Source organism: Mustelus asterias, chromosome 12, assembly GCF_964213995.1.
Source record: "Mustelus asterias chromosome 12, sMusAst1.hap1.1, whole genome shotgun sequence".
Classification (NCBI taxonomy): domain Eukaryota; kingdom Metazoa; phylum Chordata; class Chondrichthyes; order Carcharhiniformes; family Triakidae; genus Mustelus; species Mustelus asterias.
This window is the reverse complement of record NC_135812.1, coordinates 57,422,552-57,555,248: the sequence shown is the minus strand read 5'-3', so window position 1 is coordinate 57,555,248 and position 132,697 is coordinate 57,422,552. Positions and strand designations below refer to the sequence as shown.

At 46.3% G+C, this 132,697-nt stretch overlaps 3 protein-coding genes across 7 annotated transcripts in view; 2 read left to right on the top strand and 1 right to left on the bottom strand.

Moving 5' to 3' along the window:
- LOC144502026 (histone H3.3A-like) overlaps positions 1 to 3,527 on the top strand; it is a 7,743-nt gene extending 4,216 nt beyond the window's left edge. Inside the window, exons 2-4 of the mRNA XM_078226040.1 lie at positions 1 to 119; positions 951 to 1,104; positions 1,595 to 3,527. Coding sequence (XP_078082166.1) covers positions 1 to 119; positions 951 to 1,104; positions 1,595 to 1,723 — 402 coding nt within the window. The 3' untranslated portion in view covers positions 1,724 to 3,527. The remainder of the gene's footprint in view (positions 120 to 950; positions 1,105 to 1,594) is intronic.
- Positions 3,528 to 11,649: 8,122 nt separating this feature from the next.
- Positions 11,650 to 95,331, bottom strand: LOC144501480 (uncharacterized). Of its 3 annotated transcripts, XM_078225268.1 has the most exons (17): positions 95,096 to 95,311; positions 82,748 to 82,855; positions 74,401 to 74,482; positions 74,166 to 74,241; positions 73,063 to 73,219; positions 70,140 to 70,185; positions 66,508 to 66,566; positions 48,364 to 48,399; positions 44,493 to 44,545; positions 36,598 to 36,730; positions 35,501 to 35,697; positions 34,822 to 34,867; positions 33,889 to 33,954; positions 30,846 to 30,905; positions 25,385 to 25,467; positions 24,626 to 24,720; positions 11,650 to 14,005 (listed from the first exon to the last, which is right to left on the bottom strand). In XM_078225268.1, the coding sequence occupies exons 3-17, from the start codon at positions 74,414 to 74,416 to the stop codon at positions 13,971 to 13,973; spliced, it is 1,158 nt and encodes a 385-aa protein (XP_078081394.1). In that variant the 5' UTR covers positions 74,417 to 74,482; positions 82,748 to 82,855; positions 95,096 to 95,311; the 3' UTR covers positions 11,650 to 13,970. The 3 variants fall into 3 exon arrangements, with proteins under 3 accessions (XP_078081394.1, XP_078081392.1, XP_078081393.1); XM_078225266.1 differs by lacking the exon at positions 74,401 to 74,482 and having other exon boundaries at positions 95,096 to 95,331; XM_078225267.1 differs by lacking the exons at positions 66,508 to 66,566; positions 70,140 to 70,185; positions 74,401 to 74,482 and having other exon boundaries at positions 95,096 to 95,293.
- Positions 95,332 to 119,139: 23,808 nt separating this feature from the next.
- Positions 119,140 to 132,697, top strand: part of galk1 (galactokinase 1) — a 36,536-nt gene continuing 22,978 nt past the window's right edge. The window contains exons 1-3 of one of the 3 annotated variants that reach the window (XM_078225263.1): positions 119,140 to 119,367; positions 120,681 to 120,870; positions 131,198 to 131,317. In XM_078225263.1, coding sequence (XP_078081389.1) covers positions 119,206 to 119,367; positions 120,681 to 120,870; positions 131,198 to 131,317 — 472 coding nt within the window. In that variant the 5' untranslated portion in view covers positions 119,140 to 119,205. Of the gene's footprint in view, positions 119,368 to 120,212; positions 120,400 to 120,680; positions 120,871 to 131,197; positions 131,318 to 132,697 lie in introns of those variants that run through there. The other 2 variants (XM_078225264.1, XM_078225265.1) reach the window with 2 other exon arrangements.

The following is a 132,697-nucleotide window of genomic DNA, read 5'->3' as shown; positions in this document are numbered from 1 at the left end:
ACAAAACAGACAGCCCGTAAATCCACAGGAGGCAAAGCACCCAGGAAACAGCTGGCAACCAAAGCTGCAAGAAAGAGTGCACCATCTACTGGTGGAGTGAAGAAGCCTCATCGTTACAGGTATTCAAATGGCTACAATATCAATCTGTGCTCATTCATTGATTTTTTAAAAAGTGAAACGTGTTGGGAGTATGAAAGTTGGGTTTGTTCATCTGCTTATTTTAAAGATTCTTGGTGTTAGTGTTCTTGTTTTCAGCACCATGAGAATTGATGGAGGCATGCACTGTTTGACCTCCAGTGTACCCTTGTTTTGAGTACTTGTGGACATCCTGACATTCTAGCTGGCCCTATTTTGTTTTAGGGTTTATTCATCAAAATAGTTTCTGGATTACAGTTTTTGAGTTGTGATAATTGAGGTCTGATTGGTTTGTCAACTGAAAATGCCAGGTACACTGGGTAGCACAATGGTTAGCACTGCTGTCTCACAGCACTAGGGTTCAATTCCCGGCTTGGGTGAATGTGGAATTTGCACCTTCTCCCCATGTCTGTGTGGGTTTCCCCCGGGTGCTCCAGTTTTCTCCCACAGTCCAAGATGTGTGGGTTAGGTGGATTGGGCATGCTAAAATTGGCCCTTAGTGTCAGGGAGACTAGCTAGGGTAAGTGCATAGGGATGGGGCCTGGGTGGTATTGTGATCGGTGCAGACTCGATGGGCCGAATGGCTCCTTCTGCACTGTAGGATTCTATGATCTACTCAGCAGTTAAGCAGCATCTGTGATGGGGGCAGCAGTTGTGCCATGTTTGTGACCTTTATTAAGAATGAAGTCTTGAGACTTGGGACGTGACACAACCTATCACAACTGTTCTCTGTCTTCAGTGTTCTGAACCAGAATAAGGGAATTTCATCAATGCAGAAAGTTGTTTGGTCCAGTCATCTGTTTTGGTTTTTGCAGGCCAGGCACCGTTGCTCTGAGAGAAATCAGACGATATCAGAAATCCACAGAGTTGCTGATTCGCAAACTGCCCTTCCAGCGTCTGGTGCGTGAGATTGCACAGGATTTCAAGACTGATCTGAGATTCCAGAGTGCTGCGATTGGTGCACTACAGGTAAATCTACTATTCCTTCTCAGTACTGAGTGCAGGGCTGGTTTTCTACTGTGGGGATGCATGCTGGTGTCCAGTGCGGCAATGATCTAGATAAATGCACTTAGTGTACTGATGTAATTTTGAATCAACAATAGTCATTTGCAGCGCAGCAACAACCCGTTTGTCCCAACTGTGGTTAAGCCTGTCCTTTATGTGGTTATATGAGAAGACTGACACTGGGGGAAGAGATAGGATTCTAAGCAAAAGCATCAACAGGACAATCCATGGTGTTAACGTTTTGAACAAAATCTCATTTGCAGAGTGAAGTTGATGACTTGCATTGAAAGGAATTGTGTCTATAACATTGGTTGTTAGTGTTGTGCATGTATTCTCAATCCAGCACTAGAGGGACTTTTGGGTGGGGGGGGTGGCAGTGGAATCCAATCAGAACTGACCGTTTTTCTTTGACACTTTTTCCCCTCGTGAAATGTGCAATCTTGTGTTTTAACAGGAGGCGAGTGAGGCATACCTGGTTGGTCTTTTTGAGGATACAAACCTGTGCGCCATCCATGCCAAGCGAGTAACCATCATGCCAAAGGATATTCAGCTAGCTCGCAGGATACGTGGTGAAAGAGCTTAATTGGAGCATGCTCGTTCCATCAACAATGGACAGCGGGACCTTTTTTAATATTGCAGATTTTACAGATATTGTCAGGATATGGACTTTTAAGGAGTAAAAATGTGCAAATGGAATATGTGGTATTCACTGTTTTTATTCAATTTTCTAAAGTTTAATAGGGTGGGTGGTTAAACTGGGAGGGGAGCCCTTACTGTTATCTTCAAAATAAACTAAACCGTAGCTAAATTGGATCTGATCTGTTTCCACTTGTCATTCGCACAAGGTGCAAGTGGAAAATCCCCATTGCTCCTCAAGCACTTGAGTTAAGTTTTTTGTTTTATATTATGCTTGGGTTTTCTATCAGACTATTTCCTAGACATTTTGTACTAGTCAACTGAAAGGAATGTACTGGGAAAAATGCTTCCTAAATATTGTGTCATTCCGTTGGTAACTCAGGAGGAATTGATGCAGTCTTACACCGAGTAAATTGCATTGATCTTTTGTACATCAAGCTGGACTGTACAGCTTGGCAGCTATCTACCTATTTATGCATTGTTTTTCACATTATCGATCTGTTTTTTGGGGAGGGGAGGGAGTTATTAATTCATATATTATTAAATTGTTTATGGATGTTGCTTTTTGTTCTCATGTGAACAAGTGGTTTTACATTGGGATAATGCAGGTAGGGGCTTGTTTGAATTCTGGATTAAGTAGGTAGTCTGTGCAATTCTCATAACTGAATGTTTAGCTGTTAGTTTGCTGAATGGCATTCATTGTTGGAGACGGTGAAATGCTGCTCCTTTGTGACGTATTCCTGCCTAGACTGGGGGCTCATTGTACATATGGGAATTATATTGCATAAGTTCTTGGTGATATCCCATGGGCTGTGATTGCAGTTGCCTGTCTGTTTTCCTGCCACATTCACTTATAGGTGGATCATGGTAGTATTGTTTTGGTGTCCAAAGGTATATTTAACTGTACTTGGTGTTGCTGACAATGCTGTTTGATTGGAGGGATCTTGATAGCAGCAATGAGCATTTTGCCAATAGGTTTGAGGCTTTTTCCAGAATAGCTCCAAAGGATTATGTTCAGCATTGCACGGTGATGTTATTCAGCCCTTCTGACACCACAGCACCTGTTTATCAATGTACGGGATCTTTTTCACCTCCGTGGTGTCAAGGAGTTTGTGTAGCTACTATTGGGGTTTTCACTTGGTTTGATCTCTGAAGGTTGAGGATTGGGCCCCAGTGTATATCTCTGAATGTCGGTACGAAGGCAATTTGCTAGAGAGTGACAAGGATATACGCCCCTGTCACACGCTATTTTCCCAAGGAAGGATATAAAGGTGCTACATCGATTCCTGTTGAATCATTTACTTAAGACCACTTTGACATGTAAAGTGCTCTTGTACTCAAGCGTGGCCTGGAGAATGTTTGTAGTCTGCTTGTCCTGAACTGAACGTATGGGATTTGACTGCTATGGCATTCACTGCTCTTGCCTCCTCTTGTTCATCGTACAAGAAGGCAGAGGAATGTTGACACAGTTATCAGTCTGCACAAAGAAAATAATCCATTTCAGTTGTTTTCATTGGGGCAATGCAGTAGCTTGATAGGAATCTAACTTCATTTTGTTGCAGCATTCCTGATGGCCCTCAGCATGGTGTTCCTGGGACCATTGGTGTTGGAGGATATCTCCTTGCACAACTTGATTGGGAAGTTAGGAAGGGGCCCACTCTGGTGAAAGGATAACATGCTGTTCTACACTCATTACAGGAGCTGGTGTAAAATTGTAAAAAAAATTACATTAAAGTACATGAAAACCACAACCAGTTGACTTGCTGTGATTCTGTACTGTGATTATTACAAAATATATTGTTTTCACAAATGAGCTAGAATGCAAGCTGTATGGCTGATCTGTGTTCACAGTATCCAGATGTACAGTTACTGAAACATCAGGCATACTGTGGATATTGAGTCAGTAAATCTGACTGAAGTTGAGCTGCCTGGTCACCAGCTGACATGGGTGATGCTGCTGGGTCTTTGTTCATATGCTCAACTGATTTCTGGGACCATTGCAATCTTGTCCTGGTACGTTGGATCCCTGGGTGTGCCTTGTCTGATTTTGCAATCAAGTGTTTAAATTTTTGCACCACTCTAGGTTCCTCGGATGTGGGGGGGTTAATTCAATATTCTGTCACAATGTTTTTGAACAAACTGCTTCTGGTTATTTTTACTTAATGCACCTCTGAATGTAGGACTATTACCAAATTAGAGTAGCGGCATGAGACCTTTGAACTGAAATCTACAGTGCTCAAGTCAGGTTGCATCTAACGTGTTTAAATTCACCAACTCTGGTGAAAATATTCAATGCTGTAAGCTGTGTGCAGAATTGCAATAAGGTAGATTTGAGAATAGGTAGGAAACTTGGATTTGCATTCATAATGCACTTTTCTTGATCTTAAAATGCCACATAGAACTTTGTGACAATTCAAGACCGCTGAAATTAATCTAGGAAATATGGCAGCCAATTTGTTTACAACACTGGGATCAAGGCCAGATTGCCAATGCTCCTCAAATGGTGCAATGGAAACTTGCTATTTTATTGTTGGAGGGATTATGATTACCGTTCAGTGATTCACTTTACCAACCACTCTCCATATCTTGGTTCCTGGCAGCAAAGAATCCTTCTAATCCACCCTTTATGCGTACTGAACGATGGAACTCCCACAGTCTTTTGGATAGTGAATTCCAAAGATTCATGAACTTCAGATCAGCCATGATCTTATTGAATGGCGGGGCAGGCTCGAGGGGCTAGATGGCCTACTCCTGCTCCTATTTCTTATGTTCTTATTGAGTGAAGCAATTTCATCTTGGTTCTAAATGGTTGGCCCCCTATCCTGAGACAGCCCCAGCCCAACCATGTTTTCTAGCTTACCTCTGTCTAACATTTCAAGCCCCTTCAGAACCTTGTATGTTTCCATAAGGTTGCCACATCCTTCTGAACTCTAGCGTAACCTTGATTTACTCGGCCTCCCATTATAGGACAACCAGGAATCAAATCTAGTGGACCTTCACTGTATATACTCCAAAGCGGGCATGTTCTTGGCAATGGGGGTCAAAGCTGCACAGTACTCCAGATGTCTCTCAAAAACCTTGTACAGTTATAGCAAGTTTTCTTTTTCTGAGCTCTATTCTCCCTGCAATAAAGGCCAACATTATTTACTTGCAATATCTACATTCTAACTGTTTTTCTCTCACAAGTACAAGAAGTCCAGAACATCCAGTTACAAGTTTCAGTGTAAAATTGTTCTGCATTTTTAATACCAAAGTAATGGGGGAACAGTGGTGTAGTAATCTAGAGGCTCATACTAATGCTCCCTAATCACATGCTGGCAACTTGAAAATGCTTTGTTTCTCCCTACTCTCTTCTGTCAACCAATCCTCTTCATTCTAATATCCCCAGCCAACTTGATTAACCCTTAACTTGCATATTAGACTTTCATGTGGCACCCTATTGAATGTGTTTTGGAAATTCAAGTATACTGCATCTACTTGTTCCCCTTTATCTAGCACAGAAGTTAAATCTTCAAAAGACCAAATTTGAGTTCTCATGTTGACTTTGTACTATGATGTAGAGATGCAGGCGTTGTACTGGGATAAGCACAGTAAGAAGTCTCACAACACCAGGTTAAAGTCCTGTTGGACTTTAACCTGGTGTTGTGAGACTTACTGGATTTTGTACTATGCAGTGCATTCCAACTTCCTGAATGGGTTCCATCACTTCCCTAACAACTGTCAGGCTAACTGGTCTAGTTCCTCTCTTCACAAATAGCTGTTCTATCTGCTAACTTCCAATCAACTTCATAGTCTGTGATTGCCCTATATTTCTATAGAGTTTTTGCTTTTTTCTCCATTTCCTCATTCCCCATGTTTATTCTTTCTTTGCCTCTAAGGAACCAAAATTTACTATAGCTACTCTTTATTTCTAAAATGGTAGAACCTCTTACAATGGTTAAGGATTGGGAGTGTCATACACCTCAATCTCATACTATCCTGACCTTGCTGAGTTTTGATAGGGAATGTATTTTTGCTGTATATTTTGAGCTATTCATTTAAATGTTTCCCACTTTGCATTGCCTTACCTTTTAATCTATTCCCGAATCAATCCTTGGCTAATGTCCCCTCATACGTACGTAATTGGTTGTGTTTAATTTTAGTGTTGGGGGGGGGGGGGGGGGTGCCTACAGTATGTTGCTTTCAAACTTGATGTGGAATTTATTTGCATTATGATCACTTTCCCCAGATGATGATTTTTCTTCCCCCAAAGGATTTTTTTTACAATGAGTTAATTAGCCCTGCATCATGACAAAGTACTGGATCTACATTAATTTTATCCCTTTGGTTACACAATGTGTTGTAGAAAGCTGTCACAAAAGCATGCTTCCAAATCATCTTCGCCAATTTGATAGGCTTTTTCTAGAATCAAGTTTATATGAAGATTAAAGTTCCCTACAATTATTACGTTGCCTTTGTTAAAGCTGTAATTAACCTTGAGCAGTGATTCTGCAAGGATATCTGATCTCCAAGTTGGATAACTAACAGTCCATAGTTCATTTGACCAATCAAGTTGCTGTGTCAGGCAATGTGTTCTGTCAGATTACTTTGGGACTGAATTCAGAAGATTGAGTTTGGGAGATAACAGAAAAAATCAGTTATTTTAAATCTAAAATGGGTAAAGCAGGATCCTATGGATTTGCCAATTTGAAGAGATTCAAGGCTACACAGGCATCTTTGCGGAAAAAAAAGACTGGTTATGAATGATGTACATCAGTTTGAGCACCATTTCTTAATGAGTTTGCATGTTCTCCCTGTGTCTATGGGTTTCCTCCGGGTGCTCTGGTTTCCTCCCACCGTTCAACGATGTACTGTTTAAGTAGATTGGCCAGGCAAAATTGACCCTAATGTCAGGGGGGTTAGCAGAGTAAATGTGGGTTTACTGGAACAGGGTCTGGTTGGGATTGTGGTTGGTGCAGGCATGATGGACTGAATGGCCGCCTTCTGCACTGTAGGGATTCTATGATTCCTGTATCATGCCTATGATCGGAAAACTGATTCTTCCAGACCTGTAAAATATTCATACACTGGTCTCTCAAGGTCATGGTTTTTTATCTGCTCGGACTGTAACACTGACTCCCATGTTTGAGTCTGAGAGATAGCCATTAATTGAGTTGTCTGCTTTCCAAAATGAAAATCCAGGATCTTTGGACCTTATTCAAGAAGTATGATTGTATGTTGTCTCGACGTTGTGAATTCTCCTGGGACCTTCTGTGTGTTTTAGTCTTTTGGTTTTGTACAGCTTCTCGAAATTTCTCATTGGGCTGAAATTGTTGGACATTGATCACACCTGTGAGGGCACTGGCAAGGTCATGATAATGGTCAGTTAGGGTAATGCTTCCCATTGCCTGGAGTGTCCCTGTTTCTGTGCTGTTTCACTAACTGGACAGTGGTGTTTACTTTGTACCATGGTTTTGCTTTCTCCCCATAAAATGGAACTGCTGAAAATGGATTAGCTCCAGGTTCAATTAATATCAGGGAAGATGGAATTGATGCCACAGAAATTTAGATCTTTGTGAGAAGTTTTCTTCCAGGCAACAGCAATCTGTCATTTTCAGTGTGAGGAATCTCAGACAGATTTAATTCTAAAGTATATTAAAATTTGCTAATACTGTGATGGCTGAGCTAAGTATGTGATCTGTTATTTTTAAAAATAGAAGAGATCGGACAGTGGCCAAATGTGTTGCAGTCTAAGGGGTTGTAGTGCATTTGTGTAAATGTATTTATTACAGCAAGTAAGAGACTTCGGTTATAAAAGACTGAAAGTGTGTACATTAACTTTTTCCATCTCAATGAGGATGGCAGCGGTGTATGACCTAGTTCTGGGGAATGAAATGAGGCAAGTGGAGTATGTGAGAAACTGATCATAATACTATCCTTCACTGGAGAGACTTTGACAAACAGTGATCATAATATTAGGTTTCACTGGGGAAACTTTGAGAAAGAGTAATCATAGTTTTAGGGTAGTTATGGAAAAGAACAATGAAGTGTAAAAATAATTAACTGGAGGAGGGCTAACTTCAGTGAACTGAAAAGGGACCTGGACCAGGTGCACTGGAATCAAAAATTGGTAAGCAAAACAGTCATTGAACAATGGAAGGTGCTGGAATAGAAGGGGAGATAGTTCAAGTCCAGAATACAAACACAGGAAGGACATCCAAAGTTAGAATCCTGTGTAAAGTAGTTACAAATAAATCCAATAAGGAATTTAGGGGAAAATATCCTAAAATTTAAGGTGATGCTAGGAAGGAGGCTTGCATGGAGCATAAATGGTGGCTTGTTAGGCCACATTTTATAGCGTGGAACCAGGCTAAAAAAAAGTGCAGAAAAAATCTATAATAGTAAATAAGGAACAGAGTATGAAAATGGATTAGTGGCGAACATAACCATAGAACGATTGATGGCACAGAAACAGACATTCAGTTTACTGTGATCGTGCTGATTGAAAAGAGCGATCCAGACAAATCCCACCCTCCTGGTCTTGCTCCATAGCTCTGAACATGTCCTAGTGTTTTTTTTTAATATGATGAGGTTTCTGCATCCACTACCCTTACAGGCAGCGAGTTCCAGACCCCCCACCATCACCCTGGGTGAAACAAATTTTGCTCTGCTCCCCTGTAACCTTCCTAACTTTAAATCTGTTGCCCTTTCAGGGAACCATAGAATCCCTACAAGCAGAAAAGATTTACTAGGATGCTACCGGGACTTGATGGTTTGAGTTATAAGGAGAGGCTGGATAGACTGGAGTTGGGGGGAGGAAATCTGAGGACCAGGACAGGCTGGAAAAACCCATCACTGGTGTAGTCACGTTCAATCACTGCCATGTTCCCATAGGTCATCTCAAAATGTTTGTTTACAAAAGGCCCTGGCTGTTCCAACATGCACTGCATTACAACAGGAGCACTGCACTCCTGTTCCTGTCTTACACACAAACCCATCACCACTGCACACTAGCTCTTTATATTTTACCATTAGCCATGGATCAGAGCTATCACCCTTGTAAGAATATGGTTATTTAAGTTGGTTTGTTAAGGTTAGATATGCTACAGTAACAAATTTATACAGAAAATATATGACTGGTAAGAGTTGAGAGCAGTTTGCTGATTCCAGAAGAAAAATGGACAGTTGGAGCAGAGAATGTTGATCTCAGGAGTGTTGGGGAACGTTTCCACTGATTCTCCTCCTCCTCTGCGCTCTCTGAAGGAGGCAGCTGCCCAACAAGCACTGCCACCTTGCCAACAACTCAGCAGTGCTAACAATCCTTCAGTAGAACATCTCCATCTTTACCCTGTTTGTGGGGCTGTCGCTTACCTTGTGTCAATCACCTGTTGAAATAATTCTATCCAATGGGCACTGGATAAGTACTCAAAACGTCAGGGTGATTACCCCACCCCATCTCATGCGTCACCCTGCTCAGGGTCATTTCTATACACTTGGCAGATATGGGGCTGCTGGGAATGCCATTCTAACAGCCTGAGCTAAGACAGTCTGGAGGTCAAAATGTTTAGAAAATCCTATAAAATGCAGAAAATACCCTTTGGTAAAGACCCCAATTTCTTACATTCACACATCATAAAGGTGCTTGGTTAACACCAGAGAACTCAGCACAAAATCAAGGCTAGCACTCCAGCGCAGTACTGAGGGAGTGCAGCAAATGTCAGAAGGTACTGCTTTTCAGATGAGATATTAAACCGAGACCTTGCCTGCCCACTCAGCTGGATGCAAAAGATTCCATTGGATACTGGAGAGAGATGGGGTGTTACCTCAGTATCCTGGCCAATATTTATCCCTGAACCGACAATGTTAATGTACATTATCTGATCATTATTTCATTGCTGTTTGTGGGAGCTTTGCTGTACATAAATTGGAATCCATGTGTTAAACTTACCTTGGTGTACAGAGTGAAGGTTGAGAGCTTCAATTCCCAACAGAAGTATTTAGATGTGCACTTACAATGTCAGGGCATACAAGGTTATGGGCCAAATGCAGGAAAATGGGATTAGGACCAAAGAGCCTTTTTATACAGCCTTTGCTGTATACCTCTATGACTCCATAATGGACATCAGACCTTTCGCACATGCGCAGACTGGGAGCAGGTTGTACATAAATCAGCATTTCTATGTTCTTTGGGCCCAACGCACTGTGCAAGATAAACGGCATGAAGATCCGAGTCAGGTGACCGGGAGCAGTCCCAAAAGGAGAATCCCAGAGTGGAGACGGGGCAGGAAAAGTCCCAGTTCAGTCAAAAAAAAGGATCAGAGAAATAGGATCCAAACAGGGAAAAGGTTGCAGGGAGCAAAAAGTGAAGAAGGCAACTGAAGGTTGGTGACTGTGTGCTGCAGTGTTCTGCTCGGCACGGATGAATGTCTGAAGTTGTGTTTATGAGCTGGTGCTTGAGTATTTATTCAGGAATCAGGGAGCAGAATCTCAGGACACAGGATTGAAACCCTGTGAGTTGGGCTGCTGTTGATGCTATTCGAGTTGGAGTGACATTTGGACGGAATTCCAAGGTTAGATCTTCAAAGATGACTTCCTTGTGAAGGAGATGTAGTTTGTGAGATTGGTCGGCTCACAGTGCTTACTGATGCCTGACTGGGTTATTCAGAAATCTGTAGACTGTCTTAGTTGCATTTGCCATTTATTGTGCAGTGTGTTGGGTGGCACGGTGGCACAGTGGTTAGCACTGCTGCCTCGCAGCACCAGGGACCTGGGTTCAATTCTGGCCTCAGGTCACTGTCTGTGTGGAGCTTGCACGTTCTCCCTATGTCTGTACGGGTTCCCTCTGGGTGCTCCGGTTTCCTCCACACTCCAAAGAGTTAGGTGGATTGGCTATGCTAAATTGACCCTACTGTCTGGGGGATTAGCAGGGTTACAGGAATAGGGCCTGGGTGGGATTGTGGTTGGTGAAAACTCAATGGCCAAATAGCCTCCCTCTGTACCGTAGGGATTCTATGATTCTATGTTTGACCACAGCTCACTTGTTAATTCACATGTACCTCATTTATCCTGAATTTTAGAATATAAGATATTGTAAATTGTTTCACATTTCTGACCTTGTATAGTGAAATTTATTTTCAAAACTCATGGAATCTTGTGGCTTTATTCACTGAGGTGTTCAAAGATGTTCAGGGGCGGCACGGTAGCACAGTAGTTAGCACTGCTGCTTCACCGCTCCAGGTTCCCGGGTTCGATTCCCGGCTCGGGTCACTGTCTGTGTGGAGTTTGCACATTCTCCTTGTGTCTGCGTGGGTTTCCTCCGGGTGCTCCGGTTTCCTCCCACAGTCCAAAGATGTGCGGGTTAGGTTGATTGGCCAGGTTAAAAATTGCCCCTTAGAGTCCTGATGCGTAGGTTACAGGGATTAGCGGGTAAATATGTGGGGATAGGGCCTGGGTGGGATTGTGGTCGGTGCAGACTCGATGGGCCGAATGGCCTCCTTCTGCACTGTAGGGTTTCTATAAAAAAAGATGCAGGTTAACATGGACTGGCCATGCTGAATTGACCCTCAGTGTCCTAAGAGGTGTAGGGGCGGGGATTAGTGGAGTAAATGTGGGGTTACGGGTTTAGGATGGGCCTGAGTTAGATGCTTTGTCGGAGAGTTGGTGCAGACATGATGGGTCGAATGGCCTCGTTCTGCACTGTAAGGATTCTATGATTCTCAAACTTTGTCCACTTTAAACAATTTGTCCCTAACTGGATCTCACCAACAACCTGGGGGTTTGGCCAGGGATTGTAACCTGTTCAATGCAATGTGAGAGTGACTACTACACTTCAAAAGTACTTCATTGTCTGTAACGTGAGCTGGAATGTCGTGAGGTGATGAAAGCCATTATAAATACAAGGTCACACAAGGTTTCTGCCTTCTCCCATCATTTATTGAAGATCATTTTAGCTGACAGCCTACAATTATTGCATAAAACTGCATTATCCAATACCCCATTTTCAATTTGGATTCGCACCCAAAGCCTTCATACTTAGAATCATAGAATGGTTACAGCACAGAAAGAGGCCGTTCAGCCTCTTGTCTGTGCCAGCTCTTTGCAAGAGCAATTCACCTTGTCCCCGTTTTCTTGTTTTTCCCCTTAGCCCTGCAATTTTTTTTCTTCAGATAATTACTTCATTTTCTTTTGAAATCTCTCTTACTTTCCCGTACCCAGAATCTTTTATCAATAGAAGTATATCGGTAAACAAAATATATATTGCATAAGATCATTTTAAACTACTCCCTCCTCAAGCCTTTACAGAGAGCAGGAGCAGAAATTTGTTCACTGGCATTTGACATTCAAAAGATTTACACGCTGGTCATCATAGGGAAGTAAAATGGTTCATTTTGCCAACTTTCTCCACCTCCCACCCAAATATGTCAACTTGAGCTAGGGTAACAGTTCTACAGACAATAGCTGCTCCCTGCAATTAAGCCCAAGGGTCCAGTCCACTCTCATAAACTGAAACACACTGACTCATAAGCACAGAAGGCAAGAACCTTATATGATCACATAATGCCTCACAGCTAACCACAAGCCCTATAAAGGTGGGTCGTGAGCAGGAGAGAGAGGGAGAGAGACCAGTGCCTCCTTGCTGGTCCAGGGGCACTGGAACATAGGAATAGGAGCAGAATATTTAGCCCTTTGAACCAGTTCCGTTAGATCATGGCAGATCTGTACGTTATCTGCCTTGTCCGACAGAAACCTGCCAATCTCAGCTTTGGAATTTATCATTGACCCTCAGGCCCAAGAGCTTTTTGAGGGAGAGTTCCAGATTCCAACTCTCCTTTATGTGAAGAAATGCTTCTGAATGGCCTGCCTCTAACTTAAAGATTGTCCCCTTGCCCTAGATTCCCACAGTAGAGGGAATAGTTTCCCTCTATCCACCCTAATAAATCACTTACTCAGCTAGCTAATTTATACAAGCTGTCTGGTAATTTTACCCATTTAGCTCGCAAATCATTTGGAGAATTTGTGCTGCAGCCTCTCAGTTGTGATCAGAACTGAATGCAGTGCTCTAGATGAGGTCTAACCAGAGCTCTGTACAGCTGAAGCATCACTTCTGTCCCTTTATGTTCCAGTCCCTTTAACATAAAGACCAACATTCCATTAGTCCTTTAATTATGTCTTCATACGTTCCCACCAGTTTTAAGTGAGACAAATGCCATGCTTTAATTGGGATCACCCAAATCATTACAGATTGGCAGCAGAGTCATGGAAACTTTTAGTTGCTCTGAACTCAAGCTGAGCTCTAAATGGTGGCTTTGCATTTAAGTTTTCTTCGCCAGTGCATTTGCTGCTACTGAGTGGTAATACTTGGTCCCTGTGCGCAGTGGGCTGTCCTTGAGCCGGGGCAGTACCACCACATTCTCTCCATTTTAGAGAGGCTCACTCAGGATTCCAGTACAAGGGTGTGAAATACTGTCGTGCTGCAGATCCTAGACTGCCCACAGCATCGCTTTGTCTGGTGAAATAATACAAACAGACCCCGCCCCCAGATTAATCCTTTCAATAGCTTGTCATGGTGGGTTTGTAATATTTTTACACTGTGCCCAATCGAAATGTGGAAAAAATACTAAATGGCACAGAGACTCTGTCCGTCTAAACTGGTGTGCCTGCACTACTTTGTACAGTAGGAGGCAGTACTGATAGGTTTCGGTCTGTCACTGGTACAGCTGGCACATGGCAGTAAGTTGACACAAGTTAAGAACATCATATGACATCAGCACAAATACATTAAATAATCCTGGCAATAAGGCTGGAACTGGGAATAGTACAAAACTGCTTCCTGCCCACCATCTGGAGGTAGAGAAAGAGAATGGTGCCCCAAGTGACTTCATGTTAAGTCAAATACCTGTGCTTGACTGGATACAAGAAACAATGCCGATAACTTGGAGACCACCTTTCTGTTTCTCCATTAAAATTCCCCTTCATAAGGAGAATCTGATCACAAGCAGTGACGTCTCCATTAAATTTACAAGTGTGTAGAGATGCCCCTCAGTCCCGTGCTGCAGAGTGATGGGTCCTCCTTGGTTGTTGATGTTTGGTGGTGAATGCGAGGAGTCCTCCATCTTTCCACAGCACACTTGCACAGTCTCTGCAGCATAAATCAGGTCAGATGAGGTAATTGTGCAACAAGGTGACAAAACCAGCTGGCCACCTCCGACATTCCGTCATACGAACCACTCGGTGTGTCGGAACCCTGCAGCTGAAAGATTAGAAGGACAAAGTTTCAACCAAGAAAAGCCTCGGTTGCATCTTATTAATATGTGGGGAGGATTGCCTGGAGTTAACCTCCTTCCACAAGCTTACACAAATTTACAGATAATCACTTCTGTGCAGTTTATAAGCCAGTGAGTTTCAGAGATTGAAATCTCAGGCAGGTTGAGAAGTTCTTTACTCAGTGGAAACCATTATTTTCTTTATTTATTCTTTTAGACATCTTCATGATTTTGAATACCTCTATGAAATCTCCCCTTAAACCTCTCTGCTCTAAGGAGATCACAACTTCTCCTGTCTCCACATAACTGGTCTGCCATCCCTGGTACTATTCTGGTAAAGATCCTTTGCATCCTCTGAAACGTTGTGACATTCCTGCCAAAGTGGGGGGCTCAAAATTGAATACAATACTCCAGCTTCAGAAGCATGCTCACAGGAGCAAACAGCCTCTGCTCCTACTCCTATTTCTTATGTTCTCAGGTCTGACACCTAATCAGTGTTATAAAAGGGACAGTCCAGAGATGATCATCTTTGAGTTTTGCTGTTTGCACTCTATTACTCTCTATTGATAAAGCCAAGAATCTAACATGGTTTTTCAGCACTCTTCTCAATTTGTCTTGGCTCTTCAAAGATTTACACACATATAGCCTCAGCTGTCCTTGTTGTTGCACCCCCTTTACAATTGTACCATTTAGTTTATCAGATCATTAATGTAGATTGAAAAGAACAGTTGTCCAAATAACAATCCTGGGAGGCAGTGGCACAGTGGTATTGATGCTAGATTAGCAATTCAATGTAGTAGTTCAAGATCTGGGGGCCTGGGTTCAAATCCCACCATGGCAGATAGTGAAATTTGAATTCGATAAAAAGCAGGAATTAAAGTCTAATGATGACCATGAAACAATTGTCGATTGTTGTAACAATCCATTTAGTTCACAGGGAAGGAAATCTGCTGTACTTATACTATAGGGACTGCAGCGGTTCAAGAAGGCACTTCATCCCCACCCTCTCAAGGGCAACTAGGGATAGGCTATAAATGTTGACCTAGCCAGTGACACTCATAGAAATCATAGAAACCCTACAGTGCAGAAGGAGGCCATTCGGCCCATCGAGTCTGCACCGACCACAATCCCACCCAGGCCCTACCCCCACATATTTTACCCGCTAATCCCTCTAACCTACACATCCCAGGACTTTAAGGGGCAATTTTTTAACCTGGCCAATCAACCTAACCCGCACATCTTTGGACTGTGGGAGGAAACCGGAGCACCCGGAGGAAACCCACGCAGACACGAGGAGAATGTGCAAACTCCACACAGACAGTGACCCGAGCCGGGAATCGAACCCGGGACCCTGGAGCTGTGAAGCAGCAGTGCTAACCACTGTGCTACCGTGCCGCCCCTAACTTCCTGTAAATTAACTAAAAATATCTATTTTATCCCTCTCGTCTATTTGTTTTTTTTATCTAAACCAATATCACTAGCATCTCCCTTGCTGCTACATTGGCAACATCCTCCCCTCTCTTTTGAAATGGATTACACTGGGCTGGGGGCAGTATCCTGATGAATTGAATAAATAGGGCAGTAAGACAGAACTTTAAATGAAGGATTTCAGAAATGGGAAATTCAAAAGCAGCAATGGAAATGTCGAGACTCTGGGGTAGAGCAGGATTTGAGGTAGAACAAGGAGAGTGCATTGTTTTTCATTTTCAAGGACTCACATGGTTCTGACTACCCTCTCTTTCCTGATACAATTGTAAACATTTTGTGTTGATTCTGATATCATAGAAATCATAGAAACCCTACAGTACAGAAAGAGACCACTCGGCCCATCGAGTCTGCACCGACCACAATCCCACCCAGGCCCTACCCCCATATCCCTACATATTTACCCACTAATCCCTCTAACCTACGCATCTTAGGACACTAAGGGACAATTTTTAGCATGGCCAATCAACCTAACCTGCACATCTTTGGACTGTGGGAGGAAACTGGAGCACCCGGAGGAAACCCACGCAGACACGAGGAGAATGTGCAAACTCCACACAGTGGAGTTTGCCTTGCACGTTTCTTTACATCCTTTTTTTTTGTATTTTTGGATGGCTATTTTAATTTCACGTTCTCTCTTAACTGCCCATGGCTTTCTCTTTTGGTAAGTAAGCAAACTGTCCAGGTACTCCACCCATCTCTTAGTGTCTCCAACTCACACTCCAGCTCAATGACTTCTGAGCCAGAGATTCAAGACAGAAACCTCGACTACAGATGTGATCCTTTGAGATAGTCTCACTATCCACAAGCTCTGACATACTATAGTTAACATAACCTGCTCTTTGTATAATTTAATTATATTATTTATATAGTCTTTAATTATAGATTTTCTTTTGCTTTTTAGATCTATAAACTAGTTCTGTATTACTCTAAATTCCTTTTTGAGCACTTCCCACTGATCTATTGTCATTTATCCATGAACAGATTTGCCCAGTTTAGTGTCTTGTTCCACTGAAATTAGCCTTACCCAAATCTAGAATTTTGTAACCGTCCTGCAGTTCTTCCTTTCAAACACTATTGAACTCAATCATATGATGGTAGGTATTAGTTAAAAGATTGTGTACCATTAGGCTGTTTAACAATTCTCGCTCATTACTCATTACTAAATCTAAACTAGCAGGCTCTAGGGCACAGACACATGATAAAAAAATGCACCACCTCTGACATCTGCTGGTCTTGAATATTTCAAACTATATGAAAGTAGAAATCTTCCATTAAAACCTGATGATCTAATCTCAGTATTTATATAAGCTATTATTTCAGTTACTACAAGGGGCCTATAAACAACTCCCACTAATCTTAAATAATTTTCTATTTCTTGTTATATTGTCTAATATTATGGAAGTAATTTCATCCTCAAATCATTAAGGCTTCTCCTCCCCTCTACCATTTTCCCTAATTTTCCCACAGACCTGATATATTAAGAGTCATAGAGAATATAGCACTGAAACAGGCTCTTCGGCCCAACCGGTCCATGCTGACCAGGGTGCCCTCCCAGCTAGTCCCAATTGCCCACATTTGGCCCATATCCCTCTAATACTTTCCCATCCATGTACTTATCCAAATGCTTTTTAAATGTTGCTATCTCATACCCTCTTAAATGTACTCTTACACTTTTTATCGTCATATAGTTTCCAGTTCTTGCTGCCTTGCATCCAGGTCCCCATAATGGCTACCTTGTCATTGCCGCCAAGATGAATGTGCACCTATAATTCATTCAACATACTGCTTATACTCGTTGTGCTTGAATAAAGAATATTTATTTGGGTCATGCACCTTAACCTGTTCTTCTGCTTTAATGTTTTACTCACATATTCCCTATTTCTCTTCTCCTGGCGTAATTCATTTATACCTTTCAGTTTTCCCTTCATCCACAATTTCAGACAATCAAACCAATCACCTTGATATTTTTTTCCAAGCTATTGCCCAAGCTACCTTTCCACCCGAGCTCAGCCCCACTACTTACTGCCCTTTCTGCTCGGACCCAGGTCCCAGCTTGCTTCAGGTGAATGCCACTCCAGCGGTACATATGAATGCCTCTTTCCCACACCACTCCTTCAACTATGCATTCACCTCTCTTACCAGCTTATCCATAAACCAATTTGCACATGGGTTGGGTGATAATCCAGTGGTCATAATCATTGACCACCTGTCCTGTAATAATTTAGCTCCTAGTTCCTGTCTCTCCAAACAGGACCTGTTTCTTACTCTTGCCTGTATTGTCCCACAATACCCCCTTCACAATATTCTTTCAAGTCAGTTTGATGTTCTTGCTCTGTCATCAAAAAGTTAAAAAACCATTGGGGACTCTCAATCCTGCCTTCTGCCGCTCTACTGATCTTATCCCTCACAATTACCACATTACCCTTCCATGGATGCCATGATCCATATTCTGGCTATCCTTCTGACAGTTTTTATCTTTGTTTGATTTGATTTATTATTGTCACATGTATTTACATACAGTGAAAAGTATTGTTTCTTGTGCGCTATACAGACAAAGCATGCCATTCATAGAGAAGGAAACGAGAGAGTGCAGAATGTAGTGTTACAGTCATAGCTAGGGTATAGAGAAAGATCAGCTTAATGCGAGGTAGGTCCAGTCAAAAGTCTGACGGCAGCAGGGAAGAAGCTGTTCTTGAGTCGGTTGGTATGTGACCTCAGACTTTTGTAACTTTTTCCCGACGGAAGAAGGTGGAAGGGAGAATGTCCGGGGTGCATGAGGTCCTTAATTATGCTGGCTGCTTTGCCAAGGCAGTGGGAAGTGCAGACAGAGTCAATGGATGGGAGGCTGCAGGTATTAAGAAGTTTCTCCATTGAATTAGTTTCTATGGTTTCTCATCCTCCCCATACTCTGGGCCCAACTTTACCATCAAGTTGCGCCCATCTTCGGGCACAAAAACTTGGTAAAGTCGGGCGTGAGGCGAGTAACGCAATCCACGAAGGCCTCCGCGCCCGTTCCCCCTTTACCAAGGGCTAAAATGGCCACGATCTGGACTGCGCCCAAAATGGGCACAAAGACAATTTAAATTGAATTAATGGGTTGGACGTCCAACTTTACCAGCACTTCCCCCTTTACCACCACGTTTACCAATCCCGAATCGGCGCAAATCAGACATGCTCAATAAAAGTCTGATTCGGGCACTCCATCAGTGAGAGTTAGTGAGGAGTGAGCTCTCTGCTGCTCACGGGTGTCCTGTTGTTGCGGCCATTTTCTGTCTCGGGTCTGTGGGGGCTCTCTGAGTATGTGTGTGTGTGTGTGGGGGGGGGGGGGTGCGGTGGTGGGGGGGCTGTTGCTCAGCAGAGTCTCCGATGTCTGACTTGCAGCATGGACCTGGGTCTCGGCACTGACCTCGGGTCTTGCAGTGCTGCTGGGTCATAGTGCAGTCAGCACACTTCCAGCTGAAGGATGTGCACAAAGCCCTTGCAACTTGCACTGCTGCAGCCTCTCAACTTTGCAAGGAGCTGTGATTGTGGGGAGCAAGTGGCTGAGGGAATTGGGGGGGGGGCGGAGCTGTGATTGTGGGGAGCATGTGGCTGAGGGAATTGGGGGGTCTGTGATTATGGGGAGCATGGGGGAATTGGGAGGTATGGACGGTGACTGTTGATGTGCTAGGGGCAGGCAGCGTTCCATAACCTCTACATGTGTTCCTCACCATCTCCCCTCTTCCCCCACCTCCTGCCGTCAGAGTGACAACATGGCTTTTTCTATGCAACCAATCGATCTTGCTGTTCTTTTGGTTGCTGCTGGAGCTGAGGAGGAGGAGGAGCAGGAGGAAGAACTGCGGGCCCAGGAGGCCCGGGCCTTACCACTTCCAGGAACAGAGGGAGACAACCGCCAGAGGCAAGAGGTGGCCGCCATTCACCGGGGGTTATGAGAAGTGTAGGAGGAGGAGGGAGCAGAGACCCCGGCAGTTCCGTGCACGAGTGTCCTTCGAGCAGATGTCGGACACTGTGCGCCGCCGACGTCTCCGACTCTGAAAGGAGACCGTGCAATACCTGTGCAACCTGTAGCAGGGCCTGGCACCTAGAGACCAGTTCATCAATTTCAACCTGGACCAGGCACAGCAGGAAGTCCAGGCTGCAGGGTTCGCAGTCAACGTACAGGAGGCCATCGACTGCACACGTCGCCCTCAAGGCCCCCCTACAGAATCCACGGAGATTTGTAAATAGGAAGGGGTTCCACTCCCTGGATGTTCAGCCAGTGTGCGGCCATAATATGACCATCATGCACGTCTGCACCAGACATCCAGGCAGCGTGCACGACAGCTTCATCGTCAGGAGCTCGGACATCCTGGAGGCATTTAAGGAGGAGCCCAGGCTGTGAGGTTGGCTCCTGCGTGGAGGCCTGTGTCTGAGATGGAGACCCGCTATAATAAGGCCCATGTAGCCACCCACGCGATAGTGAAGAGGTGAATTGGGCTCCTCAAGATGCGATTCTGGTGCCTGGACCGATCTGGTGGGGTCCTCCAATACACCCAGTGATCTGTTCCTGAATAGTGGTCGTGTGCTGTGCCTTGCACAATCTGGCTCTACAGAGAGGTGACCTCGAGGAGGAGGAAGATGTGGAGGCTGACCAGCTGGCCGTCGCTGGGGAGGATGACCAGCAGGAGGAGGAGGAAGAGGAGGAGGATGAGGAAGAGGAACACCAACCAGGCGCTCAAGGGCTGGCAGCCCAAATGAGACATGCGAAGGCGGCAAGGGAGGCCCTGATCACCAGGCGGTTCACTTGCGAGGGGGTTTGTGTCTATGGGTTTCATCCCATCGCCTCACTCCCCCAAATTCTTTCTATATCCTGCACATTGTCATACCAGAGTGGTGGGACTGGGTACTCTGTGTCAGCAGGTTTTTTGGCAGGCAGGAGGGTGATGACAACTTGCTAAGCACCATTATGATGATGCCCTAGGTGCAACCTAGTCTGACTCCTACCTGAGCTTTGCATGCATGCTGACATCTAGGCCCACGTCTGTGTAGTGGATAAGGGATCTGAAACTCCCATACAGGGTCCTGGGGCATGTGGGGTGGGGGATAGGAGGGAATTGCTCATGGGTTCTGGAGAACCAATGGCTTCCTTTTCTCAGTGACACAGCATTGAGGGGCCTCCCCAACTGACATCAACATGAAGCATCCCTCAGGCTGGAGGGATGATCAATGGAAGAGGATTCATAATCGAGACAAATTAGTCACAGGTGGGTGGTGAAAAAACATTTATTTACAATAAAGGTGTTTAAATGCGTGGTGGGTGTCCTCTCGAGGCCCTGGACCTTGAGGGCCCTGGCCTGCTTCCAGATGTCTGGGATGTTTCCATGACACCCTCTTCATCCCTGAGATGGGGGGGGGGGGGGGGGGCGGGGGGGAGAGCGTCAGAAGGTGTAGCCACAGCCACAGTCTCCTGGTTGGAAGGCCGCGGCATGGGCTCAAGCCCTTCCTCTCCCTTGGGGTTCCTGTGGGCTTCTGAGTCACTGCATGGGACAGCGGTGCTTCTACAGTGAGCTCCAGAAGCTCTGGTGTCACCTGGCACTGCCAGTCCTGGAGGACCATCTGCGTCCTACCCATGGTGGTCAAGCCCTCTGTGATGGCCACTTGTTGGGAGCCACCTCTCAATGGCCACAGCAAGTGCCCTTTGAGACTGAGCCACACACCGCAAGCCCTCAGCCATGGCCCTCTGAGACTGGGCCATGTTCTCAACGGCTGCTGCCATAGCCCAGTGTCTCAGCGCTGTCCCGCTGGGTCGCCTGCAAGCTCTCGAGCCTCTCAGCCATGAGCCACAGAATCTCGAGAAGCCTGTTCAGTCCATCAGCTGTGGCCTGCTGTGAGTTGGCCACGGCCCTCTGGGACTCTGCTGTGGCCTCCTGTGACTCGGTCATAGCTTGGAGCCTGCCACTCATGGTGAGGATACCCTGCGCCAGGTTTTCCACTGCAGATGCCACCCTTGCAGTGTTGGCCTGGGAAGCATGTAAGACAGGCAATAGCTGGTCCACCTGAAAGCTTTGGGACTCCTTCCAACAGCCTCGCAGTTGGTCCAGTGTGATCGTCAGTCCCTCCTGCATTCCCTGGCTCTGTTGCTGCATCTCCAGCAGCTGAGGGAGAAGTGATCTCAGAGGATCAGCATGTAGCCTGGGGCCAGCTGAGTCCCTGCCTCCAGCAGGCCCCCACATGCCAGAGGCCTCGGACGTCACCTCTTTCATCCGATGTACATTATCAGATGTGTCGTGCTCACCAGAGAGTGACCCAGAAGCCTCAACACTAACTGGACCCACCGACGTGTCAGTATGGCAGCTGAAGCCAAAATGGTGCCACCCTCGGAGGTCCCTTCACCCATATCCTCCGAGGACTCGTCCGAGCTGTCTGGACGAGGAGGGGCGGGAGCTGCAGCTGTGGGCCTGTAGCCCAGAAGGCCCTGGGGCGTCCGAATCTGTCCCTGCAACACAGGACACAAGGTTAAGTGCAAGGGAGGGAGAGGAATCCAGGATGCGAAATGCATGATTCACATTTCTCCGTTGAACATAGAACAAAGAACCAAGAAAATTACATCATAGGAACAGGCCCTTCAAGCCTGTAGCGGCCAGGCTACCCGTTTGATTTGTAACCCCCTACCCTTCTGGGGACCATATGCCTTTATTCCCATCCCATTCGTGCGGCTGCAGAGATGCCCCTTACAGGTCACTATCGTATCTGCATCCACGACCTCCCCCGGCAGTGAGTTCCAGGTACCCACTACCCCCTCAGTCCAAATAAACATGCCTCGTACATCTCCTTTAAACCTTGCCCTCGCACCCGAAACTCGTCCCCCTGAGAAGTTGCCTCAAAGTGAGTGAAGGAATGACAGGTGCTCGCGTCTTGACGGGATCCCGATCATGCTGTCGCTGATAGCCCGCATCTCCCCTTCTCTGGAGAGCTCCAGCGCCCGCTCCTCAAAGTGGGTGAGGACCTGGAGGTCTGGCTCACCACCCCGTCTTCGCCCTCTCACAGGTGTTGTGCTCGGTCTTCTCCTGTGGAGACAGAAGGAGCCATGAAAGAAATGGTGGTGTGACTCCTGCAGAGTATCAGGTGGTGGCCGCCCTTAGAGGGAAAAAACAGTGGGGCTCACTGGGGGGAAAGGAAGGAGGTGCTTGGGGGTCAGGAACTGGAAGCATGCAGGGTGCTGGGGATGGGAGGATCTGGGGGAGATATGGGGGAAGATGCACTCACCCTTGCTGCACGGATGAGGTCATTGACAATTTTCGGCACTGCTTCTCGGTTCGGGGGGGCCAGTGCCCCCTGGCACTGACCGAGGCAGCGACGTCCTCCCAGGCCGCATTTCCATCAGCCCCTCTTGGGGGGGGAAAAGAGGTTGTCCCGCCTCGCCTCCGCTGCATCCAGCAGCCTCCCCAGGTCGCCCTCAGAGAATCGGGGGGCTGGCGTGTGCACATTTTGTCCAGGAATGCCTGCCTGCCTGTCCATTCTTTAATTTTTAACAGAGCTGCCCCTCGTTAGGGCAAATCAGCTGCAGGCAGTTTGGCAGAGCATTCCAGCAAGTTCCATGCAGTTTGCTTGTTACCATTGGGGGGGGGGGGGGGGGAGGCAAGTGAGCACTTGCAGGGTGCGGAGGGGGAGGGGGAGGGGGTGTCACCCTGCCTGATATTTGTATGGCGGAGGGGGCAGGGTGAGATGAGAGAGGGGGAGGGGGGGTTCCGCTGCCACTCTGCCCGAGGTGAGAGAGGGGGAAGGGGGGGGGGGGATCTACTGCCACTCTGCCTGAGATCATTGGGATGGGAAGGGGGGTCTGCTGCCACTCTGCCCGAGATCATTGGAGGGGGGGGGGGGGGGGAAGGGAGAGGGCTGAGATCAGTCTGGGTGGCGGGCAGCTGGTGGGGGATAAGGGGATCAGTAATGCTGTGGGGGTGGGGCAATGTCTGTGTGGGGCAGAGGGAGGCATTATGCGGCCTGGGCGCGATGTGGTAGGGGAGCAGTATTCTATCATTTCTTTTGTGAGCATGCGCAGTTGGAGGTGCAGATCGGAACAGCAATGTTTCGGGTGCGATAAGCCCCGTCCACAGGCTTGTGCAGCGCGATTCAGAATCGCTGATTTTTTTTTTTCAGGCAGAATGCGTATGAGGGCACCGGAGAACGGGTTTAAAAGTCGGATCTGAAACATTCCCAGATTCAAGTCCACCCAGCACTTAGAATCAAAATGGTAAAATCGGGCCCTCTGTCTGCTATCGGTCACACCAACCCCATTCTGAACCAGTGGCTGGAACCTTCCGGCCATTCATGCCATCGGAATCTTTCGGTCCTGCTGCCAGCACACCCCTGCTGTGGGTTTTTGGCTGTGGGGGGTACATTAGTTGGGAAACCCCATTGACAACGACAGGAACAGAAGATCCTGCCACCGGCCATTGGCGGGCTGCCTCCACCATCACAAAACACATGGCAGGTTGTGTGGAAAATCCCGCCCAGAATCACTAAAGTTTATAAAGTTTATCTATTGGCATCATTAAGTAGGCTTACGTTAACACTGCAATGAAGTTACTGTGAAAATTCCCCTAGTCGCCACAGTCCAACACTTGTTTGGGTACACTGAGGAAGAATGTTGCATGGCCAATGCACCTAACCAGCATGTCTTTCAGACTGGGAAGAAATCGGAGCACCCGGACGAAACTCATGCAGACATGGGGAGAACATGCAGACTCCACACAGACAATGACCCAAGGCGGGGATTGAACCCGGGTCCCTGACGCTGTGAAGAAGCAGTGCTAACCACTGTACCACCGTGAAGTGTGACTGAAGTCTGGAGCAAACTGTCCAAGTATTCCACGCCCTCTCTTAGTGCCTGAGTATCTCTAACTCACACTCCAGGTCAATGACTTCCGAGCCAGAGATTCAAGACAGAAACCTCTATTCGGGACAGTCTCGCGGTCCACACAACCGGCTCTTATTCTAATTATTTATAGATAGACTTTAGTTAGTTTTTTAAAAACTTTTTCTACAAACTAAATTGCACTAAGCAAATGCTGTTTCTCAGTTTGTGAAGAATGAAGATGATTTATTTCTGCTGCTTGCATACAGATCCTGAAAACACTTACCTATTCTCAGGATAATTTCATTTGCTTCCTCAGCCAAGTTAGATTCATACACCAAGCAGTCAAACGATGTAGTCTGTGGTGATTCTGGGGAGTTCCTGAAATAAATCAACGTCCTCTTAACACACAAGATCACAAAAGGATTTCAAATACTGCACTGTAGCCAAATTAAAGTATAATGTTAATACTACAAAGGTAAAATCATTAGCTTAATATCATTTTAAATTTAAAAATGTTCCTTGGTTCTGTATATTTTGCTAATACATTTTGAAATTATTACATTACATTTAAATTATTCTGAAGTCGTTGCCAGATTATGTGCTCGAGACTCTGGAATGGGGCTTCAGTGCACACGAGTATCACCCACTCAAGTTGCAGCTGCAAGTTGCCAGTGAAGGCCTATTCTGTGCTGAGCACCCAAGAAGGGGGCAGAGACAGTGTGGCATTGAAGGGCAAGGGTACTCCTTTTTGTAATGGCAACCTTCCTTGCAAAGTCCTGTCCCAAAAATGAGCTGTGCGCTACTCAAGTATGACAGCCACTTTTTGAGCCAGTGCTTAACCGGAGCTCTTAATAACACGAGCGCACAGCTTGTGCCCAGATTCCTGGACCCTGCTTCAACTTGGAGTGTATGGGTCATTCAGACAACGTGCAGACTTCGCACTTGATTAACATGGGGAGCAGCTGCCCACCATTGAAGCAACCACCCCAATGCCCACATTCAAGGTCCAAATCTACCCTTAGCCTTGTGTTTATACACTTACGCTACACAGTAAGCAAAGAGTGTTCGTCTGTTCAATCGGTGTCCCACTGAGGAGATCTCAGGGTATTGATGACGAAAGAGGACCTGAAAAACAACAGGAGGAACTCCATCAGGATTCCAGAAACCGCTGTGATACAATCTTACTGGAATAAAAGATAGCAACAGTCAAATGTTGCTGCATTTGTACTTTTGACTTGAAGTACAAACTGACATGAAATTCCTACAATATTTAGGACACAATTGAATTGAGTAGCAGTGGGTTAATCGGTATCATGTGCTGCATGCGTGTGTGTTTTGTGCAGGCGCACACGAGCCTGCTCCGCCATTCAATAAGATCATGGCTGATCTTTTCGTGGACTCAGCTCCACTTACCTGCCCGCTCACCATAAATCCTTAATTCCTTTACTGTTCAAAAATTTATCTATCCTTGCCTTAAAAACATTCAATGAGGTCGCCTCAACTGCTTCACTGGGCAGGGAATTCCACAGATTCACAACCCTTTGTATGAAGAAGTTCCTCCTCAACTCAGTCCTAAATCTGCTTCCCCTAATTTTGAGGCTATGCTCCCTAGTTCTAGTTTCACCCGCCAGTGGAAACAACTTCCCTGCTTCTATCTTATCTATTCCCTTCATAATCTTATACGTTTCTATAAGATCTCCCCTCATTCTTCTGTATTCCAATGAGTATAGTCCCAGTCTACTCAGTCTCTCCTCATAAGCCAACCCTCTCAACTCTGGAATCAACCTAGTGAATCTCCTCTGCACCCCCTCCAGTGCCAGTATATCCTTTCTCAAGTAAGTGTAAGGCACTGAGAAAAATGGGGATTTGTGGGGAAGACATTTACAAGTGTTCTTTGTCCCTTGTGGGTTTCAGTGTCCTGTTTGCTGAACAGGATGCTGTTTGTTGAGTGATGTGGGCTGGGCCACTCGGATTGCTCTGGGGGCGGGAAGAAAAAAAAAAGGCGCCAGGAAGTGAAGCAGCTGCGGGGTGTGCAGGGAGTGTGCAGCGAGAGAGAGCCACGTTTTGAAGAGGAGCTTTTCCCAGGCAGTGAGAATTGGGTTTGGAGTGAGAGGCAGCCAGGCGTTCTCCTGCCTGTTCTTTTCATTACTGCCGAGGAGGACAGCCTTCAGCGCACTGGACCTACGTTGCTGCACGGATAGCTCGCGGCACCTCTGCCTCCTGCGGCATCATCTTCCACACGTATGTCTCTTCTGGACTGTGTGTGGGTGTCGTGAGTAACTGGTGGGGACTATACAATCCAACTGGAACAGTATCTACAAGTGTGTTCCTGAGGACGAGTTTCCCCATGTGTGCACAACGGATGGGCCCCAACGATTATAGATCAGAGCTCACTGTTTTATGTCCATTAATTATATTTGTTACTAAATTTATTTTTGATATTCCGATTACAGTACTGACATTTATGGGTAAACAGGGAATTAGCCAAATCAACATCAACCGCTAGGAATTCGGGATCCTGTTGATTGAATATTTAAATAGTAGCCCCATTTAGTGGTCAGCAGGGGGTTACATAAGGAAACCAAAACTGTACACAGTACTCCAGGTGTGGCCTCACCAGCACCTTATACAGCTGCAACATAATCTCGCTGTTTTTAAACTCCATCCCTCTAGCAATGAAGGACAAAATTCCATTTGCCTTCTTAATTACCTGCTGCACCTGCAAACCAACTCGAGATTCCTGCACAAGGACACCCAGGTCCCTCTGCACAGCAGCATGTTGCAATTTTTTACTATTTAAATAATAGTCCATTTTGCTGTTATTCCTACCAAAATGGATGACCTTACATTTATCAACATTGTAGTCCATCTGCCAGACCCTCGCCCACTCACTTAGACTATCTATATCCCTTTGCAGACTTTCAGTGTCCTCTGCACACTTTGCTCTTCCACCCATCTTAGTGTCATCTGCGAATTTTGACACACTACACTTGGTCCCCAACACCAAATCATCTATGTAAATCAAAAACAATTGCAGTCCCAACACTGATCCCTGAGGCACACCACTTGTCACTGATCGCCAACCAGAAAAACACCCATTTACCCCCACTCTTTGCTTTCTGTTAGTTAACCAATCCTCTATCCATACTAATACGTTACCCGTAACACTCTGCACCTTTATCTTATGTAGCAGTCTTTGGTGCGGCACCTTGTCAAATGCCTTCTGGAAATCCTGATACACCACATCCACAGGTTCCCCATTGTCCACTGCATGTGTAATGTTCTCAAAGAATTCCACCAAATTAGTCAAACATGACCTGCCCTTTATGAACCATGCTGCGTCTTACCAATGGGACAATTTATATCCAGATGTCTCGCTATTTCTTCCTTGATGATAGATTCAAGCATTTTCCCTACTACAGAAGTTAAGCTAACCAGCCTATAGTTACCTGCCTTTTGTCTACCTCCTTTTTTAAACAGTGGTGTCACATTTGCTGTTTTCCAATCTGCGGGAACCACCCCAGAGTCCAGCGAATTTTGGTAAATTACCACTAGTACATTTGCTATTTCTCCTGCCATCTCTTTTAGTATCCTGGGATGCATTCCATCAGGACCAGGAGACTTGTCTACCTTTAGTCCCGTTAACTTGCCCAACACTAGGTTCTCACCTGCCATAGCCTTCCTGTCATCAATTTTTGGCATGTTATTTGTGTCTTCCACTGTGAAGACCGACACAAAATACCTGTTCAATGCCTCAGCCATTTTCTCATTTCCAGTTATTACATCCCCCTTCACATCCCTCTAAAGGACCAATGTTTACTTTCGCCACTCATTTTCGTTTTCTATATTTGTAGAAACTTTTGCTATCTGTTTTTATTCTGAGCTAGTTTACCCTCATAATCCATCTTACCTTTCTGTATAGATTCTTTCGTGGCTTTCTGCTGACCTTTAAAGATTTCCCAATCCTCTAGGTTCCCACTAATCTTTGCCACTTTGTATGTATTTTCTTTCAATTTGATACCCTCCTTTATTTCCCTCGATATCCATGGCTGATTATCTCTTTTTCTACAGTCCTTCCTTATCACTGGTATGTACTTTTGCTGAGCACTCTGAAAGATCGCTTTGAAAGTCCTCCACTGTTCCTCAATTGTCCCACCATAAAGTTTTTGCTCCCAGTCTACCTTAGCCAACTCCTCCCTCATCCCTTTATAGTCTCCTTTGTTTAAGCACAAGACACGGGTATTGGATTTTACTTTCTCACGCTCCATCTGTATTTTAAATTCAACCATACTGTGATCGCTTCTTCCAAGAGGATCCCTAACTGCAAGATCATTAATTATTCCCGTCTCATTACACAGGACCAGATCTAGGATAGCTTGCTCCCTTGTCGGTTCCATTACATACTGTTCAAGGAAGCTATCGCGGATACATTCTATGAACTCCTCCTCAAGGCTGCCTTGACCGACCTGGTTTGACCAATTGATCTGTAGATTAAATTCCCCCATGATAATTGCTGTACCATTTTTATATGCATCAGTTATTTCTTTGTTTATTCCTTGCCCCACCATGATGTCATTATTTGGTGGCCTATTGACTACGCCTATTAGTGACTTTTTCTCCTTACTATTTCTAATTTTCACCCAAATGGATTCAACCTTTTTCTCCATAGAACCTATATCATCTCTCACTTCCGCCCTGATATCATCCTTAAATATCAGGGCTACACCACCTCCCTGACCTTCCTGTCGGTCCCTCCGAACAGTTTGATACCCCTGGATATTCAACTCCCAGTCGTGACCATCCTGCAACCATGTCTCTGTAATGGCCACCAAATCATACTCGTTCGCAATGATTTGTGCTGTCAACTCATTTACCTTGTTTCCAATGCTACGAGCATTCAGAGAAAGTGCCCTCATGCTAGTTTTTGTACCTTCTTTCTGAATTCCATTAATAACATGTCCTGAGTTCTCCTTCCTTTTAACTTTTTTCCTGATTTTTGATGTAGTTGGAACCTTCTCCCCACATTTTGTCCTTCCTCCTTCCTTCTCGGACTCCTTAAATAGGTTCCCAGCCCCCTGGCATATTAGTTTAAACCCTCCCCAATCGCTCTAGCAAACACTCCCCCTAGGACATCAGTCCCAGTCCTGCTCAGGCGTAACCTGTCCAATTTGTACAGGTCCCACCTCCCCCAGAACCGATCCCAATGCCCCAGGAATCTGAAACCCTCCCCCTGACACCATCCCTTCAGCCACATATTTATCCGATATATCCTCTCATTTCTACTCTGACTAGCACGTGGCACCAGTAGTAATCCTGAGATCACTACCTTTGAGGTCCGATTTCTTAACTTTCTTCCTAGCTCCCTGTATTCTGCTTTTAGGACCTCATCCCTTTTTTTACCTATGTTGTTTGTACCGACGTGTACTGCGGCCACTGGCTGTTCACCCTCCTCCCCCAGAATGTCCTGCAGCCGCTCCGAGACATCCTTGACCCCAGCACCAGGGAGGCAACATACCATCCTGGAGTCTCGTTTGCGACCACAGAAACGCCTGTCTGTTCCCCTTACAATTGAATCCCCTGTAACTATTGCACTGGCACATTTTTTACCCCTCCCCTCTGCAGCAGAACCAACCGTGGTGCAACGAGTTTGGCTGCTGCTGCTTTCTCTAGAGAGGTCATTCCTCTCAACAGTATCCAAAGTGGTATATCTGTGTTGCAGGGGAATGGTCACAGGAGATTTCTGCACTACCTGCCTATCTCTCTTGCTCTGTTTAGTGATCACCCATTCTCTTCCTGCCTGCGGAGTCTGAGCCTGCGGTGTGACCAACTCTCTATACGTGCTATCCACGATACTCTTTGACTCCCGGATGCTCCATAGTGTCTCCCGCCGCCGCTCCAGCTCTGAAACTCGAGCTTCCAGGAGCTGTTGCTGGAAAGACTTCCTGCACACATGCTGACCCAGGGGACTGGAACTGTCCCCAGCCTGCCACATGGAGCAAGTGGAGCAAACCATGGCTTGGAGCTCGCCTGTCATGTCTTACCCCTTTCAATTTAACTTTTGAAAGGTGTTTTGTTTCAGATATATACAATTTTCTAGAACCCTTCTTTCCTGCTCTTTGTTACTACCGAGTATAATCTTTTCAAACTATAAACCACAGAAATTACACAGAAACACTATAATAGTGAACAACAACTACAATGCCAAGAGCAAAAAGAAAAAACACTTACCAATCAGCACTCTCGCTCGTAGCCTCTGCTGCCTGTTTCACCGAACTCCCTGTGTTCACCCAACTCCAAAAGCATCCCTCTCAGTCAGACAGCACTCACCGTGTGTTTTGTGTGCGCGCGCACGTGCGTGTTTTGCGCGCGTGTGTTTTGTGCACGCGCACGTGTAGTTGATGCTCATTGAAATGATCTCCCTTACCATAATCTGCACATAATTTACATTTTTTGTTCAACAATCGATTTATGACTTCTCTGTTCTCAGACAGAACAGCAGTTACCTGTGTTGAGTTATTTTTTATGCAGATCACTTCTGTTTCTTGTACATCGAATAGCACCTCCTAACAGAGACAAATACAATGGACAAAGTTATAATCGGTTAGCATTAACACAACATGTTATAAGATATATTTATTTAGAAGTTGCTTTCATTTCCGATTCCTTTAGATGAAAATTAAAGTTGATAAAGACTAGTTTTTGTTCAAAGGATACTTCCATTGACTTCTCAAAGAATGTTTTACCAGTGCACTTATCTGTCTTATTCAATGTCCCAAAGGCAGCTATAACCACACTATTTTAATCTGATGGAGTGCTAATATAATAACTGATAAACAGAATGCTGTCTGGCCAACCTCTAGGGTTCTTTGTACTGCAGAGTCAAGTGAGATGGGGTTGGGCTGTGTTGTGCTGGATTGAGTTTAGTTGAATTGGATCGGATCAAGTTAAGTGGTTTGGATCGAGATAGATGAGCTGGGTTGGGCTGAGTTACAGCAGGTTTGTTCAGGACAGGTTAAATTGGGTTGAGTTTGGGTATGTTGGACAGGTGGGAGGAGGCTCCAATTGGGTAGGCTTGGAGAAGCTTTTTGTACATAAGGTACCTACCATGTTAATATGCATGGAAGGTTTATCATTCTGACGGTTAAATTAACAAATCTTATATATATTTAACACATTTGGTTTGGGCAGTTTATTGAATTTCCCTGGCACTTTAAACTATGTGGACAACACAGAAATAGATATAAAGGCAAGTGGTGATGATGACACAGAGTCTATGGAGTGATATAGACAGGTTGAGTGGGCAAAAACTTGGCAGATGGAATATAAGATAGGAGAATGTTAAGTTATGCACTTTGGTAGGAAGTATAAAGGTACTGAATATTATTTAACCAAAGAGAAAATGCTGGAAAATCTCAGCAGGTCTGGCAGCATCTGTGAGGAGAGAAAAGAGCTGACGTTCCGAGTCCAGATGACCCTTTGTCAAAGCTAAAACGCATAGAAAGTGGGAGACATTTATACTGTAGGGCGAGGGAATGAAAGATGAGTCATTGCCACAGAAACAAGGGGAGAGGCTGCTAATGGCAGTCCATAGAGAGAATAAAGGGTGTGAATTCGAACTCAAAATACTCGTGAATACTTGACACGTCAGCTCTTTTCTCTCCTCACAGATGCTGCCAGACCTGCTGAGATTTTCCAGCATTTTCTCTTTTGTTTTCCGATTCCAGCATCCGCAGTAATTAGCTTTTATACTGAATATTATTTAAATGGAGAAAGACAGCAGAAAGTTGCAGCACAGAGGGATTTGGGAATCCTCATGCAAAAATCACAAAAAGCTAGCATGCAAGTTCAGCAGGTAATAGGGATGGAAAATGTAACGTTGCCCTTTATTTCAAAGAGAATGGATATAAAAATAGGAAAGTCTTTCTAAAACTATACAAGGCACTAGTTAGACCACACCTGGAATACTGTGAACAGTTTTGGCCCCCTTATCCAAGGAAAGATATACTGCCATTGGAGGCAGTCTAGAGAAGGTTCACCAGGTTGATCACGGCTGTGGAGGGATTTTCATATGAGGAGAAGTTGAGTAGAGTCAGGCCCGTACTCATTGGAGTTTAGAAGAATGAGAGATGACCTTATTGAGACATAGGGTGAAATTTTACCAGCATGTTCACCTGAGATTCGTATGATCCCACCCGAGGCCAATGCCGTTCTCCAGGCCTCGCCCGCCCCCAGAATCGGGGCAGGCGTGCCGGTAAAATTCCAGCCACAGAGGATTCTCAGGGGGGCTTGACAGGGTGGGTACTGAGAGGTTGTTTCTCCTTGTGGGAGAGTTTAGGACCAGTGGGCATAATCACAGAGTAAGGGGGTCACGTATTCAAGACAGAGATGAGGAGGAATTTCTTTGCTCGGTGGACAGCGAATCTATGGAATTCTTTACCACAGAGCGCTGTAGAGGCTGGATCGTTAAATATGTTCAAGGCTGAGACAGACAGATTTTTAATCAGTAAGGACATCAAGTGCTATAGGGACCAGGCGGGAAAGTGGAGTTGAGGATTATCATATCAGATCAGTCATGATCTCATTGAATAGCAGAGCAGACTTAATGGGCTGAATGGCCTACCTCTGCTCCTATGTCTTATGGACTTTTAAAAAAAATCTATGGCCAATGCTGGCAAGGTCTCACTTATTGCCCTTCCCCCATTGCCCTGAAAAGGTGATGTTAGACCATCTTCTTGAAGTGTTGCAATTTTATGCTGAGGGTGTTCCCTTGGCAATATTTGTGAAAGGGATTGAGAATATTGACCCAGCAGTGATGAAGGGACAATAATATATGTTCAGATTGTTAATGGTATATTAATTATATTGTTAAGATATACAGGTGAAATGTATCGTTAATTAAGTACTTAGAGCACTGACCAAGAGAGATTGCTGGGACACTAAGTTAGTAGCTAGGAGGCTAATGCTGCATTTTGTAAATAAACCAACTATCAGGAAAAATATTTGTGTCTGCTTTCATACTGCACCATTTGAATCATAGAATCCTACAGTTTAGAAAGAGGCCATTTGGCCCATCGAGTCTGCACTGACCACAATCCCACCCATAATCCCATGCATTTACCCTAGCTAGTCCCCCTGACACTAAGGGGCAATTTAGCATGGCCAGTCCACCTAACACACACATCTTTGGATCCAATTAAAGCAGATCAGGGTGATGTCTGACTTGGAGGTGATTGTATTCCAATGACTGATTTTATCAAGACTGTTCTGTCTGTGATGGTGTCAAGACTCTTGAACACCGTTGCAGTTGCACCATCTAAATGAGTTTTCCATCATGCTTCTAATGTGAGCCTTACTGATGGTGAAGGAGCATCTTGAGGTCAGGTTGCCTCTTGCCTCTTTCATGACTACAAACACTGATCTGCTTTATCCTTCTAATCTGCTACACTAGAGATAAATTCAAGTTATTACAGTTGGGTCTGATAGAGGAAGAATGTGACAGCAGCCCCATACTTTGTCATGGAAACATTAATCCGTGTGTAATCTCACCTCTGGCGGCAGGTTTTGCTGCAGCACCTTTTCGATACCCTCATCCAGCATCTCCTTTCCACCATACTGTAAGAACAAATTGCATTGTTATTTCTGTCCCTCAACCCTCAGGACCTTTGATGCAGAAAAACTGTATTTGCAGTCAATAGATCACTAACCATAAAGAAAAGTTTACAGTATTAACAGAGATCAACTGAGGTGAAGTTAAACTGATACTGAAGACCTCAGAACCTACTACACTGTACAGTAATAACACTTAACACATACTGTACTGAAAGTGGGTTACACCTTTAACTCGAGCAGTATTTAATGTACAGTAATATGCTTAGCCCTCACAATACTTAAGATACTTACAGTAATACTGAGGCCATGTGGGCTTAATTTCCTGTGTGTCCTATTTTAGCAAACTGCTTAATGCTTTATGTTAAATTTCTGCCTGTGCCACAATCAGTAAGCCAAGTAAAAAAAAAATTGAAATAATGCAGATTTAACGCATGATACAAAGGAAGGTCCTGGCAGTAAGTGATATACAGGTTATAATATTAACCCATTCAGCGCTTAATGGCTTTGTGATACTGTTGACCAATTCTGTGCAGACTATGGATTGCAGCAAGCTATATTTTGTGCAATATTATAGGTAAACAGTGTGAATCTTGTCTGCTGCCATGATGCTCTTCTCCCTGTAACCTACAGCAGCTGACAATGCCACTGGCAGAAAGAAGATGATGCATTGTAACGATGCAGCTGAGATCCATTAAAAGACAATCTTAATTTATATGGTTCATAAAATCCAGAGTGAAAGCTCCCAATATTTTGCTAAATTTGCGGGTCAAAGAAAATGAACAAAAGGAAGTTTGAGGGCACATCCCCTGTCCTTTCTTCAGCAGCCTTCCCAGTATGAAATCTGGATAACTTATTGCTAACTGAAATTACCATCCCGACGTTCACCTTGCCAAAGTATCGGAGCGAATACAGCAATCTGCAGGAGAAAAAAAAAATGCTCAAAGCTTCAGCATTTGATTGTGTTTAGTTATGTAATAATTAAAGCACTGCTTCTCTAACAGGTGATCACCAAAATCTCCCTGAGCATCCATTAGTCAGCCGCAAACTAATAGACTAAATCAAACTAGCAAAGGCAGGATTGCGCTTCTTTCTCATTAAAAGTAGTTATTTTACAATCAAACTTAGACTAACATTCACCCTAATTAGTTTGAGCAAATCCTATCCAATTGCAGTCATTTGCCACAATACTAGGATGGGTACTTTGAGGTGGGGAGGAAGTGGTTGAGGCAGTTAAGTGGACAATCTCAATCACTGAGAGAAAACACACACATTCGCACGTTTGGTGTTGTAGGTGAAAATGAGGAGATTGGAGGTAAAAATCTGCTGCTAAACTAAGGAGCCAGGCTCTTCTTTGTCTTCCAGGATGACCCTGGAACAATGGGAGTGTGTGGATGGGGAGAGTGAATCAGCCAGTGAGATGATCAAACCAGAGCTAGTAGCTGAAGTCTCAGTGGGGTTTGGTGGGGAGAAATTGACTAGTCTGGCTGTACACCAAAGAGGTCAAGGGCCGAGGTAAGGGTCCGACTTCACAGTGTGTCAGGTTTCTTACCTGTCATCCCGTAAACCATCTTCTTTCATCACCTCATCTGATTTGTTATGGTACCGGAGCTGGAAGTTGGGAATCTCTTTCTGCATCTGTTGCAGATGAGGCAGCATGGGTCTATACACTGTTTCATCGTGCCACTTCCAGCGAATCATGTGAAAACTTAATGGTTTTCCACGAAGTTTCTGTAAAACTGTTTGAGCCTGGAGTCCATCACAATAGAACAGAAGGAAAGCTTGCGGTGAGAAAATCTGGATTCTTTCCCATCATGTCCCCAAATTTCCCCGAGTTCCTCTCCTTATCCTTCTTTTGTTGTGGTCTCTTTTGCTCGACAGAGCACCTCTAATATCTCTCCAAAATTCACCATTCTTCATAAGTGAACCTGAATAGTGAGCATAGGAACAGGAGGAGGCCATTTAGCCCCTCAAGTTTATTCCGCCATTCAGTTAGATCATTGATGACTTGTACCGCAACTCCATTTCTGTGTCTTTGCTCCATATCCTTTGATACACTTACTTATTAATCTTAGTCTTGAAAGCCTGAACTAACCCACAGCCTTCTGAGGGAATGGAAAAACACAGGTCATCGTAGGGACGTTGCCTATGGATGCTGCCAGACCTGCTGAATGTTTCCAGCTTTCTCGGTCTTTGTTGAGAAAGTGGGTACAAGGCAAACAGAATCCTGGGATATATAAATAGAAGCATAGAGTACAAAATCGATATAAAACAGTAGTTTGACCTTAATTAAACCATTGTGTAGTTACTTAAGAAGAACGAGATGGCATTAGAAAAACGATTCATGAGAATTGTTCTAGGGATGACAGACTTGGTTAGATTGGTGAAGTAGGGGCTATTCCCAATAGAGAAGAGGCAGTTGAGTGGAAATCTAACAAAGGTTTTAATATCATAAGTAGTCTGGACTGAGTTGATGGGGAGAAACACTGACATTGATAGAATGGTCAAGAACTAAAGAACACCGCTTTAAGGTGAATGGCAAAAGAAGCAAAAGCAACAAGGGGAAAAGTCTATGTGAACTGCCCCTGCACAAAGCCAGCATAGACAAGAGCTTCCAATTCTTTTCCAATGAGCACACTGGTATTTTACCTCTCCTCTTTGAGCATTTCTCAAGCAAATCCCATTTATTCCATCAATAATGTCTCCAGCATGAACACATTCATCTGCTTCAGCTTGACTTCCTGGAATCACCTCTGATATAAAAATACGCCTGTCAGTATATCTGAAAGAAAAGACCAGCTGTCAGCAAGTTTGTAAATTTACTGCTTAACAACCCATCATAAGATGCGTTTGGACCGATCCCGGTCACAAACTACGAGGGTCTCACAGACCAGTGTCACCATTCTGCAATTTCTAGCACAGGAACAGGTTGGATACTGGTGAAGGCAAAGACCAGACAGCTGAGTTTAATGACTGTGGTAGTGACCCCATCAACCAGCCAGAAAGCTCGAGGCAATCTCAGCACAGTGACTTTCCAAAGTCTTAACAGGTTTACACATCAATCAGGAGCTAATTAATTGCCGTCAGGGCCCCTGTGCCTTTACAAGTGAAGATATATGGGCAGCATGTGGCACAATGGTTAGCACTGCTGCCTCAGTGCTAGGACCTGGGTTCAATTCTGGCTTTGGGTGATTTGGGTATGGAGTTTGCACATTCTTCTCAGCGTCTGTATGCGTTTCCTCTGGTTGCTCTGGTTTCCTCCCACACTCCAAAAATGTGCAGATTAGGTGGATTGGTCATGGTAAATGCACGGGATTACAGGGATAGAATGGAGGGGAGGGCCTGAGTGGGATGCTCTCAGCGTCAGTGCAGACTTGATGGATTGAATGGCCTCTTTCTGCACTGTAGGGATTTTATGATTGTAAGGTCTCACCTCCAAAAGCTGCCAGCCAACCAGAGGGCCAGCAGCCAATCAGTGCCATGAGAAGTGGTGGCCACTACTGGAACAATAGAAGGCCCTGAAGTAGCAAAGGTGGAGAAGACTCCAGAAGACAGGTGGTGGGTAAGGTTGCTGGGGCCAATCAGGCAGGCCTGACTAGCTAGAGTTGTGGAGGGGAGAATCAATGTAGAGGGCAGAGGAGGGCTCCTTCAATAGAATGGCTTCCTGGGGTATATCTTGTGGCTTCCTCATGTGATGTATGGAGACCCACCCCCCCTTCCTCAGTGGTAGCAGGATGAGGCCTTTAAGTGGTCATTAATTGGCCACTTTAGGACCTTAAATGGCCTCAATTTGGATGTCACAAAATGAGTGACCTGAATTTCCTGTAACAGGGCAATGACGATGCCAAGCTTAGCTACGGCTATCAATTTTTAAACCGGTGAGTTTATCTCCTGAATGGAAAACATTTTTGCATTATTTTTTCAGCAGGGTGAATGGGTGTTCATCTTGGGAATCAAACATTTTCCTTATCAGCCTTGTCCAATATCCATATCCAAAATGGAGTAGAAATTTCCTCAAACTAAATATTGGGAAGACTGATGACAATGTCTTCAATTCTCACCAAAAATCTGTTGCCTAGCTATCAACTCCATCCCTCTCCCTGGCACCCATTCAAATATGAAACAAACTGTTCATAGCCTTGTCTCTGACATCAGCCTCCAACCATAATCCACTCCATAACTAAGACTATTTTTTTCCTCCATATTATTGGCTGACTCAGTCTCTGCCTTGCTCATCTGCTCCTTGTATTATCCCTAGACTTGACCATTCCAACACAGTCCTGACTGAACTTCCACATCCTATGCTGTAAACTTGAGGTCACATAAAACTCTGCTGCCCATGTCTTAACTCACACCAATTTCCATTCACCCAATACCACTGTGCTTGAAGACCTACATTGGCTTCCTGTTAAACAACTCAATTTATAAAATGTTTATCCTGGTTTTCCTCATTTTCAAACCTTTCCATGATCGCTATCTCTGTAACTCCTCCAGCATGTTATGGCCTCTTGGGCATCCTGGATTTTAATCATTCTGCTATTGAAAGCCATGCCTTCAGTCCAGCTCTGAGATTTGCCCCTACCTCCCTCTTTGGTCATCATTGGTCACCCCTAACATCATCTTATGTAGCTGAGTATGAAATTTTGTCTGATAATGCTCCCATGAAGAACCTTGGGATGTTTTACCATGTTAAAAGAGCTATATGAGTATCAGCTTTTGATGTTGGAGGTCAGGAAACACAGAACCAGCTGGGACTCTTTTCTCTAGAGAAAAGGGAAGGGTTTTTTTTAAGCGCGCGAAGTATAAAAGGTAGGCTGCAGTATACAGCGGGCAGCGTCGGGAGCGGGCTGTGGAGTGAGTGGGAAGCAGAGTGTGAGCTATAAGGCTTTGGCACACAGGGCTTAGGCAGAAAGGGCGAGCAGGGGTGAGTTTAATTCATTTTTGCTGTTTCTACCTGGTACTGGCAAGGTATCTAGAGGGGATGGGTATGCAGGCAGTGCTATGTTCCTCTTGCACTATGTTTGAGGTGAGGGACGACGACAGTGTCCCTGCTGATTACATCTGTGGGAAGTGCACCCATCTGCAGCTCCTCCAAAACCGTGTTAGGAAACTGGAGCTGGAGTTGGATGAACTTAGGATCATTAGGGACCGCAGAGGTGGCCATAGACAGAAGCTTTAGGGATACAGTTACTCCGAGGAATGAAAACAGATGGGTGACGGTGAGAGGGGCTGGGAGGAAGCAGTCCATGCAGGGATCCCCGGTGGTCGTTCCCCTTAGCAACAAGTATTCCGCTTTGGATACGGTTGAGGGGGATGACATACCAGTGGTGAGCCGCAGTGAGAGGATCTCCAGCACTGTGTCCGTCTCTGTGGCTCGGGAGGGTAAGGGGCAGAGCGGGAGGGCAATAGTTATTGGGGACTCGTTAGTTAGAGGGATAGATAGGAGGTTCTGTGGCAGCAAAAGAGACTCATGGATGGTATGTTGCCTACCGGATGCCAAGGTCCGTGACGTCTCAGACCGTGTTTTCCGGATTCTGAAGGGGGAGGGGAAACAGTCACAAGTCGTGGTACACATTGGTACCAATGACATAGGTAAGAGAAGGGAGGGGGATTTAAAGCAGGAATTTCTGGAGCTGGGCTGGAAGCTGAGAGCCAAGACAAAACATGTGGTCATCTCTGGTATGTTGCCGGTGCCACGTGATAGCGAGTTGAGGAACAGGGAGAGAGTGCAGTTAAACATGTGGTTGCAGGGATGGTGTAGGAGGGAGGGTTTCAGATACGTGGATAATTGGAACACATTCTGGGGAAGGTGGGACCTGTACAAACAGGACGGGGTGCACCTGAACCAGAGGGGCACCAATATCCTAGGAGGGAAATTTGTTACGGCTCTTCAGGGGGGTTTAAATTAATTTGTAAGGGGAGTGGGAAAAGGAGTTGTAGTCCAGAAGTCAGTGAGGGTGGTGAGGTATTGGGGAAGGTATCAGGGTCAAGGGTGGGTACCGGTAGACAGGAAGGTGGGTTGAAGTGTGTCTACTTCAATGCAAGGAGCATCCGGAACAAGGTAGATGAACTTGGGGCGTGGATTGGTACTTGGGACTACGATGTTGTGGCCATTACAGAGACGTGGGTAGAACAAGGACAGGAATGGTTGTTGGACGTTCCGGGGTATAGATGTTTCAGTAAGTGTAGGGAAGCTGGTAAAAGAGGTGGAGGAGTGGCATTGTTAATCAAGTATAGTTTAACGGCTGCGGAAAGGCACTTCGAGGGGGATCTGCACACTGAGGTAATATGGGCTGAGGTTAGAAATAGGAAAGGAGCGGTCACGTTGTTAGGAGTTTACTATAGGCCCCCAAATAGTAATAGAGATGTGGAGGAAGAAATTGCTAAGCAGATTATGGATATGTGTGGGGGTCACAGGGTAGTTGTCATGGGGGACTTTAACTTTCCAAATATTGATTGGAACCTTTGTAGGTCAAATAGTTCGGATGGGGCAGTTTTTGTGCAGTGTGTGCAGGAGGGTTTCCAGACACAATATGTGGATAGGCCGACAAGAGGTGAGGCCACATTGGATTTGGTACTGGGAAATGAACCGGGCCAAGTGTTAGATTTGGTTGTGGGAGAGCACTTTGGAGATAGTGACCACAATTCGATGTCTTTTGTTATTGCAATGGAGAGGGATAGGGCCATACGGCAGGGCAAGGTTTACAATTGGGGGGGAGGTAATTATGATGCGATTAGGCAAGAATTAGGGGGCATAAGTTGGGAACAGAAACTGTCAGAGAAAGGAACTAATGAAAAGTGGAACTTTTTCAAGGAACAAATACTGGGTGTCCTTGATAGGTATGTCCCTGTCAGGCAGGGAGGAAATGGCCGAGTGAGGGAACCATGGTTCACGAAAGAGGTGGAATGTCTTGTGAAAAGGAAGAGGGAAGCTTATGTAGGGATGAGGAAACAAGGTTCAGATGGCTCGATTGAGGGTCACAAGTTAGCAAGGAATGAGCTGAAAAAGGGGCTTAGGAGAGCTAGGAGGGGACACGAGAAGTCCTTGGCGGGTCGGATCAAGGAAAACCCCAAGGCTTTTTACTCTTATGTGAGGAATAAAAGAATGACCAGGGTGAGGTTAGGGCCGGTCAAGGACAGTAGTGGGAACTTGTGTATGGAGTCAGTAGAGATAGGCGAGGTGATGAATGAATACTTTTCTTCAGTGTTCACCAAGGAGAGGGGCCATGTTTTTGAGGAAGAGAAGGTGTTACAGGCTAATAGGCTGGAGGAAATAGATGTTCGGAGGGAGGATGTCCTGGCAGTTTTGAATAAACTGAAGGTCGATAAGTCCCCTGGGCTTGATGAAATGTATCCTAGGATTCTTTGGGAGGCAAGGGATGAGATTGCAGAGCCTTTGGCTTTGATCTTTGGGTCCTCGCTATCCACGGGGATGGTGCCAGAGGACTGGAGAATGGCGAATGTTGTTCCTCTGTTTAAGAAAGGGAATAGAAATGACCCTGGTAATTATAGACCGGTGAGTCTTACTTCGGTGGTTGGTAAATTGATGGAAAAGGTCCTTAGAGATGGGATTTACGACCATTTAGAAAGATGCGGATTAATCCGGGATAGTCAGCACGGATTCGTGAAGGGCAAGTCGTGCCTCACAAATTTGATAGAATTTTTTGAGGAGGTAACTAAGTGTGTTGATGAAGGTAGGGCAGTTGATGTCATATACATGGATTTTAGTAAGGCGTTTCATAAGGTCCCCCATGGTCGGCTTATGATGAAAGTGAGAAGGTGTGGGATAGAGGGAAAGTTGGCCGATTGGATAGGTAACTGGCTGTCTGATCGAAGACAGAGGGTGGTGGTGGATGGAAAATTTTCGGATTGGAGGCAGGTTGCTAGCGGAGTGCCGCAGGGATCAGTGCTTGGTCCTCTGCTCTTTGTGATTTTTATTAATGACTTAGAGGAGGGGGCTGAAGGGTGGATCAGTAAATTTGCTGATGACACCAAGATTGGTGGAGTAGTGGATGAAGTGGAGGGCTGTTGTAGGCTGCAAAGAGACATCGATAGGATGCAAAGCTGGGCTGAAAAATGGCAAATGGAGTTTAACCCTGATAAATGTGAGGTGATTCATTTTGGTAGGACTAATTTAAATGTGGATTACAGGGTCAAAGGTAGGGTTCTGAAGACTGTGGAGGAACAGAGAGATCTTGGGGTCCATATCCACAGATCTCTAAAGGTTGCCACTCAAGTGGATAGAGCTGTGAAGAAGGCCTATAGTGTGTTAGCTTTTATTAACAGGGGGTTGGAGTTTAAGAGCCGTGGGGTTATGCTGCAACTGTACAGGACCTTGGTGAGACCACATTTGGAATATTGTGTGCAGTTCTGGTCACCTCACTATAAGAAGGATGTGGAAGTGCTGGAAAGAGTGCAGAGGAGATTTACCAGGATGCTGCCTGGTTTGGAGGGTAGGTCTTATGAGGAAAGGTTGAGGGAGCTAGGGCTGTTCTCTCTGGAGTGGAGGAGGCTGAGGGGAGACTTAATAGAGGTTTATAAAATGATGAAGGGGATAGGTAGAGTGAACGTTCAAAGACTATTTCCTCGGGTGGATGGAGCTATTACAAGGGGGCATAACTATAGGGTTCGTGGTGGGAGATACAGGAAGGATATCAGAGGTAGGTTCTTTACGCAGAGAGTGGTTGGGGTGTGGAATGGACTGCCTGCAGTGATAGTGGAGTCAGACACTTTATTGGATAGGCACATGGAGCACACCAGGATGATAGGGAGTGGGATAGCTTGATCTTGGTTTCAGATAAAGCTCGGCACAACATCGTGGGCCGAAAGGCCTGTTCTGTGCTGTACTGTTCTATGTTCTAGAAGAGGTGAAGGGGTGACCTGAAAGATGATTTAAAATTATGAAGGGATTTAAAAAGAAATTTCCACTTGTGAGGGAATCCAAAACTGGTCAATGAAAGATGGTTACTAATAAATCCAACGAGGAGTTTAGGAGCAACTTTACCGAGAACATGGTTAGAATGTGGAATTCACTGGAGTGATTGAGGTGAATGGCATTGATGTATTTCAGGAAAAGGTAGCTAAGTTCATGGGGATGAAAAGAATAGGCTATCTGAAAGCATTACTTGAAAAGGAGAGAGGGGAGATGTGTACGGAGTATGAACACCAGCTTAGACCAGTTGGGCTGAATGGCCTTTGTCTAAGCTGTAAATTCTATGTACACAGAATTTCATTTTTTGGGCGAGGCTGGTATATTGAGTTGTGGAGGGGAGAATCAATGTGGAGGGGAGAATCAATGTAGAGGGGAGAGGAGGGCTCCTTCAATAGAATGGCTTCCTGGGGTATATCTTGTGGCTTCCTCATGTGATGTATGGAGACCCCCCCCTCCTCAATGGTAGCAGGATGAGGTCTTTAAGTGGTCATTAATTGGCCACTTTAGGGCCTGAAATGGCCTCAATTTAGATGTCACAAAATGAGTGACCTGAATTTCCTGTAACAGGGCTCTGTACACCTGGCAAAATGGGTTCAGTGAGTACACAGGACCCCAAACTTCCCATCCAGGCTCACAATCATAGATAGAATAGATAGAATCCCTGCAGTGCAAAGGAGGCCATTCGGCCCATTAAACCTGCGCCAATAACAATCCCACCCAGGCCCCATCCCCATAACCCATGTAGTTACCCTGCCAATCCCCCTAACACTAAGGGACAATTTTAGCATAGCCAATCAAGCTAACCCGCACATCTTTGGACTGTGGGAGGAAACCGGACGACCCGGAGGAAACCCACGCAGACACGGGGAGAAGATGCAAACTCCACACAGACAGTGACCCGAGGCCGGAATTGAACCCGGGTCCCTGGTGCTGTGAGGCAGCAGTGCTAACCACTGTGCTAACCACTGTGCCACAATGACCAACAAGGTGAGGTACCAAAGGCTGACAGCCCATGGAAAGGTACACCAGTAAAAATAAGAATTGGTACCCTTGCAGGAGAATGGAAGTGAGGGGAGAAAACAATGATACTATGACATACTAGCACTATTGGGGCGGCACGGTAGCAAAGTGGTTAGCACTGCTGCTTCACAGCTCCAGGGTCCCGGGTTCGATTCCTGGCTCGGGTCACTGTCTGTGTGGAGTTTGCACATTCTCCTCGTGTCTGCGTGGGTTTCCTCCGGGTGCTCCGGTTTCCTCCCACAGTCCAAAGATGTGCGGGTTAGGTTGATTGGCCAGGTTAAAAATTGCCCCTTAGAGTCCTGGGATGTGTAGGTTAGAGGGATTAGCGGGTAAATATGTGGGGGTAGGGCCTGGGTGGGATTGTGGTCGGTGCAGACTCGATGGGCTGAAGGGTTTCTGCACTGTAGGGTTTCTATGATTCTATGATCTTGGTTTCAGATAAAGCTCGGCACAACATCGTGGGCTGAAGGGCCTGTTCTGTGCTGTACTGTTCTATGTTCTATTCAAACTGCAGTAGTTCTTTGGAAAATATCTCAGCTGAATAGTTTAAATTTGTTGCTGATGTTTCTAATGTGAGGCAGTTGGATCTTACCTGAGCACCATTCCCAGCTCTCGACAGGGGACTGTATCATACATCTCACACACCTGTGTAAAGATGAGTATGTGTTAGCAATCTCACTGTGGGAAGTGGTCAACAGTGCAGAGCACTCTCACTGTTCCCAGCCATGGGTCAGAAAGTGTTATTGCAGTGTGAAGTAGAAACTGATCAGAAGATTTGAAAGTTTGTGTGCATTAGGTTCATTTTGATGAACCAACAACTGAGTTGCCGCAGGGACATCATCCAAGAATCAATAAAAATGTCCCTTTCAAGACACCACAAATATAAAAATAGGCATATGGTCCAAACGAACTAAAATTATAGGAAAGATAATTACATAAAATCTTAAAGGAACAAGAAAAGGAAGTATGTCCAATAAACTTGTTCCCACCTTGTCCTATCTCTTAATCCCTTTATCTAATTGCCTCCCATACTATTTAATACAATAATATTAAAACAAGGTAAAATTAAACAACAAAGGATAGAGAGCATTGAAGCAGAAACAGAATCAAAATATTTTAAATATTTGATTTTTAATTAAATCCTCTTAAGTACCCACTTCAGCAGTGGGGAGTTAAAATCTTAGCGCCTAAGCCGATTCTGACTTTACAGTGGTTTTATTTTTTCACCTTCCTATCACCAGACTCTGTCTCAGCTCCCGTGCTGCTGAAAGTCACATTCATGCATTTGCTACCTCTCGATGTGACTCTTTCAAAGCACTTCTGGCCGGCCTCCCATCTTCCCCTGCGCAAACCTGAGGTCATCCAAAGCTCTACTGCTGATGTCCTAACTTGCATTGAGCCTCATTCACCCATCACCCCTGTAATTGTTGATCTACCCCAGTTCCTGGTTAAGCAATGCCTTGATTTTAGAATCCTCATTCTTTTTTCAAATCCTTTCATGACCTCATCCCCCTCCCAATCTCAGTTATCTCCTCCAACAATATAACCTTCCAAAACATCTGCACTGCCCCAATTCTGGCCCCTTGCGCATCATCAATTTTAATTGCTCCAGCCCTGGTGTTGGTGAGCAGCCTTCTTGAACTGCTGCAGTCCCTTAAGAGTAGGGATGCTGTTAGGGAGGGAATTCCAGGATTTTGAAGGGTCAGTTACGAGGGGAGACAAGTTAAAAGCGAGGGGTGGGAGGATTTGAGGAAAACATTTTTACCCAGAGGGTGATGACTGTATGGAATGCAATGTCTGGGAGGGTGGTGGAGGCTGGATGCCTCACATCCTTTAAAAAGTACCTGTTTGAGTACTTCCCACATTCAAGACTATGGGCCAAGCGCTGGCAAGTGGGATTAGGTGGGCAGGTCAGGGTCTTTCATGTATCAGTGCAGACTCGGTGGGCCAAAGGGCCTCTTCTGCTCTGTAGGATTCTTTGATTTTGACCCAGCGATTGTGAAGGAACAACAATATATTTCCAAGTCAGGACGGCGAGTGGCTTGGAACAGAACCTACAGGTGATGGTGCTCCCATATATCTGCTGCTCTTGTTCTTTTAGATGGCAGTGGTCATGGGTTTGGAAAGTGCTGCCTAAGGAACATTGGTGAGCTCCTGCAGTGCATCTTGTAGATAGTACACATGCCTGCCACTGTTCATCAGTGGTGGAGAGATTGCATATTTGTGGAAGGGGTAGCAATCAAGCAGGCTGCTTTGTTCTGGATGATGTTGAGCTTTTTGAGTGTTACTGGAGTTGCACACATCCAGAAAAGTGGAGAGTATTTCATTACACTCTTGACTTGTGCCTTGTTGCTGTTGGACAGACTTTGGGGGTCATGAGGTGAGTTACTTGCCACAGTATTTATATGGCTAATCCAATTCAGCTTCTGGTCAATGGTAACCCCAGGATGTTGATAGTGGCGGATTCAGTGATTGTAATCACCCATTGAATGTCAAGGGGTGATGGTTAGATCCTCTCTTGTTGGAGATGGTCATTGTCTGGCACTTGTGTGGCGTGAATGTTACTTGCCACTTGTCAGCCCAAGCCTGGACATTGTTCTATGTCCAAATGCAGCAAGACCAGGGCAAAGAAAATTACAGCACAGGAATAGGCCCTTAGGCCCTCCAAACTTGCACTGACCATGTTGCCCGACTGAACTAAAGCCCCCTACCGTTCCAAGGACCATATCCCTCTATTCCCATCCTATTCATATATTAGTCAAGATGCCCCTTAAAAGTCACTATCGTATCTGCTTCCACAACCTCCCCTGGCAGCAAGTTCCAGACACCCACCACCCTTTGTGTAAAAAACTTGCCTCGTACGTCTCCCTTAAACTTTGCTCCTCGCACATTATCCTATGCCCCCTAGTTGACTCTTCCACCCTGGGAAAAAGCTTCTGACTATCCACTCTGTCCATGCCCCTCATAATCTTGTAGACTTCTATCATGTCGCCCCTCAACCTCCATTGTTTCAGTGAGAACAAACCAAGTTTCTTCAACCTCTCGTCATAGCTAGTGCCCTCCATGCCAGGCAACATTCTGGTAAATCGTTCCTGTACTCTCTCCAAAGCTTCCACATCCTTCTGGTATGTGGCGGCCAGAATTGAACACTATATTCCAAGTGCGGCCTAACTAAGGATCTATAAAGCTGCAACATGACTTGTCAATTTTTAAACTCAATGCCCCAGTCAATGAAGGCAAGCATGCTGTATGCCTTCTTGACTACATTCTCCACCTGTATTGACACTTTCAGTGACCTGTGTACCTGTACACCCAGATCCCTCTGCCTATCAGTACTCTTAAGGGTTCTGCCATTTACTGTATATTTCCTATCTGTATTAGACCTTTCAAAATGCATTACCTCACATTTGTCTGGATTAAACTCCATCTGCCACCTCTCCACCCAAGTCTCCAACTGATCTATATCCTGCTGTATCCTCTGATGGTCCTCATCGCTATCTGCAAATCTATCAACCTTTGTGTCATCCGCAAACTTGCTAATCAAACCAGTTACATCACTACCCTGAGGAACTCCTGCAGTGATGTCCTGCCTCAGATGATCGACCTCCAACCACCACAACCATCTTCCTTGTGTCAACAAGTGGAGGGTTTTCCCGATTCCCACTGACTCCAGTTTTGCCAGGGCTCCTTAATGCCAAACTCGTGTCAAATGCTGCCCTGATGTCAAGGGCAGTCACTATCATCTCACCTCTGGCATTCAGCTCTTTTGTCCTGCATTGAACATTGCCTTAAGACACGATCAGGCTTGGCTGTGATGCCCTCCATGGTTAAATGGCCTGCTGTTGCTCACTGCCTATGCTTCTAGATGAATAACAGTGACTTGGACTGCACCAGTGATTGTGGACTTGTTACCAGGCAAGACCCAGCAACTTCAAAACGGATACACCAATACGATGAACAGTTCTGTTCACCATTACAAAAAAGCATGTAGAGGGATTGGAGAAGACTTATCAGAAGGTTACAATGATGATACGAGAACTGACATATCATCACTGGAAGGATAGAATGAACAAGTTGGGGCTCTTTTTTTTCTAGAAAAGAGACGATAAGGGGTAACCCAATAGAGGTCTTTAAGCTTACGAATAGGATAGATGTAAAGAAGTTTCTACTTGCAGGTCAGACCAGTCACTAATAAATCCTATTCAGGAGAAAGATTTTTTTAAACTCAGAGTACATGGCAGAGGTGAATAGCATAGATCAATTTAAGGGGAAGCTAGATAAACACAAGAAGAAGAACGAAAAGAGGATATGTCGATTGGGTTAGGATGAAGCAGGCTGAATGATCTGTTTCTGTGCTGTACATTCTTTATAATTCTATCTAAATAGTGAATGACAGTAGCAAGCATCAAGTTGATGCCACTCCCTTCAATTATATATCTAAGGCAGAAAATATCAGTACTTACTGGAAGCAGCCAGCTCTCATCCAGGAAACTACTATTCTGAAAAATAACCCAAACATCATTATGTGATTATTGCAGCTACATACACTGTAGCAAAATGCATTAGGCCCCTACATAAAACAAGTTCATTAGTCTCAGTTGACATCATTTAGCAATAAAACTGCAGTTTTTCTCAGAAAGAATACCACAGCCTGAAGTTGGAAATAACAGTGGGGACTTTTGAGATTGACGTACAATATTGGAGTAGGAAACATTTACCTGACTCAAGGGTGCTCGGTTATGACACTTGGGGCTAGATTTTCACCTTCGAGGTGGGAAGATTGAGTCGGGAAATCTCCTGCCTTGGAAGATCACAGGACACATGATTTTTGCTCTGGTGAGGGCAGAGTGTGATCCAGTTTGCCCAAAACTCTGGAGGCAGTCAAGTGCTGGTAGGGTGGTTAGAAAGCCCCCCTCAATTCTCTGAGAGTTTATATTTGGTAAAAGGGATGTTTGGCCCTCAAGATTTCAATTCCTACTCCCTCCCTTACCAAACTCCCAGGTCCCCTCACACCCCCAGCCCCACCCCATGCTATCTCCAAGGCCACACCAAGTATCTACTATGTACAGATGTCAGGAGCCATGTGGAGATGAAAGAAATGACAATCTAAGTGAATGCTTAATCATACACATACCCTTGAATCATGAGACCCATTCAAAAAATTTAAATCCCTTCAAATGGTCAATTAATTATAAAATTAAATTTCTATTCATTAACCACATCAAAGACAGCTAACCCTTTAAAGCCTTGTAAAACTGTCAATCAAATTGTGATGTCAGTCCACTGGCTGAGATAAGTGATTTTTAGAGCTTTTGAAATTCTTAATAGGTTCAGCTATAACAACAATCCTTGGGAAAAGTCAACAATGAAATCAATTGAAACTGTAGGAACACGTCTAATGTTATTTTTCAAAACCACACCAGATGGCCTTTCAACCAAAGAACACCAGCAGTGTCTTCTTTTTCACTCCAACTGAAGGCTGCAGCTTGTTTTTGTTTTATTTTAAAGTGCTGAGGATTTAAATAACACATAAATAGATCTTATCCACCTTTATGCCTTCTCCATAAATTCATGACTCCCAAACTGCAGGTGTGGAATAGTGAAAATAGGGTCTGTTTGAACCAATTGCAAATGGCACGTCTGAGTTCAGGTTTCTTGTCAGTATGATTCATGCCCCTCTCCCTTGCCTACAAAAAATGGGATCTGCCGGAAATGGGGGTGGGTCTTGCCTGTTTTGAAAGGCCCTCAGAGTCAGCCTGACTCAGTGAAAATCCTGCCCTTGATGTTCAAATTGGCAAGTATTCCAATCTCAAGCACTGATTATCCTCAACCGGATTACCACAAAGCTCAAAGCAAATACAATTCTCTCTGAAGCTGTTGTGACCGTCCTTATTGGGAATGAAGGTTTGCGGTCGAATGTCAACACATTCTTCCAAAAGATGTTTGAAAAAAATGTCACCCAACAGGCTTTGTGAGCAAACTTAGAGTTCATGGAATAAAAGGGACAGTAGCAAAATGATACGAAATTGGCAGACAGGAAACAAAGAGTAGTAATGGACAGTTGTTTTTCAGACTGGAGGAAGGTTTGTTTTGAAGCTCCCCAGGAATTGATGTTCAGACCCCTGCTCTTCCAGATATATATTAAAGACCTAGAGGGCGATTCTCCCAAAAAATTCTAAGTGTCGAATTTGTGTAAAAACTGGCGTAAATCACGCGGTTTTTTTCAGCGGGAGTTTCAAAGTGAATCTCCCACACTTAGTGCACTGCAGAGTGGCATAGCGTTAATCATGGGGCCTACTCCTGTTGGAGAGGCCGGCAGCATAGCGCTGAGTGGGCCACTGCGCATGTGCCAATCTGTCAACGCTGAGATCGGTGCATACGAAGTAGGCTCGCACTGCCAGCCTTCTGATCGCTGGCCAGCCCTGCTTCCCCACATCGCCGACCGTGCAACCCCCCCACACAGCCCAATCGCTGGCCCCCCGAACATGTCCAGGCCAGCTTTGACTCCCCCCCCCACCCCACCTCAATCTTCCCCCTCCGCCCCTGCAGCCCCAATCTCCCGATCGGCCACCCCTGCAGCCCCGACCCCCCCAGCAGGCTGACCCGCCCACCCCACCCCACCCCGATGATCAGCCCTGATCGCTAGCCTTCCTCCCTCTGTCACTCAACCCAAATGCAGACTGGTAGCGGGTCCCCCCACCCCCATCAATCACCACGCAGAGGCTCCACCTCTCCATTAGGCCCTGCCCCTGATTAGGCCCCACCCTCTTGGCATTGCCCAATGCCCAGTGGGCAGTGCCAAATTGCCCCCTGGGCATTGACACTTTACCACTTGGGCAGTGCCAGGGCACCCAGGCTGGCAATGCCCAGAGGGCATCCTCCAGTCCTCTGGGGGCCTCGATGGCCCCCTTCACTCCAGCAGGGTTGGGCTGCCAGCTCCCCGCAAGTGGGGAGCTATACTAAGCCCCGCTGGAGTCAAATACTCCCGGCGTGGACATGAGACTTCAGGCCCGCTAATTGGATTTAAATCGTATTCAAATGTTGATTTAAATAAATCATGCTGCTCTGTGCCAGAAATCAGCGCGGAGCTGATGCTGCCAGAAATCCGGTTGCTGGTGACGTGCAGAGGCCGTGGCGCTCAGCGGGGAACCCGTGAAACGGCCTCCGCTTGAGTCTCCCAGCCCTCTGCACTGCTTTAGTCGCACATCGGGCTGGGAGAATTGCTCCCCCTAGACTTTGATGTACAAATTTTAAAATTCCCAGATGATTTTTAAAATTTAATTTATATAAATAAATTACATTTTATATGTAATTTCCAGGGACCTTAGTATATATGTACATAGGTCATTAAAGAGGCAGGGCATGTTGAGAGCAATGAATAAATGAATAAAGCATATATTATCTTAGGCTTGATTAATAGAGGCATTAAGTACAAGAGTAAGGAGGTCAAGCTGAATTTGTATCAGACACTAGAACAAAGAACAGTACAGCACAGGAGCAGGCTCTTTGGCCCACCAAGCCTGCGCCAATACATGACGTCTTTCTAAAGTAAATAATTTTTGCCTCTACGTGGTCCATAACCCTCCATTCCCTACCTATTCATGCATCTGTCAAGCTGTCTCTTAAATGTTGCTATTGTATTTGCTTCTACCATTTCCTCTGGCAGCGCATTCCAGGCACTCACAACCCTCTGTGTACAAAACTTGCCTCTCACATCTCCTTTAAACTTTCCCCCTTTTATCTTAAACCTATGTCCCCTAGTAATTGACGTTTCTACCCTGGGAAAAAGACTCCGACTATCCATTCCTCTCATAATTTTGTAAACTTCTATCAGGTCGCCCCTCTGACGTTCAAGTGAAAACAAACCAAGTTTGTCCAATCTCTCCTCATACCTAATACCCTCCAAACCAGGGAACCTCCTGGTAAATCTCCTCTGCACCCTCTCCAAAGTCTCCACATCCTTCTGGCAATATGGTGACCAGAACTGTACACAATATTCAAAATGTGGCTTAACCAAAGTTCTATACAGCTGTAACATGACTTGCCAAGTTTTATACCCTATGCCCCCACTGATGAAGGCAAGATGCCGTACATCTTCTTGACCACCTTATCCACTTGTGTTAAAACTTTCAGGGAACTGTAGACCTGTATGCCTAGATCCCTCTGTATGTTAATGCTTCTCAGGGTTCTGTCATTTACTGTACACTTCTCTCCTGCATTAGATCTTCCAAAATACATCACCTCGCATTTGTCCGGATTAAATTCTATCTGCCATTTCTCCGCCCAGGTCTCACTAGTTAGACTTCATCTGGAGAACTGCATCTAGTTCTGCTCACCATACTTGAGGGAGGATGTGAAGACATTGGAGAGAGTACAGAGGAGATTCACAAGAATAATTCCAGGGATAAAGAACTGTAGCCATGAATTAGATTGCAGAGATTGGGACTGTTTTTCTTGGGAGAAAACAAGGCTTAGAGGAGATTTGAGGTATTTGAGATCCTAAGGGATATGGACAGGGTAAATAATGAGAAACTGTTCCCACTCAAGACAGCATCAAGAACTAGAGGGAAGAGATTCTAAATAATTGGCAAAAGGAGTAAAAGTGGCGCAAGGAAAGAAAAATTCACCCAGAGGGTGGTTGGAGTCTGGAATAAGCTTCCTAAGGGGGAAGTGGAGGCAGATTGGATTGAGTTATTCAAAAGGGAATTGGATTGCTATCTGAAAACAAATGTGCACGGTTATGGGATAAGGCAGGGGAGTGGGACAAGGTAGAATGCTTTTTCAGAGAGCCAGTGCGGACACGATAGGCCAAATTGCCTCCTTCTGCACTGTAAAGATTCTGTGATATGAAGCTGGAAGTATCGTAAACCTCAAGGAGGATAGACAGGTTGGTGGAATGGATAGGCAAGTGGCAGATTAAATTTAATGCAGAGAAGTGTGAAGTGATTGACTTTGGTAGGAAGAACACACAGACATTAAAGTGAAGGGCACAATTCTAAAGTGGCTGCAGGAGCAGAGGAACCTTGTTGATTGTGTATAATTCATTGAAGATAACCGGAAAGATTGAAAGAGCGGTTAATAAAGCATTTGGTATCCAATGAGAACTTCATACGGCATCTCAACCTGGAAACATTTAATCTCAGAACTGTCTTTCACAGTGAGGTTTCTCCCCCTGGAGATTCTTCCTCTAGCACAAGCTAGGTAAATCTTCCAACCTCATTTTAACTCATGAATTTGTCTTTTTACACAACAGCAAGCTCCCACCTGCATTCAGGTGTCATGAACCATAGCATCTTGCTGCTCTCTCTGGATCCTGGTAGACTAATTTGTCTGAGAGTTTGAGAGATACCTTTGAATACCCTCCTCTCTCAAAGTCCATTTCCTTGTCCACATGAATCACATGGTCCTTGTATCCAGGTAGAAATATTGATTAGCTATCCTTGAGGCAACATCTTAAAAGTAAATTGACAGCTTAAAGTACACCTGTTTACAACACAAAATTACCAACACTTTTCTGTGACTTTCGAAATTCAATGCTGTCCACTGTTAGCACACAGGCTGTTGCCATCGTCACCAAGTGTAAAAACCATGCACTTTCTTCCCATTAAAACAATCTGGAGCCCCTTTAATCTTTAACAACAAAATTATCCAAGCTTGCTGTTAGGCAGACTTCAGAACAAGTCTGTGATAATCCCCATGAGTCCATGGGGAATCACTAATTGATCTCCCTGTGGGGCTCGTTGAATACGAGTTTCCTTGGTAACAGACAATGGCCTGCCCAGGTGGAACTCATCACCTGAGCCCTTTAAAAGGCAGACACTGGGAGGGGTCTGCAGTACTGTTGTCCTGCCGGGATTTGTGTATGTATGCAATGGTACCAGTGGCATAATTATACGTTTAACAATAAATACCATTCCTTTCTATTCAGGCTTCCTGAGTCATTACATTGGTTTTGAGGAACAAGGAAAAGTTCAGCCAACTTTGTCTTTTAATGAGCTTAGTAAGACAATAATGGGAAGATATTGAAAATGGGGGAATTGAAACAGTATGATGCAGATGTGGAGGATTGGCCCCAGTACGAATTAGCCAAACGAATGAGATACTTCTGCTGGGCAAACGTGGTAGAAGGGGATGACTGGCAAAAAGTCATCCTCAAGACCACCTGTGGGGCTCCAATTTTCAGCATCATAGAGTTTGACCTACCTGGCAGCTCCTAATTCAAAATCCTTTAATGAACTGATTTGGTAGCAAACCACTACAACTCCAAACACTCTGTTATATTGCAGCACTACAGGTTTAATAGATGCTCTGTGGAACCAGTTACTGATTTCTTGACGAGATTGCGGAAATTGCAGGAACACAGAGTATGGGCCAGCACTTCCTGAAATGTTAAAGGATCGCTTAGTATGTGAAATAAGTAATATTGCGACCCAAAGGAAGCTACTGACTGAGTTGAATCTGAACCTTAAGAAAGCCAGAGAACTGGCCCCTTCTGGTGAAAACGTGAACAAAGGGACCCAGGAGCTTCAGGGCTTCATAGATGGTACCATCCTCAGCCTTAGGCGATCCCCATTCCACAGAACTAACTCCCCCGTGGACAACACTCGTGTCTCCCATTCCTTGCGAAGGAAGGGTGATTGGAGGTGGAGGAGCAAACACATTCATGCTGTACTTGTAGTCATAGGATCTGCCTTAGACAAGGCTACCGAAACAGGCAAAACACATATTGCCCAGGCTGAAAAGTGAAGCTTTGCAAATAAATCAGTCCAAGGACAGAGAATTGATGCAACTAAATTGCATCACTGCTCCCAAGGTGGCCCGAATCCAGATTCAATTCCAGGTAAACAGCTACTCCCTCGACATGGAGGTAGACACAGGTGCCCCAGTATCTATCATTGGCGAACACACCTTTAGGTGATTCCGATTGGGCATCTTGCCTTTAAGCCTGCAACACACGATTGGCCACATACACTGGGGAGCCTTCAGAATTATTGGGACCACTGTAACCCCACTTGTACAAGGGCAACAGGCAGTCTGACTTCCCCTAGTAAGTGCACGGATCAGGGCCAAGCCTTTTGGAAAGGGACTGGCTACAGGAAATCCGCCTGGATTGGCAACAGATCTTTTAAATGGGTACTGGCAATTTATATGAAGTCATTGGGAAGTATCTCAAAGTGTTCCAAGGAGGTCTTGGGAACATTAAAGGTGCCAGGGCCAAGATGTGCATAGATCCAGAGGCCCAACCTAAATACTTCAAGCCACAAATAGTCCCCTGCACCCTACATGCCAAAATCGAGGCTGAATTGGAATGTTTGGAGGAACTTGACACTTTACGCCCAGTACGATTTGCTGAATGGGCTGCAACAGTAGTCCCTGTTTTAAAACCTGACAATTCAGTCATCTCTGTGGGGATTATAAGTTGATGGTCAACAGAGCTTCCCGCTTAGACAGATAGCCTATGCCACACACAGAAGATTTGTACGCAAAACTGACTGGAGTCACATTTTCCAAATTGGATATGAGCCACACCTATCTCCAACTGGAGTTTGGGGTATCATCAGGGAGTATGTCACTATAATTACTCACACAGGACTGTACAAGTACACTCGCTTGCCTTTTGAGGTATCTTTGGTTTGCTCCAAGGAGAACATCCTTCAAGGAGTGTCCAGAGTTGCAGTCGATCTGGATGACATTTTAATAGTAAGAAGTTTAACAACACCAGGTTAAAGTCCAACAGGTTTATTTGGTAGCAAAAGCCACACAAGCTTTCGGAGCTCTAAGCCCCTTCTTCAGGTGAGTGGGAATTCTATTCACAAACAGAGCATATAAAGACACAGACTCAATTTACATGAATAATGGTTGGAATGCGAATACTTACAACTAATCAAGTATTTAAGAAACAAAACAATGTGAGTGGAGAGAGCATCAAGACAGGCTAAAAAGATGTGTATTGTCTTCTATCAGGTCGCCCCTCAAACTTCATCGTTGCAGTGAAAATAAACCGAATTTCTCTTTGTTTGGTATGAATTTCCCATAGTAATTTAGGAGATCCAGGAAAGACATCAATTCCATTGTGTTCTTTGGAGTCGGAGCCCCTTTTATGGCCTTATGGTATGAAGAGACAATACACATCTTTTTAGCCTGTCTTGATGCTCTCTCCACTCACATTGTTTTGTTTCTTAAAGACTTGATTAGTTGTAAGTATTCGCATTCCAACCATTATTCAGGTAAATTGAGTCTGTGTCTTTATATGCTCTGTTTGTGAACAGAATTCCCACTCACCTGAAGAAGGGGCTTAGAGGTCCGAAAGCTTGTGTGGCTTTTGCTACCAAATAAACCTGTTGGACTTTAACCTGGTGTTGTTAAACTTCTTACTGTGTTTACCCCAGTCCAACGCCGGTGAAGAAGGGAAAGGGTTAATGTTTTTTGTACTCAATGTATTTTGTACCTAAAAGGTTGAACTTTGTATCTGGAATGTATCACAAACCTAACGTTTCCTTGTGGCGAGTCATCCCTTTTTTATATTGCTCCTGGTAGTAGCATAAGCCATTTGTTCATGTCTTTCATCTTTTACTTTAGTATAAGCCATTTGTTCATGGTTCCCTCGCTTGTTTATATCATTCTGATAAAACAGACAGTTGAATATAGATGTTAGGGGGTAAGTCTTTCTTTCCGTAGGCTTGTCTATGATTTAAACAGAGGAAGCAGCGACCAATTGGTAGAGTGCGAGAATGGCCGTTTGAAGGAGAACTCCCACTGGGACAGTTGCACTCAGTCACTTCAAAGGAAACGCTGCGGGAAGAGCAGGGGACCAGAGATGACACCTTGACTGCAACGACCAGAAGAATTGTGCTTTATGACCCAAGGATACCAGATGGTTTCTAACCATGATCCAAAGACTATCAGAAGCTGTTAAAGGAACTATAATTTACGATCAAGGACTGTTAACTGGACTTTGCTTCATGACTTGTATTGGGAACCCTGAAGTATAAATATCCATGCTTCTTGTGTTCAGTGAGAACTTTGGCTTCCGCTTTCAAGGGGTCAAGTTCTCCCATAAGCTTATGAAAATAAAGCCTGACTGTATTTTTGACTCATATCAGCCTATAGAGGTATAATTTCCGACTTCAGCCGGCATCTCCACATCATGACATTTTAATCTCAGGAGCTATGGCTAAGGATGTTTGGAGGAGATCTTACAACGTTTCTCTGAAGCTGGTGTTGGGCTAAAAAGGGAAAAATACATGTTCCGGGTAAATGACGTAACGTACCTTGGGTACAGAGTTGACAACGATGGACTACACTTTGTCGAAGAGAAGGTGAAGGCCATAAAAGGGGCTCCGACTCCAAAGAACACAATGGAATTGATGTCTTTCCTGGATCTCCTAAATTACTATGGGAAATTCATACCAAACAAAGAGAAATTCGGTTTATTTTCACTGCAACGATGAAGGTTGAGGGGCGACCTGATAGAAGTCTACAAGATTATGAGGGCCATGGACAGAGTGGATAGTCAGCAGTTTTTTCCCATGGTGGAAGAGTCAATTACTAGGGGACATAGGTTTAAAGGAGATGTACGAGGCAAGTTTTTTACCCAGAGGGTTTTTTACCCGAGGGAGATTGTAACACTGATTAAGAGGAAGAGAGAGTTGTATGAAATGTACAGGCAGCAAGGAACACATCAGATGCTCGAGGAGTATAAAAAGTGCAAGAAGCTACTTAAGAGGGAAATCAGGAGGGCTAAAAGAAGACATGAGGTTGCTTTGGCAGACAGAGTGAAGGAAAATCCAAAGAGCTTCTATAGGTATGTTAGGAGCAAAAAGATAGTGAGGGATAAAATTGGTCCTCTTGAAGACCAGAGTGGTACACTGTGTATGGAACCAAAAGAGATGGGGGAGATACTAAATGGTTTTTTTGCATCCGTATTTACTGAGGAAACGGGCATGGAGTCTATGGAAATAGGGCAAACTGGTAGGGAGGCCATGGAACCTTTACAGATTAAAGGGGAGGAGGTGCTCGCTGTCTTGAGGCAAATCAGAGTGGATAAATCCCCAGGACCGGACAGGGTATTCCCACGGACCTTGAGGGAAGCTAGTGTTGAACTTGCAGGGGCCCTGGCAGACATATTTAAAATGTCAGTATTCACGGGGGAGGTGCCGGATGATTGGAGGGTGGCTCATGTTGTTCCGTTGTTTAAAAAAGGTTCCAAAAGAAATCCGGGAAATTATAAGCCAGTAGGTTTGATGTCGGTGGTGGGCAAGTTATTGGAAGGTGTGATAAGGGATAGGATCTACAAATATTTGGATAGACAGGGACTTATTAGGGAGAGTCAACATGGCTTTGTGCGTGGTAGGTCATGTTTGACCAATCTATTAGAGTTTTTCGAGGAGGTTACCAGGAAAGTGGATGAAGGGAAGGCGGTGGATGTTGTCTACCTGGATTTCAGCAAGGCCTTTGACAAGGTCCCTCATGGGAGGTTAGTTAGGAAGCTTCAGTCGCTAGGTATACATGGGGAGGTAGTAAATTGGATAAGACACTGGCTCAATGGAAGAAGCCAGAGAGTGGTTGTGGAGGATTGCTTCTCTGAGTGGAGGCCTGTGACTAGTGGTGTGCCGCAGGGATCGGTGTTGGGTCCATTGTTGTTTGTCATCTATATCAATGATCTGGATGATAATGTGGTAAATTGGATCAGCAAGATTGCTGATGATACAAAGATTGGAGGTGTAATGGACAGTGAGGAAGGTTTTCAAAGCTTGCAGAGGGATTTGGACCAACTAGAAAAATGGGCTGAAAAATGGCAAATGGAATTTAACGCAGACAAGTGTGAGATATTGCACTTTGGAAGGACAAATCAAAGAAGAACGTACAGGGTAAATGGTAGGACTCTGAAGAGTGCAGTTGAACAGAGGGATCTGGGAATACAGGTACAGAATTCCCTAAAAGTGACGTCACAGGTGGATAGGGTCGTAAAGAGTGCCTTTGGTACATTGGCCTTTATAAATCGGAGTATCGAGTATAAAAGTTGGAGTGTTATGGTAAGGTTATATAAGGCATTGGTGAGGCCGAATTTGGAGTATTGTGTACAGTTTTGGTCACCTAGTTACAGGAAGGATGTAAATAAGATTGAAAGAGTGCAGAGAAGGTTCACAAGGATGTTGCCTGGACTTGAGAAGATGAGTTACAGAGAGAGATTGAATAGGTTGGGACTTTATTCCCTGGAACGTAGAAGATTGAGGGGAGATTTGATAGAGGTGTATTAGATTTTGATGGGTATAGATAGAGTGAATGCAAGCAGGCTTTTTCCGGTGAGGCTCGGGGAGAAAAAAACCAGAGGGCATGGGTTAAGGGTGAAAGGAGAAAAGTTTAAAGGGAATATTAGGGGGGGCTTCTTCACGCAGAGAGTGGTGGGAGTGTGGAATGAGCTGCCGGATAAAGTGGTAAATGCGGGGTCACTTTTAACATTTAAGAAAAACTTGGACGGGTTCATGGATGAGAGGGGTGTGGAGGGATATGGTCCAAGTGCAGGTCAGTGGGACTAGGCATAAAATGGTTCGGCACAGACAAGAAGGACCAAAAGGCCTGTTTCTGAGCTGTAATTTTCTATGGTTCTATGGTTCTAGGGTGGTGGGTGCCTAAAACCCACTGCCGGGGAGGTAGTGGAAACAGATACGATAGTGCCTTTTAAGAGGCGTCTTGACAAATACATGAATAGGATGGGAATGGAGGGATATGGTCCCCGGAAGGGTAGGGGGTTTAGTTCAGTTGGGCAGCATGGTCGGCGCAGGCTTGGAGGGCTGAAGGGCCTGTTCGTGTGCTGTTATTTTCTTTGTTCTTTCTTTGTTCAAACCTGGCAGCCCTGAGGACACACCTCCATATCCTGATTTTAAAAAAATTAAAAATGGTCCTGACAACTGCCACAAGAGAGCCTTTACAAGTGTCAAAGAGCAATTGCTGTCAACAAATGTACTAGCCCATTATGACCCTCCCCTCCCACGAGACCACTCATTGTAACCTGCGATGCCTCCCTCTATGGGATAGGAGTGGTATTGCCATACCTGATGGGACAGAACGTTCAATTGCATATGCATCGTGAACCCTGGCAGGTGCAGAAAGGAAGTACGGGCAGATTGAGAAAGAAAGTTTGGCTATGGTATTTGCGGTGCAATAGTTCCACCAATACAGTGGCCAAGTCTCCGGAGTGGAGTCCAGCCCTGTAACTCAGAGGGCTAAGGAAAAGGGGAGGAAGGCAGTGTTAATCGGGGACTCGACAGTAAGGGGGTCCGACAGGCGTTTTTGCGGACGCAGGCAGGAGTCTTGGATGGTGGTCTGCCTCCCTGGGGCCGGGATCCAGGATGTCGCTGGTCGACTCCCGGAAATCCTGAGGGGGGAGGGAGAGGAGCCAGAGGTAGCGATACATATTGGTACCGCTGATGTGGGAAGGAAGGGGGAAGGGATCATGAAAAGAGAGTATGGAGAATTAGGGAGACAGCTGAGAAGGAGGAAAGCAAAGGTAGTAATCTCAGGATTGCTGCCTGTGCCACAGGAGGGTGAGGGCAGGAATGGAGTGAGGTGGAGGATGAATGTGTGGCTGAGGGACTGGTGCAGGGGGCAGGGATTCAGGTTCCTGGACCATTGGGACCTCTTTAGGGGCAGGTGTGACCTGTACACAAAAAACGGGTGGCACTTGAATCCCGGGGGACCAATATCCTGGCGGGAAGGTTGGCTAAGGCTACTGGGGAGAGTTTAAACTAGATAGGTTGGGGGGAGAGGATCGAGACGAGGTGACTGGGAGCGAGGAAGTTAGCTCGCAAACAGAGAAGGGTTATAGATGGTGCAAGAGGGAGGATGGACGGGGATAGAGAAGGGGAGAGCTCAGACCGAAGGATTGAGATGTGTTTACTTTAATGCCAGGAGTATAGTGAATAAAGGGGATGAGCTCAGAGCGTGGATTGATGCCTGGAAGTGTGATGTGGTGGCCATTACGGAGACTTGGATGTCTCAGGGACAGGACTGGATACTACAGGTGCCGGGATTCAGATGTTTCAGGAAGGACAGGGAGGGAGGCAAGAGAGGAGGTGGAGTGGCGCTGCTGATCAGGGATAGTGTCACAGCTGTAGAGAAGGTGTATGCTGTGGAGGGATTGTCCACAGAGTCTCTGTGGGTGGAAGTTCGGAGTAGGAAGGGGTCGATCACTTTGCTGGGAGTTTTCTATAGGCCGCCCAATAGTGACAGGGAGGTGGAGGAGCAGATAGGGAAACAGATCCTGGAGAGTTGCAATAATAGCAGAGTTGTTGTGATGGGAGACTTTAATTTCCCAAACATAGATTGGAATATCCCTAGGGTAAGGGGATTGGATGGGGAGGAGTTTGTTAGGTGTGTTCAGGAGGGTTTCCTGACACAGCATGTGGACAAGCCTACAAGAGGAGTACTTGATCTGATACTGACCAATGAGCCTGGACAGGTGTCAGATCTCTCAGTGGGAGAGCATCTTGGGGATAGCGATCATAACTCTATCTCCTTTATGCTTGCATTGGAAAAAGAGAGGATCAGGCAAGCTAGGAAAGTGTTTATATGGAGTAAGGGGAAATATGAAGACATAAGGTAGCAAATTAGAGGAGTAAATTGGAAGGAGGTATTCTCGGGGAAATCTACTGAAGAGAGGTGGCAGTTTTTCAAGGAATGTCTGTCTAGGGTTCTACAGGACAATGTTCCGAGCAGACAGGGAGGAGTTAGTAGGTTAAAGGAACCGTGGTGCACGAAAGCTGTGCGGGACCTAGTCGAGAAGAAAAGGAAAGCGTACAAAAGGTTCAGAGAGCTTGGCGAAGATAGGGAACTAGAGGAGTATACGGCTTGTAGGAAGGGACTAAAGAAGGAAATTAGGAGTCAGAAGGGGTCACGAGAAGGCCTTGGCGAGTAGAATTAGGGAAAACCCTAAGGCGTTTTATAAATATGTGAAGAGTAAAAGGATGAGACGTGAAGGAATAGGGCCTATAAAAGGTGAAGGCGGGAAAATCAGTACGGAACCAGTAGAAATGGCAGAGGTGCTTAATGAGTATTTTGCCTCGGTTTTCACAGAGGAGAAGGACATGGGTGGATGTACTGTGGGCTTGCGGTGGACTGAAAAGATTGAGTATGTGGACTTTAACAAAGAGGATGTGCTGGAATCTTTGAATGGCATCAAGATAGATAAGTCGCCGGGTCCGGATGGGATGTACCCCAGGTTACTGTGGGAGGCGAGGGAAGAGATTGCAGAGCCTCTGGCGATGATCTTTGCGTCGTCGATGGAGACAGGAGAGGTGCCGGAGGATTGCGGATGTGGTTCCTATTTTCAAGAAGGGGAATAGGGATAGCCCAGGAAATTACCGACCGGTGAGTCTAACCTCAGTGGTTGGTAAGCTGATGGAGAAGATCCTGAGGGACAAGATTTATGAGCATTTAGAGAGGTTTAGTATGCTCAACAATACTCAGCATGGCTTTGTCAAAGGCAGATCATGCCTTACAAGCCTGGTGGAGTTCTTCAAAAATGTGACTAAACACATTGACGAAGGGAAAGTGGTAGATGTGGTCTATATAGATTTTAGCAAGGCGTTCGATAAGGTCCCCCATGCAAGGCTTCTCGAAAAAGTGAGAGGGCATGGGATCCAAGGGGCTACTGCCCTGTGGATCCAGAACTGGCTTGCCCAAAGGAGGCAGAGTGTGTGTATAGATGGGTCTTTTTCTAATTGGAGGTCGGTCACCAGTGGTGTGCCCCAGGGATCTGTTCTGGGACCCTTGCTGTTTGTCATTTTCATAAATGACCTGGATGAGGAAGTGGAGGGATGGGTTGGTAAGTTTGCTGACGACACAAAGGTTGGTGGGGTTGTGGATAGTCTGGAGGGATGTCAGAAGTTACAGAGGGACATAGATAGGATGCAAGACTGGGCGGACAAGTGGCAGATGGACTTCAACCCAGATAAATGCGTCGTGGTCCATTTTGGCAGGTCGAATGGGATGAAGGAGTACAATATAAAGGGAAAGACTCTTAGTACTGTAGAGGATCAGAAGGACCTTGGGGTCCGGGTCCATAGGACTCTAACTCGGCCCCGCAGGTGGAGGAGGTGGTTAAGAAGGTGTATGGTGTGCTGGCCTTTATCAATCGAGGGATTGAGTTTAGGAGTCCAGGGATAATGATGCAGCTATACAAGACCCTCGTCAGACCCCACTTGGAGTACTGTGCTCAGTTCTGGTCGCCTCATTACAGGAAGGATGTGGAAAAGATTGAAAGGGTGCAGAGGAGATTTACAAGGATGTTGCCTGGATTGAGTGGCATGCCTTATGAGGATAGGCTGAGGGAGCTCGGTCTTTTCTCCTTGGAGAGACATAGGATGAGAGGAGACCTAATAGAGGTATATAAGATGTTGAGAGGCATAGATCGGGTGGACTCTCAGAGGCTTTTTCCCAGGGTGGAAATGGCTGCTACGAGAGGACACAGGTTTAAGGTGCTTGGGGGGTAGGTACAGGGGAAATGTGAGGGGGAAGTTTTTCACACAGAGGGTGGTGGGCGAGTGGAATCGGCTGCCGTCAGTGGTGGTGGAGGCGAACTCAATAGGGTCTTTTAAGAGACTCCTGGATGAGTACATGGGACTTAATAGGATAGAGGGTTATAGGTAGGCCTAAAAGATGGGGATATGTTTGGCACAACTTGTGGGGCCGAAGAGCCTGTTTTGTGCTGTAGTTTTCTATGTAATACATCTACAGTTGCCATAGTGACAGACCACAAACGTCTAGGCCTCTTCAGAGAATGCAAGGCATCCCATCACATCAGCTCAGATCCACGCTGGCACTGATGTTAGGTGCGTATGACTACACACTAAAACATCACCCGGGGCTACACAGAGCCAACATGGATGCCTTGAGTCATCTACAGCTACCCATCAGCCTACCCACACCTCTGAAGCTGGATGAAGTCATCATGACTTTGAACTTGATGGATACTCTGCCAGTATCCATCCAAGCAAATTCAGGCTTGGACCCAAAAGGACGCCACATTGGCAAATTCACGTCACATTGTCCTAAGTGGTGGATTACAAAGGCGTCCTACAGAGGATCTAGTGCCTTAAACTTCCAAATATCAAGAGCTGAGCATTGAAGGTGGCATCAGCTTGTGGGTGGTTGTCCTGTGTCCACAAATTACAAAATGGCCATCTAGGGATTGGTAAAATTAAAACGCTTGCAAGGTTATTTATTTATTAGTGTCACAAGTAGGCTTACATTAACACTGCAATGAAGTTACTGTGAAAATCCCCTAGTCGCCACACTCTGGCGCCTGTTTGGGTACACTGAAGGAGAATTTAGCATGGCCGATTCATCTAACGTGCACATCTTTGGACTACGTCTGGTGGCCTGGTATAGACAAGGACATTGGAAAACCTGGTCAAGCAGTGCAAAACCTGCCAGGAAAACCAGAAGGTCCCACCAGCAGCCTCACTGCACCCTCGGGAAATAGCCAGGGAGACCCTGGGTGCGAGGATATGCAGACTTTGCAGGGCAATTTATGGGTTCTATGTTCCTAATTCTTATTGATACCCATTCAAAATGGATTGACATGCACTGAATGGCCTTTACTACCTCTTACAACACCACAAAAACTCCGGCAAACTTTCTGCTCACATGGTAACCTGAGGTCCTCATAACAGACAACGGGACCACATTTACTAGTGGGGAGTCTCAGACCTTCATGAATACAAATGGAGTGTGGCACATCCGCCCGGCACCCTATCACCCATCTTCAAACCGTCTGGCTGAGCGAGCAGTCCAAGTATTCAAAAACAACATAAAAAAACAAATGATGGGCTCTTTGGAAATGAAGCTTCCTTGTTTCTTTTTTTAATTATAGGACAACTCCACACATGATGACAGGAGTAGCCCTGGTGGAGCTATTGAGGCTGGCGCCTTCAGTCCAGGTACAGCCTCACTTTCCCAAATCTGGGTGACAAAATCGAAGAAAGACAAGAAGCTCAGAAAAGGGGCCATGATGGACACAAGCCTGACAAGATCTTCAAACCAGGACACACCATACACATTCGGAGACAACTTCCCATGGATCCCAGGAGATGTCCTCTCAAAAACTGGACCAGTGTCATACATAGTAAAGACTGAAGAGAAGACATAAAAAAAACATGTCGACCACCGCAACAGACATGCTGCCATTGGCATCTTATACACCGGCCTGCAGACGGGAAACTCCACCCACAGAAAGCCCAAGAAATGTCCACAAAGACTCAGCCTCAGAAATGGAGACGGAGGCAGTGGATTCACAGTCAGACATTGCCCCCGAGAACAAGCTCTCTGCAGTTGCTCTTTGACATTCCACAAGAAAGAGACGTTCGCCACTCGGTCGGTAAACGTCTCCCAACCAGACTGTGCAAATGACAGTAGTGAGGCCATGGGCCAAACAATAAAGTCAGCCCCATCACCACTGGAGCGAGGGGGAACTCTCAAACTCAGAGGGAGGGGTGTGATAATCCCCATGAGGAATCACTAATTGATCTCCCTGTGAGGCTCACTGAATAGGAGTTCTCTTAGTAACAGGCAATGGCCTGCCCAGGTGGAACTCATCACCTGAGCCCTTTATAAGGCAGACAATGGGAGGGGTCTGCCGTACTGTTGACCTAGATGGGGCTTGAATATGTAGACCATGAAGCAGTGGCTTAACAATAAATACCGTTCCTTTCCAGTCAGGCTTCCTGAGTTATTACAAGGTCACATGGCCCCCTTCATTTTGCCTTCAATTAAAGGTACAGTCCCTAAAACTGAACAATTTCATAAACTTCATAATTGTAACAAGAGTAGAAAGACTTACAATGTCCCAGACTAGGAAAAGGTAAAACAATCATCATTCTCTCTCCTGATCACTATCCATAGACACTTCCTGTAAACTGCTCATGACAATATTGGCTGCGATGACCTTCACAATCAGAATGTTGAGGACTGATTTTTCCATGTCCCCGAAGCTCTGCATATACCAGTCCCCAGGGTGCCAGCGAGAGGGAATAGGAATGGAGACCCTCTAGTGCCTTGGTAGTGCTCTATTTGCATGTGACAATTGAGAGTGGGAACATTGCAATGGGATTCAAATGATGTGACTCCATACCACCCTCCCAAAGTCATTTTCAACAGATCTGAAGGCCAGCCATGCCAACAAGAGGTTTTGTTGTTGCTCCTTCAGATCATTCAGTCAGATTGTTAATCAGCCTGAAAATTCTTCAAGTATGAAAACTGCAGCAAGCACAAACTGGTGACAGACCCTGAGGACCTTGTATTTGGCTCAGTACAAGCCCAGGCCCTGATTTGTAAGATCACAGAATTATTATGGCACAAAAAGAGACCATTTAGCCCATCGTGAATGCACCAGTTCTTCAAATAAGCATCATGACTTAGTGCCATTTTCCTGCCTTTTCCCCGTATCTTTGCACATTGTTTCTATTCAAATAATCATCCAGTGCCCTCTTGAATGCCTAAATTGAACTTGCCTCCACCGCACTTCCATGGAGAGTAATCCTGGAATAGTTTTGAATTAATTGCTCATGGAAACAATATAAAAGAATATCGGGTAGATCATCACTAACCTGCAAATCAAGGGTGAAATTCATCTGTGACAAGACAAGCAGCAGAGACAGAAATGGTTCTGAGTGAAAAGAAACAGGCAGAAGGGTGAAAATTGAGCCAAACCCAATAATGGCAAGTTTGTAAACAAGGCACTGGAGGCACTTGCCATTAGGTTAGCTCCCCACTTGACTGACCACCCGGTGGGAAGCCCATAATGGAAATCCTCACCTTTTTAGAACATAGAATATAGAAAAGCTACAGCACAAACAGGCCCTTCGGCCCACAAGTTGCGCCGAACATGTCCCTACCTACTAGGCTTACCTATAACCCTCTATCTTACTAACTTCCATGAACTTATCCAAAAGTCTCTTAAAAGAACCTATCGAATCCGTCTCCACCACCACTACCAGCAGCCGATTCCACGCACCCACCACCCTCCGAGTGAAAAACGTACCCCTAACATCTCCTCTGTACCTACTCCCCAGCACTCTAAACCTGTGATCTCTTGTGGCAACCATTTCAGCCCTGGGTAAAAGCCTCTGAGAATCCACTCTATCAATACCTCTCAACATCTTATGCACCTCTATCAGGTCACCTCTCATCCTTCGCTTCTCCAAGGAGAAAAGACCTAGCTCTCTCAACCTATCCTCATAAGGCATGCCAAACATCCAGGCAACATCCTTGTAAATCTCCTCTGCACTCTTTCTATGGCTTCCACATCCTTTCTGTAATGAGGCGACCAGAACTGGGCACAGTACTCCAGGTGGGGTCTGACCAGGGTCCCAGACAGCTGCAGCATTATCTCCCGATTTCTAAACTCAATTCCTCTATTGATGAAGGCCAGTATTCCATACGCCTTCTTAACCACAGCCTCTACTTGCGACACTGCTTTGAGCGTCCTATGAACCCAGATCCCAAGATCCTTCTGATCTTCCACACTGCCAAGCGTCTTACCCTTACTATTATATTCTTTCATCCTATTTGACCTGCCAAAATGAACCACCACACACTTATCTGGGTTGAAGTGCATCTGCCACTTCTCCACCCAGTCTTGCATCTTATCTATGTCTCGTTGCAACTGCTGACATCCCTCTACACTATCCACAACACCACCAACCTTTATGTCATCAGCAAACTTGCCAACCCATCCTTCCACTTCTTCATCCAGGTCATTTATAAAAATCACAAAGAGCAAGGGTCCCAGAACAGATCCCTGGGGCACTCCACTGGTGACCGACCTCCATGCTGAAAAAGACCCATCTACAACCACTCTTTGCCTTCTGTGGGCAAGCCAGTTCTGAATCCACAAGGCAATGTCCCATTGTATCCCATGCCCCTTCACTTTCTCAATAAGCCTTGCATGGGACACCTTATCAAACGCCTTGCTGAAATCCATATAAACTACATCTACCACTCTTCCCTCGTCTATGTGTCTAGTTACATTTTCAAAAAATTCAGTTAGGCTCGTAAAGCATGATCTGCCTTGGACAAAGCCGTGCTGGCTATTTCTGATCATACTATTCCTCTCCAGATGTTCATAAATCCTGCCTCTCAGGATCTTCTCCATCAACTTACCAACCACTGAGGTTAGACTCACTGGTCTATAATTTCCCGGGCTATCTCTTCTCCCTTTCTTGAATAACGGAACCACATCGCAATCCTCCGGAACCTCTCCCGTCTCCATTGATGATGCAAAGACCATCGCCAGAGGCTCAGCAATCGCTTCCCTCGCCTCCCACAGTAACCTGGGGTACATCCCATCTGGTCCCGGCGATTTATCTAACTTGATGCTTTTCAAAAGCTCCAACACACCCTCTTTCCTAATGTCCACATGCTCAAACTTCTCAGTCCACTGCAAGTCTGCACTGCAACTACCAAGATCCTTTTCCACTGTGAATACTGAAGTATTCATTGAGTACCTCTGCCATTTCTACCGGTTCTAAACAGACTTTCCCACCGTCACATTTGATAGGTCCTACTCCTTCACATCTTATCTTCTTGCTCTTAACACACTTGTAGAATGCCTTGGGGTTTTCCTTTATCCTGTCTGCCAAGGCCTTCTCATGACCCCTTCTTGCTCTTCTAATTTCCCTCTTAAGTTCCTTCCTACTAGTCGTATACTCTTCTAGATTTCTAACATTACCTAGCTCCCTGAACCTTTTGTAGGCTTTTCTTTTCTTGACTAAATTCGTTACAGCTTTCGTGCACCATGGTTCCTGTGACCTACCATAACTCCCCTGTCTCATTGGAACGTTACGGTGCAGAGCTCCAGACAAATTTTCCTTGAAAATTTGCCACATTTCTTCTGTACATTTCCCTGAGAAAACCTCCTTCCAATTTATGCCTCTAATTTCCTGCCTAATAGCCTCATAATTGCCCTTACTCCAAGTAAACACTTTCCTAGCTTGACTGATCCTATCTCTCTCCAATGCTAATGTAAAGGAGATAGAATTATGATCACTATCCCCAAAATGCTCTCCCACTGAGAGATCTGACACCTGCCCAGGTTCATTCCCTAATACCAAATCAAGTACAGCCTCTCCTCTTGTAGGCTTATCCACATACTGTGTCAGGAAGCCCTCCTGAACACACCTAACAAACTCCTCCCCATCTAACCCCTTACCCTAGGGATATTCCAATCGAAAATCTCCCATCACGACCACTCTGTTATTATCACATCTCTCCAGGATCTGCTTCCCAATCTGCTCCTCCACATCCCTGCTACTATTGGGCGGCCTATAGAAAACACCCAGTAAAGTTATTGACCCCTTCCTGTTGCGAACCTCCACCCACAGAGATTCCGTAGACAATCCCTCTGTGGCATCCATCTTTTCTACAGCCGTGACGCTATCCCTGATCAACAGTGCCACTCCCCCACCTCTTTTGCCTCCTTCCCTGTCCCTCCTGAAACATCTGAAACCCGGCACCTGAAGTATCCAGTTCTGTCCCTGAGATAACCAAGTCTCTGTAATGGCCACCACATCACACTTCCAAGTAGTGATCCACGCTCTAAGCTCATCCATTTTGTTCACTACACTCCTTGCGTTAAAATAAACACATCTCAAACCTTCGGTCTGAGCACTCTCCTTCTCCGTCACCTGCGTATCCTCCTTCTGACACTGTCTACAAGCCACTTTAATTTTTAAGCTAACCTCCTCTCTCCCAGTCACCTCATTTTGATTCCCATTTTTATGTCAGAATATATTATTCTCAAGCTGGCTGTTTGCAATCATCTGAAACAGGGATGTTCATTATTTGCTCCAACCCATCAGTGGTGGCCGAGACCCGAATGCAGGTCAGGCCATTTATGTTTCTCGTAAGCACCAATCAAGATTCTAGAAAGCAGCTATTAAATTAGGACTTTCATTGTTGAAAGAAGATAAGATTGTTCTTCAAGAGACTTTTTACTATCACTTTATGAATGGAGTGAGAAGTTTATAGAATAAAGTCCTCAACCCATTTCATAAATCCATCACCTTATAAACTCTTCACTCCCACACTGCCCTCCCATAAACCTCTCTCAATATCCCATAACACTGATTCCCCGCCCCCCCGCCCTACCAATGCCCGAACTCCACCACGCAAACTCAAACAGACTAAGACCCAGAGAAAATTCTGCTTTCAAAGAATGCCGGACTGTTGGATTACTTACCTGAAAAACACTCGTTGGCCAGGACAGAGCTCTCAGGGTCATACCACTACAACAAGAAAAGGGCAGGGATCAATTACAGATTGATTTACAGCAGCACCCACTGATCAATACAATGCAGTGAATCAGGCCAAGGAAACAAGGTTAGCATCTGCTCTTTCATGTACAAATATAAGATCTCTTTGAGACTGCTACAATCTTGCATTAAGTTGATCTTTCTCTACGCCCTAGCTATGACTGTAACACTACATTCTGCACTCTCTCGTTTCCTTCTCTATGAACAGTATGTTTTGTCTGTATAATGTGCAAGAAACAATACTTTTCACTGTATGTTAATACATGTGACAATAATAAATCAAATCAAAGTGGAGTGTGGACAGTCTATTTTTTAAAAAATGTAGCCATCAAAAACTTAACTTTCACTATACCGTTTTATTTCTCTCAATAGTATGAGGATGGTAGTCATGTTACTGGACTAGTAATCCAGAAGACTGGACTAACAATCTGAAGACACAAATTTAAATTCCACCAAAACAGCTGGGGGAATTTAAATTTAGTTAATTAAATAAATCTGGAATGAAAAGCTAGTCTCAGTGATGGTGACCATGAAACTACTGAATTTCCTTTGGTTGGAAAAGCCCATCTGGTTCACTAATGTCCTTTAGGTGGAGAAATCTGCCATACTTACCAGGCCTGGCCTATATGTGGCTCCAGACCTACTGCAATGTGGTTGACTCTGAACTGTCCTCTGAAATGGCAGACTAGCAAGCCACTCAATTCTAGCAAACCGCTACAGAAAAATCAAATAAGAGTAAATAGTATGGCCCACTTAGCATTGATCTAGGCACCAGAAACAACAAAGGTACACCCTGCCCAGTCAACCCTGCCAAGTCCTTCTGGAGACTTGTGCCAGAATTGGAGAGCTGTCTCAGGATAGTCAAGTAAGATCCTGACATAGTCATACTTACTGATTCATAGCTTACAGCCAATGTCCCAGCCGCTTCCATCACCATCTCTAGGTATGTTCTGCTGCATGAAGTGAATAAAATTGGTTGAAGACTGGCACTTGTGATATAGGCGACCTCAGAAGGCTAAGACGGATCATCCATTCATCACTTCTGACTGAAGCTGGTCACGACACTAAATGCTTCAGTGTTGTGTTTTGTAATGACATCGCCCTCATTTTTGAGAACACGGACATACTGTCATTTCATGGCGGAATTTAAACTAGTGTCTTCAGATTGTTAGTCCAGTCTTCTGGATTACTCGTCCAGTAACATAATACTGAGAGAAATAAAACTCCTCCTGTTGTTGTTTAAATATTCATGCCTGGATGTGGCAAGACTGCAGAGCTTAGATCTGATCTGTTTGTTGTGAGATTGCTTATCTCTGTCAATAATATATTACTTCCTCTGTTCAGCTTGTTTGTAGTTATGTGTTGTAGCTTCATCATGACAGTACTTAAATGTTTAGATATGCTTGTTGCTGCTCCTGAAATGCTGTCCCAGACTCACCACTGAAGCATGTTTGGTCCCCTGGATTGATAGTTATGGTAGTGTGAGGGATATGTGGGAGCATGATGTTATAGATTGGGTGCAATAAAATTCTGTTGTAGCTGATAGCCCACAGCACCTCATGGATGCTCAGTTTTGAGGTACTAGAATTGTTCTCAATCTATTTTATTTAGCATGGTGATAATTCCACACAACATGATGGACAGTGTCTTCAGTGTGAAGGTGGGACTTCGTTTCACAAGCTGCTCCTACACAGTCGTGGACAGATACATCTGTGACAGTTAGATTGGTGAGGACGAGGTCAAGTAGATCTTTTCCTTATTTATCTTATATCTAAGATTCTGCCGCAAGCTCAGTTTCACAGGTATGTCCATCAGGACATGGCCAGCTGGGTCAGAGTATTGCAACTGCGTCAACCTTGGTGATGGGCATTTAAGTCCCTTACCTAGAGTACATTCTGTTCCCGTGGCACCCTCAGTGCTACTTCAAGTGGTTTTCAACATGAAAGGGTACTGATTCATTAGCTGAGGGAGGGTGGTAGGCAGTAATCAGCAGGAGGTTTCTTTGCCCATGTTTGACCTGATGCCACAAATCTTTATAGGGTCCAGGATCAATGTTGTGGGACAGGACATATTCAAGGATGGTGATGCTGGAGTCCGGGACAATGCTGCAAGCTTTGATTTGGTGAATATGGCAAGTCAGGTTGTTGCTCGACTCGTCTGTTGGGACAGCTCTCCCTATTTTGGCACAGGCTCCCAGTTGTTCGTGAGGAGAACTTTACAGGGGCGACTGGGCAGGTTGTTCCTTTATCATTTTCAATTCCTACGTCAATGCCAGATGGTCCAACCTATTTCATTCTTCTTTGAATTTTCTGCAGTTTTTTAGTACAACTGGAGTAGCTAGTCAGGTCTTTCAGAGGGCAGTTAAGAAATAACCACATTGTGTGTGACTGGAATCACATTCAGGTCAGACTGGGTAGGGATAGCAGATTTATTTTCCTCAGGCACATTAATGAACCTGATGGGTTTTTACAACAATCTGGAAGTGTGGAAATGTAACAATCTGTGAATTATAAGTCCAGTAATATGACCACTGTGATATTATCCCCTCATCTAAAAGATGTCATCTCTGACAGTGAAGCACTCCCTCAATATTGCACAAGAGCATTAACTTTGATTTTTGCGCTCAAGTTAACCAGCTGACTGAGAGGAGTGTGTTCCACCTGAGCCATGGCTAACACTGGGGATTGGAGGGGAATGTATGAGACAGGTTGAAGGTTTGTTTGAGGAAGCAGTGGAGCTACACCTGACGAAGGACAGAATGATATGTGAGAAGGAGATGATACAGAGTTTGATTAAAGGGTGAAGAGATGTGTGAGAAGGTATGCAGTAAGGAGTAATGGGTGCAGTTACCTCTAATAGTCTTGGTGTGTGACGAAGATGTTGTACTGTAATTGCCAGGGTCTTTTGATTCAGGGCCTGTCGGATATAATGCCGGCCTCGACCTTGTGCTGTCAGCACCTTTTTGCAGGCAATGGTTTTCTCCAAGGCCACTGAGAGCTGAGCCAACCTGAGAAAATAGGAAAGCATACCATTAATTCATGCATAAAGGCTACAGCAACTATGTAGAAAGAGAGATGTAGCATTAAACTTAAATATCCAAAAGTTGCTGTTTGAGTTACGTTGCTCCACCATAATACCTTGCGAAAGTGATACCTCACTATCTGTCTCCTGATTGAAATTCATTGAACTTCATAAAATGACTACATTTGCTTTGTAATTATGAACTAAACTCACCACAGAAAATTAAGGCTTGCTCATTCCCGTCTAAGCACCTTTTCATCAACCTCTCTGGCACTGAAAATTAATTACTAAAGTGCAGTCTCTTTCCTTCAGATGCAAATTGTTGAAAATTTTCAAAATGTAAATGTAAATTTTAATTTTATATCTGTTTCTCTCTCTTGAACCCATCTTTCTTTCCTACTCTATGTCTCTCTGTGCCTAATTTGACATTGAATTCACCCACTCTAATTTACACTTCCATCTCCATTCTTTTGCTATTATTTTCAGAATCCTTATAAGGGGATGTCTAAATGCTTTGTTTAAAGTTTACAAAGTTTATTTATTAGTGTCACAAGTAGGCTCATATTAACACTGCAATGAAGTTACTGTGAAAATCCCCTAGTCGTCACACTCCGACACCTGTTTGGATACACTGAGGGAGAATTCAGCATGGCCACTGCACCTAACCAGCACTTTCAGACCGTGGGAGGAAACCCAAGCAGACACGGGGAGAATGTGCAGGGTCCGTACAGACAGTGACCCAAGTCAGGAATCAGCAGGAACAGATACAAAAGTAACTGTAGGGAATTGGATTAGTACTTGAAGGGGAAAAAAATTGCAGTGCTCTAGGGAAAGATGAGTGGAGAGAGATGAATTGGACTCTTTCAAATAGCCAGCTGAGTGGTCTCCTCTTACGCAAAAAAATTCTCTGAAAATAATTAATAACATATTACCTGCCACAAGGATCCAGCTGTGGAAGTTGCTCAACCCAATACCAGTAATCTCTCCTTCTCAGGCCTAGGACCGGCTCTGTAACAAGGCAATGATATCATTAAGAACAGGAGTAATTTACTCCTTTTCTTTTCTCTTTCTCTCTTTTACTTCAGCTCCACCTTACAAAATATTTAACTCATCCAAAACCGCAGTCACTAGCCTACTGATCTGAATCTTATCCCCTACATTGGTTACCTGTCCCTCGGTACATTTAGTTCAAAATCTTCCTCATCTTCAAATCACTCCACGGCCTTACTCCAACCAACCTCTGCAATCTCTTTGAGAGAAATGAGAAACACAGTCAAACAGTAAGAAGGAATATACATAGTTATAAGAGATACAGAGAGACAGAGAACATTTGAGTGCAATGTTCCCACTAATGTTTCTTTGAGTGTATGGCCCCTTTAAATCTTTTGCTAGAACACACACAACCGTTAATTTAAAAGGGGCCAATTTGTGCACGGTCTGCACCCAGCTTAGAGGGAACATTATTTTGAGTATGTGACAGAAAACAGGAAAGAATGAAAGAAAGAGTGCATGACAGAGAGAGAGAGAAAGCATGACAATCAGCCCTTCCTCTAAAACATTCCCATTGTGCCAGCCTTTTCCAATGGCTCCCTCCAACACCTTCATCTCTTCTCAACATGAAGGCCCCAGCCCACCTGAGGTCCTATGCGGTCTGTTCAAAACCAGATTGCTACAACCAGTTTTTAATATGGAAATAACATGTTCACTGTACATGCAATGTCCTGACTTGTATGCTGATTGTACATATACTGTGTATGTTGGTGGTACACTGACTATGTGTTAACTGTATATTGACACCATGCATATTGCCTGTAAGTGCTGACACTGTACACACTAATTGCATTTATTGATGTACGTGCTTACTGTATGAGCTGACTGTAGACAGGTAAGAGTAATGGCAGATTAACCTGGCTGACAGCTGAGAATTTAGAGACGACAAACTTCAGCTGGGACAGACTCTCTTATCCTGCTATTCTCCAACCCTGCACCTCTCCCAACCCCCTCAGTAAAACAGATTTCTGCAGCCACTTCATTGCTACCACCTCCACCCTCACTCCAATCCTTTTGTAGCATATTGGACTCTTGAATGCTACTAATCCCAGGGCCCTCACACCCCATGCTTCACTTATTGCTATCACACTGTCACCCACGCTGCCCTCTTCCTGCGTCCCCTAACGTTTCCCAGCAGTTAGTGTCCATATGCAACAAGACCTGAACAATATTCAAGCTTGTTTTGATGAGTAGCAAGTAACATTTGTGCCACACAGGTGCCAGTCAATGACCATCTCCAACAAGAAAAATCTAAGCACTGCCCCATGACATCCAATGGCATTATCATTGCTGAATCTCCCACTATCAACATTGACCAGAAACTGAACTGGAGCAGCCATATAAATACTGTGGCGACCAGAGCAGGTCAGAGGCAGAGAGTAATTCATCTCCTGATTCCCAAAGTCTGATCACCATCTACAAGGCACAAGTCAGGAGTGTGATGGAATACTCTCCACTTGCCTGGATGAGAGTGACTCCAAGAAAAGTTCAAGAAACCGGACGCCATCAGGAGAAAGTAGCCCGCTTGACTGGCACTCCATCCACCATAACAATATTCAGTCCCTTCACACCGCAGTGGCAGCAGTGTATAGCATCTACAAGATGCACCAACTCACCAAGGCTCCTTCAACGGCACCTACAAACCAGCGACCTCTCCCACTGTTATGTATGTGGTGTCTGTCTATTTAAAACAGTACAGACTAAGAGGGTCACCTTACTTGAGGGAACAATGGGAACCGAGAGTTAGAGATCATACCAGAGAAAGTGAGTAGTACTGAAACCATGTGCTAAGCATTTAAGGTCTGGAGCTCTGCTCTAGGGCAGCCCTGTGCTGCAAAACCCTCCTGTACCATGGTTTCTCTTTATCAATAGAACATTACAGCGCAGTACAGGCCCTTTGGCCCTCGATGTTGCACCGACCTGTGAAACGAATCTGAAGCCCATCTAACCTATACTATTCCAATATCATCCATATGTTTATCCAATGACCCTTTAAATGCCCTTAATGTTGATGAGTCCACTACTGCTGCAGGCAGGGCATTCCACGCCCTTACTACTCTGAGTAAAGAACCTACCTCTGACATCTGTCCTATATCTATCAGCCCTCAATTTAAAGCTATGTCCCCCTCATGCTAGCCATCACCATCCGAGGAAAAAGACTCACACTGTCCACCCTATCTAATCCTCTGATCATCTTGTATGCCTCTTTTAAGTCACCTCTTAACCTTCTTCTCTCTAACGAAAACAACCTCAAGTCCCTCAGCCTTTCCTCATAAGACCTTCCCACCATACCAGGCAGCATCCTGGTAAATCTCCTCTGCACCCTTTCCAATGCTTCCACATCCTTCCTATAATGCGGCGACCAGAACTGTGCGCAATACTCCAAGTGCGGCTGCACCAGAGTTTTGTACAGCTGCAACATGGCATCATGGCTCCAAAACTCAATCCCTCTACCAATAAAAGCTAACACAACCCTATCAACCTGGGTGCCAACTTTCAGGGATCTATGCACATGGACGCCGAGATCTCTCTGCTCATCCACACTACCAAGTATCTTACCATTAGCCCAGTACTCTGTATTCTTGTTACTCCTTCCAAAGTGAATCACCTCACACTTTTCCACATTAAACTCCATTTGCCACCTCTCAGCCCAGCTCCCTTATCTATGTCCCTCTGTAACCTGCAACATCCTTCCGCACTGTCCACAACTCCACCGACTTTAGTGTCATCCGCAAATTTACTAACCCATCCTCCTACGCCCTCATCCAAGTCATTTATAAAAATGACAAACAGCAGTGGCCCCAAAACAGATCCTTGCGGTACACCACTAGTAACTGAACTCCAGGATGAACATTTCCCATCAACCACCACCCTCTGTCTTCTTACAGCTAGCCAATTTCTGATCCAAACCGCAAAATCACCCTCAATCCCATGCCTTCGTAATTTCTGCAATAGCCTACCGTGGGGAACGTTATCAAACACTTTACTGAAATCCATATACACCACATCAACTGCTTTACCCTCATCCACCTCTTTGGTCACCTTCTCAAAGAACTCAATAAGGTTTATGAGGCACGACCTACCTTTCACAAAACCGTATTGACTATCCCTAATCAAATTGTTCCTTTCTAAATGATTATAAATCCTATCTCTTATAATCCTTTCCAAAACTTTGCCCACAACAGAAGTAAGGCTCACTGATCTATAATTGATGATATGGTCTATATAATTGATGATGTGGTCTATAATTACCAGGGTTGTCTCTACTCCCCTTCTTGAACAAGTGGACAACATTTGCTATCCTCCAGTCTTCTGGCACTATTCCTGTCGACAATGACGGCATAAAGATCAAAGCCAAAGGCTCTGCAATCTCCTCCCTAGCTTCTCAGAGAATCCTAGGATAAATCCCATCCGGCCCAGAAGACTTATCTATTTTCACACTTTCCAGAATTGCTAACACCTCCTCCTTATTAACCTCAATCCCGTCTAGTCTAATAGCCTGTATCTCAGTATTCTCTTTGACAACATTGTCTTTTTCCTGTGTGAGTACTGACGAAAAATATTCATTTAGCGCCTCTCCTATCTCTTCTGACTCCACGCTCAACTTCCCACTACTGTCCTTGACTGGCCCTCATCTTACCCTAGTCATTCTTTTATTCATGACATACCTATAGAAAGCTTTAGGGTTTTCCTTGATCCTACCTGCCAAAGACTTCTCATGTCCCCTCCTGGCTCTTCTTAGCTCTCTCTTCAGGTCCTTCCTGGCTAACTTGTAACTCTCAAGCGCCCTAACTGAGCCTTCACGTCTCATCTTTACATAAGTCTCCTTCTTCCTCTTCACAAGAGATTCAACTTCTTTAGTAAACCATGGTTCCCTCGCTCGACCACTTCCTCCCTGCCTGACAAGTACATACTTATCAAGGACACGCAGTAGCTGTTCCTTGAACAAGCTCCACATTTCAATTGTGCCCATCCCCTGCAGATTTCTTCCCCATCCTATGCATCCTAAATCTCTCCTAATCGCATTATAATTTCCTTTCCCCCAGCTATAACACCTGCCCTGCGGTATATACCTATCCCTTTCCATTGCTAAAGTAAACGTAACCGAATTGTGGTCACTATCACCAAAGTGCTCACCTACCTCCAAATCTAACACCTGGCCTGGTTCATTACCCAGTACCAAATCCAATGTGGCCTCACCTCTTGTTGGCCTATCTACATACTGTGTCAGGAAACCCTCCTGCACACATTGGACAAAAACTGACCCATCTAAAGTACTCGAACTATAGCGTTTCCAGTCAATATTCGTAAAGTTAAAGTCCCCCATAACAACTACCCTGTTACTTTCGCTCCTATCCAGAATCATCTTTGCAATCCTTTCCTCTACATCTCTGGAACTTTTCGGAGACCTATAGAAAACTCCCAACAGGGTGACCTCTTGTTTCCTGTTTCTAACCTCAGCCCATACTACCTCAGTGGACGAGTCCTCATCAAACGTCCTTTCTGCCACCGTAATACTGTCCTTGACTAACAATGCCACACCTCCACCTCTTTTACCACCTTCCCTGCTCGTACTGAAACATCTAAACCCCGGAACCTGCAACAACCATTCCTGACCCTGCTCTATCCATGTCACCGAAATGGCCACAACATCGAAGTCCCAGATACCAACCCATGCTGCAAGTTCACCCACCTTATTCCGGATGCTCCTGGCGTTGAAGTAGACACACTTCAAACCGCCTTCCTGCCTGCCAGTACACTCCTGCGACCTTGAAACCTTATTCATGACCTCACCACTCACATCCTCCTGTACACTGGAGCAACAATCCAGGTTCCCATCCCCCTGCCGAATTAGTTTAAACCCTCCTGAAGAGCATTAGCAAATTCCCCCCCCAGGATATTGGTACCCCTCTGGTCCAGGTGAAGACCATCCCATTTGTAGAGGTCCCACCTACCCCAGAATGAGCCCCAATTATCCAGGTATCTGAATCCCTCCCTCCTGCACCATTCCTGTAGCCACGTGTTCAGCTGCTCTCTCTCCCTATTCCTTTCCTCGCTAGCACGTGGCACGGATAACAAACCAGAGATAACAACTCTATTTGTTCTAGCTCTAAGCTTCCACCCTAACTCCCTGAATTTCTGCCTTACATCCCCATCTCTTTTCCTACCTATGTCTTGGGTGCCTATGTGAACCACGACTTGGGGCTGGTCCCCCTCCCCCTTAAGGATCCCGAAAACACGATCCGAGACATCATGGACTCTGGCACCTGGGAGGCAACACACCAGCCGCGAGTCTCTCTCGTTCCCACAGAATCTCCGATCTGTCCCCCGAACTATGGAGTTCCCAATGACTAATGCTCTACTCCTCCCCCCCTTTCCCTTCTGAGCAACAGAGACAGACTCTGTGCCAGAGACCTGTACCCTATGGCTTACCCCTGGTAAGTCATCCCCCCCCCCAACAGTATCCAAAACGGTATACTTGTTATACAGAGGAACAGCCACAGGGGATCGCTGCACTGACTGTTTCTTACCCCTTCTAACAGTAACCCAAGTATCCTCAATCCTAGGAGTATAAACCTCCCTGTAGCTTTTATCTATAACTGCCTCTGCCTCCCGAATGATCCTGAGTTCATCCAGTTCCAGCTCCAGATCCCTAACACGGTCTTCAAGGAGCTGGAATTGGGTGCACTTCCTACAGGTGTACTCAGCTGGGACACTAATGGTGTCCCTCACCTCAAACATCCCACAGGAGGAACATTGCACTGCCTGCACTGACATCCCTGCTAACTTCCCGAACTAAGAAACGAAAGAAAAGAAAAAAAAAAGCTCACCTGCTCTCACACCAAGTCTTTTTTTTTAGGTTAGAGGAGGGGGGAGGGTGGGAGGTTCTACATGTGTAGAGTCTCGGGTTACCTCCCCGTTCAAATTTATTTGGGCAAAAAAAACCGTCCCAGGTCTCCCTGCGGCCGACTTCCGGTTTCCCGTTTTCTGTTGCTCAGGAAAAAAAAACAACTCCGAAAAAAGTAAGTAAAAATAAATTCAGCTTACCTTATCTTATCTTCCAGTTCTGCCCTCCAAAAATCACTCCCCTCTCTGCCCGCTCCACCAGAAGAATGAGAATAAATCCCTTTTGTTCCTAACAGAGGCTGAAATCTCTTGACAATGCTAGAATGCCTCAACATAACACCATCCTAAAAGCGCAAGGGCAGCAGACACATGGGAACACTACCAACTGCAAGTTCCCCTCCAAGCCACACACCATCATGACTTGGAAATATATCTCCATTCCTTCACTGTCACTGTCCCTAAAAGCACTGTGATTGTACCTACACAGCATAGATAGACTGCAGTGGTTCAAGAAAGCAGCTCACCATCACTTAGCGTAGCCTAGCTAGCAACACCCACATGCTGCGAATGAAAAGAAATAACGGCCTGTGAATTTTCCCTCCTGACATTCTCCCAGTTTGTGACCTTCCACCTCCCAATACAGAGACACTTGGTCCTTGCCTCTCATGTTGATCGACCCCAGACTCCGGTACTGTTATGCCTGGGATTTTCCCCAACTACTGCCAGGCTCAAGAACTACCTAGTTAAATAAATCTCACATTCCATCCCCTGCACTCTGTACTGTCAAACCAAAGGACCACTCCAATGCTTCTGAAGCTCGAAAGCCCCTATTAATGCTGCCATTCCTGACAACCCGCCATGCTCATTGCCCCTAAACTCTACCTCTCACTTATGTTACCTCCAGGCTTCCTGTGCTTCAGGCTTTGGAAAGATGAGAGATTAAATTTACATAGAGGTAAAAATACTTGTACTAATAATGAAGGCCACTCATTCACACTTGTCATGAGCAAATTAACAAATATTGAGAAACTGGAGCCAAGACAGCAGTTAAAAACCCACAGTAGCATGTAATAAAATGACACTTCAACAACAGGTTGGCAGGGTGGCAGTGTGGAGTTTGCAAATTCTCCCCGTGTCTGTGTGGGTTTCCTCCGGGTGCTCCGGTTTCCTCCCACAGTCCAAAGATGTGCAGGTTAAGTGGATTGGCCACATTAAATGTAAATGTGTGGGGATAGGGCATGGGCGGCATACGATTCTCCTTTGGAGACTTGGTGCAGACTCAATGGGCCAAATGGCCTCTTTCTGCACTGTAGGAATTCTATGATTCTAACAGTTACTATAGTTACTGTTGCTGTGGTTAAAAGCAATTTTGGAGAATGTGATGAGGTGGTTCATAAATACAAGTTTTTGCTTTGAGGTACATCAGGTTCCATAGCGAGGATATACCATTAATAGCTTTCTGTTGAACTGGCAAGTGCCCTCAATACATTCTGATTTTCCCTCCAGTTCTCTAGCTTCCATTGCTGAAAGTGCTGACTACTGCAGCAGTACTGTTCCAAAAGCTTATAAAGGTGTCTGGTAACCCACCCCAGGCAGCTTTCCTGTATGTGAATATCTGTATGCTATTCAACTGCTGAAGGAATCATGACATAGCCAACCAATCCTTATCCTTTAACCACGTGTATGTACTTTTTGACAAAGGCCACTGGATAGCAATCCAGAACAGGAATTTGAGCTAAAGTTTTACCTGACAAGCCCAGGGATGGGTGAGGACTGGGGTCTGAGGGTGGTAGTATGGGGGGATGCTGGAAATTGTCGCCATAGTTGTAATTAGTTAACCCAGCAAAGTCCAGTGTTCACCTGGAGGACCTTCTGCTTGTTGGTGGGAGGTGCTACGCTTTACATGGACATTAATCTGAGGTCCTATCTGTCCTCTCAACTGAATATAAAAATCCCATAACACTATTCAAAGAATAGTCCCTGGCCAATATTTATCCTTCAACCAACATCACTGATGCGCGACAATCAAGCACGAGGTACAAGGCTTCAGCGATTGAAGGCTTTTATTGACAAACAATGGAACTATCTAAACACGAGTACACCATTCCAGACTGGAGGGGTCCCGCCTGAGCAGAGGGTCTTATACCTCTCCCAGGAGGCGGGGCCCGACCGGGATGTGCCATAACAGCATCCACCACAGGTATATTAATCCCACAGTGTAAACACCCTAGCCCAACAACAACATTATAACAACCCCACAGTGTCAACACCCTAACCCAACAGCAACATTGGAATAACCCCACAGTGGTAACCAACGATGGTTCACCACAATCACTAAAATACATAACTTTACCATTGAACGTATCGCTGTTTATGGAGCTTGCTGTGTGCAAAGTGGCTGTCATGTTTTATAAATCACAACCGTGACTGCCTTTCAATAGTAATTCATTGGAACATCCTAAGACTGTAAAAGGCACTTTATAAATGTAAAACCCTATTTTATTTAGTTCACATTGTTCGATCACATTGATCCATCAGGAACTTGAGCAATTTGGTGAAGAAATGAAGCATTCTGAAATGTGAAATGCCACGCCAGACTGCGTTGACTATTACTCACGCCTGATTCCCTTTCGCAGGATAACCTCTAGAATATCACACATGGAGGCGAGATGAGGGTTACAATCTGTGATGGGATCCGTGTCTTCCTGGATGCTCAGGATGCATGCTGTTGAGAAAACAGAACGACTCCTATCACATTGGTGCAGGTGATTATACTGGAAAGTCAGTCTTGGGCACGAGAATAAAATGCAACACATAAGTGGTTCAAATGGTTCAGAGTTCAGTTGCCAACCTGTGCTGAGTTAGTGGGGACTGTACCTCTGAGCTACCAACCTTCAGACACTTTAACTCATTTGGAACTCTGCTGCGCCTATCCTAACTTGCACCAAGGCCCATTCACTGATCATCCCTTTCCCTGTTATAATTCACTGCTCGTTCACCGAACAGAGGAGAAGTCTGAAACCAATCTTTCCTCAACATAAGTTTATTCACATAACCCAGATGGCACAGTGTAACCCACCCCCACCCAGTGCAAACTTGTTCTGAGATATATTTAAGAATAATGCCCAAATCTTTCCCCAATTAGTAATAGCTGTTCTGACTTACAACTAGAGCATGCACTTCATTGTGACAGGATTGCAACGTTAACAGTGCCTGCTGACATTCTATAGCTCCTGACCTGTCAATGCCTCAAATTTAAAATTCCTAGCCTTGTTTCCAAATCCCTCTATTGCCTCGCCTCACTCTTATCTCTGCAAATTCCTCCTACAAACCTTTGGGATTCTGTGATGCACCAATTTTGACCTTTTGCACAATTTCATTCCTCCGTTATAGGATGTTAATTTTAAATTGTGGTTAGTTATATGGTGATTGGTATTAACTGGGAATTCACTTGTGTTCCTATAAGTAACAGAGGTGAATGCTTGTATCGTATACTTTGTATAGTCCGGCACTCTAACAGGTGGAATTCTCTATTAACCGGAATTTTCCCCTAATACGAATCGTCACTTCACCAACCGGAAGCAATTATGAAGTTACAGTATCTGGAACTCATACCTGTGTACTGTATTATTTTACACTTTATGTTTTAATGTACTGTTGAAGATTAGAAATAAAAAGAATACTGTTCTTTACTTCTGAGTAATTGCATATTAGTTCGTGTTAGATGTATTATTCAATATTCTATTGATAAATGGAACGCTTTATTAACTGGCATTTTTGATTAACCGGCAGCACCATTCCCCATGCATACCAGACAATAAAGATATGTAAATAAATGTTTATAGAAGTGTGTAAAATTGTCTCCAGTTCTATCCTCCATCAACTGGCTTTTTGGAATATAATATGATAACAGAGGAGATTCATAGAATCATAGAAACCCTACAGTGCAGAAGGAGGCCATTCGGCCTATCTAGTCTGCACAGACCACAATCCCACCCAGGCCCTATCCTCATATCCCTACATATTTACCTGATAATCCCTCTAACCTCCGCATCTCAAGACTCTAAGGGGCAATTTTTAGCATGGCCAATCAACTTAACCCGCACATCTTTTGGACTGTGGGAGGAAACTGGAGCACCCGAAGGAAACCCACGCAGACACGAGGAGAATGTGCAGACTCCACACAGACAGTGACCCAAGCTGGGAATCGAACCCAGGTCCCTGGAGCTGTGAAACAGTAGTGCTAACCAATGTGCTACCGTGCCGCCCTAATTACCGTGCCAAGATGTAGATTGGGAACTAAGAAAAAATGCAGACGGAAACTACAATCCTAGGGGCCGGTTAACTTATTTCAGTAAATTAGTCTGAAAATGATCACACTTTCCTGAAAATCACCATCCACGCTTACTTACAGGATAAAAGTCCTCAACTAACTGTTTTACAAAAAGAAACACATATGAATAAATTGTTAGGCGTCCTAGAAAAGGGAGGTTTCAAATGTAATGTGCAGAATCATAGAATTCCTACAGTGCAGAAGGAGGCCATTCAGCCCCTCAAGACTGCACCGACTCTCTGACAGAACATCTTACCCAGGCCCCTCTTTGAATGTCTCCCATAACTGAACAATGGGAGGCATTCAAAGAAGAGATGGTTTGGATACAGTGGACACATTCCCATGAGGGGGAAGGATATCCAAAGCTACAGCTTGCTGGATAACTAAAGATATAGGAGTTAAAATGAGACAGAAAAAGGAGGCTAATGACATTTGTAAGATTCATAACGTACTGCAGAATGAAACTGAATAAAGAAAGGAGAAAGTCTAGAAAAATGGAACAAGCAGAGCAAAGAAAAAGTTATGAGAACAGGTTAGAGGTTAACATTGAGAGGAACCCAAAAGTTTCTTATTAGGACACAATTGGTAAATGAGTAGTCAAAGGAAGGGGGACAATTAGGGATCAAAAAAAAGTAATATTCTTGAGATCTAGGGCTTGATTGAGCTACTAAATGAGTACTTTGCATCTGTCCTCATGGAAGAGGATTGCTGCCAGCATAGCAGTAAAGGAGAAAGCAGTAGTAATACTGGATTGGATAAAAATAAAGAGGTGCTTAAAAGGTTGGCAATCCTCAATGTAGAAAGGTCCTGATTACTGAGGTAAATAATTTTGTTCCAAAGCTTATCTTTCAATATATATTTTCAATGTTTTTTGTATTCATTTATGGGATGTCACTGCCCATCCTGGTTGCCCTCGAACCACTACAGTCCATGCGTCGTTGGAACATCCATAGTACTCATTGTGCAGTGAACCCAAAGGATGTCAAGAAGGTATTTTACTAACCATATTCATGTTTCTATCTTGATAGAATATGTATTAGGCAGTCTGCAATATGATAAATGAGAAGAAGAAAAATAAATCAATCCAATACTCTTTTTTACCAGAGAACTACATTCAACTTCCACAGGTCTGAGCATCTTTGGGACACTTACTATTAACAAAATGAATGCATTCTGAGATCCCTTGATAATTTTATTTGAGTTTTATAACATATTTTTATATTTTTAAAAGTAACAATTTGTGTTTATATACCTCCTTTACTGCAGTAACCATCCTAAGGCACTTCACAGATGTTATCAAAACACCTTTGGCACCAAACTACAAAAGCAGATATTCGAAGAGGTGAGACGTATGTTTTAAAGAGTGTCTATAGGCGGCGAGAGAGGCAGAGAGGTTTATGGAGGGAATTCCAGAGTTAAGACCCTAGACAGTTTAAGGCACAATTTTACCAAATTTTGGAGAATCAATACAAAAGCAGAATACTATAGAACTGTGCAAGATCAACAACTTGATACATTAACTCTGTTTCTCCCACATGCTGCTAAACTTGTTGAGTATTTCCAGCATTTCCTGTTTTGCATTCTGAAGAATCAAAAATACAGAACAGGTTGATCCTGATTTGTTTCAATTGAGGTTTATTTCACTGAGACACCATACTTTCTCGGCCTTAACAGTCGAATGGCCCATCAGGCAGGAATTCTGCTATGTCACTGCTTTCTCAAGGCTGACAATGGGATGGGCCAGGTGTAAACTCATACTCGTCAGTTTGCTATCAACCAGTTGAAGACCAACCTGGAATAAAGCCATAAGAGCAAATCAGCCAGCTATCTGATGGTGAAGGTTATCTGCTATCAGTTTTCTAATATCTGTCTGTTCTAAGCTAGACACAATATGTTACCCAATGCAGTATATTGATAATTCCACTGTACTCTTGCAATATCCAGTTAGCAATGTACCCCTGCCGTATTCATAATATTACAATATATTTATTAGTAAAGCATTATACCAAACAGAACTGTCCTTTTTCAGAGATAAATCCCACCTATCCACTTTCTTAGAATATTCAACACTATTGGTTACATTAATATTTAATGTACAATAGGATGATGCTATGAAATGAAATATGAACATGAGAGAGAACAAAGCCCAAAAGTTAATGGAACAACAGTCACAGAGGGACCAATGGCACAATGAGGTTACCGAAATAATGGGATAATAATGAACAACGGGTTGGTGAGAAGTCATATGATGTGACTTGGTTAGAAGTGGAGTGCCAGGCTCTGTCAAATGTGCCCATGGTCAAGACAAATAATTTACTCAAGTTTTCCAGACCAGAATGCCAAAGTTATGTAATGTGGACAACAAAATCATCAGTATATTAGCCAATCAGCTGCGACACTGCATCATTGCTGCTTATGTGCCACCAGTTACTGCACCACATGCATTTAAGAGAGTGACATCACTACAGCACACATACATTACACTCACCAACAGCTCTGCTTCTACTTTCAGTATTTACCATCAGCACGGTTTCCTATTTTAGGACTCACAAAAACATTGTTTCTCTTTTTAATCCTTACCAACAAGACTGTTCCTCCTTTTAGTATCCTGCAAAAACATGAAACATGGCATCTCCTTCTGAAAGCAATATTCAGCTCATACCAATATCATCATCACAAGACTTTAGGAACAGGAGTAAGTCATTCAGTCCATCAAGCCTGCTCTGCCATTTAATACAATCATGGCTGATCGAACATGTCAATGCCTTTAATCCACATTATCCCATAACTCTTTACGTTATGTAATCAGAAATCTATCAATCTCTACTTTAAACATACTCAATAACTGAGCTTCCACAGCCCCCTGGCGTAGAGAATTCCAAAGATTCACAACCCCCTGTGTAAAGAAATTTCTTCTCATCTCAGTTCTAAGTGGCATCCCCCTTAATTTGAAATTGTACCCCCGATTCTGGATTCCCCAACAAAGGGAAACATTTCACCCGCATCTATCCTATCTATTCCTTTAAATATTATATTAAATATAATTCGCAGTGGCATCATTACGCCAAAGATGTGTGGGTTAGGTTGATTGGCTATGCTAAATTGACCCTTAGTGTCAGGGGATTAGCAGTGTAAATATGTGGGGTTACGGGGATAGGACCTGGGTGGGATTATTGTCGGTGCAGGCTCAATGGGTCAAATGGCCTCCTTCTGCACTGTAGGGATTCTATAAAATATTTTGTATGTTTCAATGACATCACCTCTCATTCTTTGAAACTCTAGAGAACACAGGCCCAGTTTGTCCAATCTCTCTTCATAAGACAGTCCCACTATCCCAGGGACAAGTTTGGTTTTTTTATTCATAGAATCATAGAAACCCTACAGCACAGAAAGAGGCCATTCGGCCCACCGAGTCTGCACCGACCACAATCCCACCCAGGCTCTACCCCCATATCCCAACGTATATACCCACTAATCCCTCTAACCTACGCATCTCAGGACACTAAGGACAATTTTAGCATGGCCAATCAACCTAACCCGTGTCACAAGTCAGCTTAGATTAACACTGCAATTAAGTTACCGTGAAAATCACCTAGTCATCACACTCCGGCACTTCTTCAGGTATACTGAGGGAGAATTTAGCATGGCCAATGCACCTAACCAGCATGTCTTTTGGATTGTGGGAGGAAACCGGAGCACCCAGAGGAAATTGACACAGACACGGGGAGAACATGCAAACTCTACACAGACAGAGGGTAGCAGTGGAAGGGTGCGTTTCTGAATGGAGGGTTGTGACAAGTGGTGCTCCTCAGGGATCAGTGCTGGGACTTTTGCTGTTTGTAACATGTATAAATGATTTGGAGGAAAATGTAACTGGTTTGATTAGTAAGTTTGCGGATGACACAAAGGTTGGTGGATTTGTAGATAGCGATGAAGACCATCAGATGATACAACAAGATATAGATCAGTTGGAGACTTGGGCGGGAGAGATGGCAGATGGAGTTTAATCAGAACAAATGTGAGGTAATGCATTTTGGAAGGTCTAATACAGATAGGAAATACACAGTATATGGCAGAACCCTTAAGAGTACTGATAGGCAGAGGGATCTGGGTGTACAGGTACACAGGTCACTGAAAGTGGCAACGCAGGTGGAGAAGATAGTCAAGAAGGCATACGGCATGCTTGCCTTCATCGGCTGGGGCACTGAGTTTAAAAATTGGCAAGTCATGTTGCAGCTTTATAGAACCTTAGTTAGGCCGCACTTGGAATATAGTGTTCAATTGTGGTCACCACACTACCAAAAGGATGTGGAGGCTTTGGAGAGGGTACAGAAAAGATTTACCAGGATGTTTCCTGGTATGGAGGGCATTAGCTACGAGGAGCGGTTGGAGAAACTAGGTTTGTTCTCACTGGAACGACAGAGGTTGAGGGGCGACATGATAGAAGTCTACAAAATTATGAGGGGCATGGACAGAGTGGATAGTCAGAAGCTCTTTCCCAGGGTTGAAGAGTCAATTACTAGGGGGCATAGGTTTAAGGCGTGAGGGGCAAGATTTAAAGGAGATGTACAAGGCAAGTTTTTTACCCAGAGGGTGTTGGGTGTCTGGAACTCGCTGCCGGGGGAGGTCGTGGAAGCAGATACTTTTAAGGGGCGTCTTGACAAATACATGAATAGGATGGGAATGGAGGGATATGGTCCCTGGAAGGATAGGGGGCTTTAGTTCAGTCGGACAGCATGGTCGGTGCAGGCCTGGAGGGCCGAAGGGCCTGTTCCGGTGCTGTAATTTTCTTTGTTCTAGACAGTGACCTGAGGCCAGAATTGAACCTAGGTCCCTGGTGCTGTGAGGCAGCAATGCTAACCACTGTGCCACTATGCTTCCTTAGTGAAAACAAACCATTTTTCTATTCCCCCATTATAAATTCTCCTGACTCTGTCTGTAATGGACTACATCTGTCTTAGCCAAACGTTTCCTTGTTACGTGACTATAGAAGCTGGTACAGTCTGTTTTTATACTAGATTGCATTCATATTGTATTCTCTCTTTCTTTATCAGTTTCTTGACCTTCCTTTGCTGCATTCTAAAAACCTCCCAATTGCCAAATTTACTACTATTTCTGACAACTTTATAAGCCTTTTCTTTTAATCTTATACAATCCTTAACTTCCTTTGTCAGCCACGGTTGATTGGCTTGATTTGGGTTTTTGCACTCTGAAGGAATGTATAGATGCTGTACGCTATGTAATAATATGGAATGTATAGGTGCTTGTACGCTATGTAATGGTTCTCTGAAGACTATCCATTGCCTATGCACAGTCATACCCTCTAATGTATTTTCTCAATCCATCTCAGCCAATTTATCCCTCATACCTTCATAATTTCCTTTATTCAACTTTAACACCTTGACTTCAGGTTGAACTTCCTTACTTTCAATCATAATGTAAAATTCTATCATGTTGTGATCACTCATCCTTAAAGGTTCTTTTACGACGAGCTTACATTTCTATTACATAACACTCGATCTGGAATAGTGTGTCCTCTAGTTGGCTCCTCAACATACTGTTCTAGAAACACACTCCAGAAACTCATCTTCCTCAGCACTAGTGCTTACTTGGTTTATCCAGTCTATGTGCAGGTCGAAGTCACCCATGATCACAGTATTGTAAATGCTACATGCTTCTCTCATCTCCTGATTAATACTGTGCCCCACATTACCATTAAGAATCAGAATCACAGAATACTACAGTGCAGAAGAGGCCCTTCAGCCAATCGAGTCTACACCGACGCATGAAAAGCCCTGACCTGTCCACCTAATCCCACTTACCAGCACTTGGCCCATAGCCTTGAATATTATGGCGTGCCAGGTACTTTTTAAATGATGTGAGGCATCCCGCCTCCGTCATCCTTCCATGCAGCGCTTTCCGGATCTTCACCGCCCTCTGGGTAAAAGCGTTTTGCCTCAAATCCCTCCTAAACCTCCCACCCCTCACTTTTAACTTGTGTCCCCTCGTGACTGACCCTTCAACTAAGAGAAACAGCTGCTCCCTATCCACCCTGTCCATACCCCTCATAATCTTGAACACCTCAATCAGATCGGCCCTCAGTCTTCCCTGCTCCAGAGAAAACAACTCAAGCCTAGCCAACCTCTCTTTATAACTTAAATGTTCCATCCCAGGCAACATAAGGGGAGGCGATGGCCTAGTGGTATTATCTCTATGCTACTAATCCAGAAACTCAGTTAATGTTCTGGGGATCTGGGTTCAAATCCTGCCTTGGCAGATGGTGGAATTTGAATTCAATAATCAAAAAAAAAATCAAGAATTTACTTGATGATCATGAAACTGTTGTCAATTGTCGAAAAAACCCATCTGGTTCATTAATGTCTTTTTGGGAAGGAAATCTGCTGTCCTTACCTATTCTGGCCAACATGTGACTCCAGAGCCACAGCAATGTGGTTGACTCTCAACTGCCCCCTGAAATGGCCTAGCAAGCCACTCAGTTCAAGGGCAAATAGGGATGGGCAATAAATGCTGGCCAGCCAGCGACACCCATGTCCCACAAATGAATTTAAAAAAACATCCTGGTGAATCTCCTCTGCATCCCTTCCAGTGAATTCATGTCCTTCCTATAATGTGGCAACCAGAACTGCACACAGTACTCAAGCTGTGGCCTCACCAAAGTTCTATACAACTCCAACATGACCTCTCTGCTTTTGTAATCCATACCCCGATTGATAGGGGCAAGTGTGCCATATGCCTTTTTCACCACCCTATTAACCTGCCTTTCCGCCTTCAGAGATCTATGGACAAACACACCAAGGTCCCTTTGTCCTTCGGAACTTCCCAGTGTCAGACTTTTCATAGTATACTTCCTTGTCAAATTACTCATTCTAAAGTGTATTACTTCACACTTTTCAGGGTTAAATTCCATCTGCCACTTAACCGCCCATTTGACCATCTCGCCTATATCTTCCTGTAACCCACGACACTCAACGTCACTGTTAATAACTATTTTAAGCAACTCCAATCAATGCCCACTTGGTGCAACGCCAAACAAAACTTGTAAAAACATCCAGTGACACCCAGTCTTTTCAAATTAAGAGGTGTGTCTGGGATGAGCATTTTGAGATACAAAACAGTATGGTGATGTATCAATGGCATTGAGTATCATTGCCAACACATTCAAGTGTATTAAGTTTATTGATTTTTGCTTTAGCCTATTGTTGCCAAAATACAAAATAATCCTAGTTACAACAGACAGTGTGAGAGATCGAGAAGAACAGCCATCTTTCAGATTAAGGCCCTGGATCTCAAATCGATGTAGCAGATCCCATAGCGCTATTTCACAGAAGAGCAGGAGTTCTGCTAATATTTATCAGCCAACCAACATCACTGAAGCAAAACCAGTAATGTGGTCTTTCTCACATTGCTGTTTGTTGGGCCTTGTTTTGAGCAAGTTGGCTGCAGCATTCCCCAACATTATAACAGTAAGTTCAAAAATGATTTCATTGGCTATAGAAATGCAAGTCCTTTTCTTTTTCTGGGGAGTACAGTCAGAATAACATTAACAATAGATTGGCAAAGGCACTCTGTCTTTGCTGGAGAATAATGTCACTCTCTGAAAAGTATGCTATCTCCAGTGAGATCACTCCATGTTTCAACATCTTGATTTTAAATTTTTATCCTTGCTTTCAAATCCCCCCATAGCCTCATCCATCCCTATCTCTGTAATCTCCACCAGCCCCAGAACCCTCTGAGATATCTGCGCTCTTCCAATTCTAGCTCTTGAAGTTTTAAGAGCTGCACCATTGATGGTCGTGCCTTCTGTTGCTTAGACCCCAAACTCTGCAATACCCTCCCTACAACATTCCACCTCGCTTTTCTCATTTAAGACACTCCTTAGAACCTACCTCTTTGACCAAGCTTTTGGTCACCTGACCCAATATCTCCTTTCGTGTCTGAGTCTCATATATAGGACTTGGAAGCAGGAGAAGGCCATTCAGCCCTTTGTGTCTGCTCTGCTATTCAGTAAGATCACGGCTGATCTGGTTATCTCTGAACTCCATTTTGCCATCTGTCCTCCACAACCCTTGACATCCTTTCATGGAATCCCTACAGTGCAGAAGGAGGCCATTTGACCCATTGACTCTGCACAGACTCTCTGAAAGGCCCACCCTCTGCCCTATCCCTGAAACACTACAAGTGTAACTGTATGGTTTCTTAGGCCATTTAAGATGGAAGAGTCAAACACTTTGCTGCAGGTCTGGAGTCACCTATAGACCAGACAAGGATGGTTGATTTCCTTCCCTAGAAGACATTATTAGCGAGTCAGTTGAGTTTTTACTACAATCTTCAAGGCCACTTCTGTAATCTCCAGATGTTTTAAAAACCTGAATTCACAGTGGGATTTAAATTCACATTCTCTGGATTACTAGTCCAAGTTTCTCATATAACCACTGCATCACCATACTGCCTGTAATTATGTGAGCCCAGAGGAAAAACAAATCCAAGACTGCCAAGATGGCAAATACGTCAGTTTGTAACCATGAATTAAAATATGTTCTTTGTTTACTCAAATCACATACTGGGTTTGGCAACCCCACCCTTCTTGATTTAAGACTGCAGTCAGGTTTTTCAAAACAGAATTCTAGTTGTATCTACTTCCTTGGTTTCTGATGGACTGTTGCCAATGCTTGATTAAGGTGCATGTTGGCCATTATTTTATGTTTACAGCAAATTTACATAGGAACAGGAGGCCATCCAGTCCCTCTAACCTATTCCACTATTAAATCAGATCCTGGAGCACCTATACTTCAACTCATTTTCCAGCCTTTGCACTTGACACTATTACCTAACAAAAATCTATCAATCTCATTTCCACTAGCCAATATGTGAAAAGGTGCTTCCTGATTTCACTTCAGTGTCTTATGGACTCCCCAATCAGAGGAAATAGTTTACCTCATCACGTCCTTTCATAAAAGTTTAAAGACCTCAAGTAGCACCAGCAACATTTATTAACAATGTCTTCCATAAACAATCATAATTTGTGTTGGTTTTGAATTTAGGAAAATGACAACAGTGGGACTGACCAGCCCTCACATCACATGGACTGGCTACTGAAAATTGGGCTGTGTCAGCCCCCAGTTTGTTTCTACTTTTAGATGGAGGGAATAAGAGGGAGACAGCGAGAAATTGAGTGTGGGGAAACAGGGAAAGAAAGATGGAGACTGTGGAAAGGGAAATAGGGAGGGTGGAAAGTGGAAGTAAACACAAATAGAAACATAGTCTGAAAGAATGGAAATCAGGGAAATGGACAGTGAATGGGAAAGGGAATGATACATGAAATTGGAAAGATACAGAGATTCACTGACAGAGAATGAGACAGAGGAGAATAAGGGGCACTGTGCAGAGGAAAGAGAAGACAAGAGGGAAAGGTGAAAGTGGCTAGCATGTGGTCCACAGAACAGAGTAACATACAGTTCTAGCCCAACTCAATTCAATTTATGACTCACTAAAATAAGCAAAATAATGTGAATGCTGGAATCTGAAACAAAAACAAAGAATACTGGAAAAACTCGGCAGGGAGGGAGAGAAAACGAGTTCTCTCTCCACAGATGCTGCCAAATCTGTTGAGTTTTTCCAGCATTCTCTGTCTTTGTTTCAATTTATTACTCTACTGCCCTGGCTGTATATTTTCTTCTACAAGTAACTGAGATAATAAGCATACTTACATGCTGAGTCAGCTAATACACCCTAAATCCATCTTAATTTTCTCACTATTTTAACAGCATTGATTTCTTTGATTAACAAAATGAAACAAGAACACAATTATGATTCTCTTGTAAACACTGAAAACTTCATATAAATGAGATGCTTTGCAGTCCAGTGGCTTTGTACTGAGGGAGTGCAGCACTGTTTGAGGTGCTGTTTCAGGTGGGATGTTAAACCAAAGCTCCATCTTCCTGCTCTGGTGGATGTAAAAGATCTAAAGGCACTATTTTGAAGAGCAGGGGAGTTACCCCTGGTGCCCTGGTCAATATTTATCCCTCATTCAACATCATAAAATCAGACTAGCTGATCATTATTCTGTTGCTGTTTGTGGGAGTTTGCCCAGCGCACACTGGCTGCTGTTTCCAACAGTGACTATTAACACTTCAAATGTACTTCTTTGGCTGTAAAGTGCCTTGAGGCGTCCAGGAGTCAGTGAAAAACACCATACAAGTGAAAATGTTCTTGTTTTCACTCAAATATCAAATAACACCCATTCGAGCCTGTGTATAAAGAAACACTGGATCCTCTCTCCCCACCCTGAAGCCTCTGACAGTGGGGTTTAAATTCTCAGTTATCCCACTGCGAATGGAAGTGGGCAGAGGCCAAGCAAGGCACTGGCATGTCCAAAGCAGCCTGTCCACCCTGCCTGCCTGCCAGCCAACCCCAGTGACCTGGCCCACCACTGACAACCACCCTCCACCCACTGCAGTTACCACAGCCGCCCCCAGCTGGAGGCCCCTCTCCCCTCCCCACGCAGGCCCCTCCCCCGCTTCAGGCCCCACCCGCCCTCCCCCAGCACCGCCCCCTGCCGCCGGCCCCCTCGCTGCCTCCCCTGCCTGGGTCGCTGGCCGCTGCCGCACTCACTCTTCAAGGCGCTGAGCAGCGGCTCCTTCCTCGACATTTTCCTTTCCCGAGTGCGGCTCGATCCACCGGAAGCTGCCAATCTATCCCTCCCCAATCGACCTAGCCCAGCCCGACCCGGCCTCCCTCATGGGCCCGACACTCCCTCACACACCGGGCCGCCCGGAGGGAGGAAGCGAGGCCTTTGATGCCACTTGTCAATCAGCTGCCGGCCGGGATTTTGTGGAGAACTGTCAATCAGCGGTTGGGCGGGGATAGCCCCTGTCAATCATTGGATGGGCGGGGATAGCCCCTGTCAATCAGCGGATGGGCGGGGATAGCCGCTGTCAATCAGCGGGTGGGCGGGGATAACCACTGTCAATCAGCAGGTGGGCGGGGATAGCCCCTGTCAATCAGCGGGTGGGCGGGGATAGCCCCTGTCAATTAGTGGGCTGGGCGGGTAAACCCCTGTCAATCAGCAGGTGGGCGGGGATAGCCCCTGTTAATCAGCGGGTGGGCGGGGATAACCACTGTCAATCAGCAGGTGGGCGGGGATAGCCCCTGTCAATCAGCGGGTGGGCGGGGATAGCCCCTGTCAATCAGTGGGCTGGGCGGGGATAGCCCCTGTCAATCAGCGGGTAGGGCAGGGATAGCCCCTGTCAATCGGGTTGGGTGGGGATAGCCCCTGTCAATCAGCGGGTGGGCGGGGAAAGCCCCTGTCAATCGGGTTGGGCGGGGATAGCCCCTGTCAATCAGCGGGTGGGCGGGGACAGCCCATGTCAATCAGCGGGTTGGGCGGGTATAGCCCCTGTCAATCAACGGGCTGGGTGGGGATAGCCCCTGTCAATCAGCGGGCTGGGCGGGGATAGCCCCTGTCAATCAGCGGGCTGGGTGGGGATTGCCCCTGTCAATCAGCAGGTGGGCGGGGATAGCCCCTGTCAATCAGCGGGCTGGGCGGGGATAGCCCCTGTCAATCAGCGGGTGGGCGGGGATAGCCCCTGTCAATCAGCTGGTAGGCCGGTCTAACAATCCTCTGTCAATCAGCAGGAGGGCGGGGATAGCCCCTGTCAATCAGTGGGCTGGGCGGGGATAACCCTGTCAATCAGCAGGTGGGCGGTGATAGCCCCTGTCAATCAGCAGGTGGGCGGGGATAGCCCCTGTCAATCAGAGGGTTGGGCGGGGATAGCACCTGTCAATCAGCGGGTGGGCGGGGATAGCCCATGTCAATCAGCGGGTGGGCGGGGATAGCCCCTGTCAATCAGCTGGTAGGCAGGTCTAACAATCCTCTGTCAATCAGCAGGTGGGCGGGGATAGCCCCTGTCAATCAGTGGGCTGGGCTGGGATAGCCCCTGTCAATCGGGTTGGGTGGGGATAGCTCCTGTCAATCAGCGGGTGGGCGGGGAAAGCCCCTGTCAATTGGGTTGGGCGGGGATAGCCCCTGTCAATCAGCGGGTGGGCGGGGACTGCCCATGTCCATCAGCGGGTTGGGCGGGGATAGCCCCTGTCAATCAACGGGCTGGGCGGGGATAGCCCCTGTCAATCAGCGGGCTGGGCGGGGATAGCCCCTGTCAATCAGTGGGCTGGGCGGGGATAACCCCTGTCAATCAGCAGGTGGGCGGAGATAGCCCCTGTCAATCAGCAGGTGGGCGGGGATAGCCCCTGTCAATCAGAGGGTTGGGCGGGGATAGCCCCTGTCAATCAGCGGGTGGGCGGGGATAGCCCCTGTCAATCAGCAGGCTGGGCAGGGATAGCCCCTGTCAATCAGTGGGTTGGGCTGAGATAGCCCATGTCAATCAGCGGGTGGGCGGGGATAGCCCCTGTCAATCAGCAGATGGGCGGGGATAGACCCTGGCAATCAGTGGGCTGGGCGGGGATAGCCCCTGTCAATCAGCGGGCTGGGCGGGGTTAGTCCCTGTCAATAAGCGGGCTGGGCGGGGATAGCCCCTGTCAATCAGCGGGCTGGGCGGGGATAGCCCCTGTCAATCAGCGGGTTGGGCTGGGATAGCCCCTGTCAATCAGCGGGCTGGGTGGGGATAGCCCCTGTCAATCAGCGGGTTGGGCTGGGATAGCCCCTGTCAATCAGCGGATGGGCGGGAATAGCCCCTGTCAATCAGCAGGTGGGCGGGGATAGCCCCTGTCAATCAGTGGGCTGGGCGGGGATAACCCCTGTCAATCAGCAGGTGGGCGGAGATAGCCCCTGTCAATCAGCAGGTGGGCGGGGATAGCCCCTGTCAATCAGAGGGTTGGGCGGGGATAGCCCCTGTCAATCAGAGGGTTGGGCGGGGATAGCCCATGTCCATCAGCGGGTTGGGCGGGGATAGCCCCTGTCAATCAATGGGCTGGGCGGGGATAGCCCCTGTCAATCAGCGGGCTGGGCGGGGATAGCCCCGGTCAATCAGCGGGCTGGGTGGGGATAGCCCCTGTCAATCAGCAGGTGGGCGGGGATAGCCCCTGTCAATCAGCGGGCTGGGCGGGGATTGCCCCTGTCAATCAGCGGGCTGGGTGGGGATAGCCCCTGTGAATCAGCAGGTGGACGGGGATAGCCCCTGTCAATCAGCGGGCTGGGCGGGGATAGCCCCTGTCAATCAGCGGACTGGGCGGGGACAGCCCCTGTCAATCAGCGGGTGGGCGGGGATAGCCCCTGTCAATCAGCAGGTGGGCGGGGATAGCCCCTGTCAATCAGCGGGTGGGCGGGGATAGCCCCTGTCAATCAGCGGGTGGGCGGGGATAGCCCCTGTCAATCAGCTGGTAGGCAGGTCTAACAATCCTCTGTCAATCAGCAGGTGGGCGGGGATAGCCCCTGTCAATCAGTGGGCTGGGCGGGGATAACCCCTGTCAATCAGCAGGTGGGCGGAGATAGCCCCTGTCAATCAGCAGGTGGGCGGGGATAGCCCCTGTCAATCAGAGGGTTGGGCGGGGATAGCCCCTGTCAATCAGCGGGTGGGCGGAGATAGCCCATGTCAATCAGCGGGTGGGCGGGGATAGCCCCTGTCAATCAGCTGGTAGGCAGGTCTAACAATCCTCTGTCAATCAGCAGGTGGGCGGGGATAGCCCCTGTCAATCAGTGGGCTGGGCTGGGATAGCCCCTGTCAATCGGGTTGGGTGGGGATAGCCCCTGTCAATCAGCGGGTGGGCGGGGAAAGCCCCTGTCAATCGGGTTGGGCGGGGAAAGCCCCTGTCAATCAGCGGGTGGGCGGGGACAGCCCATGTCCATCAGTGGGTTGGGCGGGAATAGCCCCTGTCAATCAACGGGCTGGGTGGGGATAGCCCCTGTCAATCAGCGGGCTGGGCGGGGATAGCCCCTGTCAATCAGCGGGCTGGGTGGGGATAGCCCCTGTCAATCAGCAGGTGGGCGGGGAGAGCCCCTGTCAATCAGCGGGCTGGGCGGAGATAGCCCCTGTCAATCAGCGGGTGGGCGGGGATAGCCCCTGTCAATCAGCTGGTAGGCAGGTCTAACAATCCTCTGTCAAACATCAGGTGGGCAGGGATAGCCCCTGTCAATCAGTGGGCTGGGCGGGGATAACCCCTGTCAATCAGCAGGTGGGCGGAGATAGCCCCTGTCAATCAGCAGGTGGGCGGGGATAGCCCCTGTCAATCAGAGGGTTGGGCGGGGATAGCCCCTGTCAATCAGCGGGTGGGCGGGGATAGCCCATGTCCATCAGCGGGTTGGGCGGGGATAGCCCCTGTCAATCAACGGGCTGGGCGGGGATAGCCCCTGTCAATCAGCGGGCTGGGCGGGGAGAGCCCCGGTCAATCAGCGGGCTGGGTGGGGATAGCCCCTGTCAATCAGCAGGTGGGCGTGGATAGCCCCTGTCAATCAGCGGGCTGGGCGGGGATTGCCCCTGTCAATCAGCGGGCTGGGTGGGGATAGCCCCTGTCAATCAGCAGGTGGGCGTGGATAGCCCCTGTCAATCAGCGGGCTGGGCGGGGATTGCCCCTGTCAATCAGCGGGCTGGGTGGGGATAGCCCCTGTCAATCAGCGGGCTGGGCGGGGATAGCCCCTGTCAATCAGCGGACTGGGCGGGGATAGCCCCTGTCAATCAGCGGGTGGGCAGGGATAGCCCCTGTCAATCAGCAGGTAGGCAGGGCTAACAATCCTCTGTCAATCAGCAGGTGGGCAGGGATAGCCCCTGTCAATCAGTGGGCTGGGCGGGGATAACCCCTGTCAATCAGCAGGTGGGCGGAGATAGCCCCTGTCAATCAGAGGGTTGGGCGGGGATAGCCCCTGTCAATCAGCGGGTGGGCGGGGATAGCCCCTGTCAATCAGCAGGCTGGGCAGGGATAGCCCCTGTCAATCAGTGGGTTGGGCTGAGATAGCCCATGTCAATCAGCGGGTGGGCGGGGATAGCCCCTGTCAATCAGCAGATGGGCGGGGATAGACCCTGGCAATCAGTGGGCTGGGCGGGGATAGCCCCTGTCAATCAGCGGGCTGGGCGGGGTTAGTCCCTGTCAATAAGCGGGCTGGGCGGGGATAGCCCCTGTCAATCAGCGGGCTGGGCGGGGATAGCCCCTGTCAATCAGCGGGTTGGGCTGGGATAGCCCCTGTCAATCAGCGGGCTGGGTGGGGATAGCCCCTGTCAATCAGCGGGTTGGGCTGGGATAGCCCCTGTCAATCAGCGGATGGGCGGGAATAGCCCCTGTCAATCAGCAGGTGGGCGGGGATAGCCCCTGTCAATCAGCAGGTGGGCGGGGATAGCCCCTGTCAATCAGCAGGTGGGCAGGGCTAACAAACCTCTGTCAATCAGCAGGTGGGCGGGGACAGCCCCTGTCAATCAACGGGCTGGGCGGGGACAGCCCCTGTCAATCAGTGGATGGGCGGGGATAGCCCCTGTCAATCAGCGGGTTGGGCAGGGATAGCCCCTGTCAATCGGGTTAGGCGGGGATAGCCCCTGTCAATCAGCGGGTTGGGCGGGTATAGCCCCTGTCAATCAGCGGGCTGGGTGGGGATAGCCCCTGTCAATCAACAGGTGGGCGGGGATAGCCCCTTTCAATCAGCAGGTGGGCGGGGATAGCCCCTTTCAATCAGCGGGTGGGCGGGGATAGCCCCTCTCAATCAGTGGGTAGGGCAGGGATAGCCCCTGTCAATCAGCAGGTGGGCAGGGCTAACAATCCTCTGTCAATCAGCAGGTGGGCGGGGACAGCCCCTGTCAATCAACGGGCTGGGCGGGGACAGCCCCTGTCAATCAGTGGGTGGGCGGGGATAGCCCCTGTCAATCAGCGGGTTGGGCAGGGATAGCCCCTGTCAATCGGGTTAGGCGGGGATAGCCCCTATCAATCAGCGGGTTGGGCGGGTATAGCCCCTGTCAATCAGCGGGCTGGGCGGGGATAGCCCCTGTCAATCAGCAGGTGGGCGGGGATAGCCCCTGTCAATCAGCTGGTAGGCAGGTCTAACAATCCTCTGTCAATCAGCAGGTGGGCGGGGATAGCCCCTGTCAATCAGTGGGCTGGGCGGGGATAACCCCTGTCAATCAGCAGGTGGGCGGAGATAGCCCCTGTCAATCAGCAGGTGGGCGGGGATAGCCCCTATCAATCAGAGGGTTGGGCGGGGATAGCCCCTGTCAATCAGCGGGTGGGCGGGGATAGCCCATGTCAATCAGCGGGTGGGCGGGGATAGCCCCTGTCAATCAGCTGGTAGGCAGGTCTAACAATCCTCTGTCAATCAGCAGGTGGGCGGGGATAGCCCCTGTCAATCAGTGGGCTGGGCTGGGATAGCCCCTGTCAATCGGGTTGGGTGGGGATAGCCCCTGTCAATCAGCGGGTGGGCGGGGAAAGCCCCTGTCAATCGGGTTGGGCGGGGATAGCCCCTGTCAATCAGCGGGTGGGCGGGGACAGCCCATGTCCATCAGCGGGTTGGGCGGGGATAGCCCCTGTCAATCAATGGGCTGGGCGGGGATAGCCCCTGTCAATCAGCGGGTGGGCGGGGACAGCCCATGTCCATCAGCGGGTTGGGCGGGGATAGCCCCTGTCAATCAATGGGCTGGGCGGGGAAAGCCCCTGTCAATCAGCGGGCTGGGCGGGAATAGCCTCTGTCAATCAGCAGGTGGGCGGGGATAGCCCCTGTCAATCAGCAGATGGGCGGGGATAGCCCCTGTCAATCAGCAGGTGGGCAGGGCTAACAATTCTCTGTCAATCAGCAGGTGGGCGGGGACAGCCCCTGTCAATCAACGGGCTGGGCGGGGACAGCCCCTGTCAATCAGTGGGTGGGCGGGGATAGCCCCTGTCAATCGGGTTAGGCGGGGATAGCCCCTGTCAATCAGCGGGTTGGGCGTGTATAGCCCCTGTCAATCAGCGGGCTGGGTGGGGATAGCCCCTGTCAATCAACAGGTGGGCGGGATAGCCCCTCTCAATCAGCAGGTGGGCGGGGATAGCCCCTTTCAATCAGCGGGTGGGCGGGGATAGCCACTCTCAATCAGTGGGTGGGCGTGGATAGCCCCTGTCAATCAGCAGGTAGGCAGGGCTAACAATCCTCTGTCAATAAGCAGGTGGGCGGGGACAGCCCCTGTCAATCAGCGGGTGGGCGGGGATAGCCCCTGTCAATCAGCAGATGGACGGGGATAGCCCATGTCAATCAGCGGGTTGGGCGGGGATAGCCCCTGTCAATCAGCGGGTTGGGCGGGGAAACCCCTGTCAATCAGCGGGTTGGGCGGGGATAGCCCCAGTCAATCAGTGGGTTGGGCGGGGATAGCCCCTGTCAATCAGCGGGTTGGGCGGGGACAGCCCCTATCAATCAGCGGGTTGGGCGGGGATAGCACCTGTCAATCAGTGGGTTGGGCAGGGATAGCCCCTGTCAATCCAGTTGGGCGGGGATAGCCCCTGTCAATCAGCGGGTGGGCGGGGATAGCCCCTGTCAATTGGGTTGGGCGGGGATAGCCCCTGTCAATCAGCGGGTGGGCGGGGATAGCCCCTGTCCATCAGCGGGTTGGGTAGGTGATAGCCCCTGTCAATCAACGGGCTGATCGGGATAGCCCCTGTCAATCAGCGGGCTGGGCGGGGATAGCCCCTGTCAATCAGCGGGCTGGGTGGGGATAGCCCCTGTCAATCAGCAGGTGGGCGGGGATAGCCCCTGTCAATCAGCGGGCTGGGTGGGGATAGCCCCTGTCAATCAGCGGGTTGGGCGGGGATAGCCCCTGTCAATCAGCGGGTGGGCGGGGATAGCCCCTGTCAATCAGCAGGTAGGCAGGGCTAACAATCCTCTGTCAATCAGCAGGTGGGCGGGGACAGCCCCTGTCAATCAGTGGGTGGGCGGGTATAGCCCCTGTCAATCAGCAGATGGGTGGGGATAGCCCCTGTCAATCAGTGGGCTGGGCGGGGATAGCCCCTGTCAATCAGCGGGTGGGCGGGGATAGCCCCTGTCAATCAGTGGGCTGGGCGGGGAAAACCCTTGTCAATTGCAGGTGGGCGGGGATAGCCCCTGTAAATCAGCAGGTGGGCGGGGATAGTCCCTGTCAATCAGCGGGTTGGGCGGGGATAGCCCCTGTCAATCAGTGGGTGGGCGGGGATAGCCCCTGTCAATCAGCCGGCTGGGCAGGGATAGCCCCTGTCAATCAGTGGGTTGGGCGGAGATGGCCCATGTCAATCAGCGGGTGGGCGGGGATAGCCCCTGTCAATCAGCAGATGGGCGGGGATAGCCCCTGGCAATCAGTGGGCTGGGCGGGGATAGCCCCTGTCAATCAGCGGGCTGGGCGGGGATAGCCCCTGTCAATCAGCGGGCTGGTGGGGATAGCCCCTGTCAATCAGCGGGTTGGGCGGGGATAGCCCCTGTCAATCAGCAGGTAGGCAGGGCTAACAATCCTCTGTCAATCAGCAGGTGGGCGGGGACAACCCCTGTCAATCAGCGGGAGGGCGGGGATAGCCCCTGTCAATCAGCAGATGGGCGGGGATAGCCCCTGTCAATCAGCGGGTTGGGCGGGGATAGCCCCTGTCAATCAGCGGGTTGGGCGGGGATAGCCCCTGTCAATCAGCGGGTTGGGCAGGGATAGAACAAAGAACAAAGAACAATACAGCACAGGAACAGGCCCTTCGGCCCTCCAAGCCCGCGCCGCTCCCCGGTCCAGGATTGAATCCTGAATCCAGGATCCCCGCCCAATTTTCCAGCCTATCTACATACCAATATCCTATCCACCGAGCTGTCCCTCACAGCTACGATGCTTTGTTCATTACAACCTATTAACTCACCCCCACCCCCCTATTCCAGACCATGTGATCCCCAGGGAGAGGCGAAAACCCAGAGTGAAAAGCCCCAGGGCCAATATGGGGAAAAAAAAAAAAAATCTGGGAAATTCCTCTCCGACCCCCTGAGGCGATCGAAACGAGTCCAGGAGATCACAATGGCCCTGATCGGAAAATGCTTCCCAACCCTAGTCATTTCCACTTCCATGAACACCATATGAATTCCCTGCCCCCGAGACAGGTTCCCAACTATCCGCAGTCTCGCTCTGTACTGGCACCAGCAAGATGATCATAGAATGAAGCCTTGAAACGAGAAACAAGGAACAATTAGCCCGCGCCGCTCCCTGGTCCAAACTAGACCACTCTTTTGTATCCCTCCATTTCCACTCTGGTCATATAGCTGTCTAGATAAGTCTTAAACGTTCCCAGTGTGTCCGCCTCCACCACCTTGCCCGGCAACACATTCCAGGCCCCCACGACCCTCTGTGTGAAATATGTCCTTCTGATATCTGTGTTAAACCTCCCCCCCTTCAAAGAACAAAGAACAAAGAACAGTACAGCACAGGAAACAGGCCTTCGGCCCTCCAAGCCTGTGCCGCTCCTTGGTCCAACTAGACCAATCGTTTGTATCCCTCCATTCCCAGGCTGCTCATGTGACTATCCAGGTAAGTCTTAAACGATGTCAGCGTGCCTGCCTCCACCACCCTACTTGGCAGCGCATTCCAGGCCCCCACCACCCTCTGTGTAAAAAACGTCCCTCTGATGTCTGAGTTATACTTCGCCCCTCTCAGCTTGAGCCCGTGACCCCTCGTGATCGTCACCTCCGACCTGGGAAAAAGCTTCCCACTGTTCACCCTATCTATACCCTTCATAATCTTGTATACCTCTATTAGATCTCCCCTCATTCTCCGTCTTTCCAAGGAGAACAACCCCAGTCTACCCAATCTCTCCTCATAGCTAAGACCCTCCATACCAGGCAACATCCTGGTAAACCTTCTCTGCACTCTCTCCAATGCCTCCACGTCCTTCTGGTAGTGCGGCGACCAGAACTGGACGCAGTACTCCAAATGCGGCCTAACCAGCGTTTTATACAGCTGCATCATCAGACTCCAGCTTTTATACTCTATACCCCGTCCTATAAAGGCAAGCATACCATATGCCTTCTTCACCACCTTCTCCACCTGTGTTGCCACCTTCAAGGATTTGTGGACTTGCACACCTAGGTCCCTCTGTGTTTCTATACTCCTGATGACTCTGCCATTTATTGCATAACTCCTCCCTACATTATTTCTTCCAAAATGCATCACTTCGCATTTATCCGGATTAAATTCCATTGCGGGGATAGCCCCTGGCAATCAGCGGGCTGGGCGGGGATAGCCCCTGTCAATCAGCGGGTTGGGCGGGGATAGCCCCTGTCAATCAGCGGGTTGGGCGGGGATAGCCCCTGTCCATCAGCGGGTTGGGCGAGTATAGCCCCTGTCAATCAGCGGGCTGGGTGGGGATAGCTCCTGTCAATCAGCGGGCTGGGTGGGGATAGCCCCTGTCAATCAGCGGGCTGGGCGGGGATAGCCCCTGTCAATCAGCGGGCTGGGCGGGGATAGCCCCTGTCAATCAGCGGGCTGGGCGGGGATAGCCCCTGTCAATCAGCGGTTGGGCGGGGATAGCCCCTGTCAATCAGCAGGTGGGCGGGGATAGCCCCTGTCAATCAGCGGGCTGGGCGGGGATAGCCCCTGTCAATCGGGTTGGGCGGGGATAGCCCCTTTCAATCAGCAGGTGGGCGGGGATAGCCCCTGTCAATCAGTGGGCTGGGCTGGGATAGCCCCTGTCAATCGGGTTGGGTGGGGATAGCCCCTGTCAATCAGCAGGTGGGTGGGGATAGCCCCTGTCAATCAGCGGGTGGGCGGGGATAGCCCCTGTCAATCAGCAGGTAGGCGGGGCTAACAATCCTCTGTCAATCAGCAGGTGGGCGGGGACAGCCCCTGTCAATCAGCGGGTGGGCGGGGATAGCCCCTGTCAATCAGCAGATGGGCGGTGTTAGCCCCTGTCAATCAGCGGGTTGGGCGGGGATAGCCCCTGTCAATCAGCGGGTTGGGCAGGGATAGCCCCTGTCAATCAGTGGGTTGGGCGGGGATAGCCCCTGTCAATCAGTAGGCTGGGCGGGGATAGCCCCTGTCAATCAGCGGGTTGGGCGGGGAGAGCCCCTGTCAATCAGCGGGTTGGGCGGGGATAGCCCCTGTCAATCAGTGGGTTGGGCGGGGTTAGCCCCTGTCAATCAGCGGGTGGGTGGGGATAGCCCCTGTCAATCAGCGGATGGGCGGGGCTAACAATCCACTGTCAATCAGCGGACTAATCGATAAGGGTGGCACAGTGGTTAGCACTGCTGCCTCATAGTGCCAGGGATCTGGGTTCAATTCCGTCCTTGGGTCACTGTGTTGGGTTTGCACGTTCTCCCCATGTCTGCGTGGGTTTCCTCCAAGGATGTGCCGGTTACGTTGATTGGCTCTTTGGGAGATACAGTAAGAAGTTTAACAACACCAGGTTAAAGTCCAACAGGTTTATTTGGTAGCAAAAGCCACACAAGCTTTCGGAGCTGCAAGCCCCTTCTTCAGGTGAGTGGGAATTCTGTTCACAAACAGAGCATATAAAGACACAAACTCAATTTACATGAATATTTACGTGTAAATTGAGTTTGTGTCTTTATATGCTCTGTTTGTGAACAGAATTCCCACTCACCTGAAGAAGGGGCTTGCAGCTCCGAAAGCTTGTGTGGCTTTTGCTACCAAATAAACCTGTTGGACTTTAACCTGGTGTTGTTAAACTTCTTACTGTGTTCACCCCAGTCCAACACCGGCACCTCCACATCTTAGGGAGATTGGCAGGGTAAATACGAGGGGTTACAGGGATGGGGCCTGGATGGGATTGTTGTCGGTGCAAGTTTGACAGGCCAAGTGGCCTCTCTCTGCACTGTAAGGATTCTATGATATAAAAACAAAATGCTTGAAGGGCATTGTCAGCATCTATGGAGAAATAAACAAACAGAGTTAACGTTTCGAGTCCATTTGACCCTCTAAGACAGAGGAGGAATTTCTTCTCTTAGAAGTAGTGAATCTGTGGAATTCTTTATCACAGAGGGTTGTAGAGGCTGGGCCGATAAGTCTATTTAAGGCTGAGATAGACAGATTTTAATCAGTGAGGGGATCAAGAGGATAAAGCAGGAAAGTGGAGTTGAGTCAGTCATGTTCTAATTGAATGAGCAGATTCGATGGGCTGAATGGCCTACTTCTGCTCCAAGATAAAACCAGGCATAACCTTCTGAAACGGTTATCCAGATAATGGACACATTTAAATGGAAATAATTTAGATGGGTCTTGAATATTTCAGGTTGGAGCTGTGACTATTTGCTTTATCAGCATGTTCCATAGTGGGATTGTCCTTGGGAAGAAAGATTGTCAATTCACTGTCTTGGAAACAAGTGGTCTTTGGCGTTTTTGTGGTCTGTGTTTTGTCATTGCCAGAGAGCACCAGGTACTTATTTCTATCAATTCCCACCAGTCCATTTCATTTCCCCTCATTTGCTATAGTGATCCCAAATCCAAATCTTTAATTAAGGATGTGACACTGGTGTATTTCCCAAACTGATTTGTGCAGAATCGTGCAACATGTCTTTGGATTGCTTCAATCTGATTTATCTCATCATATAAGAGCCCCACACACAACGTACTTACTCGAGGATTGGACAAACCAGTGATTGGTAAGCAAAATATCCGATATTTTTGTTGCAATACCGAAGATTCCTCAGAAATCTAAGAACCTTTTTGTTTTGGAATATGCCTGCTAAATGTCCATTGAAAGTTGTTTTTAAGACGAATTCCCAGGTATTGTTGCTTATCTATCTGTTGGAGAATTTGATTCCAGATCTTAAAGCTATTGAGATCATAGAATCCCTACTGTGCAGAAGGAGGCCATTTGGCCCATTGAATCTGCACCAACCACAATCCCACCCAGGCCCAATTCCTGTAACCCCATATATTTACCCTGCTAATCCCTCTGACACTAGGGTCAATTTAGCACGGCCAATCAACCTAACCTGCACATCTTTGGACTGTGGGAGGAAACCAGAGCACCTGGGGGAAACCCACGCAGACATGGGGAGAATGTGCAAATTCCAAACAGACAGTGACCCGAGGCCGGAATTGAACCCGAGTCCCTCACGCTGTGAGGCAGCAGTGCTAACCACTGTGCCACCGTGCATTGGTTGGCGAATTCTTTTGTAGATGATGCACAGACAGCATGTTATGGCATTGAGTGTTATCTTCCATTGGTCCTGCCATTTTTGCAATTCCAGAAGATCATGTGACTTGATATGATCTTGAGTTTTCTCTGATGCATAAATCATGCAGTAATCTGCAAATAGCCACAACCTATTTCATAACTTATTGAGAAAGTCAGCACCTCCTGTTCTTGCGCCTCTCTAATTGTAACTTAGCTAGTCCCACTCTCCCATCTTTTCCCTTGGTCATACAAGAGAATGTTTTCTCTTCGGATAATAATCCAATTCTCTTTTGAAAGCCATCATTAAGCCTGCCTCCACCATACTCTCAGGCCGAGTGTGGTGATTGTCCCTTAGCAGATTCAGGGTCACTTGGCCTGAGGGACCAACTGGGACTCACCACAGAGTTGAGGGCTGTTGTCTGTGAAATCTTCTATGCAGGCACTTCAACCAGTCCTGAGAGATAAAGGGATCTTGGCGTGTTTGTCCATAGATTATACTATATGTACAGTACAGAAGGAGGCTATTTGACCCATCGAGTCTGCACAGACTCACCAACCAAGCATCCTAACTAGTCTCACCCCCTGCCCTATCCCTGCAACCCCATGTATTTGCCCCACTAATCCCCCGAACCAATACATCTTGGGACACTGAGGGACAATTTAGCATGGCCAATCCACCTAACCTGCACATCTTTGGACTGTGGGAGGAAATCAGAGCATTCGGAGAAAACCCACGCAGATTTCTGAAGGTGGAAGGGCATGTTAATGGGCGGTGAAAAAACATATGGGACACTTGTTTTTAGCAATCAGGGCATAGATTACAAAAGCAGGGAAGTCATTTTGTAGTTGTACACAACTTTGGTGAGGCCACAGCTGGAACACTGTGTGTCGTTCTGGTCGCCACATTATAGGAAGAATGTGATTGCACTGGAGGGGGTGGAGAGGAATTCATCAGGATACTGCCTGGGGTGGAACATTTAAGTTATGAAGAGAGGTTGGATAGGCTTGGGTTGTTTTTGTTGGAGCAGAGAAGACTGAGGGGGCGACCTGATCGAGGTGTACAAGATTATGAGGGGCAAGGATAGAATGGATAAGGAGCAGCTGTTCCCCTTATTTGAAGGGTCAGTCACAAGGGGCATAGGTTCATACCTTCAGCAGGGATGTGAGAAAAAATATTTTTTCACAGAGGGAGGTGACGATCTGGAATGTGCTGCCTGAGAGGGTGGTAGAGGCAGGTCGTCTCACATCTTTTAAAAAGTACCTGGAATGAGCACTTGGTGCATCATAACATTCAAGGCTATGGGCCAAGTGCTGGGATTAGGTGGGAGGTCAGGTGTTTCTCACGTGTTGGTGCAGACTCGATGGGCTGAAGGGCCTCTTCTGCACTCTGTGATTCGGTGACTTGATTTTTTTATGAGAGTTGGCATCTCTAGATCACGGTTGCACTGTGACTTAACTCTGCATTATAGCCATTATCCCATTTGCTTAAATTACTTCTCATATTAAAATGATCAGTCTCAGATTTAAAATGAGCAATTGATCGTGCATCAACTGCCATTTGCAGAAGAAGGTAGAGTTGTTCCTAGCTTTACTCCAGAATGACCTGGCTCTGATTTTCAGGCTATGGTTCATACTCAAGCATAGATTCGTTATCAGGTACATAATGCTCAGGTGTCGGCTAAATGATCATGTGATCTACATGGATGCTCCTCACCTTTCCACCAATTTCAACCAAGTATTTCTTCATGTTCCACAAACATGACTGTGCTTCTTAAACTGCTTTCCAATGTGACCCAATATTAACACTTAAAAATTAACATGACCCCCAAATGTCAGTAAATATAAAACAGCAATAAAGCAACGCTGTAACTTTCCATATATAATTATAAAATTAGCATATTATGGATTAACATTATAATACATCACGTAAATATGTATTCAAACCCTCTCCCTTTCCTTCCACACACTATTCAGCTCCTCTCCCCTTCCTCACACATAGTAATCAGCCCCTCTCTCCCTCACACACACAGTATTCAGCCCCTCTCTACCTCACACACACAGTATTCAGCCTCTCACCCCTTCCTCACACACAGTATTCAGCCCCACTCCCCTTCCTCACACACAGTATTCAGCCCCACTCCCCTTCCTCACACACAGTATTCAGCCCCCTCTCCCTCACATACACAGTGTTCTACCCCTTACCCCTTCCTCACACTCACACACACACACATACACAGTAATCAGCCACTATCCCCCTCACACACATAGTATTCAACTATGTCCCCCCACCAACTTATTGTAAGATTGTCTGGTGTCGCACTAAGTGATCTGGAGGTTTATATATTTGAAGCTAAACTGTTTGTTGGTAGCCCATAATTAAGTACATATTGTAGCCCTGTATGGGTGTTGTCTCCATGCTGGCCCCTTCCAGTTTCTTCGATACATAGTCGACTGTTATGTAACTCTCTACATCACTATGTGGGTGGCACTGTTCTCTACCCTACATTAACCATTGCTCTGCTGAACATACTTACTCTACACCACACCCAATCCTTACCCAAGTATATTTACAATACAGACTTTCTTACTCACTACCCCTTCTTCCCACCTTAGGTTTCTGACTTTATAAATTCAGATGGTCTGCAGGTTGACAATCCTTCCATTCCTCCTTCTGTCATGTTTGGAGGAATGGTAGTCTCGGGTGCTTTGGGTTGACTTTGTCAGTTTGGAGTTGAAATTGGAATACTTGGTGTTTCCGGAACTTGGTTGTCTCCATTTTATTTGCTCTTTGCGCTCCTTCCAGTTATGTTTCTCTTTATTGACAACCTACCTGCTTTCTTCAGACACTGTGGGTCGTCCTGTTCCTTCCAAAGGGAATGTTCACTCCATTCAGTCCCCAAGTGAACTAGGATTTTCTTTTTCTATGGGGTGTGTCATGATCTTATTGGACATTGACATAATGTTTCAAAAATAAAACCTTCATTTCCAATTGTTACACAGTTTCAGCCAAATATTTGTTAACTCTCTTATTTTCCAATAGTTTTTCAAGCTTATGAAGAATTTCTTTCAGCTGAGTAGCTTCTCTGTCTTTCTTTGTGAGTTATCTGTGAAATCCTTACACATGCTGAACAACCTCACCAGGACATTCAGTTCCTTTTGAAGCCTTTCTTCCATGGTCACTGATCGCTCCTTGGATTCTTTCCATTCACTCATTACCTCCTCAGTCTGTTTCTTAGAACATTCCTTTTCTGATTTTAAAGTCTGGATTTGCCATTCCACACTGTGCATCTCATTGTTCATGTTCTTCAGATTAGATCAAAGTTAAGGAATTTCTATGAAGTTCTAATATTTTGATTTTTTAATTCTTCCTGCTAAAATGAACAATTTCAGATTTTTCACATGATACTCCATTTGTCAGATCTTTGCCCACTCACTTGACCTATCCATATCCTTTTTTAGCCTCCTCATGGCCTCGTCACAACTTGCTCTCCTACCTATCTTTGAGTAATCAGCAAATTTAGTTACCACACCTTCGGTCCCTTCATCCAAGTCATTGATATCAATTGTAAAAAGTTGAGGTCCTAGCATTGATCCCTGTGGCATCTTGCCAACCAGAAAATGCCCCATTTATGCCTACTCTTTGTTTCCTATAATTAACTAATCTTTTATCCATGCCAATATGTTAATCTTTACCCCAGACCATGAGCTTTTGTTTTCTGCAAAAACTTTTGATGTGGCGCCTTATCAACTGTCTGCTGAATCCCTTTTATCCACAATACAAGTTACTTGTTCAAGGAAATTCAATAAATTGGTTAAGCATTATTTAGAAACATAGAATCCCTTCAGCGCAGGAGGAGGCCATTCGGCCCATTGAGCCTGCACCAACAAGAATCCCATCCAGGCCCAATCCCCATAACCCCATGTATTTATCTTGCTAATCGCCCTGACACTAAGGGGCAATTGAGAATGGCCAATTCACCTAACCTGCACATTTCCCTTTCACAAAACCATGTTGACTCTGCCTGATTACTTTGAATATCACATGCTTCCCTGATAATATGAGTGCATGACCCCATTGGGAATGCATGCCTTATTGAAACAACAAGGGTGAATAAATCAGGAGGACCCCAAGTTACCGAAGGTCTGTGGAAACTGAACGGAAAATCAATCAACTGAATCAACAAAGGGGTGTGGGATGAAGGAAATTAAGTTCTATCACTAATGGATTGTCAATTTTTAATATTGGCATGTCAGTGATCAATCATCACAAACTGCTTACACTGTCCACCGAGATCCAGTGATGGGTGGAGGGGATTTTGAAGGGAATAGTTGAAGGGGAATTGAAACTAGCTGAGGAACATGGGTTCTTGATCAGACATTTGCACAATATTGTTACAGCAATAGAACGCCAGGCAAATGCAATTCATAAGTTAATTGAGGAAGATCATAATGTCTGTGGTGAAGATAGAGGTAAGGGGCTGCAAGGGAAGTGGGAGAGAGCAGGAGGGATGTGGAGAAGCAGTGAGGGGCTGCCAGGGACATCAGAGGGAGTGGTGAGGGGCCCAAGGGAAATATGAGGAAATGATGAGGGGGAGGGGGAGGAACAGGAGGATGGAGGACGACGTGGGGAAGAGAAAGGATTGAGGTTCTGGGATGCACAATGATGATGTAAGCAGTTTGAGAAACCATGCATGCAATGACAGCCAGAGTGGGAGCAACTTCCTGATTTCCTTTTCCTGTTTGGTGGTGACAGGAATTACAGTGAAAAACAACCCTGTTCCTATGACAACTCATTATATCGATAATGGAACTGTTTCAGTTCCTCGTTTGTATCTGAGCAAACTGTCCAATTGTTCAAAGGCTGTTTCATAAGCTCTTCTTAAAACCAGATCTTTCTGAAGTTTAGTTGCAGTGATTGATAGAATCATAGAATCTCTTTAGTGCAGAAGAGGCCATTCGGCCCATAGAGTCTGCACCAATCCTCGAAAGGGCATCCTACCTAGGCTCAAACCCCCGCCCAAATCCCGTAACCCTGCATATTGGTCATGGCCAATCCACTTAACCGACATATCTTGGTCACTAAGAGACAATTTACCATGGCCAATCCACCTATCTTCCACATCTTTGTAGTGTGGGAGGAAACCGGAGCACCCGGAGGAAACCCACCTAAACACGGGGAGAACGTGCAGACTCCATACATCACCCAAGGCTGGAATCAAACCCAGGTCCCTGACGCTGTGAAACAGCAGTGCTAAGCATTGTGCCACCTTGCCGCCCTAATTTAGCTCCTTATTCACAATTCCTGTTATGAAGATTGTACCTTCACAGTTTACTTTTGAGTATTCATACAACAAATGTGAAGTGTGTCAGCTCTCATAGTCTTCTTTGTTATATTTATTGTTGTGATTGTACTGTGAGAGAAGTACAGCTCACCATTACACCCTTGACTAAGGCTGCCATTTTTGATCTACCTCAGATTACCCTGAAATTTGAGTAACGGGAGAAGCTAACCGTTTCATACCACTGCTATGCAGTAGAACACAAATGGTATTCTCTACTAACATCAAACCAAAACAACATTCTGCCTATCACACAAATGAGGAAAGTGGTATATGAATAAACAGTTAACTGCTCCCTGGTGCATTCTCCATGGCAACATTCTTCACAAATCAAAGACTACTTGCCAACCAATCAGCATCAGGCCCTGGGGATTTGTTGGGTTTTAATCCTTTAATGTTGACTCTTAACATTCAATAAAGCGCCTCACAAAAGGTTAATAGCAAGATAAGAACTGACAGAGTTGGGGGCAATATATTAACATGGATAAAGGATTGGTTTTAGATAGAAATCAGGGAATGGCCATAAACATGATTTTTTCAAGTTGGAAGGCAAAGTGCCTTGAAGATTATTTTCCCCTGTTGTGGTCACAATCAACACATCATCAGCTTTGAAGAAGAGTCACGGATTCAAAACGTTAACTCTCTCCACAGATGCTGCCAGACCTGCTGAGTTTATCCTGCATTTCCTGATTTTATTTCAGATTTCCAGCATCTTCAGTATTTTATTTTTTATTAATATATCATCCTGATTGCGTATATAATGTGACATTCCTTGCAAAATCTTATTCATTATAGCTTCAAAGATTTTTGGGGAAGACTTCACACCATCAGACAACTTTGTTTTTTTGGAGAATATTTTTTATTAGAATTTTTCCGTTTTTGATTTTCCACAAAACACAACAAATTCCCAAAATTTAGTACAGTACAGAGTGACCATTATTCCAGTTAATCATACAGAAAAGACCAGCCAATATTCATACAAAAGATGCCAATTATCAATCCTTGCAATTGTTGTAGTCGGTGTCTCCTCTCATACGGATAAAGAAAGAATACAAAAAAAAAGTGGGGATCTCAACATGACAGGATACAATCATGAGCACCTGGCCTTGTGGTGCTCACCCTCCTCCACAAGATAATCAACACCCTGTTCCATCACTGAGATAAGCAAAAGACCTCAGTCCAAACACTGGCATTTTCTTATCATTTGAGCAAGGGCTCGCAGAGATAGCCACATAACTTGCACCATGATAGGTACTGATGACTGCTGGACTGATAGTCGCTGTCTCTGATAGATCATCTCCATTAGCTTGGCCCACAAATAGCAAAAAAAAGAGTGATGACCAGCATCACAAGCTCAAGATTAAGGTCATGGTTTATAGGGCAGCAATGCTCCTGGATGTTTTGGAGACTTGGACATTTAATGACAGGCACCCCAAAGCACTGGAGAAGAACCACCAGCGCTGCCTTTACAAGATTCTCCAAATCAGATGGCAAGAAAGGTGGCCCTCATCACGCCAGGGACCTGGGTTCGATTCCTGATTTGGGTCACTGTCTCTGGAGTTTGCATTCTCCCCATGTCTGCATGGGTTTCCTCCGGGTGCTCCGGTTTCCTCCCACAGTCCAAAAGACGTGCTGGTTAGATGCATTGGCTATGCTAAATTCTCCCTCGGTGTACCCAAACAGGTGCTGGAGTGTGGCGACTAGGGGATTTTCGCAATAACTTCATTGCAGTGTCAGCCTATTTATGGCACTAATAAATAAACTTTAAAAAAAAATTGGTATGAGGCATGGATGGGGTTTCCTTGGATTGATTTATACTCAAAGGCGTGGGCATCTAAAATCCACTTAGATACAAGTCTGGCCTGACTAATCAATCGATAGATAAGTCGAAGTGACGTATAAGACAAGGAGGCCTGAACTTCTGGTGAAAAGAGTTTAGTCTTATAAAGCAAAAAATATGGTTCTAACAGGAGGAGTGACGTCCCCATTCTCAATGATGAGGGAACTGAGCATATCAGTGCAAAAGCCAAGGCTGAAACGTTTGAAACTATCCTCAGCTAGAAGTATTCAGTGGATGGTCCATCTCAATGCCTAATGAGATCCCCAACAGCACAGAAGTATGTCTTCAGCCTAATTTGATTCACTCCATGCACTACAAGAAGTGGTTGAACAAGCTAGATAAAGCAAAGACTATGGGCCCCGACAACATTCTTGTTGAAGACTTGTGCTCTAGAACTAGCCAAACTTCTCCAGTACAACTATGTTGTATGGTGGTTAGTCTAGCTCCAAATACTTACTGAGACATTGGTAAGTCCAAACAATAACTGGTTTATTAGATACAACTGAACTATGTACAGTTAACCATGGCTAGATGTTATCCTGTTGAAGCCATGAGCATCCTCCCTCTCCTCTCCTAGTCATATGTTCCCTTAGCATTATCATTATGAGAGGTTCTATTTCAAATTAACCCTTACAAACCCTAATACTATAAATCACAACATTGACACCCATCTGATAACAGGACAAATCCAAACTGGCCAATTACCGCCCTATCAGCCTACTTTTCAATCATCAGCAAATTGATGAAAGGTGATAATGTTAGAGTGATATAACATATATAATGATAATATCTAGCGGCACTTACAAGTTTGGGTCCTTCCAGACCTCGTTACAGCTTTGGTCCAAACATGGCCAAAAGAGCTGGATGTCAGATGTGAAGTGAGAGTGACATTGACTTCTAGGCATCATTTGAGTGAATAAGGTACCTAGGAACTCTTGAGTAAGATCATAGAATCATAGGATCCCTACAGTACAGAAAGAGGCCATTTGGCCCATTGAGTCTGCACCATCCACAATCCCACCCAAGTCCTATCCCAGTAACCCCACATATTTACTCTGCTAAGGGGCAATTTAGCATGGCCAATCCACCGAAGCCACACATCTTTGGAGTGTGAGAAGAAACCAGAGCACCTGGAGGAAACCCACACAGATACGGGGTGAAAGTGCAAACTCCACACCGACAGTGACCCAAGCCAGGAATCAAACCTGGGTCCCTGGCGCTGTGAGGCAGTAGTGCTAACCACTGTGCCACCTCAATCGAAGTCAATGGGGGTCAAAAGGAAAACGGTTGTGGTTGTTCGAGGTGAAGCATCTCAGGACATAAGTTCCTCAGCGAAGTGTCCTAGGCCCACCCATATTCAGTTGCTTCATCAATTATCTTCCTTCCATCATAAGGTCAGAGTGAAGATGTTTACTGATAATTCCATTCCATTTGCAATGCCTCAGATGAAAAAAGGTGGGAAAGAAAGGGGTACACATCACTTTGGGGTGCTCGGGGGCAGCCTGCACCAAGATGTCACCCCCTCTCTTCCTTGCCATCTGCCCCCCCCCCACCGCCTTTCCCTCCTCCCTGGGCTTCATGTGGTAAAACCCCTGGACTTACCTAACTGCTGCATCAATGCTCATATTTGTCCTCCGCCCTGTAGTCCTGGCTGTGCCCACTTCTGACCTCTGGTGCTACCAGATAACCTGATTGGCCAAGACCTTCCAAGGGTGAGCTGTCCTCCTCTAATGGGTGGGAGCCCCCTCTTGACTACTTTAGCCCAGCGCTCAGTGTGCTATGGTTGTGGGGATGGCCTTCTTCCAGTCATGTCGGCTTCCAGCCAACTTCCCTTCCGGGTAGATAAGCAGTCTGCCTGCCTATCAAAATGGAGCCCCATGTTCTAGATTCCCCAGCCAGAGGAAACATCATCCCCATATTTGCATAGTTAAACCCCATAAGAATACTTCAATGAAATCACCTCTATTTCTTCTTAATACTAGGGATTATGGGACTAATCTCAATCTCTCCTCATAGGACAATCCTTGCGTGATAACTCCACGGAGGTGAAAGTCCTGTCACCAAATTTCTTTATTTACACCATGCATCTGTACATAGCCAGCTTTACAGGCTGCTCCCTGCTGAATGCCGCCTCGGAGACTGACATACCTGCTTTAAATAGGGAGCATGAGACTCCCTGATTTAACGATCAATTAGGACTCATCAGGTAGCTCTTTCGGGTACCAACGTAATAAACTAACTCAAACGAACTTAGGGACAAAGTAAAAGGGGCAGCTCCCCAAAAGGAAGGGGGAACAGCCCGAACCAAAAACAAAGTCGAAAGGAAACTTAAAACGTCAAACCAAAATGTGATTATCAGGGTCAATAATACACCCCAGTCCCTGCCGTGCCCAGAGCCAGGGGCGGGGCTATCTCTGAACTGTCAATCAGAGCCAGGGGCAGGGCTATCTCTGAACTGTCAATCAGAGCCAGGGGTGGGGCTATCTCTGAGCTGTCAATCAGAGCCAGGGGTGGGGCTATCTCTGAACTGTCAATCAGAGCCAGGGGTGGGGCTATCTCTGAGCTGTCAATCAGAGCCAGGGGCGGGGCTATCTCTGAGCTGTCAATCAGAGTCAGGGGCGAGGCTATCTCTGAGCTGTCAATCAGAATCAGGGGCGGGGCTATCTCTGAGCTGTCAATCAGAATGTGGCGATGCCGGCGTTGGACTGGGGTAAGCACAGTAAGAGTTTTAACAACACCAGGTTAAAGTCCAACAGGTTTATTTGGTAGCAAATGCCATTAGCTTTCGGAGCGCTGCTCCTTCGTCAGATGGAGTGGAAATCTGCTCTCAAACAGGGCACAGAGACACAAAATCAAGTTACAGAATACTGATTAGAATGCGAATCTCTACAACTAACCAGGTCTTAAAGATACAGACAATGTGAGTGGAGGGAGCATTAAGAACAGGTTAAAGAAATGTGTATTGTCTCCAGACAGTGCCCTGTTTGAGAGCAGATTTCCACTCCATCTGACGAAGGAGCAGCGCTCCGAAAGCTAATGGCATTTGCTACCAAGTAAACCTGTTACACTTTAACCTGGTGTTGTTAAAACTATTACTGTCAATCAGAGCCAGGGGCGGGGCTATCTCTGAGCTGTCAATCAGAGCCAGGGGCGGGGCTATCTCTGAGCTGTCAATCAGAGCCAGGGGTGGGGCCACCTCTGAGCTGTCAATCAGAGCCAGGGGCGGGGCTATCTCTGAACTGTCAATCAGAGCCAGGGGCGCGGCTATCTCTGAGCTGTCAATCAGAATCAGGGGCAGGGCTATCTCTGAGCTGTCAATCAGAATCAGGGGCAGGGCTATCTCTGAGCTGTCAATCAGATAGCTCAGAGATAGCCCACAGATAACTTCCACAGTTGTGTGGACCTGCAGAGTTTCCCTGGCTGTCTTGTCTGGAGACAATACACATCTTTTTAGCCTGTCTTGATGCTCTCTCCACTCCCATTGTTTTGTTTCTTAAAGACTGGATTAGTTGTAAGTATTCGCATTCCAACCATTATTCATGTAAATTGAGTCTGTGTCTTTATAAGTTCTGTTTGTGAACAGAATTCCCACTCACCTGAAGAAGGGGCTCAGAGCCTCGAAAGCTTGTGTGGCTTTTGCTACCAAATAAACCTGTTGGACTTTAACCTGGTGTTGTTAAACTTCTTACTCTGTCAATCAGAGCCATGCGCGGGGCTATCTCTGAGCTGTCAATCAGAATCAGGGGCGGGGCTATCTCTGAGCTGTCAATCAGAATGTGGCGATGCCGGCGTTGGACTGGGGTAAACACAGTAAGAGTTTTAACAACACCAGGTTAAAGTCCAACAGGTTTATTTGATAGCAAATGCCATTAGCTTTCGGAGCGCTGCTCCTTCGTCAGATGGAGTGGAAATCTGCTCTCAAACAGGGCACAGAGACACAAAATCAAGTTACAGAATACTGATTAGAATGCGAATCTCTACAACTAACCAGGTCTTAAAGATACAGACAATGTGAGTGGAGGGAGCATTAAGAACAGGTTAAAGAGATGTGTATTGTCTCCAGACAGTGCCCTGTTTGAGAGCAAATTTCCACTCCATCTGACGAAGGAGCAGCGCTCCGAAAGCTAATGGCATTTGCTACCAAATAAACCTGTTGCACTTTAACCTGGTGTTGTTAAAACTATTACTGTCAATCAGAGCCAGGGGCGGGGCTATCTCTGAGCTGTCAATCAGAGCCAGGGGCGGGGCTATCTCTGAGATGTCAATCAGAGCCAGGGGCGGGGCTATCTCTGAGCTGTCAATCAGAGCCAGGGGCGGGGCTATCTCTGAGCTGTCAATCAGAGTCAGGGGCGGGGCTATCTCTGAGCTGTCAAAGGTTTGCGGGCGTGGACATACCTTGAGGGCGGGTAGCCAGCAGCAGCCAATGGGAGGCGCCGCTGAGGAGGCGCGGCGGTTAGTGGGCGGGGCAGGCGCGGTGATTGACAGCAGAGTGCAGCTGCCTCAGGCTGTCCGGGATGATGGCGGAATGTGCAGTTACCGGCCTGTTGCAGGAGACGCTGCAAGTTTTCACAGAGACTTTCCCGGGCTGCGAGCCGAGTGCTGTGGTCGCTGCTCCGGGAAGAGTTAACCTCATTGGGGAACACACAGATTATAACCAGGGATTCGTACTGCCCGTGGTGAGGGAGGGAGAGGGTGGGGAGGAAGCGGAGGGGGGGAGGGGGCGGGGTCGGCGAGGGGACGGGGGGGTGGGGAGGGGGGTGAGGGAAATGAACGGTGGAAAAGGGCACACGGAGATGGGGCTGTGGTGGTGGGGGGCAGGGAGGAATGGGGGGGAAAGGTGTGAAGTTGGGGGATGTGGGGAAGGGGTGAGGGAGGAGAAAGTGGGAGGGATGAGATGGGGAACTGGGTGGTGAGGAGGGTGAAATGGGGTGTGAGAAGCTGGGGAATGGGACGGGGGGGCGGGTGATAGGGGCTGATGGAAGGGGAATAGGTCTTGAGGGGTGGAGAGGTGAGGATGAAGGTGGTATTTGTGGATGGGTTATTTGGAAAGGGGTTAGCAATGAGGGGAATGGAGATATGGATGGAGAGGGAGGGGGTTTGGGGCATTGGGGGAGAAGGTGCACTGGGGGGAGAGAAGTGGGGTCAAAGGGTGCACATGTGAGGATGAATATTCAGGAGGGCAGAAGGGGAGTCTTAGTCGTGGTGACTGTGAGGAGGAATGGGTGAGAAGTGGGAGAAAGGGAGGATGTTTTCAAAATGATGGGGTGGGAGAGATAGGGATTGGAGAGATGGAGGGAGTGATTGAGCATGATGAATATTTGAGGGGATTGGAAGGGACGCAAGGGAGGGAGTTGGTTTAATGGGGGTGTTGTGTGGGTGGAGAGTGAAGGGGAATGGATAAGCTTGGTGCCAGTGAGGGAGTGAAGAGGGATGGGAGGAGCATTGGAAGGGCTGAGGGGATTGTGGGATGAGGGGCTGGGGTAGGTGTACGTAAGAAGTTGCAATGGATGGGTGGGGTAAAAAGGGGGAAGTGGCACTGTTGATAGGAGAAGCTGAGGGCAAGAGAAGTGGGGTGAGCCTGAAAGAGAAGGTTGGAGGGGGTGAGAAGGTTGGAGCTGTTGTTGCAGAGGATTGGAAGAGAGGTACAGTCAGGGATGAAGCTCCTCCGGTTTCCTGACCACCAATATCACTAAAATAGAACCGGTTTAGTATGTATTGGCTGATTGTGGGATCTTGCTGTGTTTGGATTGGCTCTGGACTCCCTATTACACAAAATTATTTTGTTGGTTAAAAAACAAAATAGGGTAAACCTCTGCCACGTCCTGAGACTGAATGGTGCTGTAGGAATCCACGAACTTGCTTGGACAAAAATGCATGCAGGAGCTGAAGGAGGAAGGTTTTGTGGAGGATTGATTTTTGAGTTAAGGGCTGAACATGAGAAGCGGAAGATCTTGCAGCAGTAACCGGTAATAATCTGTTTATCCCTCAGGCTCTCCCGATGGTCACAGTGGTGCTTGGCTGTCAGAGTGCAGATGGGATCATCTCCTTACTTACCACAGCAAAAGAGGCAGACGAACCAAAGCAACTGGAATTTCGTGTGCCAACTGAATCAAACCCTCTGAGTCCGGGATTACCTCGCTGGGCTAACTATGTGAAGGGAGTTATTCAACATTACAGGGGTAGGACCACACCTAACACCAATAGATAGCTAATATATTCAACTATGATTTTTTTCAATCTGCAAAGTCCAAAACTAGGAGCCATCAGTAAAAGATAGTCATTAATAAATTCAGTAGGAAATTTGGGAGAAACTTTACCTAGAGTGTGGTTAGAATGTTGATCAATGCTACTAGGTGGTAAATATCATATGTGTCTTCAAGAGGAAGTTATGAGGATAAAAGGAATAGATGGCCATGTTGAAAGGGTGGGATGAAGAGGGATGTTTGTATTGAGCCCAAGCACTGGATCTGTTGGGCTGATGGTAAAGCAGAGCAGTGGGCCATTCTGTAATCTGACACACTCATCTCTGAAAGATTACAGTGCAACTAACACTAAAATGTTTGTTCTCGTGTTGTATTTTCGCCTTCATCCTTGGCACAGTTGTTATGTGTACTGAGATATGCTGGTGTTATTACTCCAGTCCCGTCGGGCAGAAAGCATGAACTTGGATTGATGCAGCACCCTATCAGGCCCATGGGGCTTCATTTGCAATGAGTCACTTTGTGAAACAACTCGATGATCACTGAGTAAAATTAGGATGCTAAAACCAACGGGATGATTGACCAGTTTATCTGATCTTCATGACATTTAATAAATGTTGGCATTAAAAGTGCAATAACGGCCTCAGTGAATAACTACTGACAAAAGTTCACTAGTTTAAATGTATCACAGCTTGAAAGTTGTTGGGTTCTATTTCATACAAACAAGATTTAACACAGAGGGAGTAAACTGATCTTTGTTCTCAAACCCTCTATGGTCTTTCATAGAAATCATAGAAGAAATCATAGAAACCTTACAGTGCAGAAAGAGGCCATTTGGCCCATCGAGTCTGCACCGACCACAATCCCACCCAGGCCCTACCCCCATATCCCCACATATTTACCCACTAATCTACGCATCCCGGGACACTAAGGGGCAATTTAGCGTGGCCAATTAACCTAACCCGCACATCTTTGGACTGTGGGAGGAAACCGGAGCACCCAGAGGAAACCCACGCAGACACAGGAAGAATGTGCAAACTCCACACAGGCAGTGACCCAAGCTGGGAATCGAACCCAGGTCCCTGGAGCTGTGAAGCAGCAGTGCTAACCACTGTGCTACCCTTTCTGTAACCTCCTCCTCTGGCCCTATCATGCTCTCCTCTAATTTAGGCCTCTCTGTCTCACTACCTTTCTCCTCATTTAAGACATTCCTTAAAACCTGTATTAATATCATGCCCAGGCTCTGGTGCCATTGAGAGAGGAGAGCTGGAAAGCGTGTTAATGTGAATAGTGAACATTTAGCAGGACTCAGAGGTTTGCAGCATAGAAACAAGCCTTTGGCCCAACTTGTCCATGCCGCCCAGTTTATACCATTAAGGTGGTCCCAATTGCCTGGGTTTGGCCCATATCCCTCTCTACCAATCTTACCCATGGAACTGTCTAAATGCTTTTTAAAAGACAAAATTGTACCTGCCTCTACTACTGCTCATAGCTAGTAGCATAATAACCATTAACCCTTTATACTTCATCTCTCCCCATGTCTTTCATTCTATTTACATTAACTACTTACGCCTCATACTTCTAACCCCCGCAGTCTCTTACATTGATGGTGTCAGTCCCTGACTGCTCTCTCTGAGAATGTGCTTTTCATAATCTTGTGCTTGGAACACCAACCTCTGCAGACAGACATTTTCTGCCTCTGGTCCACTGTATAAAAGCTATGAACAGAGATTTGTTTTTGTTTCTTGGTACTCTGGAGAATGTTTGGGCTGCTCTTGCTTGAAAGAATGAAGCTATTTAGATCTTGTGACGCTTTGTACAATTGTGGAGAGTCTGCAAACTTTTACTGCTGCAGTGAATGAGGTATTAGGTATTGCCTCATCCTTGAATGAATCAGATGGACAAAGGGAGAAAATTGTCCTGCTAATGCCATCGGAATTTTTTTTTCTGTAGGTAGTGGTTTAACTTGCACAATGTCTTTGCTGTGAATTTGCTCCTCGGTGGCCTTGAATATCTATGGAACTTCATCAGAATGTATGCCTTCACCATTAACAATGAAATAAACATGCCGAAGCAGAGAAATTACATTTTATTATACATTTGTAGTGTTAGGTAAGATCTGTAGTAAGCGCCTCTAATTTTTTGATCTCTAGATTTAACTGCAGATTCAGTGATAGCAGGGATTGTGCAGGATTACAGTGACAATAGTAAGAACGTTTGGTTTTGGTTCTTTATTGTACAAAAGAATTGCTGCATCAGGTTGTTGTTGTGTGTCACTGGTGTCTTCAGTAAGAATGAATAGATTTGCATCTTTATCACCTTCAATAATATGCTGTTCCCCCTTGGCAGAGGTATCAGAGCTATCATCTTCATCTCTACTGTCCTCACAAAGTAAAGCAAGGTTCAGGATCATCTCGTGCGACATCAAGTTCAGTTGCATCTTGCTCATCATCCGCTTCCTATCTCTCCCGAAAGAGAAAATGAAGTTCCAGAATGTTGTCTTGTGGTTTGTCACCTTCATCCTTGATATATCTGTCTCCCTGTTCATCTAGCCTCTCCTTGAAGAGAAATGAAACGCCTATGATGTCTTCCTATGGTTGTAGCGATGGAATTTCTTTGTTTGAAGACTGATTCGCAGTGTTGTGAGTCATCTTGAGTTTTTTTTAAAAAAACAACATGCAAAGTTATACAAACTTCTCTGTTCAATGAAGAACACTTGAGGAATGACGTATCGACTATCGGTGAACTCTATACCAATATAACAAAATGTAGCAGTCATCTCTCCTCGCACCTTGAGTGGAATACCTCATGTGCCATGAAGTTGAATAGTAGGCAGTTGGAGAAATTCAGATTTCAGTCAGGATGAGGTATGGGAAAGAAGGGACACTTGCTTCTGTGTCAAGTTTAAAAATTTGTTTCTCAGCCATTAACCATCTACATACAAAAAACATTCTTGTGGCCCTGTCACTTCATCTAAGAAGAAAATATTCTGTTCTTCAGTATCACCTATTTCTTGAACACTTGTAGATTGGAATGGTCTGATTTAATTTTTCCTGCTGCTGTTCCCTCTTGTGGCAGGTACAGCACTCAGCATTAATAGCTGGACAGACTTCACACCAATAAGATATTTTGCTGCCACAGCTCTGACTGTGCCCTCTTCATACTGGCTCTTGTTTCCTGATAGGTGCCTTGGTAGCCCTCTGGTTCAAAAATTGGATTGTGATCTGCCCCCAAAAAGGCTCCTTACCCTGAATGAGTAGCGCAGTTTGCTTGGGAAGTTCAGCCTGCCTGGTTAACTACTGCTTTGGCGAAAGTGAGATCTCTGGGCTGTAAGAAGTCTGACAATGTTTCATCTATCACCTCCACTACATTGTGGTCTCTGAGCTCCTCCATCAATGTCTCTCATTCACTGTTATCCGCTTTGTGATACAATTGTATCTGAGTTCCTGGCTACATGAGTTGAATTTTGTTCAGTCTATTAATATTGCACTGGGCTAAAGTAGGAATTAAAGGCTTTGAGTATTTGGTGGTTTCTTCCCTTTGTCAACTTAAAATGTCATTGGCACAGCTGTTGATTGCATTAAGGAGAACACTGACCTGATCCTTATCTGGTTGCTGAGTGAGTCTGGAAGCAGTCCAGGATCAATTGAATTGGTGACACCAGTTTCACTTGTGTAGTTTGGTCAAGGCCCCCCCTGTGGACCGGGTGCTTGATGTGGAGATGCTGGCGTTGGACTGGGGTAAACACAGTAAGAGGTTTAACAACACCAGGTTAAAGTCCAACAGGTTTATTTGGTAGCAAATGCCACTAGCTTTCGGAGCGCTGCTCCTTCGTCAGGTGGAGTGGAGATCTGCTCACAAACAGGGCATATAAAGACACAAACTCAATTTACAGAATAATGATTGGAATGCAGTCTTTACAGATAATCAAGTCTTAAAGGTACAAACAATGTGAGTGGAGGGAGCATTAAGCACAGGTTAAAGAGATGTGTATTGTCTCCAGACAGGACAGCCAGTGAGATTCTGCAAGTCCAGGCAAGCGGTGGGGGTTACAAATAGTGTGACATGAACCCAAGATCCCGGTTGAGGCCGTCCTCGTGGAACTTGGCTATCAGTTTCTGCTCAGCGACTCTGCGCTGTCGTGTGTCGTGAAGGCCGCCTTGGAGAACGCTTACGCGAAGATCAGAGGCCGAATGCCCGTGACCGCTGAAGTGCTCCCCAACAGGAAGAGAACAGTCTTGCCTGGTGATTGTCGAGCGGTGTTCATTCATCCGTTGTCGTAGCGTCTGCATGGTTTCCCCAATGTACCATGCCTTGGGACATCCTTTCTTGCAGCGTATCAGGTAGACAACATTGGCCGAGTTGCAAGAGTATGTACTGTGTACCTGGTGGATGGTGTTCTCACGTGAGATGATGGCATCTGTGTTGATGATCCGGCACGTCTTGCAGCGGTTGCTGTAGCAGGGTTGTGTGGTGCCGTGGTCACTGTTCTCCTGAAGGCTGGGTAGTTTGCTGCGGACAATGGTCTGTTTGAGGTTGTGCGGTTGTTTGAAGGCAAGAAGTGGGGGTGTGGGGATGGCCTTGGCGAGATGTTCGTCTTCATCAATGACATGTTGAAGGCTCCGGAGGAGATGCCGTAGCTTCTCAGCTCTGGGAAGTACTGGACGACGAAGGGTACTCTGTCCACCGTGTCCCGTGTTTGTCTTCTGAGGAGGTCGGTGCGGTTTTTCGCTGTGGCGCGTCGGAACTGTCGAACGATGAGTTGAGCGCATATCCTGTTCTTATGAGGGCATCTTTCAGCGTCTGAAGGTGTCTGTTGCGATCCTCCTCATCCGAGCAGATCCTGTGTATACGGAGGGCTTGTCCGTAGGGGATGGCTTCTTTAACGTGTTTAGGGTGGAAGCTGGAGAAGTGGAGCATCGTGAGGTTATCCGTGGGCTTGCGGTACAGTGAGGTGCTGAGGTGACCGTCCTTAATGGAGATACGTGTGTCCAAGAATGCAACCGATTTTGGAGAGTAGTCCATGGTGAGTCTGATGGTGGAATGGAACTTGTTGAGGCCATCCCCACACCCCCACTTCTTGCCTTCAAACAACCGCACAACCTCAAACAGGGCGGCACGGTAGCACAGTGGTTAGCACTGCTGCTTCACAGCTCCAGGGTCCCGGGTTCGATTCCCGGCTCGGGTCACTGTCTGTGTGGAGTTTGCACATTCTCCTCGTGTCTGCGTGGGTTTCCTCCGGGTGCTCCGGTTTCCTCCCACAGTCCAAAGATGTGCGGGTTAGGTTGATTGGCCAGGTTAAAATTGTCCCTGAGATGCGTAGTTAGAGGGATTAGCGGGTAAATGTGTGGGGGTAGGGCCTGGGTGGGATTGTGGTCGGTGCAGACTCGATGGGCCGAATGGCCTCCTTCTGCACTGTAGAGTTTCTATGATTTCTATGATTCTATGATGTCATCATATAGTTGTTTCAGTGATTGTTCACCATGAGTCCAAAGGAAGAAAATGTCATCGATGTATCTAGTGTCTAGCATTGGTTGAAGGTCCTGTGCGGTGAAGAAGTCTTGTTTGAACCTGTTCATGAAGATGTTGGCATATTGAGGTGCGAATTTGGTCCCCATGGCTGTTCCATATGTCTGGATGAAGAACTGATTGTTGAAGGTGAAGACATTGTGGTCCAGGATGAAGCGGATGAGTTGTAAAATTGCATTTGGAAACTGGCAGTTGTCGGCGCTGAGCACTGAGGCCGTTGCAGCAATGCCATCATCGTGGGGGATGCTGGTGTAGAGTGCCGAGACATCCATTGTGACGAGGAGTGCTCCTGGTTCAACTGCTCCATGTGTGCCGAGTTTCTGTAGGAAGTCCGTAGTGTCGCGACAAAAGCTGGGGGTTCTTTGTACAATGGGTTTCAGGATGCCCTCGACATAGCCGGAGAGGTCCTTGCACAGCCTCCCATTGCTCGATACGATGGGACGGCCGGGTGTGTTTGCCTTGTGGTATCTTCGGGAGGCAGTAGAGATCTCCAACGCGGGGAGTACGTGGGATGAGGGTATTCCCACGGACCTTGAGGGAAGCTAGTGTTGAACTTGCAGGGGCCCTGGTAGACATATTTAAAATGTCAGTATTCACGGGGGAGGTGCCGGATGATTGGAGGGTGGCTCGTGTTGTTCCGTTGTTTAAAAAAGGTTCCAAAAGAAATCCGGGAAATTATAGGCCAGTAAGTTTGACGTCGGTGGTGGGCAAGTTATTGGAAGGTGTGATAAAGGATAGGATCTACAAATATTTGGATAGACAGGGACTTATTAGGGAGAGTCAACATGGCTTTGTGCGTGGTAGGTCATATTTGACCAATCTATTAGAGTTTTTCGAGGAGGTTACCAGGAAAGTGGATGAAGGGAAGGCGGTGGATGTTGTCTACCTGGATTTAAGCAAGGCCTTTGACAAGGTCCCTCATGGGAGGTTAGTTAGGAAGGTTCAGTCGCTGGGTATACATGGGGAGGTAGTAAATTGGACTAGGCACTGGCTCAATGGAAGAACACTGGAAGAAGCCAGAGAGTGGTTGTGGAGGATTGCTTCTGAGTGGAGGCCTGTGACTAGTGGTGTGCCACAGGGATCAGTGTTGGGTCCATTGTTGTTTGTCATCCATATCAATGATCTGGATGATAATGTGGTAAATTGGATCAGCAAATTTGCTGATGATACAAAGATTGGAGGTGTAGTGGACAGTGAGGAAGGTTTTCAAAGCTTGCAGAGGGATTTGGACCAACTAGAAAAATGGGCTGAAAAATGGCAAATGGAATTTAACGCAGACAAGTGTGAGATATTGCACTTTGGAAGGACAAACCAAAGTAGAACGTACAGGGTAAATGGTAGGACTCTGAAGAGTGCAGTTGAACAGAGGGATCTGGGAATACAGGTACAGAATTCCCTAAAAGTGACGTCACAGGTGGATAGGGTCGTAAAGAGTGCTTTTGGTACATTGGCCTTTATAAATCGGAGTATCGAGTCTAAAAGTTGGAGTGTTATGGTAAAGTTATATAAGGCATTGGTGAGGCCAAATTTAGAGTATTGTGTACAGTTTTGGTCACCTAGTTACAGGAAGGATGTAAATAAGGTTGAAAGAGTACAGAGAAGGTTCACAAGGATGTTGCCGGGTCTTGAGAAGCTGAGTTACAGAGAGAGATTGAATAGGTTGCGACTTTATTCCCTGGAGTGTAGAAGATTGAGGGGAGATTTGATAGAGGTGTATTAGATTTTGATGGGTATAGATAGAGTGAATGCAAGCAGGCTTTTTCCGCTGAGGCTAGGGGAGAAAATAACCAGAGGGCATGGGTTAAGGGTGAAAGGAGAAAGGTTTAAAGGGAATATTAGGGGGGGCTTCTTCACGCAGAGAGTGGTGGGAGTGTGGAATGAGCTGCCGGATAAAGTGGTAAATGCTTTTAACATTTAACATTTTTAACATTTAAGAAAAACTTGGACGGGTTCATGGATGGGAGGGGTGTGGAGGGATATGGTCCAAGTGCAGGTCAGTGGGACTAGGCAAAAACTGGTTCGGCTCAGACAAGAAGGGCCAAAAGGCCTGTTTCTGAGCTGTAATTTTCTATGGTTCTGTGAGAGCACGGAGGGTGCTCTGAAGGTCCAGATCAAAGCTCTTGATCAGACTGTTGAGTTGACGGGTGTGTTCTTTGGTCGGATCTGCGGGTAACTGTCTGTAGTGTTCCTCGTTGTTCAGTTGTCGGTACACTTCTTTGCAGTAATCCGTTCTGTTCAGTATGACGATAGCCCCTCCTTTGTCTGCTGGTTTGATGACAATGTTGCGGTTGGTCTTGAGAGCGTGGATGGCGTTGCGTTGTGCTTGGGTGATGTTCGGGGCTGTCTTGTGAGTGCGGCTGATGAATTTGGTGTTGACGCACCTCCTGATGACTTGGGCATACATGTCAAGTCGAGGGCATCGGCCTTCCGGAGGAGTCCAATTCGACTCTTTCCCCTTCGGATGCACTGCGGATCTCTCTGTCGGCTGTTCCGGTTCATTGGCTGTCTCATTGTGTTCGCTGTTGGCCTCTTGGGGTTTGTGGAAGAACTCCCGCCTTCAACGTGTCATTGATGAAGACGAACATCTCGCCAAGGCCATCCTCACTTCTTGCCTTCAAACAACTGCACAACCTCAAACAGACCATTGTCCGCAGCAAACTACCCAGCCTTCAGGAGAACAGTGACCATGACACCCCACAACCCTGCCACAGCAACCTCTGCAAGACATGCCGGATCATCGACACAGATGCCATCATCTCACGTGAGAACACCATCTACCAGGTACACGGTACATACTCTTGCAACTTGGCCAACGTTGTCTACCTGATACGCTGCAGGAAAGGATATCCCGAGGCATGGTACATTGGGGAAACCATGCAGACGCTACGACAACGGATGAATGAACACCGCTTGACAATCACCAGGCAAGACTGTTCCCTTCCTGTTGGGGAGCACTTCAGCGGTCACGGGCATTCGGCCTCTGATCTTCGCGTAAGCGTTCTCCAAGGCGGCCTTCACGACACACGACAGCGCAGAGTCGCTGAGCAGAAACTGATAGCCAAGTTCCATGAGGACGGCCTAAACCGGGATGTTGGATTTATGTCACATTATCAGTAACCCCCACAGCTTGCCTGGACTTGCAGAATCTCACTGGCTGTCCTGTCTGGAGACAATACACATCTCTTTAACCTGTGCTTAATGCTCTCTCCACTCACATTGTTTGTACCTTTAAGACTTGATTATCTGTAAAGACTGCATTCCAATCATTATTCTGTAAATTGAGTTTGTGTCTTTATATGCCCTGTTTGTGAGCAGATCTCCCACTCCACCTGACGAAGGAGCAGCGCTCTGAAAGCCAGTGGCATTTGCTCCCAAATAAACCTGTTGGACTTTAACCTGGTGTTGTTAAACTTCTGACCGGGTGCTTGGCCAGAGGTAAGACTTTCCCCTTGGCTCCATGCATTTCCAATTGGCTGCCATGGGACAGTAGCGATTAGTACAAAGAAAATTACAGCTCAGGAACAGGCCCTTTGGCCCTCCAAACCTGCACCGACCATGTTACCCAACTGAAGTAAAACCTCCTACGCTTCCGGTGACCATATCCCTTTATTCCCATCCTATTCAGGTATTTGTCAAGACGCCCTTTAAAACTCACTATCGTATCTGCTTCCACTGCCTCCCCCGGCAATGAGTTCCAGGCACTCACCACCCTCTGTGTAAAAAATCTGCCTCGTACATCTCCTTTAAACCTTGCCCCTCACACCTTAAACCTGTGCCCCCTAGTAATTGACACTTCCACCCTGGGAAAAAGCTTCTGACTATCCAAGTTGCTGTTGTGGGCTTTTCCCGACTGTGTTCTGCCAGGCGGGCAGTTTTCACTTTTCTTGCCTTTATTGGTATTGACTGCGATCCTTAGTGAATGGTTTGCAGACTGCTACCGCCATGTATTAATATCATGCCCAGGCTCTGGGTACCTTTTGATAGAGAGTTGGAAATTATTACAAATGAGCAATAATTGACTATTTACACTATTATAGAGACAGACTTTACCAGGATTCTATTAGAATCTCCTTTTTTCCAGTTACCTATGATCTGTCAGCACTGATGATGCACTCTAGCTAATTAAGCCTTTATACTACAAAACCTATCTCTTTGATCAAGATTTTCGTCGCCTGTTCCAATATCTCCTTGTGTACCTCAATGTCAAATTTTGTTTAAATCATCCACGGAAAGTTTTATTGCATTAAAAATGCTATGTAGATGCCAGCTGATGTTGGTGATGAAGTTCAAATGTTTCTTGCACATTTTTGAGGTGAAGATGAGAGAAGATGAAGTTTCTGCTCCCTGTTGGGTGAAAATGATTACACTGATTGTGGGTGTTGCTAACAGTGAGAGTGTTCAAACCTGCAGCTTACAGCTTATTAACCATTCCTAAACTCCCAGCAATCAGCCTGCCTCCAGATACAGGCTTTCCCTGGCATTAGGAGAGAGCTACAAACTGTAGATCTGAAATGTTACAAAGGTACAATACCCATCTACTTGTCAATCTGTCTATCACTTGTTTTCTACCTCATTGTTTATAATTGCAGGTTAGTAGATATTTTCTGTATAATTTCTCATTATGGAGTGTTACCAGGTAGAATATAATTAGCATTTTGAGATACATCAGGGTCATTACTTGTAGTTCAGTAGATTTATTTAACTGTACAGTATGGTTTTTTGAGTATTTTTCCTGGTCCTCTCACCAATATGGATTTTTTTGTGTTGTATCCGGTAGCGGGCCCACTCCCTGGATTTAAGGCGGTGATGGCAAGTAATGTCCCAATAGGAGGAGGACTGTCCAGTTCGGCATCTTTAGAAGTGGCTATGTACACCTTCCTACAGCAAATTTGTCCAGGTGAGTGAGGCGAGCTGCTTTTTAAAGGGAAAATGATTGCATCTCTGCTGTACCTCATTGCTTCTTCCACTCCCTCAAAGGTTTAATGAAGAAAGACTGTCTGGATTACTTGGTGCTCTCTGGCCCAACTGTTCAGTTTTCACAGTGGAGGCATTCAAATGGCTGTACAATTTCATTGCTCTGTGAATTTCCCTGGTGCCTAATCTACCCTGTTCGACAACAATCACAGAGCTGGAATGGTGATTGTTCCAAGGTCTTGGTCTGGATCATCCTACAGCCCTGGCTGGATAGTGGTCATGATACTGGGCTGGCAAGTCAAAGGTCAGGGGTTCAAATCCCACTAACACAAGTTGTTCAATTTGCAGGCACATTATCCAAACTCCAGCTGTCGAAAAACTGGAATTGTCTGAAACTTGGACATTTTTTCTTGGGAGGTCTGGGCACAGCCCCGGAACAGAGTAATCACAGGATTGAAGAGGATTGAGTTGATCCCAGAGGATGGGCCTTGACAATATTCCAGCAATAGTACTGAAGACTTGTGCTCCACAACCTGCCACACTGCTAGTCAAGCTATTCCAGCACAGCTACAACACTGGCTTTTATCCAGCAATATGGAAAATTCCATAAAAAAACAGGGCAAATCCAACCCAGCCAATTACTACCCCATCAGTCTGCTCTCAATCACTAAAGTGATGGAAGGGGGTCATCAACAATGCTATCAAACGGTACTTGCTGAACAATAACCTGCTCAATATGGGTTCTGCCAGACTCATTTGACTCCTGACCTAATTACAGCCTTAGTTCAAAGAGGGACAAAAGATCTGAACTGGTGAGGCGAGAGTGACTGCCCTTGACATCAGAGCAAAAAAGGTGTCAAGTATGAGAAGGGAGGTGGTCAATGCAGGACTGAGGGTGTTGTACCTAAATACACGCAGTATACGGAACAAGGTAAATGAGCTTGTTGCGCACGTTGAAATTGGCCGGTACGATGTGGGCATCACAGAGACGTGGCTGCAAGGGGATGAGGCTTGGGATCTAAATATCCAAGGATATGTGTCCTATCGAAAGGATAGGCAATGGGCAAAAGGGGGTGGGATTGCATGGCTAGTAAGGAATTAAGTTAAATCGATAGCAAGAAGCAACATAGGATCAGAAGGCACAGAATCTCTATGGGTAGAGTTGAGGAATCGCAAAGATAAAAAGACCCCCTCATTCGTCTGAACTCCAGCGAAAACAACCCTAATCCAGTCAATCATACATCAATCCCGCCGTCCCCGGAATTAGCTTGGTAAACCTTCGTTGCACTCCCTCGAGAGCAAGAACATCCTTCCTCAGAAAAGGAGATCAAAACTGCACTCAATACTCTAGGTGTGGCCTCAC

What these genes read in the sequence shown, in the direction of transcription:
- LOC144501480 (XM_078225266.1), bottom strand. Translation starts at nt 95,132, where the DNA reads ATGTCGAGGAAGGAGCCGCTGCTCAGCGCCTTGAAGA. An exon ending in ACACACCAAGACTATTAGAG is followed by an intron (nt 70,186 to 73,062) that starts GTAACTGCACCC and finishes TTCTTGTTGTAG; the next exon opens with TGGTATGACCCTGAGAGCTC. An exon ending in GAAATGCTCAAAGAGGAGAG is followed by an intron (nt 35,698 to 36,597) that starts GTAAAATACCAG and finishes GATGGACTCCAG; the next exon opens with GCTCAAACAGTTTTACAGAA.